We start from the raw sequence: 144,179 nt of genomic DNA on the forward strand, positions 1-144,179 counted from the left end.
CCTTACTGGATTTAACTTGAACTGGTACAATTGATAATGCACAGTCTCCATCGTCACCGGCCCCTATTTGCCCACAAGGTTTAAGAGCGACATGTGCACTACTTAGAGATGTAGGATTCTGTTCCTGTGTGCTTGTTCTTTCCTTTTGATGAATATGTAAGATGCTAGGATGCATTTGGCCACATACTGCACAAGTTAAGCGCTTGTCACAATCCTTGCTCATATGTCCAACACACAGACAACCAAAACAAACACCTTTCTCCTTTAGAAAGTTCAGTTTCTCTCTATGCGGCTTGTTTTGCATTTGTGTACACTGGTCCAATAAGTGATCACGTTTGCAGCACAAACACATGGCTCGGGACCTTGATCTTAAATCAGTCTCACAACATTGGATTGATTTACTGTTGGTGACAACCGTCGTTGCAAAGCTGTTTCTAATTTTGGTCTTGGATTGAGATTTCTGTTGTACAGGTTGGGTACTCTGGATATCACCAAATAGTGGATCAGAGGACATTTTGACTTGACGTTCAACAAATGACACGATATCTTTAAACCGTGCCCTACGATTGCTCCTTTCCATTAATTCACATGCGACAGTTCTCCATTTTTCCCTTAATTTATAAGGCAACTTCATAATGATGGTTTTCAAATTGCTTGGCATCTCCAGCTCTTCCATATAATCAATTTCTTCCATTACATTACAGCATCCACGCAAAAAGAGAGCATAACTTTGTAATGAATTTACATCCTCTGACTTTACAGAAGGCCATCCAAGAACCTTTTCTACATATGCAGCAGCTATCTTGAACTCATTGCCGAAATGTTCTTTTAACAATGATTTAGCTTGCAAGTACCCTCTTTGTGCATCCATATGGTGACAACTGCGCACAAGCTCCTTAGGCTGCCCTCTTGTGTATTGTTCCAGAAAGTATAAGCAATCTCGATTATTTTTGGTTTTGTCTTCTATTCCATTCTCAAATGCTCTGATGAAAGTTCTATATTGCAGAGGATTACCATCAAACACAGGAATATCTCTTTGAGGCAGTGTGCTGGATTGTTGTTGTTGTACCAGTAGAGCAGTAATCTCATTTTGTTTTTGCATGATACTGCAAATGTTTGTAGTTGATGTTCCATCCCTGTTCTGCATTACATTTGATGTTTGCACTGGTGACACTGAATTATGGTCAATTTGTGGTGCACTGCGAGTTTGCTGAATTACATTCCTTGAGCACCCTTGCTGGGAAGTTTCCTTGGGCATATATTCCTCCGCATGAGGGTTAAGAGTAACTTCTTTACCACTCATCACAGTTCCTTTATCATAATATGCATTCATATCATCAGTGTGGGTTTTGAGAGACTGGTTAGAATTATTTAAAACAGCAATTTTGGCAGTAGCAGCTGCTATTTCTGCATCAATATCCAGTTGTTCTTGTCTGTGTCTCAGCTTTTCCTGTTGCAGCTCCAAAGCATGTTTCTCTTTTAAAGCAGTTGCACATGCAATTAATGCAGCCTTCTCTGCCTCTGCCATGACTCGAGCTGAAGAAGCAGAAGATCTCCCACTGCGCACACTGCTTGAACTTTTCTTGCTAGATGGTTTACTTGATTTACTTGAGATGTTTGAAATGCTATCTTCTGGATTAACATCACTTTGATATACATTTTCATCAACAACGGAACATAAAACTTGACTTTCAATACTCAACCATTTCGTAACATCATCTATAAACCCATTGTAAATCAACATCTTTCCACTGAACCATGTTTGTTGTTTTTCCTGTTCCTCACTGGGTAATAGAACCATCACAGAATTGTGTATTTCCCTTGCTTCATCTCTCAATTTGATGAATTTCTCAAAAGAACACTGCACCTCCTTTTCATATTCTCGGCTGGTCATGAAATCTTTTATGATAGCCATTAAGTTTTTTGCCTTATTTACTTTACTCTTTCTTGTTTTTTGCAGAGTTTCCAATTTTTCCAAGAATGCCTTTGCAGTGAGCTTAGTAGGCCTCTTTTCCCTTACCTCCCCCCCATCCCCCCCACAAACTACGCCCCTGGCTACACATACCTTATTGAATTAATGAAGCCAATTCGTTGCGGCTGCTCCTCGGTTCGCTGCTCCAATTAAATCCAAATCCATAGTGAAATCCAGTGATTAGTCCATTAAAATGTTAAAATGTTCCAGAATGCTGCGTGCAAATCCACAAAGAAGCATTTTTTGACACAGTGAAGTGACACAAATAGCCATTTTGTCACTTGAGGTGTTGTAGGGTGGTTTCTGACCCGTGAGATCCAAACAAGATAAATCCTCCTCCAAATACTGCTTTATCAGATTTATTCATCACACAGTTCATACAGGTCATTTTCTCTCATAGTTCCTCTGCCCAGTGCATATAAAAAATATCATTGGATGCCATCACAGATTTACCTCCTGACACGGTCAAAAAATGTTGTGCTTCCCTCTACACACCTGCCCTCTCTTACTCTTTGCCTACCTATATACTCATTAAGGCCAACACTCCACCCAGTGGTCAAAAAACAGAATTACAGACATAATGGCTCTTACACACATACTTACCACAATTTTACACTAGGGTTGTAACGATATACCGGTATATATCACGGTATTAACACGTACGATTATCATATCGTGTACATTTGCTTACTTACGGTATGGTAAAAACAATGCGGGCGCAAAGTAGGCCTACCTGCAAAAGGAGGAAACACATCAAACATGTTGACCTATATTCGAGAACACCACCCGTGTGGATGCAGGTATGTTCCGTTTATAACTTAGGTCGTATGATATGCGTGATGGAGAGGGAATCCCGGAATCCAGTCATGAAAATGGAATGTACAGTATAACGCAGCGATGTCAGGTAAAAACGCGCGATTTGTTGGACTGATGAATAAAACGAAAGCAGAGCTGTACAATAAATCAGATCGCGACATGGTCTAGTCGGGGTCTGTGAATATAACACGCAAACAGACTGCTGTATAAATATATGTCTGTTTAACGTGTCTGCCTGTGTGAATGAGCTGCGCTGTTTCGTGCACTACATACTTGAGTATGCGCGGCGCTCTTATTGTTTTTTAAGTGTTTGCCGTCTCCTTATCAGAGGAAATGAACACAAACATATCCATGGTTGCTCTGAGATAGCGCTTAATGAGCATTTCATCATTTTATTTGAGAAAAACCATTGCCAAATACACTGAAACTCAAAGCTCTTCACTACATCCCGTCAAAATAAAAGACCGTTTTTTTTAACTCGAAGAAATTGACAAATTTATTATGATTGTTAAATAGAATGTACTTCTCAAAATAATTATAAAAAAAGTTAATTTAATTTCCATCATTTTTGATAATATTTGTATTAAAAAAATAAAAGCCAGAAGAATTAAGTCAAAGCAGAATTTCTGAATTTTAATTATTAATAAAAGTTGTTCAATTTCTAATCCATAATAATTTATTAAATGTATTTGATTGTTTTTGATTATTGAAATCTGAATAGAGAAAACAAACATTTTAATTAATTTATTGGTCATTTTAATTGATGATATAAATAAAAATTGATTGTTAAATACAGTATACTGTGATACCGTGAAACCGTGATATTTACTCAGACGGTTATCATACCGTGGGAATCTCATACCGTTACAACCCTATTTTACACACACACTTCACATAATTATATGTACATCTTACTTTCTATTTTGTTTTGTTTTTTATTGATGAAATCGTCTGACTGTGCTTTGTCTTTATGTCCTGCTTTAATAATAATAATAAAAAAAAGAATTTGCATATAAAATAAAGAAATTAACAATGTACTCTAGGGATCTATTTTAATCATCAGTATAATAAAAAAAGAATGTCTTTTAGACTGAGAAAATGGGTAACATTGGCAGAATTGAATATGCAGGAACCAAGGTCAAACCAAAATTATTTGGATATAGGGCAATCATAAAACAGATGTGCAAATGTCTCCGCTGCTTGTTTACAAAAAGCACATGAACTGTCAATGTCCACATATTTAGAAATATTGACAGGATTTATTTTATGTAAAATTTTGAAATTTATTTCTTTAGTGTTAATGTGTTAGTGTTAAAACATAGTATTTCTCCAGGTAAAAGCCAGGCCCTTTTCCAATCTACCAAAGTCCTCCAATAGAACTTTCCTCTTGGTGATTTTTTTTTCTTAAATTGACAGATTTGGCATACATGTCTATTGGCACATTCCTTGTCCAATAGATCAATTCCATCCAAGAAAAAAGTAGATTGTATTGTGACTGTTCTCCTTGGATTATATATGGAGTGGCTTTAAAGAAGATGAATTAACCCAGGTGAGATTGGTTTAACCACTGTATTAAACTCTTTTGAAGGAATCGGGAAATTGTTTAAGTCATAAATTGCTCATAAGTAGAGTGCGTGCAGAATTATTAGGCATGTTGATTTTCTGATCATATTTTTTTCCCAGGCACATCTTACCAATTCCAAACCACATTAATTTTAACTACTTAACTACTATTAATTTTATAATTAATCATTTATAAGTGATATATATTTGTTCATGAAGGCTGGAAATGAAAAATGCCTTATATTCAGGTGTGCATAATTATTAGGTACGTTTTCTTTTACAGATAAAATGAGCCAAAAAAGATATTTAATCAATGAAGCTGTCTACACTGTACAATGTATCTCATATTTACATAATGTGTACACTTTGCTATAATGAGAGAATTTGCAAGCATGCAGAATGCAGAATTGGACAAAAAATCTGGCTTTGAGCAGGAAGTGGATTATAATTAAACACCTCTGATTGGCCATTGCGTTTAAGAAATCAACAGACTTGTCTGTGATTGGCTACATTGCCCAACGCTGCAAAACACATTGTGAATAGAAACCTTTGACGCTCTCCAGAGAGCAAACACAGATACGCATTGGATTGTTTGCCAAATCGCCAATGTGCTATTATTAAGGAGAAGACTGATCCTAGACCAACAGTTATGATGAGCTTTTTTTTTTCTTTTTTTTTTAAATGAAGATCATTTTGATGAAATCTGAGAGATGTCTGTCCCTCCATTGACTGCCTTCGCAATGGCCACTTTGAAGCTTGAAAAAGTTCATAAAGAGATCTAAAAACTAATCCATATGAATCAAGCAGTTTAGTCCAAATTTTTCTGAAGACAAAATGATGATGAACAGAATTAATTTAGGCTTTTACTCACATGTAAACATTGATCAACGAACATAAGCAGAAGCTCAACCTAACTTAAATGACGCACAAAACAAACCTCTTCCGGAAGCTCAAATGTGCTGCGTTGGTTATGCAGAAGAGGTTAGTGGTCATTGCGAAGGCAGTCAATGTAGGGACAGACAACAAAGAGAATAAGCTTGGACCAGGACTTGGGGGCGTTAACACCTGTCGAAAATTTTCTTAAGTGCTTGGACCAGGACTGGGTGCGTTAACACCTGTCAAAAATTTTCTTAAGACTATGTATTCACAACGAAAATGTGTACATGAATAAAATGTTTCTATACATCTTTGGCGATAAGCACTCGGAAACCCCCCCAACAACAAAACAAACAAACAAACAAACAAGAACAAAAAAAACATAAAAAATCAACCAAACAAAAACAAACAAACAAACAAAAAACAAGAAGAAAATATTAATGCATAGCAGGGCTTCCATACTATTTTCTACTGGATATTTAAAAAACGCCTATCCCGGTGTGAAAACGTCCAATTGTATTTTTCTACAGCGTAAATTACACATACTCACACGCCAAACTTTCTTGCTTAGAATTTTTTTTGAATAAACATAACAGCTTCAAAAATTGTGTTTTCTATATGGGTGTTTGTAATTTACGTTGTAGAACAATACGTCCGAGTATCGTCAAACTGTTTACCACAAACCTTACTCATAATAAATTGAAAAATCCATTTTCTCTATGGCTCTCATAGGGCTCTGGATTCAACGTACCGGTTCAATCCATGGTTCAATCACAGCAAACTTTCGAGCCGCTAAGCCCCGCCTATTTCATAACTTGTTGTGCTGTCGAATTTCTATTCTACCCACTCATTTCTGTAGCTCAGACGTTTGCGCACGCGCCTGAGGACGCGTATGACGCGCTATGATGGCGCGGAAGGAAGCTGTAAATGAGCATCGTCTCCTAATTTTTATGATCGGTGTTGTATTTCTACATTTGTTTATCTGTCCCTACACTAAAGTTGAAGAAAGTTTTAATTTACAAGCAATTCACGATGTTCTGTATCACGGATTTGAATTTGAAAAGGTAAGATCATATCTCAAAAGCAACGCTTTTTTTTTAGGGTTAGGGCTGTGTTCTGTTTAACAAGTTGTGTTTTAGTTCGTGAAACTCAAGAGTCTCGTGATCTTTGATTACATGTGATTAGATGGATTTTTAACAGTTAAGTGAAAGCGTTCCGTAAAAGTATGGAGGAAGGCTAACGTTACTATAGTACTATCAAAATTGTAAAACCATGCTCCATTGATTAATTAATATTCATATACCATGGTATGTGTACGTTATTTGAAAGTAAGTAATGTTAAAAGAACATCATGGTATTACAGTGGAACATGTCCAGAGACATGTTAGTACTATAAACATGTACAAAGAACAAATACACTTTGACACTTTTTTGTCTTGCAATAGCATTAGACTATCTAGATCCACATGAGGACTAAAGTTGTGTCCAAAATAACATACTGTACACTATGAACTAACTGTGTCCTCTAGCGTATGAAGTTTAAAAGGTTATTTTGTCATCTAACATCAGAGTCTTATTGCTCCCACCCTCCCTTTTCCCTGCAACTTACATACTACAAAATGGCATGTACCCAAATTGGGATGCATATTAAGTCTCTATTAATTCCTTATTGCTTATTACGGTTTCTCCAGTATGATCATCATGAGTTTCCTGGTGTGGTTCCACGGACGTTTCTTGGACCGCTGTTCATATCAGCACTCAGTGTACCAATGACGTGTGTGCTTGCTCTCCTTCAAGCACCAAAGTTTTACACTCAAATCCTAGGTATATCCTGGAGATGACAGTTTGTAGCTTAACATTATTCTAATTTTGTTTCCCTTCAGTTTCATCACCTTTATGTTCTTCTCTGTTCCGCAGTGAGAGGAGTTCTTGGACTATGTGTGATTCTGTCACTGTGGCAGATGCAGAGAGAGGTCCGGAGGCAGTTTGGGTCAATGGTGGCCAGTCTGTTCTGCTTCATCTGCACTACACAGTTCCATCTGATGTTTTACAGTACCAGAACCCTCCCAAATGTGATTGCTTTTCCTTTAGGTACAGAGTCCACAGTACAAAGTCCACATATAACACAGCCAGTAAATATGGTTCTTAGGTGATCATGGAGCAATATTTAGAGTTGTCATTGTACTTTATTAGGCTTTGAGTGGTTGTGAGAACAATATTTATATTATGAGAGGGAGTTAAAGGGTTAGTTCACCCAAAAATGAAAATAATGTCATTTATTACTTACCCTCGTGTTGTTCTACACCCGTAAGATCTTCGTTCATCTTCCGAACACAAATTAAGATATTGTTGATGAAATCCGATGGCTCAGTGAGGCCTCTATTGAGAGGTCCATAAAGCTACTAAAAAATATTCACAGTTCAGTGGTTCTATCTTAATATTATAACAAAATAAAGACTTTTCAACAATATAATGATGGGGCGATTTCAAAACACTGCTTCAGAGCTTTACGAATCGAATCAGTGAATCGGAGCGTGATTTGAAATTCAGTGAATCAAAAGTCACTTGATTTCAGCAGTTTAGTCATTTGATAGGAGATCCGAATCACTTATTTGAAACAAATGATTCATAAAGGTCAGAAGCTTCATGAAGCAGTGTTTTGAAATCAGCCCATATAGATATTGTTGAAAAGTCGTTATTTTGTTTTTTTTGGCACACAAAAAGTATTCTTGTCGCTTTATAATATTAAGATAGAACCACTGAACTCACATGAACTGTTTCAAATATGTTTTTAGTACCTTTATGGACCTTGAGAGTTTCAATGGCTTTGCTCTCAATAGAGGCCTCACTGAGCCATTGGATTTCATCAACAATATCTTCATTTATGTTGAAGAAGATGAACGAAGGTCTTACGGGTGTAGAACGACACGAGGGCGAGTAATAAATTACATTATTTTCAATTTTGGGTGAACCCTTTAAGGAGATGTTCATGATTAATGGTTAGTTAAAGGTGCAATGTATAAAATGTGGGAGGATCTATTGACAGAAATGCAATATAATATACATAACTATGTGTTCAGTGGTGCATAAAGACCTTACATAATGAACCATTATGTTTTTATTACCTTAGAATGAGCCATTTCTATCTCGTACGCCGCGAGTTCCCCCTCCATGTCAAGTCGCATTATGTGCCGGCATGTTTCTACAGCAGCCCTAAACGGACATACAGAGCGTTGTTTAGTCAATATTTTGTTGTTCTAATCTAAATCATTCCTGTTGTTGGAGGCAGTTTACATCGTCACTATGTTAAATACACATGAAGTAGTAGTTGTAGTAGCCGTCTGGTTTATTAGAAGCAGAGACCGTTTTTTGTTAGAAGTAAGAAGAAAACTCATTGCTTCACACAGGCTACTCTCTACTGTCTCAGACAACGACATCTTTGTCTTGTGACGGCCAGACGGAGGGGTGTGAGGGGGTGGTGCCGTTAGTTTCAATTTGCAAACCTCACCGCTAGATGCTGCTAAAATTTACAGATTGCACCTTTAATTGTTAAAGGGATAGTTCACCCAAAAATGATAAACTACTTTCAGCCAAACACAATAGAGATATATTAAAGGGTTAGTTCACCCAAAAATGAAAATTCTGTCATTTATTACTTACCCTCATGCTGTTCCACACCCGTAAAACCTTCGTTAATCTTCGGAAGACAAATTAAAATATTTCAGTTGAAATCCGATGGCTCCGTGAGGCCTCCATAGGGAGCAATGACATTTCCTCTCTCAAGATCTGTTAATGTACTAAAAACATATTTAAATCAGTTCATGTGAGTACAGTGGTTCAATATTAATATTATAAAGCGACGAGAATATTTTTGGTGCGCCAAAAAAAAACTAAATAACGACTTATTTAGTGATGAATGATTTCAAAACACTGCTTCAGGAAGCTTCGGAGAATTATGAATTCAGATCGCGTGTCAAACTGCCAACGGCTGAAATCACGTGACTTTGGCGCTCCGAACAGCAGATTCGATACACTGATTAATTTATGCTCCGAAGCTTCCTGAAGCAGTGTTTTGAAATCGGCCATCATTAAATAAGTTATTTTGTTTTTTTTGGTGCTCCAAAAATACTCTCGTCGCTTTATAATATTAATATTGAACCACTGTACTCACATGAACTGATGTAAATATGTTTTTAGTACATTAATGGATCTTGATAGAGGAAATGTCATTGCTGGCTATGGAGGCCTCACTGAGCCATCGTATTTCAACAAAAATATCTTAATTTGTGTTCCGAAGGTGAACAAAGGTCTTACGGGTGTGGAACGGCATGAGGGTGAGTAATAAATGACATTATTTTCATTTTTGGGTGAACTAATCCTTTAATAAATATCCTTAGTCCTCCAAGGTTCTGAAGCGAAGCGATGCGTTTTTTATGAAAAATATATCCATATTTAAAACGTAATAATTCAAATAACTAGTTTTAAATATGGATATTTTTTCTTACAAAAATGCTTTGCTTCTGAAGGCCTTTAATTAACCCACTGGAGTCGTATGGATTCCTTTTTTTTGTTTGTTTTTTTTTGTTTGGATGGATGCATTATTTTTTACTTCAAAACACGGCCCCCCATTCACAACCATTATAAACCTTGGAGGTCTAATGATATTTTCAAATATATCTCTGATTGTGTTTGTCTGAAAGATGATAGTCATATACACCTTGGATGGCTTGAGGGTGGCATGGGATAATTTTAATTTTTAGGTGAACTATCCGACTGGTAATCGACTGAGCTTATCGATTAATTTCAGTTAGGATCGTAAGCACATGGCGAAATCACCGTTTTTATAGTCATGTAAATCGGAACATTTATTTACTTCAATCTAATGTGGTTGTCACTTCCAAACCTTTGCAGTACATGGCTAAAACAACACAATAAGAATCATATATTCTTATAATATATAATAATATATAATAGAATTGTATATTCATAAAAATTGCATTGTAACAGCATCCCTTTCTATTAATATGTTTGCATTATTCTGCAGTTTTACCATACAAACTTCTCTCCAAATTGTGTTTTATTGAATAGTTCTGCTGGCGTTCACATCTTGGCTGGCCCAGAGACACTGTGCCTTCATTTGGCTCTCTGCTTTGGCCATTATTGTGTTCCGCTCTGAATTGTGTCTCTTCTTTGGCCTGATGTTGTTGATGTCACTCCTGAGCAGGAAACTCCATTTTCTGCAACTGCTTTACCATGCCATACCTGCTGGTGTTTTATCTTTGGGTCAGTTAAATGCTTTTCAGTCAATATTTTTCTGTCTACTTTTTTTTTTTTTTTTTTAGCTTTTTATACACTAAATTTTAACTTTTGATGTTTTATTTCTCAGCAAAGCATGGACACAGCCCTTTACAGTCTGAAGTGTGTTTGCTTTCTCTTGTAGGTCTCACTGTCATGGTTGACACATTTTTCTGGAATAAGCTGCTCTGGCCTGAGGGTCAGGTACTGTGGTACAACACAGTCTTGAATAAAAGTTCAAACTGGGGAATATCCTTTTGCAAACTGCAACATGGAGATGTCAACATTTACTCAGAATTTTCTTTTTTGGGCCAACTAATCCTTCACAAAAAAAAAGAAAAAAAGTATGTACAAAAGTTCTACATTTGTATGTTTCCTTGACTCCCGTGCCTCAAACTTTCCCTTTTCTGTGGTACTTCTACTCTGCTCTTCCTCGAGCACTTGGCAGCACAATACTTTTTATTCCAATTGGCCTATTGGACAGACGAACAAGAATACCACTCGGCGTAACTGTAGGCTTCATTCTACTGTACTCCCTTCTGCCCCACAAGGAGCTCCGTTTTATCATCTACACCTTCCCTGTGTTCAACATGATTGCTGCCTGCGGTTGTTCCTTCATGTAAGTTGAACATATTTTGGTAGTAGTTGTTAAAGGGGTCATGAAATTGAGAATCAAAATGTTTTTGATATTTACACATAAAAGGTTACTCTACAATAAAAACATACTGCAAATTTCAGAACTGAAAACTAACTCTCCAATTTAAAATATGAATAATTATTATTATTATTATTATTTTTTTTTTTTTTTACCCTTCAGAAATCGAAGATGTCAACATGTAGTAATTTAGATTTTTAAATAGTGGAAGAAACTTGGGTATAAACCAAAACTTACATGGGAAACCTAGTGAAAAATAAATATACCAAAATGTATTTGAAATACATTTAATTTATCCTACTGTAGGTATAGTATACTACAAATACATGTACATATTTATGTACTTAATACCCTGAAAATGTACTTTTGGTGTACTGAATTTAAAGTCTGCTAAATTGGAACAACTAATGTTGTACTTAATGCACTTTAGTTATCCGGAAGTAGTGCTGAGGTCTAACTAAAGATATACTTAAGTATATTTGATTGTGCTAAAATGGTCAAATTCTTGCATCATTATATTCTGCAGGGAACCTAAAAAGCTCCGATACATGTGACTTGAATGATGCAGAACATTTTTCAAGTTTTTTCTGCTCCTTCGCTAGCCATGATGACTCTTGTCAAACTGCTTAACAGGCCTTATTCACATGATCACAGACTGCTTTGTATCTTTTCACTGCAACTTATTACTTTAAAAAGTAACATTGGCAGGAAAACTCTTTCACTCTATGATAGTTAAATATTTCAATTAATCAATGGATCACATGCATCCCGACCCTTGGGGTGGTGCCCGTACAGAATCAGTTTATGGGTCAATGTAACTATGATCCGTTACACCCCTATTTAAAGGTGCCCAAGAATGCTTTTTCACAAGATGTAATATAAGTCTAAGGTGTCCCCTGAATGTGTCTGTGAAGTTTCAGCTCAAAATACCCCATAGATTTTTTTTAAATTAATTTTTTTAACTGCCTATTTTGGGGCATCATTAACTATGCACTGATTTTTTCAGCGCGCCACCCCTTTAATTCGCGTGCTCCCTGCCACACCAGCTCTCGATTATATTACAGCACATTTACAAAGTTCACACAGCTAATATAACCCTCAAATGGATCTTTACAAGATGTTTGTCATGCATGCTGTATGCATGCTTCGAATTATGTGAGTAAAGTATTTATTTTGATGTTTATATTTGATTCTCTATGAGTTTGAGGCTATATGCTCCGTGGCTAACGGCTAATGCTACACTGTTGGAGAGATTTATAAAGAATGAAGTTGTGTTTATGAATTATACAGACTGCAAGTGTTTAAAAATGAAAATAGCGATGGCTCGTCTCAGTGAATTCAGTAAGAAACGATGGTAACTTTAACCTCATTTAACAGTACATTAGCAACATGCTAACGAAACATTTAGATAGACAATTTACAAATATCACTAAAAATATCATGCTATCATGGATCATGTCTGTTATTATTGCTCCATCTGCCATTTTTGCTGCTGTTCTTGCTTACCTAGTCTGTTGATTCACCTGTGCAGATCCAGACATTACTGGCTGCCCTTGTCTAATGCCTTTCATAATGTTGGGAAAAGGGGTGGCATATGCAAATATTGGGGCGTACACCCCGACTGTTACGTAACAGTCTGTGTTATGTTGAGATCCACGTGTTTTCCGGAAGTCTTTTAAACAAATGAGATTTACATAAGAAAGAGAAAGCAATGGAGTTTGAAACTCCATGTATGTCTTTTCCATGTACTGAACTCTTGTTATTCAACTATGCCAAGGTAAATTCAAATTTTGAATCTAGGGCACCTTTAATAGTAGTAGTGAGGTAAAAGGATTAGTTCACTTTCAAATGAAAATTGGCCCAAGCCTTTACTCACCCTCAAGCCATCCTAGGTGTATATGACTTTCTTCTTTCCGATAAACACTCTTGGAGATATTTTAATAAATATGCAGATGCATCCAAGCTTTATAATGGCAGTGAACGGGACCCACGAGTATGAGCTGAAGAAAGTGCTTCCATCCAATTCCATTCATCATAAACGTTTTTTACTTTCTATGTACGTTGAATAGATAAATATGGTTACCACCATAATCATATAGAACCTGTTACATAAATGCATTACTGCTAATTAAACTAAATACTAATTAGAAAATAAAATCAGTTAAAACATCCCCTAGTAATAATATGTTGCCTAACTTTTACTTTATATTCTTTTTAGATTAGGCTATTCATTTTGCTCTTATTGGTCCTGCACTGTTTATTTTCAATACATATGCCTATATTGGCAAATGTTGATATAGTGACATTTCATGCATTTCGAACATGTGACTAAGACTAAATCTGAGATATTTAAACATGCCAATCAGCAGATTACAGCTGATCTGCTGTACTAAATGTGTTTTTAGCAGACCCTCTTCTTTTGGTATGAAAGAGCATTGTCTTTAATATTCAATTCTATGGTATTTAATTTTAACAAATGTTTTTACTTTCTCTTTTGTTACAGTTTTAAGAACTACCACAAGTCATGGATGTATAAAATTGGCTCCATAGTTGTGGTAGGACATCTGATGTTAAATGGAGTATACACAAGTATTTCTCTGTATGTTTCCCATCACAACTACCCAGGAGGGAAAGCAATGTATGAGCTACATAGGTTAATGCCAGCAACAGAAGGTAAGTTGATTTTGAGTGCTCATTTAATATTGAATTATTATTGCAATCCAAGCAATCTGATTAAGTTTTATATTTGCCACACAGATGTGTCATTACACATTGATGTACTAGCTGCACAAACAGGAGTCTCGCGTTTTCTGGAGCTAAATAGTAACTGGAGGTGCGTGACCATCAAAGATAATTTGATAATTATGTGCAATAAATGATTTGTCTGAATGTATTTCCCTTTCATTTCCTAGATATGACAAGAAAGAGGATTTGACCCTTGAAGATCCAGTTATGAAGACATATTCACACCTGTTAATGGAAGCGAATACAACCAAGATATTGCTGCTCAAAGACTCTCACAAACCTCTGGTCTTCATCCCAGGATACCAAAGCCTTGCATTTGAGGTGTTCCACTTTCCACCTCTCAAAATCAAGCTAAACAACAAACTTGTGCTTCTAGAAAGACATTTAAATAATGAATCTAGATAATAAACACTGAATAAAATATTTTATAGACCAATAAATGTTTACAGAAGTGGTTATCTGAATTTTGTTACTGGTCTTTTTTTTGTAAAAAAAAAAAACTTAGTTTATTCAATGCAGTTTAACACTCTTCACTGAGGCTTAATTTCACAGTATACCCCCCCCCCCCAATGCAATGGCACAGTTATCCGCTCACTGCTTCCTTTTTAACATCCTATTACCATGCCTACCAGTGGTTTGTCAACCGCATCTTTTGCATGAATGTAACTCATGGATTCATAAAGACGCTTAAAAGGATAGTTCATTCAAAAATGAAAATTCTGTCATTTACTTGCCCTCATGTCATTCCTAACCTGCATGACTTTCTTCTGCTGAGAAAAAAAAAAAAATTATATATAATGTTAGTAACAAAACCATTTTGGAGACCAATTACTTAAATTCAGTAGACCAAAAAATATTTTCTTTAATGTTTCACAGAAAAATGAAAGTCATACAGATTTGCCACTCAGACTGTCCTTTCCAACAAAGGCCAAAAAATTACATTCCCACATTTTTTTCAGTTTGAATTAGAATAGATCATCCAGATTTGGGAAAAAAATATGCATCTGGTGACAATAATTACAAGGGAAAAAAAAAAAAAAAAAAATCACATAACCTGAAACAAATTTAAAGCAACATGGTTTCAAATGTAAAGTTTTATTTACAAATTACCACAAAAAAAAAAAAAAACTAAATTATTCCAGTTTGAATTTTTCCTCTATCAAATTATATTTGGGAAATTATTTATAAAATGTACAGTACATTTCCTTGATGTCCCATAATTTAACCCTTTAGATTTATATAAAAAAGATTTGTGCTTGAGACAAATTTTCAAATAGATTTCAACCTGAAAGTACAGCATTATGTACATTTTTTTTAAACAAATACAAACAAAACAATCAGCAAAAAATATATATTAAAAAAAAAATTCTAACAGTACCATGAGCCACAAAAAAATAAAAAAAATAAAAATAAATCACAATAAAAGAATTAAATAAAATACATTTAAAACATCTCTCAGTCACAGCATTTATTTTGGGCCATGTATTTATATAAAAACAGTATTCAGCATGTAGTTTCAATTTTATAAAATCATTAAAATCAGAAGACTACGACTTGCTTTGCACATCAATTAATATTTACAGCATGTTGACCTGAAGTAGTTTGTATAAGGCACAAGGAGAGAGAAGACAAAGATAAATTTTATAAAATAAAAAGAATCAAAAGTACAGCAACAAACAATAACTACCCCTATAACTAGATAACCCTCCCTCCCTGAAAACACTTTTCACCAGGAATAAGACTCCAGTTATCAAGTGTACTCAACAGTAGTACTCAAAGCAGTCTTTAATTCAGTTAAATATCATTCAGATGCTCTGTGTATTGAATATGAACCGCAATAAAATGAATTGTGGTTAATTAGGCCTTCTCAGAAAAGTTACTCGAGTGGTCCTAGGTTGAGGTTCATCAGAGTCTTAAGAAACAGCCTTGCAAATATAAATACATAATCATCAGTACTGAAAATATATCAAAGGAAGGTTGACCTTTAAAAATAGAAGTCCTTCAAGATTTTCTAGCAATGGTCGGGACTGATTCAGAGCACAGTTGACACTTGATGTGCTAAAAAGTGTGTCTGCTGGTACAATGCTGGGTGGACAACCCACATAGCGTACAGCTACTTTGGCAAGGTCAGGCCACAGTAACTTCTTCAGGTTCCAATAATCCAGAGGATCACAACTCTGGTCAAGAATGTCTTCCTCCAAATACTCAAGCACAGCAAGCTCCAATGATTTTGGTCTCTCCTCTTGCTTGATTTTCTGTCTAATGTCATCCATAAGAGCCCAGAGGTTCTCTTTGTTTGAGGCCAAGCTGTTTGATGAAGCTGGCATTTCATTACATCCATTTGACAGTGGTGGCTTAGTCTCAACAGAGTTAGATGTAGACACCTCAAGTTCTTGTATGAGGTCATGCTTACATTGCTCTGCTTCTTCCTCAGTAAAGAGGGAGGTCTTATACCTTGGGTCCAACATGGTTGCCCATATGTACCTGGGGTCATGAAGTGTAGGGGACATTCTAGTCACCATTGCCTCCTTTAAAGACTTGAGCATATTATCAATACCCATTGTCTCATCAAAAAGCATATCTATCTTTCGGTTGAGTATGTGAATGAGTGGAATGACCTGACCTAGTGTTGCAGTGCGATTGCTCATCTCCCTGCAGGCTACCTCAAAAGGCTTAAGAGCATTGCAGACTGACTGCATGACTTCCCATTGGTCACAGCTTATCAGTTCCCTGAAATTACACTCTATTGACATCTCATCAATGGCTTTCTTTTGCTCTACTAATCGCTCAAGCATAAAGTATGATGTTTTCCACTTAGAGGGAACATCCTGAACCAGCTGGTTTTCAGGTAACTGATAAGCTTTTTGCAGCTCTGCCAACTTCTCCTTTGCTTTAGCAGAACGATGCACCCTTTCACAGATTTTTCGAGCAATACTAAGCAAGTTCTGAACCATCCTCTGACTTTTAATGGCTTCGTTAACAATGAGGTCTATGTTATGACCAAAACACTGCATGGTGGTGTGGTCACTGCTCTCTAGTATGCTTCCAATAGTTTGATTATCTGTTACAGTAAATCCAATTTTAAGGCCTGAGGAACCAATCCAGGTGTCCCAAAGATATTCAAGCTGTTTCTGTATGTTCAGCATATTGTAGTCACAGTCAATTGAGGAAACACCAAGGAGGGCCGAGCAGTGGAAATCTTGACCCTGAGGCAGAACTTGAGACTCAAATGTTACCCAGTGGGCTGTAAGAATTAAGTACTCTTGAGTTTGGCTGCTCACCCAAACACTTGTTGTGAAATGGATAATTCCACCTACAGCCTCTTTTAGGTGGGACAGAACTACTTCTTTCACACTTTCATACATTTCTGGGATTGCAGTGCTGGTAAAGTAGGATGAGGAAGGTAGAGAATACTGTGGTTGGAGGTATTCCAGTAACCGGTTCAGGCCAAGATTTTCCACTACAGTTGATGGCTGAAGATCCAGTGCAAGCATTTCTGCAATGAGTTTGGTAATTTTTTTGGCAGCTGGGTGGCATTCACTGAACTTTTCTGCATTCTCCTCATAAGTAGAAATGTCCATGAGCTCCTGCTTAACTTGAATTTCAGCAGATGACACATCACCTGAGATATGACTATTATTTTCAAGCACATGTCCATGAAATCTCTGCATGTGCCTAAATAAGCAACTAGTGCCTAAATTGGTTGTCTTTTTGCCCCTGCTAATTGTGCGGCTACAGTGCAAACAGACCACCTTTGTTGGGTCCGCAGAGGAAATAGAAAAGTGATTCCATAGCTTCGAAGTCTTTTTGCTGAAAACAGGCAGGTTATGGGGTTTGTTCTCAACAGCAGGGCTGTCCGTTGCATTTGTTGTCATGTTGTCCTCTGCAGCAGGAGTAGAATGAGGTGACTGAGGTGAGGAAACTTTGTCACTTGTGCTTTTTTGGGTTTTGAGAACATCAGGATGCCGTCGCATCAAATGTCTCATTAAACAGCTTGTGCCAAAGTCGCCTCGTTTACCACGGCTTATGACACAGGGACAATATCGACACAAAGCTTTGAGTTGGTCAACAGGAGAGACAATGAAATGATGCCATACTTCTGATTTCACCCGTTTCATTATTTTTTTGTTTTGTTGAAAAACTGAACTCTGATCTTGGGATGCACTGTGCCCCTCAGTGTGTTCCTCTGGAGAGGATGACAGGGGTGTATTTTCCCCTTTTAGTCTAAAAGATGCATCAAGTGAGGACTCTTGTCCAGATTGATATGTAGCATCGTTTGCCTCATCTTCAAGAATCATGTGCTCACTGTCATCATTGGGCACTTCATCAGATATGGTATCAGGGCGATGTGAGATACAGAGGAAATCCTTTTTGACCTCTGTGGAGTCCTGTGTACGTGACAACAATGTTGGTGGAGTGGTGTAAGGAGGAGGAATGCTTGAGCCCTGTCCGTTTTCTTCGATGACTAGGTCTCGATGGGCCCGCCACATGTGGCGAATAAGGCAGCTCGTCCCTAAGTCTTTCCCATTTTTGCCACGACTGAACTCATTCATGCAGTGAATACACACTGCTTTTGAGCTGTCAGCAGGTGATAAATAAAAGTGTTTCCACACTGCCGAGCGCCGCCGAGAACTTGAGCTTTTAGGGGCTGATCCAGGGCTATCAGTCAACAAGTCTGTGGCATCGTCATTATGGTTGTTAAAGGAATGTGGGGAAGGAACTGCACTAGAGTCACTTTTGACACTCTTTTCTGCTTTTGGTTTGACCTTTTGTAAAGAGTCTTTGGACACTATATCTGTGGCCTCAGCTAGAAAGGTGGACAGTGGAGTATGGTTTTCTGTTGGTTGCTTGATGCTTACAGACAAGTCTCCATTGTTTGGTGATATATTGGGAGGTATTAAAGATGAAGAATTGGACAAATTATTTAATGAATCACCATCTTGCAGAAGAACAGTGGGATGAGCCCTTCGCACATGCCTCATTAAACAACTAGTACTGAGGTCTTTCTCATTTTTACCCCTGCTGAACTCTTTCATACAGTACATACAGATTGCTTTGGTACTATCACGTGGTGATATGAAAAAATGGTTCCAAGCAGGAGATTTTTTTCTAGGGTTAAGAGGACTTCTTATGGATGATAGAAGGCTTTGTGTGACAGCATCCATTGCAACATCATAAAGAGTACTTGAGTACCCACTGAACAAGTTACCATAATCATCGTCGTAACCTCTAGTGGCAAAGGGGCCAAAGGCCCCATCAAATGATAACTTTTCATCATCCTGAGTGATTTCACCCGTTTCATTTGGTTCTGCTTTGATACATACACTTGTTTCAATTTCTGAATTATTTATTTCAATGTTCTGGCTCTTATTTGAAATAGCTGGAGATGTTTGAGACTCATGCTTTTCACAAATTTCTGCTGCTGAATCCTCTGTTGAATGCCCATCGACCTCAGAAGATCCATCTTCCTCTGCGCCCTCAAATGACAAAGACACCAAAGAAGAGTCTTTTGCCAGTGTCTCAGAGGGAGAGGTATGGGGTTCTGCTTCTAATATCTCTTGAGGAGTAATTCTGTATGATTTGAACACATAACCATCTTTCCCTTCGATTTTTAAACAGGTTCCTTTGGCCTCTATTCTCTTGTTATCTTTGGAGCCATTATGCTCGTGGCTTGCATCCTCAGTCTTCTGTGAGAGGCTGTCCTCTCCGTCCATTATTGCAGAAAGAATTTCTGCAGTGAAAGAAAACTTTCTTTATTCAAAGCAGCTTTTTAAGTGTTCAAGTGTCATGGGTGTGGCTCTTTCTTCCATCCAGATGTTTACTTTAACATGTTATATCTGAGCCCAGATGCAACACATATATTGACCTCCATTTAGGATAGTGTAAATCACTTGTGTTCATTTGTAGAATCTGCAAAATTAGATAAGAGATAGAAAAACATTAAGGTAACTAAAAATACAGTTAACATTATAAAGTACTCAGCATATCGCAACTACATGTGTGATAAAACATGCTACAAAAAAAAAAGGAAAAAAAGACAAAAAGATAAATCATACATGAATGAGCTGTATAGTATTAATTCCTGTGTATATGATAATGATTAGTCAATGTTTTGCAGGTCACTAGTAAGTCTTGACTTGAGTCCTGAGTCAAGACAGGCAAGTCCAAGTCTAGTTGCAAGTCCTCAACTTCAAGCTTTTAAGTCTTAAACAAGTCATTAGTGCTCTTTGTCCAAATTAGTCTCAGTATTAATTACTCAAGTAAATTTATATATTTATTTTCCCCATAATTTCATGTTTCTTTTTACTCAATTAATGATCTGTATTATATATTTTAATATTTAAAGTGCCATAAATGTTTTGGAAATACTGTAAAACTATGACTATTTCCACTGTTTCACTGTAAATGATTCTGTGTTTTTAATGAATCAGTTGTCAACAACTTTGCTAATAACATGTACAGCACACTCATTTATCGTCACCAATTTTATCGTATATTAAATAAAAATAAGAAACCATCAGTGAAAGTAGGGCTGGACGATTATGGCCTAAAATCAAAACCTCGATTAATTGAACATTTTACCTCGATTACGATTAATGAACGATTATTTTATTTCTGATTTTTTTTTTTTTTTTTTTTTTTTTTGCCCTCATAGTTCACTGACAAGGTTTGTACTGTAAATAGCCTATGATTGACTATTAAGGTGGGATTTTTTTTTCCTGTTGAAAGAGTGATCGGACATCATAGCTCACTATCAGCAGTTATTTTATCTATGGTTTGTAACATTTCTTACAGGTTTCTGCTCGTTGTAAATCAGATAAAGATAAATTAGCACAGTACCAGTAGTGATTGCGTGTGTGAATTAGTCATACCGTCTCTCTATTAATTGTGAAGCTGTGGGTTGTAAATAGTTCCTTCAAAAGTAGAAAAAATAGATGCTATAACTTTTAAGTTTCTAAGCTATTTTAGTGATAAATCACAGGACAGCGCTGACAACAAGTTTCTGCGTTCCTCTGTGTGCGCGCGATCTTCACGTTTTGCGCAGCTGTTTGTATGAGTGTTCGTGCCACATGCAGCTGCGCGAGCGCGGCATAGATGTATATATCTATGCGAGCGCGGTAGCTCGATATAATAATACACATCCGATCGTCTAATCGCTTGAATGTCCAAACCATAAAACAAATACAACTGACAAAGTTTAGTCAAGACGCAAGGCTCACCGCTCGCGCGCCATCACTATGTGTTGAACCAGCGTTCACCTCCGTGTTTTGCTTTTATGCACTTGGGTAAAGTTGGTTTTATATTCGCACATTCGGACATCCGTATTCAATAGCCTTGTTAATCACACTACATTGGACATTCAGTGGACATTCACAAGTAAATATGCCATTAAAACAATACTTGCCTATTTTGATCGACTGTGAAAAATGTTGTAAGTTGACAATCGTTGGTTGTCAATATCATGTCGCTGCTTAAAATTCGCAAACATTAATTTATTGCACATTTATTGGAAAGTCTGAATTCATCAGAACAGAAGTCTGAATGTGCGAATATAAAACCAACTTTCCCGAAGTCTTTTTTGCCACTGACTGGACTGGACGGAGTCACGTGGCTACACACGCAGTTATGTTTTTAAGGGGGAAGTATTAACAGGATTAAAAAACCGAAATAACCGACATGGGAAAATTACGTCGGTTAGAGGTTCTGAATTTCGGTTTCGATTAGTTTTCGATTAATCGTCCAGCCCTAAGTGAAAGGATAAAATTGTTTTCTTGTAGGCCTATATTATTTTATGTTCAACAGACATTGCATACATTGATAAATTATAGAATGAAGACATTATAGAAGAATGTTTTTAATGTGACCATTATTTCAGAAAGTATTACATTCCTATTTCTATGGCGACATATCAAGCGCCACGTGACACTTCGCAGTCATGTCACTGTATGCTTTGGCTGTATGACTAACATGTCAGTTCTCAAAATATTCATAAACTTGTAAACTAGTTTGTAAAATATCTGATATTCAGATTCTCAAATATATGCAAGTAAATGTATTTTGTGTTTTGAAATAAGTTTATAATGATCATAGTTGATCACTAAGTTTAGGGGTTATACGCATTACTATGCAGTCCAGAGCCTGACAGATTTACAACACGTAAATTCATACATTTCTCTCAAAAGACATGAAAGTGAAAGAGAAGAACAGTGTAAGCTTTAAGCCAAGAATCAATCTTTTTTACGCATTTATTTCTGCAAACACTGAACATAATGTCTGATTGACGTTAATCTTATTACTAGTCTTCTTCACTAGATGTCAGCCTCTTATTTACCTTGCACAAACTTACAGCGGGGAGCCTTGACATTCATTCAGTGCTTATTGCTTAACATGGCGGATACAGGTGCACCTTTCAGTGTGAAAGATGTTCCAGACAGCTGAAGGAACTGTCACTGTCCCAATTAGGCCGGTGTTGCATGGTCACAAAAGTTTATCAATTGGATGCGTTCACACCTTGCCAATTTAAGCATTCAACCACAAGAGGACGTGAAAGAGAACTCGCGCAATGTGTGAGAAAGCTGCGCATGTCAGACAGTGTGCAAATACTGCATTGTGTCGAATATAACCATTTTTTTTCTTAGGAATACATCTGAAAAAAGGGTGTGTCTTATATTCAGGGTCTAGATTTTTACGTCAATAACACACCCGCAACAAAAGATGGCGCCAAATACAGTTGTGCTAAAAATTATTCATACCCTTAGTAAATATGACCAAAGAAGGCTGTGAAAATAAATCTGCATTATTAATCATTTTGATCTTTTATTTTAAAAATCTACAAAAATCCAACCTTTCATTGGAGAATAATAATTTTAAATGGGGGGAAATCTCATTATGAAATAAATGTTTTTCTCTAATACACATTGCTCACAATTAATCATACCCTTTTATTCAATACTTTTTGCAACCTCCTTTTCCCAAGATAACAGCTCTGAGTCTTCATATGCCTGATGAGTTTGGAGAACACCTGACAAGAGATCAGAGACCATTCCTTCATGCAGAATCTCTCCAGATCCTTCAGATTCCCAGCTCAATGTTGATGGTGCTTCAGTTCACTCCACTCATTTTCTTTAGGGTTCAGGTCAGGGGACTGGGACGGCCATGGCAGAAGCTTGGTTTTGTGCTCAGTGACCCATTTTTGTGTTGATTTTGATGTTTGTTTTGGATCATTGTCCTGTTGGAAGATCCAACCATAGCCCATTATATGACTTCTAACAGGGACAGTCAGGTTTTAAAGGTCTTGTTTTTCGTGTTTTTTTGAAGCTTTGATTGTGTTTATAGTGTGCAATATAACATGTGTTCATGTTTCGCGTGTAAAAAAACACAGTATTTTTCACATAATTTACTTATCTGTATACCGCTGTTTCCACTGTCATAAAAACGGGCTGATGACTTCCTTGTTCTATGAAGTCCCTCCTTCAGAAATACGTAACGAGTTCTGATTGTGCCAGTGGTTCCTGTGTTGTGATTCGACAGCTCTGAGCGCACCGTGCCCGGAAAAGTCACGCCTCTTACCATAACGTGGAGATGCACGCACTCAGTGTTATTGTAAACATGTCTTTAATTTTACCCTATCAATTTGAGCCGGAATCAGACCCGGTGATTGGACTGCGGGATGAAAATAACAGCGTTTCGACGACATGGCGACAAACACACTCTACAAACGCAACTCTTGTGTATTCCTGTGGGCGGAGGTTAGTCAAAAAACTGTTTTAGTGACGTCATTAAAGAAGGAAGTAGAGGGATGTAGTCCAAACTGGCCGTTCGATGTAGGCGACTTCTGTTAAATAAAATATCTCGCTTGGCATTGAACTTTGAGCTTTAAAATTTTACAGATTTTATTTATACTCTAACAACAACATTACACACTAACTAAAGTTTGAAACATGGGATCACGAAGAATGGGACCTTTAATTTTTGTTGGTATTTGATAGAATCCATTATTCCATGTATCTGATCAAGATGTCCAGGACCTCCGGCAGAAAAATAGGCTCACAACATTAAAGATACAACTGTATTTTTCATTGTACACACGGGGTACTTTTTACCCCTGTGTGCACCAAACCTATCTTAAGTGTTTGCTGCCAGAAAGCTCTTTTTTTTTGTTTCATCTGACCATATAACATTTGAAAAGTAACTGACACTACTGGAACTTCAAACGGGATGGGTTCTATGGTCAGATGAAACAAAAAATTCGCTTTTTTTTTTAGCAGCAAACACTTAAGATGGGTTTGGTGCACACGGGGGTAAAAAGTACCCCATGTGTACAATGAAATATACGGCTGTATTTTTAATGTTGTGAGCCTATTTTTCTGCTGGAGGTCCTGGACATCTTGATCAGATACATGGAATAATGGATTCTATCAAATACCAACTAAAATTAAAACCTGACTGTCCCTGTTAGAAGTCATATAATGGGCTGTGGTTGGATCTTTCAACAGGACAATGATCCAAAACAAACATCAAAATCAACACAAAAATGGGTCACTGAGCACAAAACCAAGCTTCTGCCATGGCTGTCCCAGTCCCCTGACTTGAACCCTAAAGAAAATGAGTCGAGTGAACTGAAGAGAAGAAGCACCATCATGGAGCTGGGAATCTGAAGGATCTGTAGAGATTCTGCATGAAGGAATGGTCTCTGATCTCTTTTCAGGTGTTCTCCAAACTCATCAGGCATTATAGGTGAAGACTCAGAGCTGTTATCTTGGGAAAAGGAGGTTGCAAAAAAGTATTGAATAAAAGGGTATGATTAATTGTGAGCAATGTGTATTAGAGAAAACAATTTATTTCATAATGAGATTTTCCCCCCATTTAAAATTTTTATTCTCCAATGAAAGGTTGGATTTTTGCAGATTTTTAAAATAAAAGATCAAACTGATTAACTATGCAGATTTATTTTCACAGCCTTCTTTGGTCATATTTACTAAGGGTATGAATAATTTATAGCACAACTGTACATGTAAAACGAGTGTGTAAGGAAATACAGTGTGTCCAAGTGTAATGTTAGAAAATCACGAGCGCAAAAAGACAGTCTTAAAAATGCTAACAGGCAAAGAAAAGCTCATGTTTGCGTGCCTCGTTGACGGGACTGAACCTCCCCTGTACGTGATTATAAAATGTAAGACGGTACCCAGATTTCAAAACTACAGTAAGATTTAAATTCTACTGTTAATTAAATTTTGGTAGGCTACATGGTTTTCACTACGAGATGAATAGCCTAATTGTTATATAATTCAGATGGACTACAGGTTATTTGATGGTATGCTGAAAAGTATTTATTTTTAAATGTGATTGTTTATTAAAAGGCAAATTCTGAGGCAGAGCGAACGCCCGCATCAGCTCGAAAAAGTGCCATCAAGCTTAGTCAGATTCATGTACATTGTTTTGAGACGCAGTGAGAACTAATTCTGGAAGAATTTACCTCAGAGAAAGAGCACGACTTTCAATTTCATTTCAAGGATCAACTTGATCAAGCTGATGACTGAATGATAAGTCTTTTATTCTTACGTTCATTATTCTAATCGCGATATAGTATCTGAGAATATTAAACCGCAAAAAATAATGTTTAAATATGAATCCTGCAAGTATTGTGTGTTTCTGTGTGAATGAATAGGGCAGACGCGCATTTCGTTTACTACGCATAACTTAACAGTATATCATGTTACTTATCAGTAAACATGCCATATTGGCTATTCCCAAACTATATTGCTATACTGAGATGAGTGAAATCGACTAAAATAAGTAATAAATACTGAAATAAAATGTGTAAGCAATGTATTAAACTGCACATTAACATTTAGGCTCTATAATATAACAAATATAATACATAAAATGTCATAGAGGTAATATGAATGTTCAGACCAGTGGTTCTCAAATCTCTCCTGGAGGACCTCCAAGCCCTGCACATTTTACATGTCTCCCTATTTCTGACACACCCATTTCAGGTCTTGCCGTCTCCATTAATGAGCACATGAGTTGAATCAGGTGCGATATATGAGGGAGACATACAAAATGTCCAGGACAAGTTTGGGAACCACTGGTTTAGATGATTTCTTTGGCCTGTATTGAACAGATTATGAAGCGTTTACTGTGAAATAGCCTAGTGCCACATCAGTGAAGCTTTTGTTCACAATTAATAATGAAAGTTCAGCTTTGCATCAAAGAAATACATTATTTTAAAGTATATTAAAATAGAAAACCATTACTTAAATTGTAATAATATTTCACAGTGTTGCTGTTTTTTTTTCTGTATTTTTGGTCAAATAAATGCAGGCTTGATGAGCATGAGACTTCTTTCAAAAACATTAAAAATAGTAATGTGTCCAATCTTTTGACTGGTACTGTAGTTTAAAATTCAGTGGGCCTATACAAAATTCTTTACATGATGTGCAATAATACGTGCATGCACGAGATCACAAAAATCATGTTTTCTGTTAAGAGTGGACATTATATTAACGTTACAATAGATTATATGATCCTGTTATCAGCATGGTCACAGAGGGTTTTTTTCTTTTATCTCACAGATTTGAAAATCATAGTGACCAGATATTGACCCACATTGGACTGCATGTATACGATACTGAGATCACTGACTGGAAGCAGTAAAGTTTTTTTTCTTTTTTTTCCTCCAGTGGATAGAAACACCAAACAACTTGGAAATGTGTGATGTTCACATATCTTTGAACAGGATTTATTTAAGGGCTGAACAATTAATTGAATTTCTCTTGAATTTTAATTGAATGCCACGATTTTGTAATCATTCAAAGGCGTGATTACAAGGAAAAATATGGTCGTGATTTTAGAGACTAAAAATGCTACAGTGAAAAACTATTAATTGGGTAACAAAGTTTCCATACTATATATATATATATATATATATATATATATATATATATATATATATATATATATATATATATATATATATATATAATTTTAGGGCTGGGCGATATATCGCATGCGATTGTCACGCGCATTTCGTCAGTAAAGCCGGTTCCCTGATTACCGCTAAATCGCCATCACCTGCTTTCAAATGGAGCGGCATTTAATAGACAGAGCCGTAGTTCACTGACAAGCTACGCAATATCGCGTTCATTATCGAAGGCGATTCATCTGCGATAATGAATGCGATATTGCATAGCTTGTCAGTGATCTACGGTTCTGTCTATTAAATGGCGCTCTATATATATATATATATATATATATATATATATATATATATATATATATATATATATATATATATATATATATATATATATATATATATATGAGGAATAACTGTAATAGATCTAACCATATATTTAATGTAATTTTACAGTAAAATACCATAAAGTTTACAGTTTTTTGGAAGTGAAAAAGAACACGTACTTGTATAATTTACTTGTATGATTTACTTGTTACTTTTCAATTTTGACATTCCCATAATTCCTTGCGTAACACTTCACATTTGATGTATTTTCGTTGAAATAACGGTTTCTACTTAGTTTTTTTAAATAGTTTTTTTTTTTCTAATCAGCTATGTAAATTAGGGTTTTATGTTACATCTAAATGTTAAATTAATGTTTATTGCATTTTTTTTATTTCATGTGTGTTACCATGATGGTGTTTAGTGTTTGTGTGAATGACACTATGCACCTTCTATGTATTAGTATTGTCGTTCTCAGCTGGTGGAAAAGCTGCTTGTGATGAACTTTGATTCATCATGTGACTCATCACCATTGTGTTTGATGGTTGTCAGTGTATATTATAAAGGTACAAAACAGATATTAGTTCTTCAATAGTATGGTAAATTAACATTATCAGTTAATGAAATACAGTATTTTACTGTCAAGTTAAATCCGTAAAACTTACATTTATTGCAACCACAGCTGCCCTTTTAACATTTTTTTACAGTGTTGTTTAATGTGAATGAGTAGGCAGGATGGTTTTCACATCATTTTGATGTTACATTCAGTACAGTCTTGTGGACACATATACAGTATGTGTTTTGTGGCCTTATTTCAGTGACTTCAATTTTATGTTTTTTCAATAACCACGCGTAAACGTTATTCTCTCAAAAATACAAACATGTACATACATGTGCTCACATATTATGGTAGCCTAGTTTGTGCTGAATACTTTTGCCATTAATATGTTTATAAGCAACTGAAAAAAGCACAAATATCAGGGCATGTCAAAACTTCTCCAGGGCCCCAAAAACCTCAGAGGATTAAAGAGACACAACAACTGCATGTTTTTGCTCACACCCAAATAGGGGCAAATTTGACAAATTAATAAATGATCTGTGGGATATTTTGAGCTGAAACTTCACCGACTAATTCTGGGGATACCAGAGACTTATATTACATATTGCAAAAGGGGCATTATAGGTCCCCTTTAAAAGAACTGAACTCAGACACCTTTAAGTGGACCACGAGGTGAACCAAGTGAAAAAGGACCCAGTTCTCTTTATGTTCACACTGTCCCTGTAAAAAGACTCAGATCCTTTTTTGGATCACGTGCCAGGTAACGGCTGTGCAACTCTGTGAAGCACTGTGTGTATAAGATAGTAAACTAATAAAGCCTATATCCAGCCTTAGCTTGGGTTCAACATATTTAGTGTCTTCTGTGTGTTCAGGAAGTTGCAGTGACGAGAACAGTGACAATTTAAGATTGTGTTTACACTATTAAGGAAATGTAATTTTGCCAAAGAAGAATTTTTACTTTAAATAAATGTTCATTTAAAAGTGTGTTGCTAAAAGTGTGTCGCTCTTAATTTTTTGTTGTAAGTGATAGAGACTGATAGAGTCTCTATCTCTATCAGATAATAGAGTGATAGGGACATTTATAAACTGGTCAGTGGAGAAAATTGTGAAATTCAATGATACTTGTGTGTGAAAATGTTAAGAGGCCCGTGGATTTACACCGGTATTTCAGTTCTACTTCTAAAAAAGACAGGTCAGAATAGAAATTCATAGAAATTTCTGTGCAGTTAGAACCAAATGCACATTTGTGTTTTTGATTGATATTTTGACTCCTAATTTTCTACATTAAAAAAAATTGTCTTTTTATCGGGGCTAGTTAAATTCTGCCTGCTCGAAGGAATGTGATGTTTGAAATGTGATGTTTATCATTTTATAAAACTTTTTGTTTTGAGGATGTTACCATAGACATTGAGTTTTTCAAAACATTGCTACCTGAACATGCAGTTCTATTATAATATTCCCTGAAATAATTTCAACTGCTGATTCTATTTTTCTATTCAATTGTCAAATAAAGATAAAGAAAATAAAAACAATCTAACTACAAGAAACAGCACAAATAAATACATGAGAGCTAAGATATAAATAAAATAAGCAATGCTTTACAGGTTTTTCAGGTATCCAACAGCTTTCAGGTACAGAAATTGAATAAAGTAATCAAATATAAAATAACACTGAGATGGTCTCCGTTCGGTTCGCTTTAAAGTGGTCTGAGATCGTTTGGAGCGTCACATATGGGCCAAAAATCATGCAAACCGCACAGAGACCCCTGAAAAGGACCAAGAGTGAAAACACCCAGAAAGATCGACTGAGCTTGTGTGATTACCTGCGTCTGTCCTTCTTCAGGTCAAGTCGTATTTGTGAAAAAAATATGTTTGCCATGTCTCAAGAGGAAAGCGGTCTTTGTCGTAGCATCTTTACAACATTTAAGGGTACGCATTGCTGGTTGTTTGAGCCTGTGCTCAAAGTTAAAATAATTTCAACACCTTGATTCATTAATGAATGAATCAGTGTTTTTAAATGTATTAGTTGAATGAAGGGTTTAATGACTCACTCAAAGACAGCAGTGCTCAAAAGCAGTGCTGATGCTGGATACTATTGGGAAATATCAGCACTCTTACGCTCCGATCAGACAGAACTCATTTTTTGCAGTGAGAGGCGTCTTTTTAAAATTGTTTTCTATTGGCAGTGAGCGTTTTGCACGCTGTTTATGTGCCCTGGGCGCCTCGTGTTTTAGCTGCCTGCTGCACCTCGCATTTTTGCAGGAGCGCTCTGAGCGCTTAAAGTTAAAAGCAACAAAAGAGCCCGGCGTCATTCGCTTTTTTTTTTTCATTGTCCAATCAAATGAATGGAGAGATGGGTCTTCAGTTGTGCTGAGGAAAGTTTACAGTTGAATGGACACTGCAATGATGGAGGAGAAACTTCTTGTGGCTGTCGCGGGTTACCTGGAGCTATATGACTTCACAAACTGAAAGTAAATAATATGACAGTTTAAAAGCAAACCAAAGAGCACTCGCGCTACACTGACAGGACAGCTGATTCAGTGGTTGCCTAGCAACATTAAAAAAAAAAAAAATGCAGCGCACTGCTCTTTTTTTTTCTAAAATCGACCAAAAAAGGCAGTGCGGTGCGCCTCACGTTTTCAGACCTGAAAAATATGTTCTGTCTGATCGGGGCCTTAGAAAGCCTCTCGTCCAGTCAGATTTGAGGATTGTAACCAACAGTTATACATATAATAATATTAGCCCAACGAGCGTACTATCAGGTTTATGTTACGTTGTGTGGACCCTTATTTTGACATTCTGTTCTGTTTCCTTTAGTTCCTGTTTCCCCACTGGTTTCACTGGTTAATGATTATGTCCAGTGCTTCCCACACATAGACTTTACCGCCCAGGTATATTAACGGACGCCCAATTATATTTGGTGGCACATTTTTGCTTTTATTGTTTTTATCCCCTTATACTTTTTTTATCCGCCCGAGATAATGAAACCATCCACATTCAACTTAGAAGCCGTCCACATGTCGCGTCTAAAAACGCGTGGAAAACGCCAGCCACGCCACTTTCTCCCTAACTATTTAAAAGTCTCCCTTCACTCTACGCGTTTCCTACCTGCTCGTTCATAAGAGCAGTTGGCCACACCCAGAAAAATTAATGGGTCCTCTGTTGGATGTATATGGTAATGACACTAAAAATTTATTTTTTACAGATTTCTCTATCCAGCAGATGACAGAATTCTGCCTCTAAAACTTAGATCAATATCCAGAAACAACTCCTTTTTAATTTTGATCATCATTATCATCGTTAAGTTTTTTTTTTTTTCATAAAAATGTAATATTTCATATGCATATAAATGGTGTAGTTGAGGTATTTTGCAGTAAATGGATAAAAAAGTAGCCTACTTCATATGCCCAAAACACAGCATAATCTGTATCAAAATGAATTTCAATAATTTTTTTTTGTTTTAGTTTTTAAAGTCACACATTATTTGTTGTCTGTCACATGTTGTAGATAATTTTTGTGCCATGGGTAATAGGAGGATTTTCCACCCGGTTACCACCACAAGTATATTTCAAACCTGTGGGAAGCATTGATGTCCTTGTTTGTTTCTATAGTTACGTATTAGTTTCACATAGTTTATTTTCCTTTGTTCTACCCCTGTTTATTTAGCCATGTGTTTCAGTTGTTCTTGGTCAGTTCTCGTTTATGCATTGTGTGGTTTGCGTTTTTCTCTTGCATGTTCATTAAGAGTGTACGGATTATTAATACTTATTAATTATTAACTACATTGTAATATTTATTTATATAGCCAAAAAAAAAAAAAAAAAAAATTATATATATATATATATATATATATATATATATATATATATATAATTTTTTTTTAATAATATATATATATATATATATATATATATATATATATATATATATATAAAACACATTTAAAATGTCAATAATAACGGCGTTATTTTAAATGTATATTATAATATTATATATTATAACGCATATCGCGATATTGAGCAACTCAAAATCACCGCAAGTGAAATTACTTTACCGCAGTAGCCCAAAATGCATCAGTAATGATTTGTGCACTACACAGAGGTCCAAGAAAGGTATACTGTTTTTTTCACACGTACCTAATTTCTTGAATTGCAACAGTGTTCATTGATCAAAGAGCATGTAATCCTTGATTTTAAGAGGAACCCAATATTTTTTTCTATATAAACTATTACTATTCGAATTAGTGTAAAGAATCTAATAAATATCGTTTACATTTTCTGTCAGTTGTCACGATATATTAAGACATAAATAAAACGAATAACCAAAAATGTACATTTGGGCAACCTACTGTAATAATAATGACTGTATATCATTATATGTACATGTAGTTTTTTTTTTTTTTTTAAACGTGTAGTTTGCCAGTCGTTTCTAGTGAGGAAGTTAAAGTGCTGCTTGAGCTACTACTCATCAGCACACGCTCTCGCGACCTGACGAGATGTATGCGCTAGCTCTAGCAACACATGCTAGCGGCTAGTGCATTAGCTCGCAGACAAAACAACAGGAAAACACTTCTCTCCTGCCATAACGATTTAAGCGACTCGATTTATTTACTTGTATTTCCTTAACATTTAATTTCTAAAAACGACTGCTTGGGGATTTAAAATACCTTACACTGAATCATTTAAAGACGTATAATAATGATATTTGACTTAGTGACAACTCAATGGTGTGGCTACGTTAGGCCACACAGGACATAACCTGATGAGGCAGAACCGGATCCTGGTCGCACAAAACAGAGAAGCTCGTCGAACTACCTGGGTCACTGGATCTAAACCAAAATCATGCATGCGTCTTTCTGAGACAATGTAAAACACTCGATTAAATACATACGTATCGCTTACCTTTGTGTCCTGAGGTTTACTTAAGTGAGTTTCGGCTGTGAAATGGTTAAGTAAAGCGTATGGTTGATCCAGTGTTGTAATTGACTTGGTTGCTTTGTCTCCTGTGCCGTAAACAGTGCGCTGTAGGAGCGCCACACAGCGTCAGACGGAAGAAACAGAGTTCTATGGCGTCATAGAGGCTTTCGATACGGTGGGTGGGGTTAACAAAACAAAACTACAGTTATTCTATCCCATAGCAAACGAAAGGTCATAATCATGTAAATAAAATTACGAAGCACTTGCTTTTGCATTTTGCAAACTCGTGCATAGACAATCTAACCACTGAACGAAAACTATAAAATGACAAGAGCTTGTTCACTAAAGCAAACATACGGGGTTTCTTGACCCGAGGGTCTCTCTCAGGGGCAGCCAGGCACCAGAAGGGGTGGGGCAAAACACCAGAACCTTTGATATTTAAATATGTTTAAGACGGTGGTAAAAACGTGGTATTTTTCTGTATTTTTGCTAATAGAAACTCTATGGTCCTTAACCAGCTTCCTATTCATGTATATTTCCTGTTTGCAATTAAGTGATAAAAATGTATTTATAAATATGTTGGAATTTTTGTTGAAACAATTGAAAATGCATAACATTACAAACAATAACCATTGTTATATTATAAATTAAGAAAACAAACAGTGCAAATACAAAACAGTAGTATAAACTCAAATGAATAAAACTAAGTAACATGTTTTATGATCAACCTTGCTCTTTCTTTCTTTGGGAAGTTAGAAAGAAAATATTATAGATGAAAAGTAACTTAAAAAATGGTTCTGGAAACAGAACCAAAATGAAAGAAGTACATTTATGAAATATAATGTTCATAACAATGAAGTAATGTTGTCTAGCCTGTGCCCTATAGTACGTCATGACGTAGTGCGTTGCGGATGGGACGTCTATTCGTAGTGAACCATCCGCATTGTTGTTGGTTGCAGGCGCAGAGTCGTATCGCCGCTCGTTGCAGGAAAGGAAACGATACTGCCTTTGAATGGCAATTAAACCAGTGATTTTCCTAGTGATTATTAGTCCAGTACTATAGTCCTGGCGGCCGCTGTGGATAAGGTTTTGCAGCATTCCAGATTTATCCATGCAGAACTAAATCAGTGGCCTTTGGATGAGAACATTGTGTACGGAATTACTGCAGGCCATCTCGCCATCGCTTTAGAAAGCTGCTCCTCTCTTTATCCAACAGATCAGAGGTAATATGATCTTTAAATATCGGTCAATGTTTTGCGATTTGCAGTGGTGCACCTGTTTTATAATGCACGGGGTTATAAAGCAGTAAGGTTTGAATGTGCATCTTTATGGTGTTTCAAAACATAAGGAAATGCCTACCTAGACAGCATTTTAGGGATCATAGTAGGCGATCCCCAAACGTGGCCCTGATGTTCAAAAAGGAAAAAAATTGTTAGAAATGCACATATAAATGAACAAAATGTTTTGAATCGTACGTTTGTCTCTGATCTCGCCTGTGATGCCTGAAAATGTTTCGATTGGAATTGACCCTACAATAGTAATCAATGTTCTCACGTAGTACCATAATAATACCGTGGTAAAACCGCAGTATAATTAGAAATACATTGCACTTCACTGCCATGGTATACATTAAAATTATCATGGTATTGCTATCTGTTACTATCATTGTACTATGGTAACAGTAAGTTTGAATAACTTCCTCCTTGATGACATTGGATAAGTTTTTTAGAAGCAGTCAAGTAAATATGCATGGTTTGACTTGAGGCATGCATCTACACCTAATTCAGCTGCACTGTATGGATAACAGTAGTTGTTTTCTGTTTTCAGCTTTGTAACAATCCCCAATGAAAAGAAAATCTCTGCCTCACAAAGTATCCATCCCTCAGCGGCTGCCTTCTCCAAACCGTGAAACACTGACTTACGCTCAGGCCCAGAGGATGGTGGAACTAGAAGTCAATGGCCGGCTACACCGGATCAGCATCTTTGACAAGCTCGACATCATCACGGATGAGGATCCCATGGCACAGGAAATTATAAAGTGCACCAGCAATAAGGAGAATGCTGAAAAACACCAGCAGGTTTTGGTACGTTCTGCACGCCTCAGAAACAACCAGCAGAAAAAGAACGCTGCTGTCACTGCACAAAAGGCTTTGGTACAAGATTGCACCCTTCCCGAGCCCAAATTCCGCACAGTGGATTACAATCTCCCAGCAATCCCACGCAGACCTTCTACATACTACAAGTATGAGGAGAAAACATTAGAAGAGCTGAATGAGGATGTGGAGTATGATATGGATGAAGAAGATTATGCCTGGCTTGAGCTAGTCAATGAGAAAAGAAAGTGTGAAGGTCTTAACCAGGTTTCCCCCAATGCCTTCGAATTCCTTCTTGACCGTTTTGAAAAAGAATCATTCTTAGAGAGTCAGGGCCAACAGAACCTCCAGTCCTTAATTGATGAAGATGCTGTTTGCTGCATATGTATGGATGGAGATTGCATGGACAGCAACGCCATTCTTTTCTGTGATATGTGCAACCTAGCCGTTCATCAGGATTGTTATGGTGTTCCATATATTCCAGAGGGCCAGTGGCTTTGCCGACATTGTCTGCAGTCCCCTACACAACCCGCTAACTGCATCCTCTGTCCTAACAAGGGAGGAGCGGTCAAAAAGACGGAAGATGACCGATGGGGTCATGTGGTTTGTGCTTTATGGGTTCCAGAGGTTGGGTTCTCCAATACGGTCTTCATTGAGCCCATCGATGGTGTTGCAAACATCCCGCCTGCTCGATGGAAGCTTACCTGTTACCTCTGTAAAGAAAAAGGTGTTGGGGCTTGTATCCAGTGCCACAAAGCCAACTGCTACACTGCTTTCCATGTCAGCTGTGCGCAGAAGGCCGGTCTCTTTATGAAAATGGAGCCTATTAAAGAGTTGACTGACTCAGGTGTACCCACCTTCTCAGTAAAAAAGACAGCCTACTGTGGGGCCCACACCCCAAACGGCTCAGTTAAAAGGCCGCTTACAATATATAATGACACTAAAACAAATTACAGTCTTTGTCAGTCGGTGGACAAAAAGAACAGCAGGATAGGATTAAAAAAGCAGAAGAGACTTAAAAACAATGAAGTAGATGTTGTAGCCCCAGTTCCATCTGTGTCTGTACCCAGTTTTTCATCTGAAAGGTATGTTCGAATCTGTTGATTTTGCAAAAGTTTATGAGATATCAGACCATTTTACAGGGTTAGTCCACCCAAAAATGAAAATTCTGTCATCATTTACTCACCCCCATGTCGTTCCAAATCTGTAAGACTTTTGTTTATCTTCGGAACACAAATGAAGATATTTTTTTAATAACATTTGAGAACTTTCTGTTCCTCCATAGACAGCTACGCTACTGATATTTGACTCTTCAAAAAGTTCATAAAGAGATGAAAAAAGAGATTAGAAAACTAATCCATATGAATTGAGTGGTTTAGTCCAAATTTTCTGAAGAGACATGATCACTTTATATGATGAACAGATTAAATTTAGGCTTTTATTCACATATAAACATTTATCAACACATAAATCAGTTGTGGTAAACGGAAGCTCAAGCATGTTTGCTTGACGTGTGCCATGCGAGAACCAATGAGGTACATTCTCGTGTGTTATACAGCACATTGGTGCTTCCACAAGAGAGGTTTGTTCTTGCGCATCCATTAGGTTTGGTTGAGCTTTTGTTTATTTTCGCTGATCAATGTTTATATGTGAATAAAAGCCTATATGATCTGTTCATCATATAAAGTGATCTTGTCTCTTCAGAAATTTTGAACTAAACCACTCAATTCATATGGATTAGTTTTATGATCTCTTTATGAACTTTTTGAAGCATCAAAGTGGTAGTTGCATAGCTGTCAATGGAGGGACAGAAATCGCTCAGGTTTCATTAAAAATATCGTCATTTGTGTTCCAAAGATGAACGAAAGTCTTATGGGTTTGGAACAACATGAGGGAGAGTAAATGATGAGTAAATGATTTTCATTTTTGGATGAACTATCCCTTTAAGCAATTTCAGTGCAAAAAAATGTATATGTATATATAGTATATCACCAAAAGGTTACAAAAAAAAGAGGGTTTTTTTAGCCATTCCGTAACACCCTATTATTTTACAATGATTGTGCAAAATTAAAACTATGCTCTTTTTTTTTTTAGCAATAGCTACAAGATCAGATCGCAAGATTGTTTAAAATATTTCATTTCATTGTACACTGTCATTCTCCTACAGGTTAAACACAATCCTCAATCAAGTTTCTTTACAGAAGAAGGCGGAATTTGGCGAACTTATCTTGAACTATTGGACCCTTAAAAGACAATCAAGAAATGGAGTGCCACTCAACAGGCGCCTCCAAACTAGCCTACATTCCCAGAAAAACACACAGCCGGTAAATATCCGCTTATGTAGCGTTACTGGTTATGGTGATGCAAATTTTTGAATTTTAATAATAGTTTATTTAAAACATTGTACTGACAGAAACAGTCAGAGGAGGAGACTCGAGCATTGAAGGAGCAGCTGAAGGAGTGGCAACGGTTGAGACATGACCTTGAGCGAGCGCGACTCCTGCTGGAGCTGATTAGGAAGAGAGAGAAACTCAAGAGAGAGGAGGTATGAGAACAGTATGCTTTAGGTCAAGACAAGCATTTGTATTGCTAATGTTTACTGTTTGCATGTACGTGTTCTTTGATGATGACTCTTGCGTTTCTGTTGCAGATAATGCTTCAGCAGACTTTAATGGAGTTCCAACTCACTCCTTTCACAGTCCTTTTGAGAGCTGTGCTTGATCAGTTACAGGAGAAAGACCAGGCGCACATTTTTGCAGAGCCTGTCAGCATTAAAGAGGTTGGTCTGTAGTTTCCTTAACTTTAAAAGAAGTCAGAAGGCATTTCGCAGTGTCTACATGCAAAAAGTATTGACTTAAGTGTCCCCAAAAGAATGTCAAAGCAAATGCAAATTTTAAAGAAATGTATTTTAAAGAAACGGCACAAGCACGCTTTTCAAGAAAAACATTTGCTTGGAGAATATATATCAGTTAAAAGGGGAGAAATGTAATTGTGACTTAATAACAGCTCCTATATTAATAGCTTTAAATAATGAATAGTTGCCTAATAAAGAGTCTATGATCCATGATAAATTAAGCTAAATGAATGCATTTAAAGAAAAAAGAAAAAAAGTTTTTTTTTACCAACATATCAAAATGATAAAAATAATAGCAAACACGTGAACAACATGAATAATTGTGCGAGGTCAGAGAGACAGCATAAAAGTCAGTGGGTCATGATCCAGTTACACAACAAATGTTTAGTATGTAAATTAATAATACAGAGTGAACCATATACACTCTGAAGGTATCAGTCTAGCCGCAATTAAGACCATTATAGGAATGACCAAACATTTGAAACGGATGAATCGTATCCAACATTAAAGTATTTGTTTAATGGCATATTTTTACTAAGTACTGTGAATGAAGGCCAGACACCAATGCTGATACTGATGCCTCCATTTTATTTTATTCTTTTTGATTTCTGGAGAAAATGAGTAACTACAGCTTTCAGCAATACAGTATAATTGTTTTTATTTATAATTTATTATCAAATATAGAACATAAAAAGCAACTTAAGTGAACATAAAACAATATTCACATAAACACATAAACTGTCATATTTAGTTGTTTTTTATACATTGTGTTTGGTGATGTTTCTATCTCTTTTTAAACTTTGTGTCAGCTCTCTCTGTTTCAATGAGAGCTGTAAGTTAATTTTTTCACTTCCCAAAGCTAATAAATTATTTCTTCTCCAAGCTGATAAATAATAGAAGTACTAAAATTACTGTTAAAACATTTATCAGTGTTTTTATGTGAGGATCAATTCTCTCGATACAACAACAGTATCTCAAGTATTAATATTTCCACACTTACACTTAATCATTGAGACAATCATGTTACTTAGATGGTCATCGTCACCCGACTTGGCTTGCCACGTTTGGTCATCCTGCATATGGGTATCACATGTCGCACTGAACTTGAATTTTGTTGGTTCTTTAATATTGCATTAACAGGCCATGAATCCCCTTTATCAGTTTCAATTCATAGTTTTCATGTGACGACACACCCTTTCCTCCATTGCCTGCCAGTCATTTTTACCAGGTTTGTAGTAAGATCTAATGTAGTAAGACAGTGATATTAAAAGACCAAATTCAATACACCTTATTGATTATGCATACTTTGTGCAGGCAAACAAATGAGCTCAGAATATTAATGCAACACGAGGTTTCTTGTTAAGCATTTTTTCCATCGAAAACCATTATAAAGAAAACGCGTTGCGTTCATATTCTGGGCTCATCTGCTCGCCTGTATATAGTATGCATCATCAAAAAGGGTTAAACTGAATTTGATCTTTTAATATCACTGTTTTACATTAAGGCACTTTAAGGGTGGCTTGCACTAAGGATTCTTTAGCCTGGCGTCGGTTCATCCTCCACCTGTGCTGCTTGATCAGCCCTTTAATTCGAACGGTCTTTCTGCTTAGTTAATCTGTGTTTAAAATTAAGTGGTACAACACAACTCAACTTAAAATAAAACCCAAATCAACAAATCCTTGATTAGTCTTTACAGTCATGTGACTGAAAACTATGAATAATTCTCAATGCAGTTTTGAAAATTGCTTTTTGAAAAAGTGGGCGTGGTAAGCTGTGAAGTGAAGGGGGAAGAAGGGAGACAGACAGCACAACACAACAGCTTCTGATCCAGTCAGTTTTGTTTTGCACTCTTTAGCTGTTTCCATCCATTCCATTTTGGGATATTGCATATAAAACGCTGGATGGAAATGCCAAGATGCACATAAATTGTAAAAATATGGATTTAAAAAAAATGTATGCGCTCAATTAAGGTGAATAAATTTAGAAGAAACATTAACAAAATACATCCCTCATTGCACAACAACAAACTGACTTACTTTGTGGATGTGATTGGATAACTGAACTAACCAGAGGACTAATTTCATTGCACAGCATCTCTAATGTTCTTTCTTTCATTTGCATTTTTTTTTTTTTAACACTCTGAAACACACTGACATAGTGCATGATGAAATCTATTCACAAGAAGTGATGTACCACTGCCACTTTATCCTTTACTGATCTGATTCTGATAACTTAATTCTGCAAATACCTGATTTTTGAGCACATACAAAAATTATTGATGATTCCTCTATTGATCTATGACTTGAAAATACAGGTAAAAGACAGTGTTTAGGATTATTTTATGTGAAGAGGCTTGAGAGTCTTTATCACTGATCATTTCATTTTCAATTTCATCCTTATTTTGTTTGTGTTGCTCACAGGTGCCTGACTATATGGACCACATCATACACCCAATGGATTTTTCCACCATGAGCAAACGCATTGATGCCCAAGGCTACAAATATCTGGATGAATTTGAAGCAGACTTCAATCTCATTATTGAAAACTGCATGAAGTACAATGGAAAGGATACATTCTTCTACAGGGCAGCTGTTAGATTGAGAGACCAGGGTGGAGCTGTGCTCAGGAAAACTCGTCGAGATGTTCAGAGAATCGGCTTTGATTTTGAAACTGGCATGCACCTGCTTGAACAACCCAAGATTGAGCCATCTGCACCTTTCTCCTGGGAAGATGGTAAATGCGCAAAATTATACTAGTATACTGTTACAAAGTTTTTTTTGTCCATCAGCCACAGTGATAATTTGTGCTAGTGACAATTCATCTGTAGCCACAATGGTATCTCAATATCAAAATGATGTGAACCTGCATGTAAAAGGGAATTGCTTGTGAACAAAGCAAACTAAACTCACTGCACCTTATGTGAAGGTGTGAGATAATTTGAGGTGTTTACGTGTAAAACAAAATGTGGATACACACACCCACTGTTTTTTTCTGTTTTTCAAAGTATAGCAAAAGAAGAAGCTATTCAAGCTTATGTCTTTGTGTCTAAGCAATGGCATTTCTTGAACAAATGTCACTCTTAGATATACTGACTGGTATTGGTCAATTTAGTGCTTCCTCGAAACTAAGAATCAGAACCATTAAATTCCTTGCAGTTCCCATCCCTACATTTTAACAAATCAATCAGAAAAATAGGCTTTAACAAACAATTCTGCTTCCTCTTTCAGTGGACCGTTTATTGGTTCCAGCCAACCGGGAGCACATGTCATTTGAAGAGCAGTTGAGGGAGCTACTGGAAAAATTGGATCTAACTACAGCAATGAAATCTAGCCCGTCACGGAGCAGACGACTGAAGCTTCTCAAGAAAATCATCAGTGACGTGAGGATGGAGCTGAGTTTGAGGAAAGCTCTTCCTGCTGTTGAACTGAAGAATGCTGAGGAACAAGCTGGCCATATCCTTCAAAAAGGTTTGTTTGAAAAATCTTGGTGTAAATGGTTGTTTGCTATTAACCAGTTTGCTATAAAGCCAGCCTTGTGGGCAACAATTTGACATATCACCATTGTCCCAAGTTCGAGTCCCAGCTTTTCTTATCCCAACCCCCTCTCTCTATATAATTATCCTGTCCAATAAAAGCTAAAAATGCTCCAAAATATACTTAATATAAACAAACAAAGTTTGTATCCATATGTGATAGTACTTTTCTAATCAGCCAGACATATAATTTTTCACCTTTAATTTCAATGGTTCCCAACCCTAGTCTTGAAGTTCACACTGGAGAACACTGCATGTTTTGTATGTTTCTTATATCATTCTTATTCAACTCATTAATAGAGACTCCAAGACCTTGAATGAACCACCTGTTAGCCCAACAATGGAATCCAATACCTTTTAAGTTGTAGTGTAGTCTTCACTCACTAAGTCAGTGATTGACAAAAATCAACAGGTCCCAGATTATAGATATCTTGATTTGCTGTGAAATTGAGACGGTGAACGTTTGGTTCTATGAGTGAACTTTTAATGACCTGAGCCTTGTGGACTAGAGGGAGAGAAAAGCCCAGAATAGATGAGGAGTGATAATTGGGCAAATGGCATTCTGTCCCCTTACTTAGTTGTCTATAGATTTATTGTTTTAATGCATGGTGTTGCTGTAAAAGTTCTTGAGTCCAGTCTTAATAGGAAATCAAGCAGGAATGTGCATCAGTTAAAGGAATAGTTCACCCTCCTGGTGATTTACTCACCCCAAGACCATCCAAGATATATTCTTTCCTCAGATGAAGAGAAAACATTTTGGACTGAAACATTCCAGGATGTTTCTCCAAGTGAATGTTGCCCAATGTAGACCATTTATGACGGTCCAAAATCCATTTAGGCAGCTTCAAATAGCTCCACATGACCCCAGCCGACAAATAAGGGTCTTCTCTAGCGAAACGATCAGAACAAAAATAAAATTTACTACAAATGCTCATCTTGATCCAGCTCTGTGAAGTGTTCATGAGAAGGTTGAGTTCACAACCTTTCATGCGACATATGCATGTTGTGACAAACATGCTGCGTAGCCAATGAGGTTCATTCTCGTGTGTTACGTAGCACATTTGAACTTTCGAAGAGGTTTGTTCTTGTGCATTATTCAGGATCCGTTGAGCTTCTGCTTATGTTCGCTGATCGTTCGTTCATTCATCGTAACAAGCGATCGAGTCTCTTCATTAAATTTGGACTAAACCGCTCTATACATATGGATTAGTTTTCCAATCTTTTTATGAACTTTTTGAAGCGTCAAAGTTTCAGTTGCAAAGGCAGTCTATGGAAGTAAATCTGACAGCATTCTGTTATCAAAAAGATCTTCATTTGTGTTTCGAAGATGAACGATAGTCTTACGGGTTTGGAACGACACAAGGGACAGAATTGAACTAACCCTTCAATTTCTCTTCAGCTGAGGAAGGAAAATCATTTATATCTTGGATGGCCTTGGGGTGAGTAAATAATCAGGATTTTTTTTTTAATCAGGAAATTACATTTTTGGGTGAATGTTTACTTTAAAGGGTTAGTTCACAGAAAAAATGAAAATTCTGTCATTAATTATTCACCCACATGTTGTTCCAAACCTGTAAGTCTTACGTTCATCTTCGGAATGAAGATCTTTTTGATGAAATCTGACAGCATTCTGTCCCTCTATTTTTGGGTGAACTAGAGGAAGACCATGGTCTATAAGGTGAAAAATAAACACTTGTAACGCAGATGCATTCCCCTACAAAATTTCCGAACAGAGCTATTTAAGTCATCTGGTGAAATTTCCTTTTTTTTTTTTTTTTTTTTTTTTTTTTCATACTGCAATATGTATATCACAGACAAACAAAATGTCAGTTTTTGCCAATATTGTGTAGCCCTACTATGGAACACTCTTTGGAACACCTTTGGAACTTGTATTTAGCGTATTTACGCAGCAACCACATAGCAAAACCCTAGGAATAGTACAGGGTTCTTCAATCATGTTCCTAGTATGCCACTGTCCTGCTTTAACCATAATCAAACAGCTAATCATGGTCTTCAGGATTGCTAGAAAATTACAAGCAGATGAGTTTGATCATGGTTGAAACCAATCATGTTTTTTTCTGAGAAAATGTACAAATCTAGTTTTTCCACTGAATTTCTTCTGCCATGCATTGGCAGTTTATATGACAATATCTCCTTGTTTCATGGCAGGCGATAAATCTGTCCCACCTAAGCTTGAGCCATCTGTTTCTCTGCTGCCTCTCATTAACACGGGAAGTCACTCTGAGCCACCCACACTGAAACCTATTGAACCCTGTCCCGACAAATGCCAACATCAAAGGGATGGCATTTCCCAACCACTCAATGGACACTCCCATCTGCAGATAGAGGACAGTGATGTGAGTGTAGTAGCTACATCAACTCTGGCTGAGCCATCAAGCCCAGTAAACCGAAGGACTTCTGTGCTTTTCCGCAAATCAAAAAGCACAAGCCCTCATAAGCCCATGAATGATGGTGAAACTCCCAAGGGCAGTTCTCGGCTAGGTACAAAAACATTCCTGTCAGTCGTCATACCACGTCTGGAGACGCTGCTCCACACCAGAAAAAGGCCACGGAGTGCCAGTGGGGACAGTAGCAAGGACGAATCACCCATCAAACGGCTGGACACAGGTAGAATCTGCAGGAAATGTGTCAAAAAGGGCAAGACCGTTGTGATTGATATAAATGCAAATGAATATTTCTCCCTCTTCTTTGTTGTCTGTCAGGGTTGTCAAATGGTTTTGGCCTGAATCCGGAGAAGGAATTGTCTTCTAGCAGGCAGTTGGAGCCTCGTCGTAGGTGCGCATCTGAATCCAGCATGTCTTCCAGCAGCAGGTGGGTAGTTTACTAAGTACTTTTGAGGGGTTGATGTACTGGTGTGACATATTCCATCTAAAAAACTATTTTCAATAACATTGTGCTTAACTTATGTAGTCTCTCAACGACTGCTTTTGTACATTGCAGGAACATTTAAAATGAACTAGTGAAGACAAAATAAATGGTGTCCAATTTATGAACTATAATATACAGTTTCTCTTATACATTCCAAGGAAAAAAATGTCAATGGCAGTTGTTTGACTGGTTTATAAACAAATTGAAAGATACAACCTGCAGACTGCCATTTTGGCTCATGGGTGCTTCATTCTGGGAATGTTTGTCATGTGACAATTCACATTCTTTCACATTTTCTTTCAACTTTCTCATTCAGTCCATGTTTTTAAGATCCATCTAAAAAATCTGTCTCACAATACATTACAATAATATAAAGTGTTCTCCACTAATATTAAACTGAGGCTTTTTTCAGTTTTTATTAGTCTTTGATTCAGTTCAGAATATTCACAAAAATCAAACCTTCAATTGAAGTAAAATTAGACAAAAATTAAATGTGGAGTACATTTTTTATATATATATATATATATATATATATATATATATATATATATATATATATATATATATATATAATGAAGAAGAGACTCCACAAGCATAAACCTCTGAAAGATCCAGACAAAAATCTGTGGACGAATGGGCTCAAATCTCTTGCCATGTGTTCATCAACTGTGTTATAAGAGAGAATTTAGAGCAGTTTTCTTGGCAATTAGTTGGTTGCAGCAAAATAAGTTTACTTTTAATTGAAGGTTCATTATATATTTATTTATTTATTGTTTTGGTGATAATTTTTTAAATGAAAGACCATGAGCATAAATTCAAGATGTTTTTCCTATTGCATTGTATTGAAAAGGTGTTGTCTGACAAAATAAATTTTTTTTTTTACTTAAGTAAACCATTTATTTGAACATTTTCATTTTTATATTGAGCAGTGCAATGTGGTCTGATTGGTTAGAGTTGGGACAGCAACTGTATAACATAGTGACATTCAGTGCAGTTCAGCACCAATGTTCTGTTTGGAACATTTTTATATTTGCTCATTTCATCCAAAGCATTTTTATCAGTTCACGTGTCCCTTGGGAATCAAACCCATGACCTTGGCATTGTTAGCACCATGCTCAAGTGTATGAGCTACAGGAACACATATTGCACCCAAAAGTACTCGAGTTCTCGGCTGATTTATCTGTCAATTGCTTAAGTAGTCAAAATGCACATCCCTGTAACCCTGCACTATTCTTATTTTCATATGGAGGCTTTTTGTCAATTTTTGATCTCATTTCCTACCCCGCACCATCATGTTTTCTCATCTGTCTTTAGCAGTATCGCACTTAATCTTCCGAAGTGTGGGAAGGGAAAGCCAGCCCTCATCCGGAGGAACACAGTGGAGGACAAGAGTGAGATTATTGCTTGCATCGAGAGTAGAAACTTCGCCAAAGCTGCTAGAATAGCTGCTGGTAGGTATCCATCCATCTCTATTGTTTTTACTGATGTGTTTGCCATGGTTGATTGAACACTGTCTGTTTTTAACACCTGTGCAAATTGTCTATTGCGATCAATGAAAAGTGTAATCACAGCTGTGCTGATATTCACAATTATGAGTGTGATATTGTTTTTATACAACATTTCTATAAACAAGTTAGTTTTGTTGGCTATTTTATTGATCATTGCCAACCAAAATAGAGTGGTGCAGGGATAACATCTGAACCCGGAAGACTAATTCGCCAGTTGTTCCTTTTTTGTTTGTTTGTTTGTTTGTTTGTTTGTTTTTTATAAATATAGGTTTGTTCTACAATGTACACTGCACACACTCACACCCCAAACAGTCGTATCTAGTTAATTATTAGAAACATACATTTTCAAAAATAAACATAACAGCTTCAAAATTCACGTTTTCATTATGGGTGTGTGTGATTTACGTTGTGAGAAAAAACATCAAAGTGTTGTCAAGTTATGTTTACCACAGGCTTTGTTTTACTCATTAATGAAAAACCTCATAGAAAAATCTCGAGGGAACCAGCAGCAAATTAATCTTCCGGGTTTTGACGTCATCCCTGCACCACTAGTTCCAAACGAAGACAAACGGGGACCAAATACAGATATGCTCATGTACTCTTATATTGTATGCTCCAACTGACCCATAAAAAGCAGTTGTCATTATCTGAAACCGCTTCACAAACTGTTAATTTGTATATTTCAAACAGAAGCACTGTGATTTACGTTTTATATATATAAGTAATATATATAAGTCATAAATCATATTATTATTATTATTATTATTATTATTATCATTATTATTTTTATATATTTTTTAAAATATGCAAACACTAATGTCTGTTTTTTTTTAATAACGTTTTATTTCAATGTAAACAAACATGGCTAGGCTTTTACGCTTTAATGTTATTGACAGACTACCTTCAAATGGTGTAAGCTAAATATTGTGTGTAAACTTTTAATGTATATTTTTGATTTATTTTTGTCTGAACTTCAAGTAAATTACATGTTATTTTGTTTTTGAAAAAAATCTTGACATTTCACTGTAAATACAAGATGATATCTAAAATATTGATTTTTTTTTTTTTTTTTTTTTTTTTTTTTTGCGCTCTGGCAATCACTAAGCCCTAATGGAAATTCAATAGCCTTAACTTTGAAGTAATTGACAGTATCATGGTTGAATGTGAGCGGCATCATAACTCGGTTGTTGATATTCCTGCTTTCATAGAAGTTGGCAACAGCAGTATTTGGATGCCCACTAGTGCTGCAACAGTTATCCTGGAGCCTCTCAAACTAGTTTGGGCTAAATGTAGTGGATACCCCTCCTACCCTGCCCTGGTGAGTCTGAGTGTGCATGTGTAGAAATTGACTATTTCTCTCTCTTTCTTCCTTCCTTCCTTTCTTCCTTATTCTCATCTATGTAAAGGAGACAGTGGAGGTCTTGGAAGTAGTGTCTGTAGTGCAGACATGTCCAGTCCATCTCCTTGAGCACCACCTTCCTGCAAAGTTAACATAAAATGTAAACTGTTGAGCTAATGCTCTTTTGGCCACTCCACTTGGTGCTTGTGGCTTCAGTCTTGCAGTCTTGTCTTTCACTCTCTCTCACAATTTCTTCTTATCAATCCTGCAAGCTTCCCTATTGTCTATCTACTGATACTCATGAAACCCATCTATAGAAAATTGCTTTTAAACATCCAAGAACATAAACTGTCATGTTCCCCAGTTTCACAGATGAAGCTTAAGTCTAGTTCCAGACTAAAATGCATGTTTGAGCTTTCTTGAATGAAAGCAACTTGCACTGACATATTTTAAAGGGTTAGTTCACCCTAAAATGAAATTTCTTTCATTAAAGGGATAGTTAGAAGAATGTCAGTAACCAAACAGATCTCGCTCCACTTTTACTACCATAGTAGGAAAAATAAATATGGTAGTCAATAGGGGGCGAGATCTGTTTGGTTACTGACATTCTTCCAAATATCTTCCTCTGTGTTGAGCAGAACAAAGAAATTCATACAGGTTTGGAACTACTTGTGATGACAGAATTTTCATTTTTGGGTGAACTTTAAGTTCTTATCGTCCCAAATCTGTAAGACCTTCTTTCATCTTCGGAACACACATTAAAGATATTTTTGATGATATCCAAGGGTTTCTGAACACAACACATTGGCAGCAACTTCATTGTACCTTCTGTGGTCCAGAGAAGTAGTAAAGACATCATTAAAATAGTCAATGTAACTACAGTGGTTCAACCTTAATGTTAAGAGGCGACGAGAATACTTTTCAGCGCAAAAACAAAACTAAAATAACCAATTTATTCAACAATTTGAACTGTTGTCATGCGCAGTTGATATAGTGAACGCAGTTCAGAGCTTCTGTGTTCTACGTCCGAACGCTGATTCATTATTGTCCGCTGATTCATTATTGACTATACGTGTGTATGCGTCATGCTGCTCACATGTACAGTGTTGGTTAATACTGAGCCGGCGTTCGGACGTAAACATGGAAGCCTGCACTGCATTCACTACGTTGTTAACTGCGTATGACAACAGTTCAAATTGTTTAAAAAAAAGTTGTGATTTTAGTTTTGTATTTGCGCACAAAAAGTATTCTCATTGCTTCATTACATTAAGGTTGAACCACTGTAGTCACGTTGACTATTTTAATGATTTTTTACTACTTCTCTGGACCTTGAATAACGTTAACTTCGTTGCTTTCAATGGAGGATTAAAAAAACCTGATTTCATCAAAATAACTTAATTTGTGTTCCGAAGATGAATGAAGGTCTTACGGGTGTGAACCGACATGAGGGTGAGTAAATAATGACAGAAATTTCATTTTTGGGTGAACTAATCATTTTGGGTGAACTGGCTTAATCTAAGCCCTGTCTGTGAAACCAGGCCGTTGTTTTATTCATTCTTTATAATACTTATAATTGTCAAAGTTTTGACATTTATAGACACAAGTAAAACATGTGACATTGTTTCTCTTCTATCATGTATAGCAATAATTTAGAGTTAAACAGCCTTTGCACAAGAATAAACACTTCTTTTTATTAAAGCACTAAGTAGTAAACGATCAGGGACCTAAATTTAATTTTAATCGCAGTATGCTTTCATAAGCTTTAGTGCTGAATCTTTGTGTTGTTGAACTTGTTTGGATTTCTCCATGAGAGTCTCTCCTCTTACACGCACATATAGAGAGAGAGAAAGTGGGTGTGCATGTCTCAACTGCTCAACTTTATTGCCGTCAATATAGCATCTATCATTAGTCACTGTTTACATAAAACAGGGGTCATTTCACACTTTTCATGCATGTCATTTGTTTTTGTTATTGGATTTTAAAGTAATGGTTTCTGTGCAAAATTTCAGACAAGAATTTATCTCTTTTGCATTTTCAGATGAAATTTTTATGTGGCTGAAATTTTTTTGGTCATTCCTAATGCATCTCCCATGCTTTCTATAATATTCCAAAATATAAACTGGATTCATAATTTTCCTTGGATTTTTAGGGGCACTTCTCCTAGTTAGGCAGCTGTCGTGTAATCAGGACTTAGACTGCAGCAGTGTATTTACGTTTTTTAGAATGTGATTATAAAGCCTTAGATACAATGCCAAAACATTTTAAAACACGACACTAAGTTATCAGTTATCGGACAGTGTATATCAGCACATTTTTGTAATCCACACAATCCATCAGCATGTGCTGAACATGTCCGGCCACACTATCAGTCAGTGGAGTATACTTTGAAAGGCTTGTAGGCTAAACTTGGCACAAGATAGAGTGGAAAGTAGAAAGCCAGTTATACCCGGGCTTTTGGCTGTATTCTCAAACAAATCTCCCAATATCTTTCAAGAATCTGAATGTTGCTAACCTTGCAAACCTTGGCACTTGTCACACAACAGTTTCTTGACTGTTTCTTGACAGTTTCCCAACTGCAAGTTGGGAGTGAGGGCATACAGCCGATTGGTTAGATTAAATCTTTTTTTAAATCTTAATAGATGCTTTTCAGTTTCATGTGCTTTATGCATGAGATGGTTAAGGAATGGACTGAGTCCATCTGTGTGCAGATTGAAGCTGAGACTAAAATAAGAGTGGCAAATTAAAACTCACTAGGTTAAGTTCATTTGAACTTTTTAAAGTTGAAAAATTAATAATAACCATCAGAAAATGGTTTGTGTTTCAAGGACTCGTTATCTCTGCAGTATAGCCTATACGGAGAAATCATTTTAAATTGAACATCATGCTGTTAGCGCAGTACTAAATTACCTTTCGCACTCTGCACGAACAATTGGATATGTGTCTAATGATAGCGCAAACTTATCTAGATTAATGTTAAAGTGAGCCGCCATGGAAAGTGTCTAATGTTAGGCTACTACACTTTGGATTTCCTACCGGACATAATTACTACATGGACTAGCCGTGTTAATGATTTATCCATCACGGACTTCGCCACTACCTGTGGAGCTTTTTTCTATTGTGACCAACAAACTAATTAAAATTTTGCCGACAAAGCCTTTTCTCATCGACTAACACTCGGTCGACTATTAGGAAGCAGCCCTTGTCATTTTTCTGTTTCCAGGATTGTCATCATGTTTTTAAAGTTATTGTTTTGTTACAGATCATAGACCCTCATATGCCACGAGTGGGGTGCCAGCACAATGGAGTCTCTATCCCAATGCCCCCACTGGATGTGCTACGAATCGGAGAACAGATGCAGTACAAGTCCGAAGAGAAACTATACCTTGTTCTCTTCTTTGACAACAAACGTAGCTGGTGAGATTTTATTGGTGATTATTTATTATTTATTGGTGTTTGCCAAGTTAAGCATCACTATTACTATTGCTTATACTAGTTCTTCTAACAGTTCTTCTAAGTATTGAACATCTGTAGTTAACTTGTCCTTGTTGTGCTACAGACAACATCTCAAATTGTGTGGCTGTACTACACCGTAATTGTTTTTACTAATTAACAACTTTTAAATATAAAGAAATGAAGAGCACTTATGATAAATATTATTAAAATGATCTACACTCACATGAGATGAACACTCTAGGGATGTCAGTTTTGGAGAAAAAGCTGTTTTCTACATGGAGGGGGTTGCCCCCTAATGGACACTGCCATGTTGACATCACATGACCAGCTGTAATTCACTAATCATATTTTGTCACTGCTCTAGGTATTTTACAAAGCGCTTACATGCTCACCCCTACTAACAAAAACACCATATGGGCTCAACAGATTTTTTTTTTTTTTACTACTTGCCCAGTTGGTTCAAATTTGTCAATTCACCTTGATTTATATAGTATTTTTTTACAATGCAGATTGTTTCAAAGCAGCTTTACAGTGATAACAGGAAAATAATGCAACAAAGGTTTTTTTTTTTTTTTTTTGCCTGTAGAGCAGCTCTAGAAGAAAATAGTGTCATTGTCTGGCTTAAGTATGTTCAGTATTGATTTATTTCCATTGTAAAAATCATAATCGTTCAATTATCTATACAGCAGCTCTGGAAAAACAGTGATGTCATCGTCCAGCTCAGTTCAGTTCTCATACAATAGTGTCAATGCAGGCAGATCAGTAAAATGTTAACTAATTATACTTAACTAATTATGAAGTTCAAACATTATTAAAGACAATTAAACAAAAACGATTAAATAAGAACAAATAAACAAGTTACTTTACTTTAAACAAACATTAAATTAACAACTTGATTATCAAATAAGATTGTGTGTGCTGTTTTCCTTCTCCAGGCAGTGGCTTCCTAAATCCAAGATGGTTCCTCTTGGTATTGACAAAACCATTGACAAGATTAAAATGATGGAGGGACGCACCTCAGCCATCCGCAAGGCTGTTCAGACTGCCTTCAACCGTGCCATGAACCATCTGAGTCATGTCCAAGATGAACCTGTTAGTGACCTCAGTGACATTGACTAAGACTGGCAAATGCGGGCACATTTCAAAGCCTTAGTAACTGTCATTCTTGACTGGCACCTGTGTGACTTCTTTATTTTCTGCTACTCCAGATCTTCCACTCCAGTCTCATTTCCACGGAAGTTAAATCTGTAAATAATGTAAATCGCTTAACACTAACTTATTCTTCAGATTTACAATAATGGGTACTGTACATACATTTTTATAGTATTTATACATTCTTGTGAATTATACCCAGCATAATTACTCATTGATGCTGGAACAAATGGACAAAATGAATAAACTGTGTGAAACTAAAGCAGAAAAATAGTGTAATCAGGGCTGGAACATAATGTGAGAGTGCTTGCTTTTTATGTTTAAATTATTGAAGTTTTTACACACAGGATTTTATTTGGCATTAATGTTTTTGTAACATCTAAGAATGTTTTTACAATTTTAACCTATTTTGATGTATTTATATAACTATATAACTGTATTTGTCTGTTTTTCACATTAGAAAGTCTTGTTATGAAACCACAAGTGCGTTATTCTAATATTCTAATGAAACCAAAAAAAAAAAAAAAAAAAGCTGCCCAGACCTCTTTTGTTTGAGTGAATGGTTTTGCTTCAACTGTATTTTTTTTTCTTCTTTTTTTCTCTTTTAAAGTTTTGTATTGTGTGTGCAAGACTCCATAATGGCTGTAGGATGTTGTACTGGTGTTAATTTATTGGGGGGTAATTCTATTCACTGGGGAAAGGAAAAGTTTTACTGGACTTTTGGAATTATTCTTTTCTTTTTTTTTTTTAATCATTCATTCTTTTTAAGGCAGCCCTAGTAGATATGACTGTTTACAGTGACTTCATTTATTTATGTTTATTCTGGGTTCCAGTGGGTAGATTTTGGAATACTTTCTTTTATACAATATGTCAGTTGTTTTATTTGAAAATAGAACTTAATGACATTGTCCTTTTTTATTTTTTTAATAAATTCATAAATAAGCCATCTAAGTCTTGTTCATTTAAAAAGTGACTGCATATCTTAGCACATATTATTATTTGCATGGCACTTTAAGATATTTCTGAGAATACCAGTGCCATGGTGCCAAATCAAAAAAGCAAGTGGTATTTAAAGTGGTATTTCCAAAAAAAAAAAAAAAGAAAAGCATTTTCAGGTCACTAAATAAAAAGTGAGTTGATCAGCATTTTTGAAGAAAAAAAAAAAAAGATTGTTGGTATTATGGTACAATGATAGTAACATTATGGTGCTAATGCTCCATTGCATTTCACTGCTATTCGAGAATACTAAAAATTGCAATGGTAGTATCATGTATATTTTATGGACATGTATCATGGTAGTACCATTGTATTCTTGGAAGTATCTTCTAAATACCATAAAAAACATTAATTTCAGTACAGTAGTATATTTCAAATTACCACAGTATTGCCATCACTGTATCATGGCACTACCCCAGTCATTTTTTGTCCTTACAAAAAATGAAACTGTAGTACTTGTAACTGATTGACATTGAAGTACAGGGGTACAGTGTATGTACTGTGTTACAACCTGTATTGCCTGTAATGTACTTTTTTTTAGTGTAAATATGTACTGCCATGGTACCATTGTGTTACTGTCTGGTACCATGGCACTGCTAATTTGTTAGGTTATAATTACTACTACTACAAAAAAAAAAAAAAAAAAAAAATCAGTGTTGACAAAAAAACAAATGTCAGTGTTGACATTATTTAATGTCTAATTTAATGTCACTATCATATCTTGCCAATGTTCCAAAGCCTATTCTGTCACTAGAGGACACTGTAACACTATGAAAGAAAAATAGTGAAAATCTAGACTTGCTTTCTTTTTCTGAGATAAACAATGTCATTAGGACACTCCTTCACACAGAGTGAAATTAGGCAGCTCCTGAATAATGAGATTTTCTGAGGGAATTTGTGCATCACTTTATCTTTATATCTACCTGATTCCATTTTCTGATTTTTTAAACTTTCAGAGCTTTTGCATATGTAGTTTCCCCTAAAACATCAGATAAACACTGCTCAGGGGAAACAATGGTGAATTCAAACTCCTTTATTGATTTTGTGTTTAAATTGACCTTGTTGAAAGTGTTTAGAAAGCCGTTGATTATTTTGATAGACTGACGATGGTGTATTGTATCTTCAATGCAAATAAGTTGCTGTCTCTGTTTGGCGTCTAATTGCTTCGGGAGGTAAACAGCATGCTTGAGTGGACGGAGAGTGAGGTGAAGCATGAATATCAATCTCTCACATCAGTGTCATCAAATGACTTTTACAGAGTTGAAGTGCCCTAATTAGCTGCTAGCCCCCAGTGGCCCTCCTCTGATGGCACAGGTCTCTGAGATGTACTAATGGATATCAGCAGGTGCGCTTAGGTCTGAATAATGCATTATTCTGCACATGCAAGCTTGTCACTTACTTCAGCATGTGAGATTATGTTCTGTGTAGGTCTGTGTCAAAAGCATAACTGTGATGGTTTTACTGATGGAGGGGATGTTATTGCAGTTTCTTTCTGGCTATGTCTGGAATGGCATACTATAACTCTTACTGCAGTGTGTAGTATATAGGCTGCATTTAGAGACCTACTAAACTCCTTTGGGGTCAAACAAAATGTCACCAGACCCACTCACCGTCTTAATCATACACTAGATTTAATTATATCACATGGAACCAATCCTAACGATATAGAAATTCTACTGCAAAGTGATGTCACTGATCACTACCTTGTAACATGCATACTGCAGTGCATACTGCTGATTTTTGCCATATTACGCCGCGTTATCGATTAGGTAGAACAATTCTCCTGACAAATATAGATAAATTCACAAATAACCTGCCTGATTTGTCTCAGCTGCTCAGTTTACCCAAACACACAAATGAACTTGAGGATATGACTAGCAGTATGTGCACCATTTTCTTTAGTACATTAGATACTGTTGAACCCATCAGTCGGTGACACCCAAGACACCCAAGATGTCCGTGTAACCCCGACATCTTGGCCAAGTTTGCCCATTGGCCTATGTCCATAGTTAGTTAGTTAGTTAGTTTTTATTTGACAAGCCTTTATAAAAATTGTACAAAATAAGTATCCCATACACCATAAAAAACTGTCGAGGATAAAACACAATAAAGCCACTGGCTTATTTCCATTGCGGCCCTCGATGTTAATATAAAGAATAGAGGCTACATACAGAAGTAACAGAGCAACAGTATCTCCCAATCAACTTAAAAAACATATAAAATAAAAATACATTCACTTATGACAATAGACACGCCACAAAGCAAGCTAGCTTATATCACCAAACAACCATCTTTTTACCAAACTTTTAAATCTCCCAAAATCTTTTACTCCCTTTAATGACGCTGATAATTTATTCCATTCAATAGCACTAAATATTTAACCCCAAAAATGAAAACTTATGTAATTCAATTGCATATACAATTTCCATCCATTTTAATCACATAAATCCAATGTAAAAAAGCTAACTTTTACTTAAGCTTCCCCATCATGTTCAGTTGACTTGAATTAATTAAATAAAGGTTATGTTAACTGATGAACTGCAATTTAAGCTTGTGTAATACATAAAACTTACTCTTTTAATATAACTTATTCTTACTTGCTTTATATAACTACCTTAAATTAATTTATTTATATTAAATAAATGGTCAAACACATGTTACATTCATAAAAATTTATTGTCTCAATTGCTGCAGGAATAATAAGAAACATCCAATCTGACAAAAAATAGAACATAATGCAGTATTTCACAAGTTAAGACAACAGTTTACAGCAGTTTTGTGCTTTCTCCGAAACTAACACAATGGTTATGGCTCCTTGTTTGACTTTTTAGTTTTAAGTCTGAGTGCCAAAAAGTTCATAGATCAACAAGGAACCAAATTTCAACATCAAGCATTATTTTCATATATTTAAGGTAACATTGCGATCTCTCTGCATAGTATGGTAGTCAGTTTGTGCTTTTGCTTGTCTGAAACTTGAAACATAACAGTAAATGGTTACATTCCTTGTAAATGTGTAAAAAAAAACAAAAAACAATCAGGACACTTGGGGAAAAAAGAAAAGCAATCTGAGGAATTATATTTGACTTTACATATAACAGGTTTTCTGTTATCTGTCACATTTCAGCATTTAGACATTCAGCAGCCCAAGTGTCCTACTCACAAGTTAACTTCCTGGACAAGGAATAGCACAAGGGCTAACATCTCTGTTAAAGGGTTAGTTCACCCAAAAATTTAATTTCTTTCATTAATTACTCACCCTAATTTTGCTCCAAACCCCTAAGACCTTGATTAATCTTCAGAACACAAATTAAGATATTATGTGTGTACAACGTCAACTGCGTAGGAGACTGACATAGAAGGAAAGAGAGTCGTTTTTTTTTTTTTGCACTCAAATAGTATTCTTGTCACTTCATAACATTAAGGTTGAACCACTGCAGTCACATTGACTATTTTAACAATGCCTTTACTACCTTTCTGGGTCTTGAAAGTGGTAGTTGTGTTGCAGTCTATCTGAGGTCAGATAGCTCACGGATTTCATCAAAAATAACCTACTTTGTGTTTCAAAGATGAACAAAGGTCTTACGGGTGTGGAACGACATGAGGGTGAGTAATTAATGACAGAAATTTCATTTTTAGGTGAATTAACCCTTTAAAAATATCAGAGTTAGAGGAAGCCATAAGGTGCATTAGATGTAGTCTCTTGATTTGAGTTAGTGTCATTGGTTCATAGTGTCATCGATCATAGTCTTCAATTCAATGTTTCTTAGGTTTCAAAGTTTCTAAGTCCTTCCAGTGGATCGAAACATCTATGTGATGTCCTAAAATCTAAATTCATCAGTACCTTCTGGAAGAATTCAAAAGTGAATTTGAGACTCGGAGCATAGCTTGATTGCGTAGATCAATCCAAACAGCAAACAGCATCCAAAGGAAAAACTCCTAAGTGTTGTAGTAGTTTTAAACCCTCTGTTGCTACACCAACATCCACTGGCTCATCCTCAGCGCTTTCTTTAAGGGTCACAAAATGGCCCAGAGTAGTCTCAGAAATTCCTCCATCAGTTCCTTCAGGATTGCAGTCCTAAGCAAGTAAATGAATGAATGAATAAATATAACACCTTGTTTAGTTTCACTGAAATATTGGCAGCACACAGCATTATACTATATGTGTAGGTCATTACAAAAAAATATATACAGTACAAACCTGGAATTCTGGAAGAATTCTGGAGAACTGGAAGTGTTGTAATGTCCCCATTGAGATACACACACAGACTCTTTATAACACAGTCTCATTTGAAGTGTATATCTTCGCACTGAAAAATATGACACAATATTAAAAACAGTGAATGATTATAGTTCAATCTTTGTAATTAGTTCCAAAGAACGGTAACGCAATTTACCACACCTTGTCTGCAACTGCAATGTGTGTGATATCTTTTGTCCAGAAGCTCCTTTGCTGCTGAAAACTTTAATTTGATTAACAGTGTATCTGTCCAGCTGCTATGAACGTTGACAGAAGTGGCACAGTCGTTATCCGCATTAATTCCGCTTTTATCTGAGAGGAAAAAAGGAAGAAGGAAGAGATGGAGGCCTACTGTAGAGGAAACTATAGTAATTTACAAAAAAAATCTAATGTAAATAACAAAAACACTTACTTAATTTACTGTGAACAGGTTGACTGAATCTCTCCTCAAAATGTCCAAGTTTAATCTTAGAATGTTTCAGTTACTTAAACATATTGGATACTTCTGTGATGCTTCTTCCACACACTTTACGTTTCCACAAAACTCACATATCTGAAAGTCAAAAAACAGAAAATCGACATCAACAATTTTACAAAGAAATGAAACGAGTAAATTTTAGTTTTAATACAAGAAATATGAAAAAATATTACACATACCATAATTGAGTTATTGTCCCACTGATGAGGTTTCTGAAATAGTAAAGATGACATACACTTTATTATTATTATTTATATATTTTTAATGAAATTACGACTTGAAAAGAATTCATGTTCCCTTTCATGGACACGACTTTTAACAGGATTTTTTTTTTTTTTTTTTAGTTTATATACAGTTGAATGACAAACACACTCTGTCAATGTTTTGGTATATTTCAAAACTATATTTCAAGCAAAGTAAAATGCACATCGAGATAACAAAGCAGGTATTTATATATATAACTTACTTGTAAAAGTACACAGTCAGTTGAATACATATCTCGAAATGATCAAATTTACAAATACGTGGAAGACAATATAATAGATAGATAACGTATTCATTAACGTAGATAACGTATAAGTTACAATAATGAAGTGTGTTTGAGCAACGTTTTGGCTTATTTGCAAAGCAAAACGTTAGCAAAGAACGCTGAAATGACGAATCTGTTATTAAAAAAATAATTATAATAATAACTCGTAATCTATCTAAATGGGAATATGATGCACGGTGCACCGTCAAGTCGACAGCATAACGTTATCTTAAAATGAGCACAGTTACATATATTACTCCTTTTACAGATGAGAAGACCTAAAATAAAAGTTAATAACGGTCAATTCGCTTTAGCAAAAATGCGCCTTCACGCTAAAACTAAGAAAACAAGATAGAATAAACATAAAAATGGTTATTGTTTAAGTTTAAATCATTAATAAACATATCTTACCTTGTAAAACATCCACATCTATTCATCCAAATCCTCCTTTTCGCTGAGTCAGACAGTAGATCGCCATTGCGCCTTCAGATGTTGTTTTTTGAACTCAGACTTCAGTGAGCATGCGCAACACTTGCATTTGCGCCTTATGGCAACAAATTAAGTATAGTTTATGTAATTTGATCAGGTTGGTCTTGTATCCATTTCATTCATATTGTATAAAAGTAATTTGGAGTAATAATAGGTATTTTTATTAGTTTTTAAATATGTTTTATTAGATTTTTTTGCTTAATTTCAAATAGTGGCAAGAATCATTTTTTTGAGTGTATATAGAAAAGTATTCTTCCCTACCAAACTTTTCAATTTGTATGGACAAATATTAAAATTTCTACCCCTAGTACCATAGGAATGCTGTTGTCTCACCATGTAAAAATAATTTTCTAAATAACTTGGAACTACATTATTAACAATTTTATGAGTCATACCCAATTTTAAAAAAAGCACCCTTTTTTCCACAGTCAATAAACCCAACTCCTTAAATGATTCACTATACAAGTGTGTTCGTGAATGCACTTTTAAAATAATTCTAACTAATTTATTTTGAGCCTTTTGCAATTTATCTTTCATACCTTGAGAACAACTACTGTACCAGAAGGAGGTAGCATAATCAAAATGGGGCTGAATCAAGGCTCCTGCCAACAATTTTAAGGACTGAACATCCAATAAGTCAGCTTGCCTAGCTAAAAACTTAAATTTTACCACATATTTTTGTAAATACCTTTCTAGCCATAAGATCACCTGATAATTTATTATCTATTAAACAACCCAAATAGTTTACTACATTTTTTGCCTCTATTTCCATATTGTTAATCTTAATGAAAAAAGTACCATCCTTATTCAATTTCCTTTTAGATGCAAAGAGAATGGCCTCAGTTTTGCCTGCATGTAGGGAAAGCTTATTATCTAAAAACCATTTGGACATCTCTTGTAACTGTGAATTCATTATTTCCTCTAAGACCCCCTTATCATGATGAAACACTAAAACTGCTGCATCATCAGCATAAAGAAAAAGTTCCTCTGAACATGCTACTTTAAGGTCATTTATATATAAAAGAAAAAATAAGGGACCTAATATACTTCCTTGAGGAACTCCACAATTAATAAATAAAGGACTAGATAATATACCCTTAATATCAACCCTCTGACTTCATCAAGGTAGGACTGAACCCACCTGAGGGATTTCTCATCAAACCCAACAGCCTTTAACTTGTACATTAAAATTTTATGGTCTACGGTATCAAATGCCTTCTGAAGGTCCAACATAACCATCCCACAATATTTTCCATTGTCAACCGCTTTCCTTATTTTATCTGTCATATATAATAAACAAGTTTCTGTTGAATGTAAAGGCCTAAACCCAGACTGTAAATCGTACAAGATATTACTTTTACGAATATAACTTTCAATCTGGTCATAAATAAGTCTTTCCATAATCTTAGACACCACACCTAAGACAGAAATAGGCCTATAATTAGCCATATTTAACTTACAACCCTTTTTTATATAATGGTATAACTCTAGCACTTTTAAACTCTCTTGGTATTTTACCTTGCTGAACTGATAAGTTTAAAATGTAGCATATGCACACGTATCAGGATAATCAATAAACTTGGGAATGTTCAGAACGCTTTTAGCATGCTGGACTGGGTTATAAAACCATCTCGGCTCCGCATAGTCTGCCATAAGATAAGCCCACTTGACACTTTTGTGGACAAGCGATGGTAAACAGTAAAGTCCAACTTCCTCTCTTTGGTGACTTCAAAAGGAGCACCCCCCCCCTCAGAGACTGACCAGATCCACATTCCAACACCCCACACACACAGGAACACACAAAAGCACACACACAGGCACATACAGAAACACACAATCATACATTTTTAACTGTATATGTGAACTACCACTATGCTGGAATATATATATATGATATATTTTAGAGCCTATGCATGTTTCCTAGTGTTTAAATGAGTGTATTTGTGCTAGTGTGCATTTTAACGATATAATTTTGTCTGTAAACCATAACTTGGTTTCTATGCCTTTCTGACCTATCGAGTTTGATCTCGTTTCAAAGCTCCGGACTCGAGCTATTCATTGAGACATGTCACAAAACGGACAAATGCATTTTTCTATGTGTTTAATGATCCTGTGAAGAACCCACTCCATCTCGAATTCCGATCTGATGGGCAGTAAGTATGCAAATTCAGCTAGGAGACCAAACAAAGCAACTTTGCCGCCAAATAGTGCTGCGCCTCTATTGGCTGCTACAATTCAGGAGGTGTGTTAGCTTGGGTTTCCATAAAGACAACGACACACACCTTCGCTCTCTCTGGTCTCTTCGCGCTGCTCTTCTTCTTCTCCTTTGTCTCCCGACTGACTCACGAGCACCTCGTGCACGGACGCCTCAGGTGACCGCGCTTCCCAACCACGCGCGCAGTTCGGGAGGACCACTTCTTTAGACTCTCTCTCTCTCTCTTCGGCTAAGTTACTTAAGCTTAAACCTCTTTTGAAAACCCCGCCGGAGAAACCCTCTCTGAAAGGACCAACCCAGCCAGGCGCATTGAAACTGCTACACACGGACTTGAACCAATAAGCAAGTATTATCATTTATCTGAATTTGTCTAAACTGATTTCTGTGCTGGCTCTCTCTCTCTCAAAAGGGTTTACGTTAACTGTGTAATTTGCCATCCTTTGATCATCTTTCTTTCCATGTCTTTTCTTCATTCTCACTCGTGTATATATATGTGTATACTTCTGTATATATTTTTGACGTATAATCTCGGTAGCCGTAGCTGCATATATTAAACACATAATTCATGCTCGATTGTTCTGTTGTTCTTTCAACTGAAGACCAGGTCACTTTAACGTTTTTCGATCGCTTTATGCTTTAGTTATTTTCATGGCCAGGAAATAACTCTGTTTATAATATTCTGTGAGGGACTTAGTTTGCTGGACAAACGAACAGTTTCTCTAGATAATTATTAAACCAGAACTAATCATATATGTAATTGATTATAATTCGTTGTAATTGATTCACAATATATGTTTAATTCCCCGTTGGGTTGATATATGAATCATAATTTATTAATAACCTGAATTATTATATTCATATTTCATCCATAAATTAATTAATAACTGTACGAACCGCTACATTCGTTACAAAAATATATGATACATAAGGAGCAGTTACTCTAGCGGAATCCCTAAAAAATTTAGCCGAAATATTATCAATCCCAGGAGCCTTATTTATTTTTAATTTGTTTATACATTTAAAAACGTCACTTTCAGTAATTGATCTCAACTTAAAGGAATCCTGAATAATTCCACGCTGCCAATAAAAAGACTGCACTTGCTTTTCATTATAAATATCAGGTCTTCCTGGAAGATAATTATATAATTTACTAGCTAATGATATAAAATACTGATTAAAAATGTCAGCAACTTCTTTTGGATTAGAAATTAAATTCTCCTCCACCTTTATATTAAATTTTGAAGACTTCATATTTACCGCATTTGAATAACCTAAATTCTTTAACACTCCCCAAAGCTTTTTTGGTTCATGTCTATTTTCATTTATCTTATCCTTAAAATAATTTCTTTTTGCTTCTCTTATCATATCCCTAACCTCATTTCTTCTTAATTTATAAAGCTCAAAACTACTAACTTCCAAATCATTCTTATACTTCTTAAAACAGTCATTCCTTAATTTCAGCCGACCTAATATTTCATTAGAGATCCAAGGTTCTGATCGTTGTTTAACTCTTACTTTCTTAACAGGAGCTACCCTATCTAAAACCTGACAAAATAATTCCTTAAAACACACCCAAGCTTTATCAACATCCTTACAACCCAATACATATGACCAATCAACCTTTCCCAATTCCTCACAAAATAAATCATGGCTTCCTAATCATCCTCATATACTGATTGGCCTGTCACTCTGTCTCCTCTCCACCAATAAGCTGGTGTGTGGTGGGCGTTCTGGCACAATATGGCTGCCGTCACATCATCCAGGTGGATGCTGCACATTGGTGGTGGTTGAAGAGATTCCCCCTTCCATATGTAAAGCGCTTTGAGTACCCAGAAAAGTGCTATATAAATGTAAGGAATTATTATTAAAATTATTTTTATTATATTAAAATTACACTGTTATTCAGGGACAGGCATTAAGGTGGTTTAGGTCGTACCTATCAGACCGTCACAATTTTGTCTATTTAAACGGGGAAAAATCTAAGATAACGTTAGTAAATTATGGAGTGCCGCAAGGATTTGTGTTAGGCCCTCTGCTATTTTCAATATATATGCTGCCACTAGGTAATATTATAAGAAAACATGGAATTAGTTTTCACTGCTATGCCGATGATACTCAGTTACATATTTCATCATGACCAGATGAAATCCAAATTGACAGAGTGTTAAAGAAGTAAAACATTGGATGACCAGTAATTTTCCTTAAATTAAATTCAAATAAGACTGAGGTACTCACTGGACCAAAAACTTGTACATAGAATTTCTTAGACTACAATCTGCAAAGAACTATGAAGGAAGGAAGGAAGGAAGGAAGGAAGGAAGGGTATTGAGATCAACAAGCAGTTTTCCAGCAGAATAGATCACACACTGACCAGATCGCAATGCACTGCATCATAGTTGAACAATCCCTGGAGTGGAATTCCTCCTTGTATATCAACTTTGTCGACTATGAAAAGGCATTTGACAGGTTGGATTGAGAGACCCTTTGGAGGCTCCATCGACACTATGGTTAACCTGATTAGAAAATCTTGGATTTCAAGGAGAGCAACTCACCAACAGCTTCCAGGTGAAAACAGAAGTTAGACAAGAATGCCTGTTGTCACCCTTCCTGTTTCTTTTTGCCATTGACTGAATCATGAAGGAATTCACTACAGTGAAGGAACAGAATTCAGTGGACCTTGTGAATCCGACTTTGCTGACGACCTTGTACTTCTCTCCCACAATAAACAGCAGAAGCAAGAGAAGACTGGCCTCAATGTTAACAGAGATAAGACTCCTCTCACTCAGGCCACACTTCAGGCAGACATTACAGATCTCTGTGAACATCTAGGCATAAAAACAATTTCGTCCTCTAGGCTATCTCTACCTTAAATAGCTAGCACACAATTACCTGTTTTTATAATTCATAATTCAGTACTCTTATGGCGTTTTTGACACCTGAGTATTAGGTAATAAACACATACATGTAAATACATATTTTTATTTATACAACAGTTGTATATACAACATGATGCACATATATGTATGTTTTGACCTTGGTGTATATTACTTTATCGTTTTTTAATTTTTTTTTTTATTCTTATTTTTCTGAATCTTACTTATTTAAATGTTATTTATATTCTCTTGTATATTTATATATACGTATGCACCAATGTATGTATGAATGTACTGTATATAACCAGAAATCAACAAGCTCCTGAAAATCACAACAAATTCCAAATAAAGCTCATTCTGATTCTGATTTTCTCGAATATTGCATGACTGCAAAATGTGACAAAGGGTTCCCCCACATTTCATTTAATTTCCTACTGTATTGGAGAGAAATGTAGTAGCATGATAATATGCCAAATTGAAGTCATATGGACTATTTTAACGATGTCTTTACTTCCTTTCTGGGCCTTGAAAGTGGTAATTAAATTGCTGTCTACAGAGGGGTCAGAGAGCTCTCAGATTTCATTTAATCTGTGTTCCAAAGATGAACAAATGGGTTTGGAATGACATGAGGGTGAGTAACTAATGACAGAATTTTCATTTTTGGGTGAACTAACCCTTTAAGGTATCTATGCTGTTGAATGTCAAAATAACTCCAATATCATACACAGGAGTTGTGTAGGATGGGGTTAAATTAAACGCGTTATGCTGTGATGTCACAATCGTGTTGCGTTGTTGTCTATAGATTTGCCTGAAGTGCCTGATATTGAGTAGACTTGCTCCCTCTGTCAAAATCAAGGGGTTGAGGGTCTGTCCAAATAAACTTCCCTTGCCATTTGGCAAAATGAAGTTGAACGCACTTCAAAATGGTGGTGGGGATTCCCCCGAGAGGAAGTTCTTAGGGAAGTTTGTGAGTGTAAAAAGTTGGAGAGTCTAAAAGACTCTCCTCCTCCAAAAAACTACCCTATCAGTCTTTTTTCAAACACCTTATTACAACATATATTTACGTATGTTTTAAAGTCATCCGCCCTCTAGCTGGCGTAAAATTAAATGACAGTGTCGTGTTATGTCTGTCGTCATGAAATGACGTATGACCATTGTTACCAATCAAAATGCGTGTTCATTTAAATGCAATGTATGGACTTTTTTTTACACGGACCCTTACCCACCCACCATTTTTCCTATTTCCATTTAGCAAAACAATTTTTTTTTTTTTATTAACGACTACACCTGCCCTAAACCTAAACCTACCCTTAGTGATTTACAGTGCACATACACTTCATGAGCACATGCGTTCCCTGGGATCAAACCCATGATCACATGATTGCATATTGTTGTATATTGCAATACTCTACCAATGGAGCATTGCGAAACCCGAAATATGATGCATTCCATTAAAATGAAAGTGTCCTGTTGTCGATAGTAAACGCTCATATGGGTCGTATTTCAGGGAAGTGACAAACGACTTATATGGGCGTATTGGTTAGAGGACATGTTGAATGATGAATGAAGGTTTAGTTTCATATTTCTCTATTCAAAATGTTATATTTAGAACATTAATCTCATAACATAATTGTTATTGCAGTGTAAATGGATTTTGATAAATGGTAAGATAAATGGCACTGATATGTCAGTGCCATTGTTTTGTCTCCAGATGCACACCAATAATGTTTTTTTTCGAAGACAAGTTTATAAAAGCTACTTGAATGTCCTAATAAGGTTTGATTCACAGACAGGGCTTAGATTAGCCAAAATTAGGCCTTAGTGAACTCAATCAAGGTCCCAGGTTCCTAACTGATGACAAAGACTTGACAGAGTATTCTATGTTATTGTGTGTGGAGGTTTTTGGCCCAATGATAAAACCTCTGTTTTTTATTACTAGTCATCCAATTTTTTATATCGACTGCATTGCGTTCGTTTTGTGAATTGGAATGTTTTGTTGGGCCGCAAAGAAATACATAGCTGAGTACCATCAGCGTAACAGTCAATAATAACATTATGTTTTCTAATGATATCTCCCAAACTGTAGTCTACTCAAATATTTTCTTTCCAGGTTGCTGATCAAGAACTTTTGGCCTAAACCCCAACTTTTAAGAAAGTCATCACATATTCTCTCTGCTTCTTGTTTCTTGTCTCTGCTGTGATTCTGCCTGCATGCAAAGAATGAGCGTCCTAAAGAGGACGTTTTCTCCTGAAGAAAATTCAAATAATGGGAATGACACAAGTGTGTGTTGTTCATGCCAGTGGGGTTGTTCTATTCTCAGATGTGTTGCTATTTTTTTTTTTTGTTTGTTTTAAAATAACTAGTGCAGTAGTAATCCAGTGTAGCAGAGAAATGCAGAATGAGAGTGTGGAGTAGGCTGCATGACAACTGAGGCGGTACCTCCTTAAAAAGAAAGCACTGACCAACAAATTGATTAACACTACAAAACAAATATTACAAAAATGTGAAAAGGAAAGTTTATATACAGGGATAGAAAAAGATTTCAGGGGAATTAAGCTCCTAAAGTGTGACATGAATGTGAGCATGGTTACTTACAGGTAAAAAGTGAGATACAGGTGAAAAGTCACATGAAAGGAGGCAATACTTCTACTGCACAATAAGTGGCTCATTACTCTGTCAAAAAACAAACAAACAATCAATCAAACAAACAAAAAAGTTCAAAAGTTAAAAACTTTTTTAAGCACTTACACTGGTGTGTGTGTGTGTGTGTGTGTGTGTGTGTGTGTTTTCTTACAAGTTTAAAACGACATGAGGGTGAAGACTTAGGGCCCTATAATACACCCGGCACAATGCGACGCAAGGCGCAGCGCAAGTGTGTTTGCTAGTTTGCGTCCGGCGCCGTTCGCGTTTTCCCGTTCAGCGCCACGTCCTTAAATTAGTAAACGCATTTGCGCCAGTTAGTGCGCCCATGGGCGTGCTGGTCTAAAAAAGAGGTGTGTTCAGGCGCATTGCCGGCGCATTGCTATTTTAAGAAGCTGAAAATAGACTGCGCCATAGACCAACTCAAACCTGGTCTAAAGTCAATGGCGCAATATTTTTTTGTTAGAGCGCGTTGGTAGAAACTGCGCCTCTGGGCGCGTCCACAGTGCGCGTTGACTTTGCTTATTACACACAGGGATGCGCATCACACAAACATGCCAAATATTAAAAATAAAAGGATTACAGTGTAAAAGAATATTATTGTGTAGGCTACATAAATATAAAAATGTAATGATGAATAGTCATTGCGTGTATTAGAATTAGGCTACCTATTTTCAATTCAGCCTATTACTACTTATAATGATGAACGAAATTGGCTAATTAATTGAACAATCGTGCCAATACACACACATATATATTAACTGACTCATCGCGCGGAGCTATTTGAAAGCCTGCATCCAACGCAGACGACTGAAAGATTGACTGGCCACTTAACAGGTAATTTCAGCAAAACATCTGATGCCAGAAGACGAGGACACAATCACTGCTAATTCATCCCATGCCTTCTTCACCTCGGGAAGCTTTGGTGGATTCCTGCTTGTCCCGTAGATGATCTGCTCGCGCGCTTTAACTTCGCGCACGAGCAGATCGGTTTCTTCGCTTGAAAAGCGTTCAGCTTTTCCGCCAACAAATTCCGCCATGTAAATAGCAATCCTCCATGGCGCGAGCGCATCTCGCTCTTAAAGGGAATGGGAGATGACACTCTGATTGGTTTATTGAACGTTACGCCCATTACTCATTAACAGAATAGGGACAACCCATTTCAAAAATGCGCCCCGGCGCACGGACCGTTTTTCCGTCGTTAAAATAGCAAAAGTGGATTTGGACACGCCCTGAGTGCACCTGCGCCGTGCGCTTTACACTTTGCGTTTAGATCGTTAAAATAGGGCCCTTAAAGACAGAATTTTCATTATTGGGAAAACTAACCCATTAAGGTGTCCTTGTTACAGTGTAATTATACATTTAAGTACTGAGTAATATTAATTAACAACATGTACTTACAATTTTAACACCCCAGTATGAAACCGCATTTGGCTGAACTCTGGTGCGAGAATGGTCAATCATAAGCCGAAAAAAAAAAGAAAGAAAGAAAGAAAGAAAGAAAATAATGATTTATTAGTCTGGACAAATACAGCTATACCTCATTAAATTCTCGAAGCCAGCTGATTTCTGGGTGAGTCAGGTTTGCTAAATATAAAAAAAAGCAAAAATTTGGCTGAATGCTGACAGGAATACAAAGAAATAAAAAAGGTTTTCTGATTTGCTGCGCTGCACAGACCGATCGGCGTCTGACTTGAAGCAATGCATTTGCAGGGCAGTTTACACACACACACACACACACACACACACACACACACACACACATATATATATATATATATATATATATACATATATATATATACAGTGGGTACGGAAAGAATTCAGAACCCCTTAAATTTTTCACTCTTTGTTATATTGCAGCCATTTGCTAAAATCATTTAATTTTTTTTTTTTTTTTTTTGCAGATTTATTAAAAAAGAAAAACTGAAATATCACATGGTCCTAAGTATTCAGACCCTTTGCTCAGTATTTAGTAGAAGCACCCTTTTGATCTAATACAGCCATGAGAAAAATGCAACAAGTTTTTCACACCTGGATTTGGGGATCCTCTGCCATTCCTCCTTGCAGATCCTCTCCAGTTCTGTCAGGTTGGATGGTAAATGTTGGTGGACAGCCATTTTTAGGTCTCTCCAGAGATGCTCAATTGGGTTTAAGTCAGGGCTCTGGCTGGGCCATTCAAGAACAGTCACAGAGTTGTTGTGAATCCACTCCTTCGTTATTTTAGCTGTGTGCTTAAGGTCATTGTCTTGTTGGAAGGTAAACCTTCAGCCCAGTCTGAGGTCCTGAACACTCTGGAGAAGGTTTTCATCCAGGATATCCCTGTAGTTGGCTGCATTCATCTTTCCCTCGATTGCAACCAGTCGTCCTGTCCCTGCAGCTGAAAAACACCCCTACAGCATGATGCTGCCACCACCATGCTTCACTGTTGGGACTGTATTGAACAGGTGATGAGCAGTGCCTGGTTTTCTCCACACATACCGCTTAGAATTAAGGCCAAAAAGTTCTATCTTGGTCTCATCAGACCAGAGAATCTTATTTCTCACCATCTTGGAGTCCTTCAGGTGTTTTTTAGCAAACTCTATGCTGGCTTTCATGTGTCTTGCACTGAGGAGAGGCTTCCGTCGGGCCACTCTGCCATAAAGCCCCGACTGGTGGAGGGCTGCAGTGATGGTTGACTTTCTACAACTTTCTCCCATCTCCCGACTGCATCTCTGGAGCTCAGCCACAGTGATCTTTGGGTTCTTCTTTACCTCTCTCACCAAGGCTCTTCTCCCCCAATAGCTCAGTTTGGCCGGACGGCCAGCTCTAGGAAGGGTTCTGGTCATCCCAAACATCTTCCATTTAAGGATTATGGAGGCCACTGTGCTCTTACGAACCTTAAGTGCAGCAGAATTTTTTTTGTAACCTTGGCCAGATCTCTGCCTTGCCACAATTCTGTCTCTGAGCTCTTCAGGCAGTTCCTTTGACCTCATGATTCTCATTTGCTCTGACATGCACTGTGAGCTGTAAGGTCTTATATAGACAGGTGTGTGACTTTCCTAATCAAGTCCAATCAGTATAATCAAACACAGCTGGACTCAAATGAAGGTGTAGAACCATCTCAAGGATGATCAGAAGAAATGGACAGCACCTGAGTTAAATATATGAGTGTCACAGCAAAGGGTATGAATACTTAGGACCATGTGATATTTCAGTTTTTCTTTTTTAATAAATCTGCAAAAATGTCAACAATTCTGTGTTTTTCTGTCAATATGGGATGCTGTGTGTACATTAATGAGGAAAAAAATGAACTTAAATGATTTTAGCGAATGGCTGCAATATAACAAAGAGTGAAAAATTTAAGGGGGTCTGAATACTTTCCGTACCCACTGTATATTTTTTTTTCCAGTAAATTTTGTCCGACTTGAGATGTTGCCAATGCTGCATCACTGTGACGTATGCCATCAAAGTACCTCAAGCGCAGTTGGCTGGGTCAGCCAGTGCAGCTTCTCCAGAGCGGCTCTGATGATGACAGCTATTTCATGACTGGCCTGACTCACTGTTGACAACAATGACGTGTGTTTCATGTTTATTCTGGCAACTTCAGTTCCGTTAATGCAGACAACAAAACTTTTTTTTTTTTTTTGGACAAGGTAATGAGCCAGTTATTGCACAGTGGAAGTATTGCCCCTTTCATGTCACTTTTTACCTGTACATTAACACACTCACATTCATGTCACACTTTAGGAGCTCAGTTCCCCTGAAATATTTTGGCATCCCTGTTGAATAACAAAACTTTATAAACTTTCCTTTTCATAATTTTGTACTATTTTTTTTTTTTTTTTAAATCAATTTCACTAACACATCTGAGAATAGAACAAACCTATTGATATGAGAACAACACACACTTTTCCCAATCCCATTATTTGCAATTTCTCTAGGAGAAAGTTAATTTAATGAGAATTATCACCAGCTAATAGGAATTAGAATTAGTCAGATGAAGAAGATTATCTTCGCATAATTAGCACTATCTGTCAACCTCAATTAAAATGGGAATTAGGAGAAGGCTCAGTATTTCTACTTGCAGTATTTCTACTTATTTGCTGGACAGAGGAAAGCCAAGCTTTTATGTGACTGACAAATATCTCTCTATAATAATAATAATAATAATAATAATAATAATAATAATAAGAAGAAGAAGAAGAAGAAGAAGATAAATTTGAGATAAATTTGAAAGAAATGAACAGTGAAGGTGGTTGTGATACTGTCACACAGCTCACATGTTCTACTGCTCAATAGATATCAGGATGGTTTTATATATGTTTGAATTTTAATTGTTTTACATGTTGTCTTAGCTTAGTTTATTCCTCTTACCTATTTTTTATGTGTTAATAGGTGTGTTAGAATTCGGCTGCGGCTGGATGCAACAAATCAGCAAAAGTAGTGCAGGTGGGGAGGAGCAGAAAACAGAGACGTGAAGTCGGACAATTTCTGCTTCCCGTAGTGATGCTCACTTGGTGTTTGCATACTTTATCACAGCTGAAGTGAAATAAATGCAATTTTTAATCCATGTAAGTCATCCTATTGGGATGATCGTTACATAGTGAAGACCTCATCTTTGTTTTTAAGGAGCTGAGAGCAAATCACATTGTATTGCGAGGATGATATCTCGGTATGAACCTAGGCAAACATTTCTACTGTAAGGTTGACTGAAACTATTCCAGTAAAGGAATTTTGTTATATTTACTATCCCAATACTATTGATGGTGACAGGCCCCCATCAGAAACTGATCTCTTGTGATGTGCAGATTCATAGAATTATACACCAACAAACAATTAAGTGTCTCTTATTCAGTGGGTACAGAAAGTATTCAGACCCCCTTAAATTTTTCACTCTTTGTTATATTGCAGCCATTTGCTAAAATCATTTAAGTTAATTTTTTTCCTCATTAATGTACACACAGCACCCTATATTGACAGAAAAACACAGAATTATTGACATTTTTGCAAATTTATTAAAAAAGAAAAACTGAAATATCACATGGTCCTAAGTATTCAGACCCTTTGCTGTGACACTCATATATTTAACTCAGGTGCTGTCCATTTCTTCTGTATCATCCTTGAGATGGTTCTACACCTTCATTTGAGTCCAGCTGTGTTTGATTATACTGATTGGACTTGATTAGGAAAGCCACACACCTGTCTATATAAGACATTACAGCTCACAGTGCATGTCAGAGCAAATGAGAATCATGAGGTCAAAGGAACTGCCTGAAGAGCTCAGAGACAGAATTGTGGCAAGGCACAGATCTGGCCAAGGTTACAAAAAAAATTCTGCTGCACTTAAGGTTCGTAAGAGCACAGTGGCCTCCATAATCCTTAAATGGAAGATGTTTGGGATGACCAGAACCCTTCCTAGAGCTGGCCGTCCGGCCAAACTGAGCTATTGGGGGAGAAGAGCCTTGGTGAGAGAGGTAAAGAAGAACCCAAAGATCACTGTGGCTGAGCTCCAAAGATGCAGTCGGGAGATGGGAAAAAGTTGTAGAAAGTCAACCATCACTGCAGCCCTCCACCAGTCGGAGCTTTATGGCAGAGTGGCCCGACGGAAGTCTCTCCTCAGTGCAAGACACATGAAAGCCCCCATAGAGTTTGCTAAAAAACACCTGAAGGACTCCAAGATGGTGAGAAATAAGATTTTCTGGTCTGATTAGACCAAGATAGAACTTTTTGGCCTTAATTCTAAGCGGTATTTGTGGAGAAAACCAGGCACTGCTCATCACCTGTCCAATACAGTCCCAACAGTGAAGCATGGTGGTGGCAGCATCATGCTGTGGGGGTGTTTTTCAGCTGCAGGGACAGGACGACTGGTTGCAATCGAGGGAAAGATGAATGCGGCCAAGTATCCTGGACGAGAACCTTCTCCAGAGTGCTCAGGACCTAAGACTGGGCCGAAGGTTTACCTTCCAACAAGACAATGACCTTAAGCACACAGCTAAAATAATGGAGTGGCTTCACAACAACTCTGTGACTGTTCTTGAATGGCCCAGCCAGAGCCCTGACTTAAACCCAATTGAACATCTCTGGAGAGACCTAAAAGTGGCTGTCCACCAACGTTTACCATCCAACCTGACAGAACTGGAGAGGATCTGCAAGGAGGAATGGCAAAGGATCCCCAAATCCAGGTGTGAAAAACTTGTTGCATCTTTCCCAAAAAGACTCATGGCTGTATTAGATAAAAAGCGTGCTTCTACTAAATACTGAACAAAGGGTCTGAATACTTAGGACCATGTGATATTTCAGTTTTTTTTTTTTTTAATAAATCTGCAAAAATGTCAACAATTCTGTGTTTTTCTGTCAATATGGGGTGTGTACATTAATGAGGAAAAAAATGATATAACAAAGAGTGAAAAATGTAAGGGGGTCTGAATACTTTCCGTACCCACTGTATACTCTATGTTTTTGGATTGTGGGGGAAACCGGAGCACCTGGAAAGCTATGCAGACAACAGGAACCAGGGACCTTCTTGCTGTGAGGCAACAGTACTAGTTGAGCCACCCTAATTTATTTTTATTCAACATATTCAACATAACATGAAATGTTGAAGAATAGTGAACCTTTTTTGCCCTGTTTTTGTTGGAAATTGATTTTGTCTGCATGGTTGGCTCAAAGCAGATGAGTTTTACTTTGGGAAATGTGGATTAACTGAGACCTGAACTTGAAGTGTGAAAGGACAAACCAGTCAATATGCAATGATTACTGATAATGGCATGCAAGCCACTGGATAATCTTTATAAGCTTGTTTTTATCCAAAGACTGAAAGAGGGAAGACAGACTGCAAAGAACCCAAAGCAAATGAAATCCTTAGAATGCTGAATAAATGTTTACTGTATCGATGCCAAATGCAGAGCAACAGTTGCAAAGAAGATTTTTATGCTTTCTCAATGTGATTCTTGCCCCTGCAAAATGTGCTGCAAGGGTGGCATGGGTGGTTGCTTACTGACCCAAGTCAAAAGAACCCACAACCAAATCTTTATGAAGTTTTGATTGTTTGATATGGCTTGGGTTTTTTGTCTGTTAAGTGAAATCTAATTTCTCATAGCAGTGATGGCAATTACAGTGGTAGCGCACCTCAAAAAGCAATATATATATACACATACTGTTACGACCGTCTAGGGGTCGGCCGCAACAGGAAGAGGAAGAAATGAGTCTCATTACCAGAGAGATTCCAAAAAGAAAAGATTTTATTTCTTACAGAGGGTTTAGCGTCAGGGGCAGACAAGGCCAAAATAATAAACAAAAGAATCCTTTTTTTAAACCTCTACAATTCCTAATTGAGAATAAAGAAAACAAAATACAGTTCAAACTTACCTACCTCCCTAACCAAAAACAATATGAAAATGTGTACAAAATAAAATGGCGTCAAACCCCCTACATCCCTCGATTGTGTAAAGATATATACAAAAGTATTTACAGGTAATATTTACATAAGTCCGTAGCGAACAAAGCAGAATCAGAATCCAGTAATCGATAGTCAAACAGGCGTGGGTCAAATAAACAAGAAATAACAACAAACAAAATACTACAGTCAGTACAAATTTAATGTCAAAGATTACATTTGCACACTCTTACTAATCGTGAACGTTATTGCAGTCATGATTAAAATTCAGAACTTATATCCATTATAATCAAATGCTCTTTGACAGGAATAAAAAGGAAAGGATAGTTTATCCCTAGATTGCTCATCAGTCTTGCACATCTGAGACTTCTACTCAATTTTAAGACTGAAGAAAATTATTCAAAACCAAAGCCTGAGAGATTCTCCTTGGGATATGCAGTAATAATAGCTAATTTATGCACCCTCATGGATGCAATTATTTCTTTCTGCTGAATTTGTGACTGTGGCACAAAACCAGTCACAAACTGAAACATGACACGTAAATATCCTGTTTATCAGCTGATGAATTATCACCAGTTTATTGAGATTAGTGACCTCGGCTGACACCTGTATGGATCCTGGTTTCTTTCTCTTTCCATAATCCCCTTGCCTGAGGATTGTTGAAGATTTTAGTCTTTGCGGATTTTATCGTCTTTTAGATCCCCTGGTAAAGCTTAAGGCGCCATCTTACCTGTCACTTGTGGCTTATACTGTTCAATGAATATAGAAAGTCCTGATTTAGAGGATTGAGGCATGATTGATCAATAGTGCCTAAAAATGATTGTGGTGGAATTTGGAAAGCTACAGAATGGAGAGCTGAGGTGATTGGAATTGTTTAGGTTTGTAGACTGATGGAAGTTATTGGGGTCAATGACTGAAAATAACCTAAGCTTAAAATCAACATGAAATGAAAGCGAGCCTATTTTCTTTTTGTTATACAGACTCCCAGTGAACATTATTCTAAAGAAAAAATGTCTTCATAATCTTTCATTAAAATCTAATAACTTACTCCACCTCTAAAATCACTTTCTTTTTCAATTGACAACATTAACTAATAGATCATGTTAATCAGTAGAAGCAAACATTCATACTATTCTGCCCTACTTGCTTTGACCATTCATAAACCAGTCATTTAGAACTCAGAGGTCCGACCTTCAAATCTTTGACCAACAAACTTAGCCTTTCTTGCCAGCATGCTCATATTTAGCCTTCTGTCAAACATGACATATTTTAACGTTTCAGCTTTCTAATGTTACTAGTGTAATCGGGTGACGTATGGGTTTGGTACTACAACTCCCATAAGTCTTTGGGGCAATTATAAGATTTGCATCATTACATAGTTGGCGCACTATAAATAGACGCACGGAAGTATAGCGCGTCCTCGTTTAATTCATTCATTGACTCTGGAAACAAGTGTGAGCTAGCATCAAGTAATCTATGGTCTAAAAGAGACGCACGGAAACATAGTGCGCCCGTTTCATTCATGGTCCGTGTAGCTTCGTATAATTTGTTTTTTCGTTTTTGTCTTCTAAACGGAAAAACAAAGAAAGCATTCATTTATCACATATTCGACCCTCCTCATGGGCATAAATAAACAAATTTCGAGTCGTTTTTTCATATTTTTATTTTTGTTTTAATCACACTTTGTTCTAATCCGCCAAATGGGAAAACAATAAAACCAAAATGGATAAACAGCTTAAAGGTGCTCTAAGTGATGTCACGCGTTTTTAGGCCAAAACATTTTTTGTCACATACAGCAAACATCTCCTCACTATCCGCTAGCTGTCTGTCCCCTGAAGTATAGCGCTTTTTACAATACAGATTGTTTCAAAGCAGTTTTACAGTGATAATAGGAAAATTAATAGACAGAGTTTGTTTTGGCTTTACAGCAGCTCTTAGATTATCGAGCTAATTTTTTTGATTGAATCTTTTGTTGTAAAAATCATTAATTATTAACTTAAATGACACTTAAATGACACCTTTTAACTGAAAACAGACCAGAAACAGAAACTTTTAATGTGCTCTTGCCATTCATTTATGTGTTTAAAGGTAACACTTTGAACAATAAAGCCAGATGTGAATATATATTTTTATATTTATTGCCATCTATTACCCTGTTATAAATTAATTAGTCAAATAAGCTATATTTAAAATAGCTATATCTTATTAAATATAGGCATGCCGTCTTTTAATTTAAAATCTTAAATTTAGTCAATACAATTAGAGTTTGACACTATTCTGTTTCAGCCAAAGGCATCTTGCGCTGCAGAGGTGGCATAGCAGCATCTGAAGTAGCTTTAGATGTATTTACACAATTTAATGCTGCTCAGAGAGGTCCGTAAATACATTCACACAGCAGAGCAAATAATGCAATGACATTACTTTTATGTTTTATACAAAATGCTTTGAATACAGAAATATTAAAGGTGCTCTAAGCAATGTCACGCGTTTTTAGGCCAAAACATTTTTTGTCACATACAGCAAACATCTCCTCACTATCCGCTAGCTGCCTGTCCCCTGAACACACTGTAAAAAACGCAGTCTCTGTAGTTGCCACAAGCTCCGAAAACGGCAATAAAAACAAACTGGTGCAGCCTGAACCACGAATCATAATAAACATGCTCCAGCCAATAACCGACAACAATGATTTTAAATACGCGTTCATGACTGTTTCAGGAAGCACGGAGGGAAGGGGGAGGAGGAGGAGGAGGAGGAGGAGGGAGGGTCTAGCTAGCCTCTGTTTTGTTTGACAACACTTCGAACGTCAAAAGAAAGTTACTCCACCCAGGATCGCTTAGAGCACCTTTACATAAATTACAAGATGAAACGAATATGAAATATTGCCAGTAGGTGGCAGCAAGTCATTGTGTTAATGAATGAGTCATTTTATTCAATCGATTCGCTCGAAACGCTGATTCATTCAGTAATAAAAGGCTGTATGGCTGGTGAATCACTCAACCGATTTGTTCAAAGACTCGGATTCATTCACAAATTAACTACTATAGGCCACTCTATGCGCATTATGTTATATGTTGCACAATGATCTGTGACTTTGCTTTAGAAATTTAGCTAGCAGAAAAAAATAAAACATTGTTTTGAGGACATACTCAGTGTTAATGAAATACACGAGGTGTATTGCTCAAAACTACAGTCAGGACTGCTGATCTGCACTTCATTACAACCACATTCTCTCTGCGCTGTTCAGTGAGTCGCGCATTTTTGATACACAGATTTCAAGCTAAATAAAACAGGTGGTGTGTGCCAAATAGGCTAAGGGTAGTTTTGACAGCAGATGCAAATAAATTAATATTTAATATGATAAACTAATTCCACTGCACCCAAATGTATGCGTAGGCAGAAGAAAGCTATGACCTGTAGGGTTTGTGTCGAGCCATTCATTAATCTGTTTGATGAGAAATAGACCCAGATGAAATGTCCGATACATTCTCTCTTCGCTGTCCAGTGCATCGCGCAGCTCCAGCAGAGATTTTTAGAGTTGGTCAGCTAAATAAAACAGCGGTGTGCCAAATACATAGGCTAGGAGTAGTTGTGAGAGCAGATGCCACGTAAATTAATATTTAATATGATAAATTAGTATTTCACTGCATGCAAATGAATACAAAAGAAAGCTCTGTCGTCTCTGCCCTGGTATGGGTTGTGTCGAGCCATTTATTAGTCTGGTTGTTTGATGAGAACTAGATTAAATGTAGTTGCAATAAACTCTGTAATAATCCGTACAAATGTATCGGATATATAGGCTACTATTGGTCTTTGGTTGACCAATCAGCGAAAAGGGGCGTTTTATTCCCGCCCATGTAGAGATTGAATGTTCAAGCTGTTTATCCATTTTGGTTTTATTGTTTTCCTTTTGGCGGATTAGAACAAAGTGTGATTAAAACAAAAATAAAAATATGAAAAAAATGACTTGAGATTTGTTTATTAATTCTCAAGAGGAGGGTCGAATATGTGATGAATGTTTTCTTCGTTTTTCCGTTTAGAAGACAAAAACGGAAAAACAAATTATATGAATGTACACGGACCATTCATTCATTGAATCTGGAAATAAGCATGAGCTTGCTTCAGGTAATTTGTTCTTAAGTTATTTTAATGTTTTAATTGAGGGCTGTTCCTGTTTTGAGCAACGAGACACATATTGCTTCATGCTGCTCATGCTTACAATTGTTTGTGTCTCTAGGTCACCTTTATTTGATTTGAACGCAGGGCATAAGGCAGTCGTATGTATTTGTTTTATCGAGGTAATGGGTTTATGCAAAGATAACAGTAGGTTAATTTGGGTGGGCAGAAAGTCGTTTTATCTTGTTGTTGCATTTCAGAAGTCCTTGTGTGTTGATGGTGATTGGCCTGGTGATGCAGTCTTCAGAGTGTTGAATGAGTTAAGAGCGAATTAGGTATCACGGAAGGCACTAAGACTAGTAGGTAAGATCCAAGTGCAGCTTTAGGGCAATCCAAAAATGTTGTACATCCAGGCAAGAGTCAAAATCCACAGAATCGGTCCACACACAAAAAAAAGAAAACATAAACCAAACAAGAAAATAAGAATCCAGGGGCATATTCTTCGTACCTCGCTTAATACATCTGAGATGATTTGACAGATGCCAGATCTTCTAATCGTGATAACTGAACTCTGGCTAATTTGGTTCTTCAAACGAATTTGCAGATTGGATTAAAATATCTGGATTAAGTTGTCTAAGATTACTGCGTGTTCTCGTGTTCCATGAAAAGGGCAGATGTATCGATACATGAAACCACGATCAGCAATGCAGCGATTGGCTGGAGTCAAGACGGCAACGTAATGACATCATAGAATGAGAAAAGACACCTGACTAAAAACTTGGAAACATTTATAAGGAAACAGCTAAGCGAATAAATGACTGAAGAACGACATAAATGTTATAATAGATAAATGAAATGTGCACTATTTTTTTTTTTTACATGATTACCCAATTATTTAGGCTATAGTCACAATTTCTAGTATTTGTACAGGCAATTTTTTATTTCAATGTTGTAATTAGCAACTAATTTACCTTTGAAGCATATTTGACAGCATTAATTAAAGTTTCTTAAGGGTCAAGATCAAGTTATCTGCATCTCCTGCACTTCATCAAGCCACTCCCATAATATCTGTCGCGGTTCAAATGCACAAATGCATGTACGGCATAGACATCTGTACATCATGTGTGTAAGATTCCAATAAAAATTATTACGTAATTATTCCCTCACGAATGAATCTCTCAAAGAGTAAAACTGTCGGTGTCTATATTATGACACTACACGGCATTATAGTATTATTTGCAAATTTATTTTTAAATCATTATTATTGTCCCTGGTTTACATTAGGGTACTCTTGTGGGAAAGTAGCAGTGGCTGGGAGTCTGGTACAGACTTTAAGCATCACCTCTGCTTAAAAAAGTAACTTTGCAACTACATGTCAAGACTGTCTGCTCAATATCTGCTAACACTTTATTTTGATGCTCCCCAACAGACATTTTGACATACTGACTTTTTCTACTAACCTTAACCAATAGTCTACTAATGCTCTAAGGCAGAGGTGCCCAAACTTGACTGAGGTCTGTGGGCCAAAAGTAAAACTTTTATATTAAATTTAAAATGGTTAAAAATTGGTTCCCCTGATTTATGATTTCATAATTTTAAAACATGCTACATGCTAACATGCTAAGAAAGCGATACTCTGTGGCCACAGAAAATATCCTTTCTATAATATTTGATAGACAATTAATACTGAGTGTTCGCTGGCCGAACAGATTAATTGATTGTAATAATAATTCTGCTACATTAAGTTAATTTGATTAACTGATTCAAATATTTATAATTAATCATAACGAGTTATGACTAATCATTAATATTTCCCCTTTTGAGCTAATAAATATTGTTACAAATATTATAATGATATATACTAAAATAACTGTGTAAGTAGTAAAACAATACAAACGCAAATGGGGCAAACATTTTGAATCCCCCCTCCCTTGCCTCACAGTGCTTTGGTCCACTGCCTGCTTTCCTCTTTTACCTTACCTACACACATAAGTCTGGCGGAAGAGAACCAGTGTTGCCAGTGCTGCATTTTCAAAATAGCCCAATTGTGTGGGAAAACCACACAGTTGAAAAAGGATGCTTTTACTAATGTGTATTATCATTGTAATGAATAACTGGCAACCTAAGGACGTTTGATGTCACAAATTATATGTGAGTTTCACCCACAGCAGAGATTTTAAGGTTTTCACATAGAAATGAACATGACAACAGCCAAAGCATGCCACATATAAGTCTGTTCTACGTGTCTCTGTGTGAATGAATGGTGTTGTTAAGTCTACTACACAAACTCAAACACACATATTACTGTGTTACATGAACTTCAGTCACTTCAGAGCTTTCTTCACCATTTCACTTGGAAAGACACGACAAACTGCCAACATAACTTAGTGATAAGCGTATGTGTGAACTGATATTTGGCTAATATTTTAGATCTACTGTTGTGTTGGGTTTTCCTCAATATGATGTTAAGTGGCAGATCAGTGAGCTTGCTGCAGTTGAATATAATTAGAGACGTTCTCTGTCCTAGACGAAACCTAAAATACTGTACTATGTGGAGGACGCAAGATAATTTAATAATTATAATATGACCGCGTGGTGAACCTATGAACCAAACTCATATTTAAACAGCTATTGCTTTGTGTTGTTGGCCAGATAAAATGATAGAGAAAAGAAAAACTGACATAAATTTTGGCTGTATCATATGTGTCTCCTTCAAGAATTGCTCTTGAGAAATGTTATGTTTATTTTATGTTATAACTGTTAGATGAAATTTACGCCCCTGTCTGGGAGATGTTAAGAAACAGTAATCTTAAACCCACAGCCCCTTTACCCCATCTTCGCAAAGCTTGTCTCGACAAATGTGACAATGTGCTGTCTCCATGTAAGGTATCTGTTTTTTGGTCTGAGACGATACACCTATTTCCGAACTCCTGTGACTGAAATTTGTAAGAGATTGTATGACAGTGGTCTCAAACTCAGGTCCTGGAGGGACATTGTCCTGCAGAGTTTAGCTCCAACTCACTTGCCTGGAAGTTTTTAGTAATCCTGAAGACCTTGATCAGCTAGATCAGGTATTTTTAGTTAGGGTTAGAGCTCAAGTCTGCAGGGCAATCGCCCTCCAGGAGCTAAGTTTGAGACCAATGAGGAAAAAAAAGTCCATATGAAATTTTAATATGAATATGTTAGCCTTAATGTTTATCTATAAAGTTGTGTACTCAACAAGGACACAATTCGCATTTAGAAGATATATGCATTCAAAATTCACAGCCTCTCATTTCCGCCAGTACAGATCAATGATTCTGATGGCATCACTCTGAACTTCAGCTTCTCATCAGTTTTTGTGTCCAATCAAATGCTCTCTAGAATCTAAAGTTTCCCGCCCAACATTTTAAAAAGATGCAGAATTGCAGCTGAAATCGGTCATTTGTTCACTTATTTACTAATTTCTATATGGTGAAATTCGCCTCCTAACCCAGACTATCCTGCCCCCTCACTCAAGATGAATGTGAAAATTGATTTGACATTTCACACACGAACTTCCCACTTATATGTGAAAATGTTTACAAATAGAAACACATTTTACAGCTTTCATATTTTTTAAACATAACATTGTATTTAGGTAATGTTTAGCTTTATTGTTTAGACATAACACTCCATGTGTCCTTAGCCGAACCTAACAACACTGGTCCAAATTAATAGGCTACATTAAGTCACCTTAGCAACTAAGTAACAATTGAAAAAGGTTTTACATCTGCATTAGATGTAAATGGGGGTTGGGAGATGGGGTGTTTGAGAGGCACTGGTGACTGTGTGAGAGTTCAGAAGTTTAGTTTTTAATTGGTAAAATGAGTTTGGTTTTTGTTTTTAATTTTATTGTTTGAAAATGTATTTTGTTTATATTTTTTGTTTTTAACCCTTAATTGTTAGGAATAAAAGTTTTTTTTTTTTTTTTTTTTTTAAATCAGAAAAAGTTTAATGACAGCTTTTAACTTATCCATACTGGCAAGCAACTGGACATGAATTATATAAATAATTTTAATAGCATGGCCATTCAAACCCCAAGAGTCAACCATGTCACATAATTAAGTGATCACCAACAGAATAATTTTTGGGGATTAATTTAAACACAGAAATCGGATACCAGACATGTCTAAAGTGAATATAAACAGCAAATCAGATATAGTCAGATCAGAACTGTGCATTAAGTCTTGCAGTGAACGCAACATGTTATTGGTCTGATCTATGCAACTCAAATGAGTAGCACAGTTTCACTTTCAATTTGTTTCATGTTTCTCATATGCACAAAAATGACAGCTTGTATTATTTGGGCAATGTGGCGGTAGCACCAGTACGACTGCTAACAAAATTTTGTCACACTGGCACGAAAAAAGATGGCAAAATGCAACCATTTGGTCACAGCCAAGAACCCTGGATGGAAGTTAAGTTAAACCTAAAGTATACTTCAGTTTTTACAGGGATCCGCGTACAGTACACGTGACGCAAAGTTCGCCACCACAATAGTACGCATTTTGTATTTTTGCAGTTTGCACATGCACGTTGAATTTGTTTTGCACAAAGAAAAATTGTTCCACAAGGTGGCAACACTGGTCCGGTCTGTTGTTTCACAGTGGAAAAGACATTAAAAAGACAACAACAAAATATTAGAGACTACAACAACAGATGCTTGCATTGATAAGCGCTTTGTGTGAGGGAATTATGGCCGGACATTGAAGAGGATAGCCGCAACTTTAGGCCTACAAGATTTAAAATACATTCAATGATTGTGTCCTTTTTTATTATTTAATATTTGTTTATTGTATCTCTTTACCCAGTTCTGTATTATCTGTTTTACTACTTGAAGTACCATACAGGTTTTGTAAATACTGTAAAATTACCCAAACCCATGAACTTCACTTCACTTCACTTCACTTCACTTCACTTCACTTCACTTCACTTCACTTCACTTCACTTCACTTCACTTCACTTCACTTCACTTTCATGTTCCAGGAAACACTTTCCTCGCCTTTAAACTCAGCATAATCTGTGTACCATGTTAGCAATGATTAAGGTGAATTGGCAGCATTTATTTCATCAGTCATCTCAATATGTGAGAAGGGGTCTGGTCTTGTTGCAAAACTCCTGGCGTGCTAAAGCACACAAGTCTCACTTGACACCTCTCCTCTCTGAGGAATGATAGGTTGACTCTAGTCATCACTGTATCCCAACACTTACAGGGCTTGTTAAGCCTCTCAGATTGTTTTGTGCCAGTAAAACTTCTCTGTGGAATAACATTTTCTGGGCCTTTCTTTATACCCAAGGGACGTCTGTTTGGTAATCCGGTTTTCTCTACAACTGTGCAAACACTTCTGTCATGTAGTCATATCACTGTTGAATACATTAACACAGAATGTGTTATGCACATAATTTCCAAAAAGTAATTTGCTTTTTGTTGGGTACAGTATAAAATAAATGTAAGACGATAATAATATAATAAGATAATAATAAAATAAAACATCAACAAAATTAAAAGGCTCAAATATATTATTAATATTCATGATAAAATTGCAAGTTTGAATTGAACTAGGGCTTTAGCAGATTTAAACTGTTCTAGTCTTTTTTTTTTCTTTTTTTTTTTGGAAAAAATGATTTTTTTTCCCATAGCATATGTGCTGGTCATAAAAACAAGTGCCATAGATTCCACCTCATAATACTTTTTTATAGCTTATTAAAGACCACACAATAAAGCATAAGTGTTTTATGATGCCCAATCACATCTTTTTTCACATGCATCAAGATTTCATCAGCATCATTAGCAGTCTAATATGCCATATACAGACAAGAGAACTTAAAAAAGAAATTGAGGTATATTGGTAAATGGAGTGTACTAGCATGCTTGATGTACAATGATCTTTTTATTTATATTTAATGAATATTCCAGCAAACTCAATCTCCCAACAAAAGTCTGTGAACCATTCCCCTAAAACTGCAACAAATGCCATTGGTTGCCAACCTATAGACTAAACACTTAAATGAACAGCAATAATGTATTAAAGGTATTCAGTTTTCAGTAGGAAAGGTGTCATTTAAGTGGCCCCTAAAGTAATAATTAACAATTTTTACAACAGAAGTGATTCAATCAAAAACCAACTTTAGCTCGATAATATTTTTTTGTTCTTAGCGCTTCTATAAATCCAACACAATCTATGTCAATTAATTTTCCTATTGTCACTGTGAAGCTGCTTTGAAACGATATGTATTGTTAAAAGCGTTATATAAATGAAGATGACTTGACTTGACTTGACAAATATGCAGAACCTGCTCTAAACTCACGTGAAAAAGCAGGGGCCATAGGGAAGACACAAAACCTGTAAAAAGACTATTCTCCCTCAATTTATAGACAAACTGTTCTATAAATGAACATGCATTGTCTTGTAAAGTGTCTTTTGTATGGTATTTTGTATGTTTTATGCATATTTTATGATAGAACCAATGGTTAATTTAACCTAACCTATAACAAGTTTGGGGTCTATGAGTTTGTATTTTGAAGATTTAAATGAACGTGTATATGATATGTCGATACCTGTGCAACATATTAGTATGACAAGAATCTTTAATGGTGTAGTGATCAGCAAGGGCAGACTCCACTTATCACCTCATCTGCCATGATGAAAAGCACAGGACTCCAAAACTCACACCGCCAAGGAAGTTCCACAAACAAGGAAATAGATGGGCTAGGAGATAAGCTTGCAAATACAATCACCCTGACCATTTGTGCAAGGAAAAAAATTATGACATTAGCATGTCATTGAGCAGACTAATCCTATCACTATTTTCCCCATTGTTCACCCCAGTCCCTCAGCCCTAAGACCTGAGGTGTGAACTGACTCTACTCGCCAAACAGATTTGCCATGTAGCTTTAAGCCACAAAGGACACAAAATGGACACACGATGGACAAAATGGAGCAAATCTTCTCCATTTCTATAAACAGAACTGTATATACAAACTTACCTAGTAAGGTATAAATTAATGCATAGGTAGTTCAACATAACCCAATGATGTTTGGACTTTATGTTTTCAGCACAATGCCCAGGTTAATCTGAAATTGGTTTGGAAAGTGAATTATCATAGGAAAAACCTTAAGGACATTGTTCTAAACATGAACTTTAAGCTATGCAAATGAACCTCATGCAAGAGTGGCCACCTCTGAGAGCATCAGCCAATCAAAACACTGGATCTGAAAGGTGTCAATTTGCATCTCCCTCCTTCTCGGGACAGATTAAAAGGCTTCTCTCTGAAACACAGAATGGTTCCAGTTTCTGGGTTGCTGCAGTTTTCCCATTCTGGTTCCAGGTTCCAGTTCCTGTTCCAGTCCCGGTTCAAGGTTCTGGTCCCAAGATGTGCTAAGCTAAGTCCAACTCTATGGAGTTGTGAAATTGCTCTCTCAAGACTCTGAAGCTCTAAAGAAAGAAACAAGGAAATTCTACAAGAAGTGAATTTGGGGAGTTAGAAAACTGCATGGAGACAAAGACGACACGCTTAGCCCCCATCTTCAAAATACCTTCTGCATCAACTTTAAAATCCTCTTATCAGAGATCCTCCAGATCTGCGTGTTCCAGACTGCCCGGATCTGCACTGACTTCAGAATCTAAAGATCCTTCCATCTTCATGTTCCAGAGAATAAGGGTTGTCTACACAGACATCAAACCTTCAACTTTAAGAGTTCTTCTGTATATTATATATAATATACAGTTGCAATCAAAATTATTCAACCCCTTTACCTGCAAGACATTTTGCTGCTCAGAACAACATTTTATGAAAAAAATTCATCAAAGGCATATATATATATATATATATATATATATATATATATATATATATATATATATATATATATATATATGTTACAGTAGACTGGAGACAGACACAGATGTAACTGGTAACGGTTGCTTTATTAGACCACAGTAGAGCAGGGTGAAACACACAGGTGAGTGAACTGGTTGCAGATAGACTTGAGCAGGTAATATGAGGTATATTTACTGTCCTTTTCTTTGCAGGTAGATACACGCTGGAGCTTGGAGATCGCTGGAGAACTTGGGAGCTGACGGGAACACACTCACACAGCAGACGAGGTACACAGAAGGAGGAAACACGCTGGAGACAGGTGAGTATGCGAGGAGGAGTCCTTGAGGTAAGCATAGCATTGAGGGTATGCGAACGAGACCGGACGTGGAGTGCTGTGTGCGTGTGTGCTTTGTAGTGCTGTTGATGAGTAGAGTGATGAGGTGCAGGTGGCGGTGATCAGTACTCTGGAGAAGGTGCGCGCTGTGATTGGGTGACGTTGGAACCTGACGTGTCTGTGACAGTACCCCCCCTCCACGGCCCGCTCCAGAGGGCCGAGGACCCCGACGCCGTGGTGGTCGTCCTCTTCCCCGCGGTGCTGGTCTCTCAGGGTGACTGTCATGGAAGTTCTGGAGTAAGCTGGGGTCTAGGATGTCGTTCTTTGGGACCCAGGAGCGTTCCTCGGGGCCGTATCCTTCCCAATCCACCAGGTATTCAAGCTGACCACCACGACGCCGGGAGTCCAAGATTTCACGAACCTCGTACACAGCTCCGTCCTCCAGGATGAGTGGAAGGGGGGTTCGGCGGGAGCCACGTCAGGTCCTGTGGGAAGAACAGAGGGGTGGTGAGCTTTGAGGAGTGACACATGGAAAGTGGGGTGTATACGATACCCAGGTGGAAGACGGAGTTGGTAGGTGACTGGGTTGACCTGCTTGACGATGGGGAATGGGCCAATGAACCTGGGACTCAGCTTTCTGCAGGGCAGACGCAGTCTGATGTCGCGGGTAGATAGCCAGACCATCTGACCAGGCTGGAAGACTGGGGTGTCAGAACGTCGGAGGTCGGCTACCATCCTGCGTCTGCGCAGGGCTCGTTGCAGCTGATGGTGGGCTGAGTCCCAGACCCTCTCGCTCTCTCGGAACCAGTAATCCACTGCTGGAACGTTGGAGGGTTCCCCATCCCAGGGGAACAGTGGGGGTTGGTAACCGAGTACGCACTGGAACGGTGTAAGCCCTGTAGTAGACTGGCGGAGAGAGTTTTGGGCGTACTCGCCCCAACCCAGGAACTGGTTCCAAGAGTCCTGGTGGTCATGACAGAAGGTACGGAGGAAGCGGCCAATCTCCTGTACCTTCATCTCCGTCTGCCCGTTCGACTGGGGGTGGTATCCGGAAGTCAGGCTAACGGCCACACCTAGGAGGGAGTAGAAGGACTTCCATACTCTGGATATGAACTGAGGCCCTCGGTCGGAGACTATATCCTCTGGAATTCCGAAGTATCTGAAGACTTGGTTGAAGAGTAGCTCGGCGGTCTCCATAGCAGTGGGTAGTCCAGGAAGTGGAATTAAACGGCATGACTTTGAGAAGCGGTCAACAACAACTAGGATGGTGGTGTTTCCTTCGGAGACAGGGAGATCAGTAATGAAGTCCACTCCTAGGTGTGACCATGGGCGATCTGGAACGGGCAGCGGAAGGAGTTTCCCAGCTGGCAGATGACGAGGAGACTTGGAGATGGCACACTCCCTACAGCCCTGCACGTACCTTCTGACATCTGCAACCATCCCTGGCCACCAGAAGCGTTCTTTTAGCAACGAGAGGGTCTCATTGGCCCCTGGGTGACCAGTGCCAAGTGACGTGTGAGCCGAGTGAATGGTGGGAGTGCGTCGTGTCCGTGGAAGGTAGAGCAAGCCAGGTGGACAGCCCGGCGGAGGGTTCGTGGAGGCATTGGAGGAGGGAATGGTCTCTTCTGACCAGGAGATGGGGCTCACGATGAGAGAGCTAGGTATGATGGGTTCTGGTTCCTCTGTCTTTTCCTCAGGAGCATGTAGGCGGGAAAGAGCGTCTGCTTTCACATTCTTTGTACCAGGGCGGAAGGAGATAGTATAGTTGAAGCGGAAGAAGAACATGGCCCAGCGAGCTTGTCTAGGGTTTAATCTTTTTGCTGAACGAAGGTATTCAAGGTTTTTGTGATCCGTCAGTACCAGGAACGCGTGTTTGGCTCCCTCCAGCCAATGCCTCCACTCTTCCAAGGCAAGCTAGACCGCAAGAATTTCCCTGTCACCGATGGAGTAGTTGTACGGCATCCACCAAATCCTGAAAGGGGTCGGGCTGGCTCATACTGGGTCTGCGGTGTTGGTCCGGTCTTCTGTTACAGTAGACTGGAGACAGACACAGATGTAACTGGTAACGGTTGCTTTATTAGACCACAGTAGAGCAGGGTGAAACACACAGGTGAGTGAACTGGTTGCAGATAGACTTGAGCAGGTAATATGAGGTATATTTACTGTCCTTTTCTTTGCAGGTAGATACACGCTGGAGCTTGGAGATCGCTGGAGAACTTGGGAGCTGACGGGAACACACTCACACAGCAGACGAGGTACACAGAAGGAGGAGACACGCTGGAGACAGATGAGTATGCGAGGAGGAGTCCTTGAGGTAAGCATAGCATTGAGGGTATGCGAACGAGACCGGACGTGGAGTGCTGTGTGCGTGTGTGCTTTGTAGTGCTGTTGATGAGTAGAGTAACGAGGTGCAGGTGGCGGTGATCAGTACTCTGGAGAAGGTGCGCGCTGTGATTGGGTGACGTTGGAACCTGACGTGTCTGTGACATATATATATATATATATATATATATATATATATATATATATATATATATATATATATATATATATACACAGTGGGTACGGAAAGTATTCAGACCCCTTTAAATTTTTCACTCTTTGTTATATTGCAGCCATTTGCTAAAATCATTTAAGTTATTTTTTTTCCTCATTAATGTACACACAGCACCCCATATTCCCATATTGACAGAAAAACACAGAATTGTTGACATTTTTGCAGATTTATTAAAAAAGAAAAACTGAAATATCACATGGTCCTAAGTATTCAGACCCTTTGCTGTGACACTCATATATTTAACTCAGGTACTGTCTATTTCTTCTGATCATCCTTGAGATGGTTCTACACCTTCATTTGAGTCCAGCTGTGTTTGATTATACTGATTGGACTTGATTAGGAAAGCCACACACCTGTCTATATAAGACATTACAGCTCACAGTGCATGTCAGAGCAAATGAGAATCATGAGGTCAAAGGAACTGCCTGAAGAGCTCAGAGACAGAATTGTGGTAAGGCACAGATCTGGCCAAGGTTACAAAAAAATTTCTGCTGCACTTAAGGTTCGTAAGAGCACAGTGGCCTCCATAATCCTTAAATGGAAGATGTTTGGGATGACCAGAACCCTTCCTAGAGCTGGCTGTCCGGTCAAACTGAGCTATTGGGGGAGAAGAGCCTTGGTGAGAGAAGTAAAGAAGAACCCAAAGATCACTGTGGCTGAGCTCCAGAGATGCAGTCGGGAGATGGGAGAAAGTTGTAGAAAGTCAACCATCACTGCAGCCCTCCACCAGTCGGGGCTTTATGGCAGAGTGGCCCGACGGAAGCCTCTCCTCAGTGCAAGACACATGAAAGTCTGCATGGAGATTGCTAAAAAACACCCGAAGGACTCCAAGATGGTGAGAAATAAGATTTTCTGGTCTGATGAGACCAAGATAGAACTTTTTGGCCTTAATTCTAAGCGGTATGTGTGGAGAAAACCAGGCACTGCTCATCACCTGTCCAATACAGTCCCAACAGTGAAGCATGGTGGTGGCAGCATCATGATGTGGGGGTGTTTTTCAGCTGCAGGGACAGGATGACCAGTTGCAATCAAGGGAAAGATGAATGCGGCCAAGTACAGGGATATCCTGGACGAAAACCTTCTCCAGAGTGCTCAGGACCTCAGATTGGGCTGAAGGTTTACCTTCCAAGAAGACAATGAACCTAAGCACACAGCTAAAATAACAAAGGAGTGGCTTCACAACAACTCCGTGACTGTTCTTGAATGGCCCAGCCAGAGCCCTGACTTAAACCCAATTGAGCATCTCTGGAGAGACCTAAAAATGGCTGTCCACCAACGTTTACCATCCAACCTGACAGAACTGGAGAGGATCTGCAAGGAGGAATGGAAGAGGATCCCCAAATCCAGGTGTGAAAAACTTGTTGCATCTTTCTCAAAAAGACTCATGGCTGTATTAGATCAAAAGGGTGCTTCTACTAAATACTGAGCAAAGCATCTGAATACTTAGGACCATGTGATATTTCAGTCTTTCTTTTTTAATAAATCTGCAAAAATGTCAACAATTCTGTGTTTTTCTGTAAATATGGGGTGCTGTGTGTACATTAATGAGGAAAAAAAATGAACTTAAATGATTTTAGCAAATGGCTGCAATATAACAAAGAGTGAAAAATTTAAGGGGGTCTGAATACTTTCCGTACCCATATATATAAATAGTATCTCACAGAAGTGAGTACACCCCTCACATTTTTGTAATATTTTATTATATCTTTTCATGTGACAACACTGAAGAAATGACACTTTGCTACAATGTAAAGTAGTGAGTGTACATCTTGTATAACAGTGTAAATTTGCTGTCCCCTCAAAATAACACAACAGCCATTAATGTCTAAACCACTGGCCACAAAAGTGAGTACACCCCTAAGTGGAAATGTCCAAAATGGGCCCAATCAGCCATTTTCTCTCCCCGGTGTCATGTGACTCGTTAGTGTTACAAGGTCTCAGGTGTGAATGGGGAGCAGGTGTGTTAAATTTGGTGTTATCGCTCTCGCTCCCTGCATCCCAATGTGCATACTATCCACCCTATCTGCCCTAAATAGTAATGAATATTACTAGCGTCACATACTATTTAGGATGGATAGTATGCACATTGAGACACAGGCACTCTCTCATACTGGTCACTGGAAGTTCAACATGGCACCTCATGGCAAAGAACTCTCTGAGGATCTGAAAAAAAGAATTGTTGCTCTACATAAAGATGGCGTAGGCTATAAGAAGATTGCCAAGACCCTGAAACTGAGCTGCAGCATGGGGGCCAAGACCATACAGAGGTACAGGTTCCACTCAGAACAGGCCTCACCATGGAGGACCAAAGAAGTTGAGTGCACGTGCTCAGCCTCATATCCAGAGGCTGTGTTTGGGAAATAAACGTATGAGTGCTGCCAGCATTGCTGCTGAGGTTGAAGGGGTGGGGGGTCAGCCTGTCAGTGCACAGACCATACGCCGCACACGGCATCAAATTGGACTGCATGGCTGTCATCCCAGAAGCCTCTTCTAAAGATGATGCACAAGAAAGCATGCAAACAGTTTGCTGAAGACAAGCAGACTAAAGACATGGATTACTGGAACCATGTCCTGTGGTCTGATGAGAACAAGATAAACTTTTTTGGTTCAGATGGTGTCAAGCGTGTGTGGCGGCAACCAGGTGAGGAGTACAAAGACATATATGTCTTGCCTACAGTCAAGCATGGTGGTGGGAGTGTCATGGCCTGGGGCTGAATGAGTGCTGCCTGCACTGGGGAGCTACAGTTCATTGAGGGAACCATGAATGAGCAGAACATGATCCCCTCCCTTCAGAGACTAGGCTGCAGGGCAGTATTCCAACATGATAACGACCCCAAACACACCTCCAACATGACCACTGCCTTGCTAAAGAAGCTGAGGGTAAAGGTGATGGACTGGTTTCAAGCATGTCTCCGGACCTAAACCCTATTGAGGATCTGTGGGGCATCCTCAAACGGAAGTCAGGCTAACGGCCACACCTCACACCACTGAGTTGTAGTGCTACTCCAGCAGCAATGCGGGGCCAAGCACCGAAGGCACAGCAAACAGAGCAACACAGCAAGCAGAGCAGCATTTCAAGCAGAGCAACACTGTAAGCAGAACAGCACATCAAACAGAGCAGCACACCAAGCAGAGCAGAACATCAAACAGAACAGCACAGCATGCTGAGCAACACTGCAGGCAGAACAGCACAGCAAAAAGAGCAGCTTTTAAAGCAGAGCAACACAGCAAGCATTTCAAGCACTCAAATGTCTGAGCTGTAGTGCAGTGCGGAGCAAGAAGAGCAAAAACAGCAAAAATTGAATGTACATGAAAAACAGCTGGTTCAGAAGTAGAGGTGAGAATGAGCTCAAAATGACCAGAAGCTTTTTGGGATGATAGAGGAATTGAAATGACAACATTAGAAATAATTTTATAAAGTCACCCCACATAGGATTCAAACCCACAATCTCTGGATCATGTGTCTGTCACTCAACTCTTTGCGCCACTGAGCAGACAGTATCACACAGCTGTCAGAGTTCAGTAGTTCATGAGAATTAACTCACAATGAAGAGCAACACAGCATACATTTCATGTACTCAAATGTCTGAGTTGTAGTGCAATGCAGAGCAAGAAGAGCAAAAAGAGCAGAAATTGAATGTACATGAAAAACAGCTGGTTCAGAAGTATAGGTAAGAATGAACTCAAAATGATCAGAAGCTAAGATGAAAATGAACATAGAATTAATAAAAATAGATTAATTTCTAATTAAAAGAAGAAAGACTAGTACAATACTTGTTTGGATAATAAAGGAATTGAAATGACAACATTACAAACAATTTTAAAAAGTCGTCCCAAGTGGGATTCAAACCCACAGTCTCTGTATCATGTGTCTGTCACTCAACTCTTTGCGCCACTGAGCAGACAGTGTCACACAGCTGTCAGAGTTCAGTAGTTCATGAGAATGAACTCACAATGAAGAATTTTTATAAAAATGCACCATATGTTATTTTTAAAATTTTTAGTTTAGATCATTCACAGAAACATTCCATATCTGGAACAGACAATTTGTACAAAATAACCAATTAGCATGCTAATCTAATTAACATAAGACAACAAACACAAGCAAGGTCACATTCAGAGATGAATATCTTGGGAATGGTAGTGAATATCAAAAATCCATTCAGTCATTTCTGTGCGGCTCGGTCCAAAGATCACCTGAGCTGATTTTGGACAAAATTGGACAAAAATTGTAGGAGGAGTAGCGAAAAAACTGTTTTCCATTTATTTCAATATGGCGGACAGGTACATTTAAGGAAAATGACAAATGACACATCGTCGGAATCGGCATAAGCCGGGGAATAAAATGACATAAAGCATACACATTTTGGAAAGTGTTTTCAAAAGTTATAAGTGGTTTTGCAATAATCATTACATCTGTGGAACAGTAGGTGGCGCTGTGTTGAAACTTCTCAGGTACCTTCAGGACCTTCTAAAGGTCATACGTACCAATTTGTGTGAGGATATGTCAAATTGTTTAAAAGTTATTGCAATTTATGACAAAATTCAAAATGGCGGACACGTGGTTCATCCGATGTTGACGAATTCGATATCCTCGGATTCGGCATGGCCCAAGGAATCCATAGACACCAAGATCTTGATTTTCTGACAAACTGTTCAAAAGTTATTGGCCAAAATAGCCATTTTACAGATCTCATGAACTGTAGGTGGCGCTGTTCCCAAATTTGGCATGGAACCTCAGATCATGGTCTTGATCAAGTGTACCAATTTTTGTTTCGATTGCTCAAAGATTAGCCGAGATACAGCCTCTATAGCAATTTCGGGTCCACCTCGTTAACTTCATGACATCATAACTTTTGAACAAAGATAAATTAAAAAAATCTGTTCAGTCATTTCTGTGCGGTTCAGTCCAAAGATCATCTGATCAAAGATTGGACAAAATTGGACAAATTTTGAAGGAGGAGTAGCGAAAAAACGGAAAACTGTACTTTTCAAAATGGCCGCTACTGTAATGGGCGGAGACTTAATGTAAGAAGTTGAATAGCATCAGCATGAGGAGCCGAATCAGATGTACTAAATTTCATTTTTCTATGACAAACGGTTCAAATGTTATAACCATTAGAATGTTAAAATTTTGAACTGGTGGTGGCGCTACAGAGTTGGTTCTAGAGACTCTAAATTTGGTCCAATCACTATTCATGAGCATCTCTACAACTGTGCCAAATTTCATCATTTTCTCATGTTCCGTTGATAGGGCTGCCATAGACTCCCATTGTGGAAGAATAATAATAATAATTAAAGCTGCAAGCAGCATTTACCGGGGTTCAAGCATTTAAGGCCTTTAAGCACATAATAAGTTATTATATTTTATTTAGCAAGCATGTAAACATTTAGATCATAGACGGAAAAGACCATTTACAGCCAATACAGACAATTCAGTATGGAAAAACATGGTTTTTAAAGGTTTTTTGACAGTTATAGCGCCATCTGTTGCCCGATCTCCACCACTTTTTTTGGGTGTCCTCAGAGTGTGCCCATACATATGTGTGCCAAATTTGGTGAAAATATCTCATTTTGTTTTGAAGTTATAGACACTTATATATAAGAGAGCATAAAAAATGACCCATGAAAGACTTTTATTGGATTTTTTTGCCACTTCCCATCAAAATTTTGACATTTGGGCTTTAACACTTAGTAAACCAACTTAGGTTCCGTGTTTCCTACGCTGGTTTCGTCGCGATCGGACTAACGGTTTCGAAGATATTCGCAAAAGTTTTTTAAGCGCTAAATCACAACGTAGCACAAACCATAGGGCGAAACCTACCATATTTGGTATCGTTAGACTCGGCAAGGATTCAGGAGTCTAAAGAAGTGAGTCCTGTGAAAATAAGTCTGACACATCCAAAGTTATATATATTTTCATCTAAAACCATTAAAACCATATGTTTTTTAAAGTTTTTTCACAATTATAGCGCCACCTATTGTCCGATTTACACGAAAATTGGCATGCCTCTTTAGAGTCATATACTTCATGTGCTCACCTATTTTGGTGAAGATCTGACTTTTTGTTTAGGTTTTATAGGCTTTTGGGTATATTTAGCCACGCCCATTTTCTAAATTACCCAGTTATAGCGAACCAAAGGGCAAAGTTCAACTTTTTTTTAATAATTATTGATCTAGAGAGTCCATAGAATTGTCCTACACTAGTTTCGTTCCGATCGGGCAAAAAACCTAGGACTAGTTCGCAAAAGTAGGTTTTTCACATATTTGCGAATAATTAATGAACGATTTGATTGACAGCATTGGTTCTTGAGGCAAAGTTGTTCAGCATGAGGAGATCTATCAAATGATATGGATATTGTGTGGTTTTATGAAACACCACATGATTGCTGAGGCATAAAACTCGTTAGCGCCAACTTGTGGCCGATTTCTTTCAAAATTCTTACAGACCTTTAGGACCATGAGTCGAACATGCCCATCGAGTTTCGTTCCGATCGACCTCCGTTAACCTTGTCTAATAGGTGCTCAAACTTCATTGGCCGATGGCGGCCATGTTTTTTGAGATACGCTAATGTCCTCATAGAATATCATGCCCCCTTGGACCAAGACACTGCATGCCAAATTTCAAGTCAATTGGACTAACGGTTGCATAGTTACAGCTGTTTTTATGTTTTTTTCAAGTTATAGCGCCACCTAGTGTCCAATCGACGCAGTTTTTTTATCGTGACCAAAGATTAAGCACCTAAACATGTGTACCAAGTTTGGTGCAAATATCTCATTTCGTTCTTGAGTTATAGCCATTTTAGTAAAAGTGGCTCCGTCCTTAGCGTACGTTTTGGGGTCCCTTAGCGACCGTTAATCAAAATTTCAACTTTTTTTTGATAACTTTTGATATTCAGAGTCCAGAGAACATTTCTGCACTGGTTTGGTTCCGATCGGGCGAAAAACCTAGGACTAGTTCGCAAAAGTAGGTTTTGGACAAAATTCAAAATGGCGGGAAAACGGGACCTCGCAGAGCGAATCTGATCTTCTACGCTTTTAACCGCCTTGACCCAAGGATTCCAAATATGTAAATTTTTTAATCTACGACAAACGGTTTAGGAGTTATGAGCCATTTTGCGCATTTGATTGCTGTAGCGCCACCTATTGGCCGATTTGGGTCATACTTTGTCAACCTCTCCTCGATTTTTGTACTATCATTTGACAAAGTTTCAAGTCTCTAGCATTTACGGTTTGGGCTGCACGATGCGTTTTACGGCAGAAGAAAAATAATAATAATAATAATAATCCTAACAATTACAATAGGGTTTCAGCACTACGTGCTTGAACCCCTAATTAAAGCTGCAAGCAGCATTTACCGGGGTTCAAGCATTTAAGGCCTTTAAGCACATAATAAGTTATTATATTTTATTTAGCAAGCATGTAAACATTTAGATCATAGACGGAAAAGACTATTTACAGCCAATACAGACAATTCAGTATGGAAAAACATGGTTTTTAAAGGTTTTTTGACAGTTATAGCGCCATCTGTTGCCCGATCTCCACCACTTTTTTTGGGTGTCCTCAGAGTGTGCCCATACTTATGTGTGCCAAATTTGGTGAAAATATCTCATTCCGTTTTGAAGTTATAGACACTTACATATAAGAGAGAATAAAAAATGACCCATGAAAGACTTTTATTGGATTTTTTTGCCACTTCCCATCAAAATTTTGACATTTGAGCTTTAACATATGGTAAACCAACTTAGGTTTCGTGTTTCCTACGCTGGTTTCGTCTCGATCGGACTAACGGTTTCGAAGATATTCGCAAAAGTTTATTAAGCGCTAAATCGCAACGTAGCACAAACCATAGGGTGAAACCTACCATATTTGGTATCATTAGACTCGGCAACGATTCAGGAGTCTAAAGAAGTGGCTCCCGTGAAAATGAGTCAGACGCATCCAAAGTTATATATATTTTCATCTAAAACCATTAAAACCATATGTTTTTTTTAAAGTTTTTTCACAATTATAGCGCCACCTATTGTCCGATTTACACGAAAATGGGCATGCTTCTTTAGAGTCATAGGTTGCATGTGCTCACCTATTTTGGTGAAGATCTGACTTTTTGTTTAGGTTTTATAGGCTTTTGGGTATATTTAGCCACGCCCATTTTCTAAATTACCCAGTTATAGCGAACCAAAGGGCAAAGTTCAACTTTTTTTTGATAATTATTGATCTAGAGAGTCCATAGAATTGTCCTACACTAGTTTCGTTCCGATCGGGCAAAAAACCTAGGACTAGTTCGCAAAAGTAGGTTTTTCACATATTTGCAAATAATTAATGAACGATTTGATTGACAGCATTGGTTCTTGAGGCAAAGTTGTTCAGCATGAGGAGATCTATCAAATGATATGGATATTGTGTGGTTTTATGAAACACCACATGATTGCTGAGGCATAAAACTCGTTAGCGCCAACTTGTGGCCGATTTCTTTCAAAATTCTTACAGACCTTTAGGACCATGAGTCGAACATGCCCATCGAGTTTCGTTCCGATCGACCTCCGTTAACCTTGTCTAATAGGTGCTCAAACTTCATTGGCCGATGGCGGCCATGTTTTTTGAGATACGCTAATGTCCTCATAGAATATCATGCCCCCTTGGACCAAGACACTGCATGCCAAATTTCAAGTCAATTGGACTAACGGTTGCATAGTTACAGCTGTTTTTATGTTTTTTTCAAGTTACAGCGCCACCTAGTGTCCAATCGACGCAGTTTTTTTATCGTGACCAAAGATTAAGCACCTAAACATGTGTACCAAGTTTGGTGCAAATATCTCATTTCGTTCTTGAGTTATAGCCATTTTAGTAAAAGTGGCTCCGTCCTTAGCGTACGTTTTGGGGTCCCTTAGCGACCGTTAATCAAAATTTCAACTTTTTTTTGATAACTTTTGATATTCAGAGTCCAGAGAACATTTCTGCACTGGTTTGGTTCCGATCGGGCGAAAAACCTAGGACTAGTTCGCAAAAGTAGGTTTTGGACAAAATTCAAAATGGCGGGAAAACGGGACCTCGCAGAGCGAATCTGATCTTCTACGCTTTTAACCGCCTTGACCCAAGGATTCCAAATATGTAAATTTTTTAATCTACGACAAACGGTTTAGGAGTTATGAGCCATTTTGCGCATTTGATTGCTGTAGCGCCACCTATTGGCCGATTTGGGTCATACTTTGTCAACCTCTCCTCGATTTTTGTACTATCATTTGACAAAGTTTCAAGTCTCTAGCATTTACGGTTTGGGCTGCACGATGCGTTTTACGGCAGAAGAAAAATAATAATAATAATAATAATCCTAACAATTACAATAGGGTTTCAGCACTACGTGCTTGAACCCCTAATAATAATAAATATAGCTGCAAGCAGCAATTCGGGGCCAAGCCCCAGAAGGGGCAGTAGCGCAATACGGAGCAGGAAGAGCAAAAACAGCAGAAATTGAATGTACATGCAAAACAGCTGGTTCAGAAGGACAGGTGGAAATGAAATGAAAATCAATAGAAGTTCAGAGAATGAACACAGAATGAACTAAAAACACTTGTATCTCATTGAAGAGGAATAAAGATTAGTACAATGCTTATTTGGATAAAAAAAAGGTATCAAAATGACTAATTACACACAATTGCATTAAGGCACCCCGCACGGGATTCGAACCCACGACCTCCGGGTCCAAAGTCCATTTCTCATCTCATTGCGCCACTGTGCAGGTGAATATTACCACACCTGCCGAAGTTCATTAGTTCATGTGAAAATGAACTCAAAATGAAAAATTCTTAAAAAACTGCACTGAATGTTATATTTAATAACTACTTTAGATCATTCAGCAGCTCATCATGCTGTAGCGCAATACAGAGCAGGAAGAGGAAAAACAGCAGAAAATGAACAAACATGAAACAGCTGGTTCAGAATTACGGGCGAGAATGAACTCAGAATGTACATAAGCTTAAATGAAAATGAACACAGCATGAAACAAAAAGCATTTATTTCTAATCCAAGACGCAGTAAAGGAATCAAAACACACTATTTCATAAAAACGCTCCACCTGGGATTCGAACCCACTAGCTTCGGATACAGGGCTCTTCAGGTAACTGGCTTTACACATTGAGCTACTTGAGGATGCACATTCAAAAGGCTGTGGAAGAGAACTTTTAGTGTAACAAAGAATTCACAAAAAAAGCATTACTTAGCATGCTAACCATATTAGCATGCTAATCTAACTTAATGCTAATGAAGCTCATGGTTAACTTGATAACTGAAGCGCCACATTAAAGAGAATGACAACTGGTTAGCGTGCTAAGCAATTAGCATGCTAAGCTAACTAGCATAAGACAACAAACACAAGCAAGGTCACATTCAGAGATGAATATCTTGGGAATGGTAGTGAATATCAAAAATCCATTCAGTCATTTCTGTGCGGCTCGGTCCAAAGATCACCTGAGCTGATTTTGGACAAAATTGGACAAAAATTGTAGGAGGAGTAGCGAAAAAACTGTTTTCCATTTATTTCAATATGGCGGACAGGTACATTTAAGGAAAATGACAAATGACACATCGTCGGAATCGGCATAAGCCAGGGAATAAAATGACATAAAGCATACACATTTTGGAAAGTGTTTTCAAAAGTTATAAGTGGTTTTGCAATAATCATTACATCTGTGGAACAGTAGGTGGCGCTGTGTTGAAACTTCTCAGGTACCTTCAGGACCTTCTAAAGGTCATACGTACCAATTTGTGTGAGGATATGTCAAATTGTTTAAAAGTTATTGCAATTTATGACAAAATTCAAAATGGCGGACACGTGGTTCATCCGATGTTGACGAATTCGATATCCTCGGATTCGGCATGGCCCAAGGAATCCATAGACACCAAGATCTTGATTTTCTAATAAAGTGTTCAAAAGTTATTGGCCAAAATAGCCATTTTTCAGATCTCATGACCTGTAGGTGGCGCTGTTCCCAAATTTGGCATGGAACCTCAGATCATGGTCTTGATCAAGTGTACCAATTTTAGTTTTGATTGCTCAAAGTTTGGCCGAGATACAGCCTCTATAGCAATTTTGGGTCAACCTCGTTAACTTCGTGACATCATAACTTTTGAACAAAGATGAATAAAAAAAATCTGTTCAGTCATTTCTGTGCGGCTCAGACCAAAGATCACCTGATCAAAGTTTGGACAAAATTGGACAAATTTTGAAGGAGGAGTAGCGAAAAAACGGAATACTGTACTTTTCAAAATGGCTGCTACTGTAATGGGCGGAGACTTAATGTAAGAATTTGAATAGAATCAGCATGAAGAGACAAATCAGATGTACTAAATTGTATTTTTCTAGAGCAAATGGTTCAAAAGTTATAAACTTTAGAATGTTGAATTTTTGAACTGGTGGTGGCGCTATAGAGTTGGTCCTAGAGACTCCAAAATTGGTCAGATTTCTAGACATGACCATCACTACAAGTGTGCCAAATTTCATCATTTTCTCATGTTCCGTTGATAGGGCTGCCATAGACTCCCATTCGGGAGGAAGAATAATAATAATAAAAGGGAAAACGTACAATTACAATAGGGGCTACAGCCCCTTCGGGGCTTGGCCCCTAAATATAGCTGCAAGCAGCAATGCGGGGCTAAGCACCGAAGGCACCGCAAACAGAGCAACATTTCAAGCAGAGCAGCACATCAAACAGAGCATTTCATAAAGTTGCCCCACACGGGACTCGAACCCACAGTCTCTACGTTATGTGTCTGTCACTCAACTCTTTGCACCACTGGGCAGGCAGTGTCACACAGCTGTCGAAGTTTAGTAGTTCATGAGAATGAACTCACAATCAAGAATTTTTATAAAAATGCACCATATGTTATATTTATAAATTTTAGTTTAGATCATTCACAGAAACATTCCATATCAGGAACAGAAGCAATTTGTACAAAATAAGCATTTAGCATTGCTAAGCTAATTAGCATAAGACAACAAACACAAGCAAGGTCATATTCAGAGACGAATATCTCGGGAATGGTAGCGAATATCAAAAATCTGTTCGGTCATTTCTATGCGGCTCGGTCCAAAGATCATCTGAGCTGATTTTGGACAAAATTGGACAAAATTTGTGGGAGGAGTAGCAAAAAAACTGTTTTTCATTTATTTCAATATGGCGGACAGGGACATTTAAGGAAAATGACAAATGACACATCATTGGAATTGGTGTTAGCCAGGGAATAAAATGACATAAAGCATACACATTTTGGAAAATGTTTTCAAAAGTTATAAGCGTTTTTGCAAAAAACATTATATCTGAGGAACAGTAGGTGGCGCTGTGTTGAATCTTCTCAGGTACCTTCAGGACCTTCTAAAGGTCATACGTACCAATTTTTGTGAAGATATGTCAAATTGTTTAAAAGATATTGCAATTTATGACAAAATTAAAAATGGCGGACATGCGTATCATCTAATGTTGACAAAATCTATATCCTCGGATTCGGCATAGACACCTAGACACCAAGATCTTGATTTTCTGACAAACTGTTCAAAAGTTATTGGCCAAAATAGCCATTTTTCAGATCTCATGAACTGTAGGTGGCGCTGTTCCCAAATTTGGCATGGAACCTTAGATCATGGTACTGATCAAGTGTACCAATTTTTGTTTCGATTGCTCAAATTTTGGCCGAGATACAGCCTCTATAGCAATTTCAGGTCGACCTTGTGAACTTCATGACATCATAACTTTTGAACAAATATGAATACAAAAAATCTGTTCAGTCATTTCTGTGCAGCTCAGATCAAAGATCATCTGATCAAAGTTTGGACAAAATTGGACAAAATTTGGAGGAGTAGCGAAAAAACGGATTACTGTACCTTTCAAAATGGCTGCTACTGTAATGGGTGGAGACTTAATGTAATATGTTGAATAGCATCAGCATGAAGAGCCAAATCAGATGTACTAAATTAAATTTTTCTAGAGCAAATGGTTCAAATGTTATAACCTTTAGAATGTTGAATTTTTGAACTGGTGGTGGCGCTATAGAGTTGGTCCTAGAGACTCCAAAATTGGTCAGATTTCTAGACATGACCATCACTACAAGTGTGCCAAATTTCATCATTTTCTCATGTTCCGTTGATAGGGCTGCCATAGACTCCCATTGTGGAAGAAGAATAATAATAATAATAATAATACTAACGGATACAAGAGGGGCTACAGCACCTTCGGTGCTTAGCCCCTAAATATAGCTGCAAGCAGCAATTCGGGGCCAAGCCCCAGAAGGGGCAGTAGCGCAATACGGAGCAGGTAGAGCAAAAACAGCAGAAATTGAATGTACATGCAAAACAGCTGGTTCAGAAGGACAGGTGGAAATGAAATGAAAATCAATAGAAGTTCAGATGAGAATGAACACAGAATGAACTAAATCATCTGAGCTGATTGTGGACAAAATTGGACAAAATTTGTGGGAGGAGTAGCGAAAAAACTGTTTTTCATTTATTTCAATATGGCAGACAGGGACATTTAAGGAAAATGACAAATGACACATCGTTGGAATTGGCATTAGCCAGGGAATAAAATGACATAAAGCATACACATTTTGGAAAATGTTTTCAAAAGTTATAAGCAATTTTGCAAAAATCATTATATCTGTGGAACACTAGGTGGCGCTGTGCTGAAACTTCTCATGTACCTTCAGGACACTCTGATGGTCATATGTACCAAATTTTGTGATGATATGTCAAATTGTTTAAAAGTTATTGCAATTTATGACAAAATTCTAAATGGCGGACATGCTTTTCATCCGATGTTCAATATCCCCGGATTCGGCATGGCCCAAGGAATCCATAGACACCAAGATCTTGATTTTATAATAAAGTGTTCAAAAGTTATTGGCCAAAATAGCCATTTTTCAGATCTCATGACCTGTAGGTGGCGCTGTTCCCAAATTCGGCATGGAACCTTAGATCATGGTCTTGATCAAGGGTACCAATTTTTGTTTTGATTGACGCCACCACCAGTTCAAAAATTCAACATTCTAAAGGTTATAACATTTGAACCATTTGCTCTAGAAAAATGTAAAAAATGTTTTAATTCTGTTTTAAATAACAATAAGTGTTTTAAATAAGATTGAGGGTTGCCCATAGGATAAGAATAGATCTAATTCAAGGTACTATATTCTCTGAAAAGCCTGTATATCTTGTGAAATTTTACTTCTTGAGTTTTACTGGAAAAGAAAAAAATACTTATTAGGAAAATGATTTTTGCAGTATGGCTGCTTGACAGAAGGCACTTTCCTGGTCCATGTCTATTGTTCAAATGCATGACCTGCTATCATGCCATTACATAATGAACACACACCTGTGTGTGAGCTGATGAGATCATTGTGATGTTGACTATCAGAGAAAGTGAGAGTAAATGTGCATCAATGGTCACAGAGTTATGTTCCTCTTAGACATGCTGCTATTGCATCACATATTAACATCTTGCATTTGATATTTACATATGTATTGTCTGTGAAGTGCACAGTATTTTTGCTACAGTTGTAAACATATTATGTTTTTATTAAAAAAAATTGAAAGTGACACCAGCTAGTTATTGTAGCCAACCATATTCTTAACATTCATCTTTTACTTAATGCAAAAGAAATGTTAATTTGGATAAGCAACATCCTGGGATATTTCACTCGTTACAAGTCAACAGTTTGAGAGAGGATTTCATTATGTTTATAATACTAAAAAAAAAAGTTACTACAACATAAAATTGTAAAAACAATGCTTCTTTACATTTATAACTATTTAATTATATTTGTGTACATCAAATCATTGCACATACACATATTTAAGGTATAAATACAGATTCAAAATTGTATTTTTAGCTATGTATAATCTTAGTAAAGAAATGTGTAAAAAGTGTTCATGAGAAACCATATGATGGTGGTTATTATGAGATATAAGATAACAGAAGCTCCTAAGTAGTGGCACCTCCATGAGAGAGAGACTGGATGAAGGTATTGATGCTGAAGGCCAGCAGCGGTGGGGGAATTGATAGCTGGCACATGTTCAGTTGAGCATTTCCCATCTCTCCAGAGTGTCAGCACACGGTTAAGATAAATCAACATATGGTGGTGCAGAAAAACCAGAAGAGTAAAGTTTTTTTTGTTTTTTTTTTTAAATGAGAGAGGAGGAAGAGAAACAGAGAGAGAATGGGGTTGGTGGCTTTGACATTGACATAAAAATGACAAAAAAAATATATATGTTTTTTATAATTGTTGGTGTCCAAAGTATTTGGACAATCAATATTATTATTAGGGGCCAAGCACCGAAGGTGCTGTAGCCCCTATTGTAATTGTTAGGGGCCAAGCACCGAAGGTGCTGTAGCCCCTATTGTATCTGTTAGTTTTATTATTATTATTAGGGGCTAAGCACCGAAGGTGCTATAGCCCCTATTGTATCTGTTAGTTTTATTAGGGGCTAAGCACCGAAGGTGCTATAGCCCCTATTGTATCTGTTAGTTTTATTATTATTATTAGGGGCCAAGCACCGAAGGTGCTGAAGCCCCTATTGTAATTGTTAGTTTTATTATTATTAGGGGCTAAGCACCGAAGGTGCTATAGCCCCTATTGTATCCGTTAGTTTTATTAGGGGCCAAGCCCCGAAGGGGCTGTAGCCCCTATTGTAATTGTACGTTTTCCCTTTTATTATTATTCTTCCGAATGGGAGTCTATGGCAGCCCTATCAACGGAACATGAGAAAATGATGAAATTTGGCACACTTGTAGTGATGGTCATGTCTAGAAATCTGACCAATTTTGGAGTCTCTAGGACCAACTCTATAGCGCCACCACCAGTTCAAAAATTCAACATTCTAAAGGTTATAACTTTTGAACCATTTGATCTAGAAAAATACAATTTAGTACATCTGATTCGTCTCTTCATGCTGATTCTATTCAAATTCTTACATTAAGTCTCCGCCCATTACAGTAGCGGCCATTTTGAAAAGTACAGTATTCCGTTTTTTCGCTACTCCTCCTTCAAAATTTGTCCAATTTTGTCCAGACTTTGATCAGGTGATCTTTGGTCTGAGCCGCACAGAAATGACTGAACAGATTTTTTTTTTTCATCTTTGTTCAAAAGTTATGATGTCACGAAGTTAACAAGGTTGACCCAAAATTGCTATAGAGGCTGTATCTCAGCGAAACTTTGAGCAATCAAAACAAAAATTGGTACCCTTGATCAAGACCATGATCTAAGGTTCCATGCCGAATTTGGGAACAGCGCCACCTACAGGTCATGAGATCTGAAAAATGGCTATTTTGGCCAATAACTTTTGAACACTTTATTATAAAATCAAGATCTTGGTGTCTATGGATTCCTTGGGCCATGCCGAATCCGGGGATATTGAACATCGGATGAAAAGCATGTCCGCCATTTAGAATTTTGTCATAAATTGCAATAACTTTTAAACAATTTGACATATCATCACAAAATTTGGTACATATGACCATCAGAGTGTCCTGAAGGTACATGAGAAGTTTCAGCACAGCGCCACCTAGTGTTCCACAGATATAATGATTTTTGCAAAATTGCTTATAACTTTTGAAAACATTTTCCAAAATGTGTATGCTTTATGTCATTTTATTCCCTGGCTAATGCCAATTCCAACGATGTGTCATTTGTCATTTTCCTTAAATGTCCCTGTCTGCCATATTGAAATAAATGAAAAACAGTTTTTTCGCTGCTCCTCCCACAAATTTGGTCCAATTTTGTCCACAATCAGCTCAGATGATCTTTGGACCGAGCCGCATAGAAATGACTGAACGGAATTTTGATATTCGCTACCGTTCCCGAGATATTTGTCTCTGAATGTGACCTTGCTTGTGTTTGTTGTCTTATGCTAGTTAGCTTAGCATGCTAATTGCTTAGTATGCTAACCAGTTGTCATTCTTTTTAATGTGGCTCTTCAGCTATCAAGTTAACCATGAGCTTCATTAGCATTAAGTTAGCTTAGCATGCTAATATGGTTAACATGCTAAGTAATGCTTTTTTTCTAGACATGACCATCACTACAAGTGTGCCAAATTTCATCATTTTCTCATGTTCCGTTGATAGGGCTGCCATAGACTCCCATTCGGAAGAATAATAATAAAAGGGAAAACGTACAATTACAATAGGGGCTACAGCCCCTTCGGGGCTTGGCCCCTAATAAAACTAACGGATACAATAGGGGCTATAGCACCTTCGGTGCTTAGCCCCTAATAATAATAAAACTAACAATTACAATAGGGGCTTCAGCACCTTCGGTGCTTGGCCCCTAATAATAATAATAAAACTAACAGATACAATAGGGGCTATAGCACCTTCGGTGCTTAGCCCCTAATAAAACTAACAGATACAATAGGGGCTATAGCACCTTCGGTGCTTAGCCCCTAATAAAACTAACAGATACAATAGGGGCTACAGCACCTTCGGTGCTTGGCCCCTAATAAAACTAACAGATACAATAGGGGCTATAGCACCTTCGGTGCTTAGCCCCTAATAATAATAATAAAACTAACAGATACAATAGGGGCTACAGCACCTTCGGTGCTTGGCCCCTAACAATTACAATAGGGGCTACAGCACCTTCGGTGCTTGGCCCCTAATAATAATATTGATTGTCCAAATACTTTGGACACCAACAATTATAAAAACATATATATATTTTTTTGTCATTTTTATGTCAATGTCAAAGCCACCAACCCCATTCTCTCTCTGTTTCTCTTCCTCCTCTCTCATTTAAAAAACAAAACAAAAAAAAACTTTACTCTTCTGGTTTTTCTGCACCACCATATGTTGATTTATCTTAACCGTGTGCTGACACTCTGGAGAGATGGGAAATGCTCAACTGAACATGTGCCAGCTATCAATTCCCCCACCGCTGCTGGCCTTCAGCATCAATACCTTCATCCAGTCTCTCTCTCATGGAGGTGCCACTACTTAGGAGCTTCTATTATCTTATATCTCATAATAACCACCATCATATGGTTTCTCATGAACACTTTTTACACATTTCTTTACTAAGATTATACATAGCTAAAAATACAATTTTGAATCTGTATTTATACCTTAAATATGTGTATGTGCAATGATTTGATGTACACAAATATAATTAAATAGTTATAAATGTAAAGAAGCATTGTTTTTACAATTTTATGTTGTAGTAACTTTTTTTTTAGTATTATAAACATAATGAAATCCTCTCTCAAACTGTTGACTTGTAACGAGTGAAATATCCCAGGATGTTGCTTATCCAAATTAACATTTCTTTTGCATTAAGTAAAAGATGAATGTTAAGAATATGGTTGGCTACAATAACTAGCTGGTGTCACTTTCAATTTTTTTTAATAAAAACATAATATGTTTACAACTGTAGCAAAAATACTGTGCACTTCACAGACAATACATATGTAAATATCAAATGCAAGATGTTAATATGTGATGCAATAGCAGCATGTCTAAGAGGAACATAACTCTGTGACCATTGATGCACATTTACTCTCACTTTCTCTGATAGTCAACATCACAATGATCTCATCAGCTCACACACAGGTGTGTGTTCATTATGTAATGGCATGATAGCAGGTCATGCATTTGAACAATAGACATGGACCAGGAAAGTGCCTTCTGTCAAGCAGCCATACTGCAAAAATCATTTTCCTAATAAGTATTTTTTTCTTTTCCAGTAAAACTCAAGAAGTAAAATTTCACAAGATATACAGGCTTTTCAGAGAATATAGTACCTTGAATTAGATCTATTCTTATCCTATGGGCAACCCTCAATCTTATTTAAAACACTTATTGTTATTTAAAACAGAATTAAAATTCATAAGTGGATCTTGCTTACAGTTGCCATTCTTATAATTGTTTTGAAGGGGCTTTTGTTTTTTTTTGCCTAGAGGTAGTCTTGGGGGCATAGGTGAGTTTGTTGCATTTGACATTTTCCACAGGGCTTTTTCAGGCCCACTGAACTGACGGAGAATGACATTTAATTACTGGTGAGCAATCACGCAGTTCGGCTAATTACAATCCCCGGAGTTTTGTCATCATACCTAATTAACTTTTACTTTCATGAAAGCTTAATGACAAGGGGTGATGGTGTTCCCGCATGCTACACTTTACAAATATTGACAATGAGTTTTGAAAATTAATTCCAAAAAAAAAAAACTTCTGACTTTGTGTGTACCTTATGTGGAGATCAAGCAGATCCATTTGCAAGATCAGATCTATTTGTGAGGTCTTGCACGAGAGCACCACACTTTGAACTTTCAGTTCACCCACTGTGCTCTTATCAGACACGTTGTTGCCCCCCTCTGATTGGGTGTATCATGATGATAATGAGCAAGAGAACGCCACATGCTGCATTTCTACCCCTCACCATGGTAACAGAGGGCAGACCACTGGTTTCAAGCTGCTGGTCACCAGAGTGTCATCTATCTCTCGGCAGGTGAAAGCGTCACTCTGGTTTTACTCAGAACCATGGGGAAGTACAAGGTCATTGTTTGAATTTGTTGATTCAGTGGTACTCAGAGCTTATGTTTTTGTACAAGTCAATGAATGGATCGTATCCATGTTTATTAATGAAAAATACATTGTTCAAAATGCCTTTTAGGCAAGGATTTTCAATCAGGGGAAAAAGAACAGAAGATGAACATAATTGTCGATCAATCATTTCCATAATATAACATTAGTTAAAGGGATAGTTCACACAAAAATGAAAATTCTGTCATCATTTACTAACTCTCAAGTCTTTCCAAATCTTTATGACATTATTTCTTCTGTGGAACTCAAAAGAAGACATTGTTAAGCCAGGTTGCACTTGATGGCAAGTGTATTATACTAGTATATGTAATATTAATATAATAAAATACTGTGATTGAACCCATGTGTAATAGTTATATTCTGTTTTGGTTTAGTTTTGTTGTGTTTTAGTTCCGTTTTCCCTGTTCCTGTTTGTCTGTGTGACCTAGTTTCCTTGTGTGTGCCTGTTTGAATGGGAAAAGCTGCCGAGTTGTCAGAGTTTGATAAAGGACAAATTGATAAAGGACAACACTTTTTTCCACCTTCACGAAGAGACGAGTGCTTATGTCTCCTTGTTCACATAAATGCCTGGTAAGGTGTCATTTTCCTTGCTTTACCCGAGGCAAAAAGCCATGTGTAAACTGTTACAGAGACTTTAAATTATATGATTCTATGGTGAAATTACTATTTTTTTCGCATCAATACATGTTTATTTTAATGCGAACACCTCCGAGGATAGTGGAGGTCGCGAGTCACTGGCATCGTTATTTTGGGGGTGGTGGGCTGAAAAGTTTGGGAACCCCTGCACTAATGCACCATTTCTCAATACCAAATACAACATATTTATATAAAATAATATTTATTGAACAACAGTATTAAAATTAACAACAATAATCATTATAAATGACAATAGAAAATAAACAATTGTACAATTTAGTCAAACTTACAAAAGCAGGGGTCTACCTCATAAATCCGCCCCACCTCTATCATGAAGTGCCGCATGCAATTTGGAAATCTCTGCTCGTTTGCAATGCAAAGGTAAATAAATCTGATGTTTGAAAAAAAAAATGTGCCAGATGTCAGTGTTATCTCAGAATGTAAACTGACGCGGTGAAGCACAAGGTGTGTGCATCACTAGTGTTAGCATTAGCAAACCCAGCTCACAAGACGATAGAATTATTGCGCTCCAGAGCTGAAGTGTGGACTCATTTTGGCTTCAGCTACTATAAAGTAACCACTAAGGAGATCGACAAGAGTTATGTTGTTTACAAAAAAGGCAATGTTAAAAACCAATACTCGGGAAATGCATTGAATCTGAGAGTTCACTTAACGTTCCACGCTGCTGAGTGAGGCGTTTCGATAGAACATGTAATATGTACTGCACACTTTCCTCTCAATAACAAAATAAACACACAACAAAAATGACAGCGGTGGCAGCAGCAAGAAAGCGTCTGATCATAACGATATGGATATGTTTGCACCAGCCCTGCAGTTCAGCACTTCAGTGAAGGCATGTTTATTTAAAGACCCCCTGTGGTGAAAATCAAGTTTTTTAATGTTGTTTATATGACTATGTAGTGTTTTTAATATGCTTTAAGACAAACCATGTGCAAATTCATAAGTCAGCAGCATTGCTGAGTATTTTATGTTTGAAACTGCAGTAAACCAAAAACCCGCGGTTTGAAATCGTGGGTGTTTGTGACGTCACAGAATACCTTGTAACCAATCACAACAACGTGCCGGCAGGCTTTAGCATATCATTAACTATGACTGCTCTGAAGCAGGAAAGTCTCGAGAGAAGCCAGGTTATCCTGGTAAATTTTCTGTTGATATGAAAAATTGTGTAGATTTATCAATATAGCGAGTCTATTACGATGTTATGATGAACTATATGCCTTTCTCCAATGACGTTCTGAGTTGTTCAGTGTTTGTAAGGATACTGATTGTTAGAAGGCAGCTGTCTGACTCTGTCTGAGATGAAGAACGGGAGCGGTGTGTGTAACATTAGCAACACATTATTAGCTGTTTGATAACGTAGTCAAGCAAAAGGCTAATCATATTAATTCATATTAATTAATGACAGAACTGTCGCAAGGGCTGTGCCAAGTGTGCGAATGCATAGGGGCTTGCGGCAAAGTAAAGTGACAGCTGACTTGAAGTAAAGCCAATAAAGTTCATGTTTTTGTCCTTCAAAATACTTTAATAGTCAAGTCAAATTTATTTATATAGCGCTTTTACAATTGGTAATTGTTTCAAAGCAGCTTTACAAATTAGAAGCACAGAAAAAAGGGAAGTGGTTAAAAATGAGCTGTACAAACAAGCGTGGTAATATGTAACATATACAAGATGGTGCTACATTAAGCCAATGTCGGCTGACTCCCAGGGGTGGAAAAAACCCCCTAGGAGAAAAACCCAGCGTGCTAACACTGGGAAAAAAGACCTAGGAGGGAAAAAACCCCTTGGAAGATATATGGAGATCAAAATCTGAATTATACATTTTTATTATAGAGATTAAAAATAGATTATATATAAATATATGTAAGCGGATACGGGGATTAAAAATCTGAATTATAGATGCAGCCAGAACTGGATCTGTAGGCCCATTGTCTCCTGGGCTACGTTGTAGTCAGGTCCAGACACAGGTTCTCCATCTGATCTGGATACGGCCTGGATCCAGCACCCGGAAAACCTCAGGATAAGCAGAGAGACAGATATTAGCGTAGATGCCATTCTTATTCTGATGTACAGGTATATCTAGTGTTATAGGAAATGTTCTCGGTTCCGGCCGACCTAATTATTGCAGCGTAACAATCCTTTAACGGATTTGAAAAACGTAAATGTATTGATAATGTGTTATGTGTATGCAAGAGCAAAGAGATGTGTTTTTAGTCTAGATTTAAACTGACAGAGTGTGTCTGCTTCCCGAACAATGCTAGGAAGATTGTTCCAGAGTTTAGGTGCTAAATAGGAAAAGGATCTGCCGCCTTCAGTTGATTTTGATATTCTGGGTATTATCAACTGGCCTGAATTCTGAGATCGCAATAGACGTGAAGGACTATAATGCATTAAGAGCTCACTTAGGTACTGGGGAGCTAAACCATTTAGAGCTTTATAAGTAAGTAGCAAGATTTTAAAATCTATACGATATTTAATAGGGAGCCAATGTAATGTTGACAGAACTGGGCTAATATGGTCATACTTTCTGGTTCTAGTAAGAACTCTAGCTGCCGCATTTTGGACCAACTGTAGTCTGTTTAAAAGCCGAGCAGAACAACCACCCAGTAGAGCGTTACAATAATCTAGTCTTGAGGTCATGAATGCATGAACCAACTGTTCCGCATTTGTCATTGAGAGCATATGTCGTAATTTAGATATATTTTTTAGATGGAAGAAGGCGGTTTTACAGATACTAGAAACATGACTTTCAAATGAAAGATTGGTATCGAAGAGCACACCCAAGTTCTTAACTGAGGACGAAGGTTTAATGGAGCACCCGTCAAGTGTTAGAGAGTATTCAAGGTTTTTTCGTGAGGAAGTTTTTGGTCCAAAGATTAGGATATCAGTTTTTTCTGAATTTAATAATAAGAAATTTCTTGTCATCCAGTTTTTAATGTCAGCTATGCATTCTGTTAGTTTTGTGAATTTGTAGGTTTCGTCAGGGCGCGAGGAAATATAGAGCTGAGTATCGTCAGCGTAGCAGTGAAAACTAACACCATGCTTCCTAATTATCTCTCCTAAGGGCAGCATGTACAGAGTGAAAAGCAACGGTCCTAGTACTGAGCCTTGTGGTACTCCATATTGAACTTGTGATCGATACGACATCTCTTCATTAACTACTACAGACTGATAACGGTCAGATAAGTACGATTTGAACCATGCCAAAGCAATTCCACTAATGCCAATATAGTTTTCAAGTCTTTTTAAAAGAATGTTGTGATCGATAGTGTCAAAAGCAGCACTGAGATCTAATAACACTAATAGATAAATACAGCCACGATCGGATGATAGGAGTAGATCGTTTGTAACTCTAACGAGAGCAGTCTCAGTACTATGGTATGGTCTAAATCCTGACTGGAAATCCTCACAGATTCCATTTACTATAAATCACTATAAATTCCATACTATAAAACACTATAAAATCTAAAACAATATTGCTCTGAGCGTGTGATCGTGACTCATGTGCATATGTCAGTCAGTGTGGAATCGCACGCCAAGTTCTGAGAGAGCTATTCAGACCATTATAAATTCAGATTTTGGCCGCCTCTGGAATGGATCAAACCATAGATATTAGCCTACCTGATAACTTCAAGTAAATACGCTGGAATTCCGCGCTCATTCAAGGATGTGCATTTATTTCATGTAGCCACAACACAAACCACAAATCGTCACTGCAGCAACAGTAGGCTAACTCTCCGAGCTGGCGTGAGTGAGTGGAGGTCGGGCTAATTTGCATATTCATTGATCCGTGTATAATAAATGAGGCAAGGTTGTAGAGTTACATTCAAGCTATTTTAAGGCATGCAGAATTTTATTTCACTTGATTTTTTTTTTTTTTTAAATATGTCATTTTGGTGATCAAAGATGAGTTTTAAAGGATAAAATAATTGACTACAGGGGGACTTTAAAGAACACTTTATACAATAGACTGCTTGAAAGTAAGCAGCTTTACAGTATTAAATATATATTAAAACAGTCATGGAATGGACTATGCACTTTCTGTTATTAAATAGTTTAGAAATTAGAAACTGCTATACTGTGAACCTTTAAACACCTAAAGAATCCTGCAGTCACTTTACTATTTTCCCTTTACTTAGATTGCACAAAATAGTGATTAGTGATAGAAATGCAAATGATACTGTCTTGATTAAATAAAATAAAGTTTTTTGTCAGGTTTTATGCATGTGTGTTCTTTATGACTATTATTTCTAAAATTAGATCCTCTTTCTAAAAAATAAAAAGAAATATCACAATATATCTCCTTTCCTGCAGTATCGCAATACATCACAATATATCGTATCATAACCCCTGATTCTTGGCAATACAAAGCCCTACAGTAAGTGCTACATCAAATGTAGTATTCACAAAAATTATGGTGGATTTGCTCGGCCGCCATGACAGTTGCTTCAAGCGGAGTGATACAAACGGTGAAAAGGCAGGAGTGCTGTTATCACTAAAATATCACACAATCAGATTCGAGAACCAAAAAGAACTGTTGTATACAACAAATCGAATTGTGCTATGTTAAATTTCATAATTTAATATTAAGGCTATTTTAAACTTACATCCTCTATAGCATAGCATATTGGCTACAACTAGATGGGAAATATCAGGCGAAGACTCTTCTCAACTCTTCAAACTCTATGCACAAAGTGAAAGGGGCCTAACACCGCCCAGGAGACAACTGCACTGTGGAAGCCTATCCAATGGCCTGCAACTCTAGTTGCTACCTATTCTGTCTCTCCGCCAACCTGCATTATACCCTAAATTCAGAAAGTGGAGTGGGCCTTGGCCAGACAACTCTCAAATCAGAGGAAGCCAACACTAGGGATGCTCAAAAAAGAACCTACTCTCAGATAATGAGGGGTCAGGGGCGGGAATGCTTTAGCAAACCGCCTCCACTATCCCTAGTGCTTAGCCTAGGCCAGCTATCGAGGCAGCCCTGGCGAGGGCCAGCCCATAAGCATAGATCTACCTGGGGCTCATAAGAGCAGCAGCCTCTACAGAACGACGCTTAACATTGAGGGGAGGCAGAATCACTCAAACTGAATAACCGCTAAGGTGGCCTGAATTTACCATGGAAGCCTTAGCTACCTATCAGAGCTCAGAGGAGCAATTCTTACCCAGGTAACAATATCAGCTTTTTACAGAGCGGTGGCCTCAAAACCACTCCCATTCTGGGAGGAAGCCAATTCACTTGATACAATACTATTTTAAAAGCTGAAATGAGCGGTGGTCTCACCATTGAATTTACAATAAACAAAACCAACAAACTCACATAAGAAGACCGAAATGGTACTTCCCGAATATTGTTACTTTCTTTGTTCCTAGGATTCAACAGTGCTGACAATCCAGTAATTGTTCAGTTGCAGGCAACAGCCTACCAGTTGTTAAACCTGCTGTCTATAGACTGATTTATTGCCATTGTTTTTAAGGCCAAATCAATGTGTCATCTCTGAACTTAAAGAGCTTTAGAGAGGTGCTGTCATTTGACAGCATGCAGCCTTATGATGCTTCATTTACTAAATTATGCTTTAACTCACATGCTGTTTCCTGTCAAATAAGAGGTCTGCTATTATTATATTTCTCAGAGGTTACTTGTTCATTGCTGAGAAGACTTAATTGACTTGTTTCATATAAGGACCCTATGTCATTACTTGACGAAAGCAGTTTTCTTTGTTGACATATTTCATACTGAAACAAAAAGTTTTAGAGGGTATTTAATGCCTTGTCCCTTTTTTGAAATCTGAAATTTCTGTTCTTCTAGCATCACCAAACCAAATAAATTTTGAAAAGGATTTTTCAAACTTTTGATTGCAGACTTTTCTCGTCAAGTCTGAGTATAGTCTGACATGTTATTAGAGTGAACACTAATAGGGATGTCTTCTTATTAGGAGAAGCATCTAAAAAAAAAGCAGAAGACTTTGTTTATCTTCTACATAATGCTGTCCAGGAGGAAAAAGGCATTAAAGAAATCTTATTTGTGATTTTTCTTTCCTATGGAAAGATGTTGGTGCAGACAAAGAGTCACAGATAGTTGAATTTAGGTATCGTAATGAGGTTGCTAATTCAGATGCCAAGGGAGACTATAGATTGGCTCTTGTGGCATTTCTGAAATTGACTTTGCTAATTGGTAGTAGAAAATATTTGGTTTATGTAGTTTAAAGGTCAACCGCTGTCAAAAAATTAGTTTTGAAGTGAAACGTTGAATGAGTTTCTAAAATGGTAATCGACTAAATGCCATCGGCACATAGCTTGATTCTGTTCAGATGCCAAAAACATTTCTAAAACTGCTCACATCACAGACTGGAAATTTAGAACATCATATTGCTTTTGTCATACTATCCTTCATATAAAACACCTCCAATTATGGCTGCCTGGGTATTGCTATGCAGTCTCTAGGGTGTTCTTTGTGGTTGCTTATTGGATCAAGTAAGAAGAAGCCTGCCCTCAAAGTCTCTATAATTTTCTGTTCCCTATATATGGCTCTAGTTTATATATGCCCCTCCTTCAATGAACAAGTAAATTTTTACCCATTTTATCATCTGCTAGGTGAAATTTTGACATCTGTTCACTTAAAGTAGTAGAACACCTCTCCTCAAGCTTCAAATTTGAAGTATGATTTATGTCGGTAGCATAAACAGCGCAGGACGAGTTACGCTCTATAATAGTGAGAGTTAGAAGTTTGTTCACATTTCTAACATTAATTTGAGCACTGATGCTTGCCTTAACAAGCTCCAATAATACGAACATTTGGTCAGATTGCTTCCTTTTCTTCAGCCCTGAATAGGACATTTATGTTTAGTCTATAACACAACATGCCAGTAAATCACTTTTAATTAGGTTAAATGCCAGACTATATTGCACCAACTGGTTTTGCTTCCTAATAACTGGCAGCTCATTAGTGGGCTTGTGAGGAAAGACTTTCACTCCTGGTAATTAACAGCAACTATGTCAGCAGTGACTGACCTAGCTTAGACATCTAAACCTTAAGCTGAGACTGACTTGTAGGACTTTCATTGGTTATGAGGGTTTAAGAGTTGAGGAGGTGACTTGCAGTGAGGGACAAGGCTCAAAAGAGTGCACTTGTAGGTGACATCTCATCCGTCTAGCCCTTCCAAGGCCTGCAGGGAGATCAATGATGCTGAGATGGCCAAACAAGCTATCTGCATCTACATTAGTATTCTTAGGTGGCACAGGGCATTTAGCAGCCTTCCAGCACAGATGCCATGTCGATAGATTGATAAGACAAGAGACACAAGGACCCTAGAGTCCACGGTCAGAGAGTGATTTAACCGGGCTCATCACACACATGGACAGTCAAGACCATCTCCCTCAGTCAGTTCTATTTTAAATCACATATGTGTCAAATGGAAGCTCAATGCTAATTTTTATGATAAACAAGATGCCATGCATTTTCATGCCACACAGAAAAGTTACGATAGACCAAAAACCAGTAAATCAAACAGGATGTTTTTGACATTTAATGTTATTATTAGTGGTGATTTCTAAGGCAAGCATCACTTTATCACATTTACGGTAAACCTCAATGCTGCCTTCATGTGTTATCAGAAATTTGACAATTCCCACTTCTGAAATCATGATTACAGTCTTATCGCATTCAAGTTTCGACATGAGAAGGCATTCATTTACAATTTTTTACCTAGGAAACTTATTTAAGATAATACTGAAAGCATGTGAATGCAGCGTAAGTATTACATATTGCTGTGTGACTTGTACCACACAGTTTAACATCTAAATGATCAGGTGGCGAAAGTTACTGGCTGATAATCATTTTATATAGATTTATTGTGGTCTCCAGGCCATTCAGAAGAGGTGATGCAAAACTTATGAGAAACTTTTCTATGCGCAGCTAGAAAAAAAACTATATCAGGCCAAAACTAAAGTATGTTTATGGTCCGTTTTGGGAGTTCGCAAATAGCATACCAAAGCGAACTTTCCAGAAAAGTTCACTCTGGCTGGTAAACACTTTCATACTACCATTGGTAGTGTGCTCTGAGGCTCCACCTTCTTTGATGTGGAAAACTTCTCTGGTTCATCTGGTTTGTGAGTGAAAGCATGAAACACAGAAAGTTTGCTTTATAGTAGAAAATGAGGTTTTAATGTGATGAAATAAGACACTGGCACTGTTTTTCATGTTTATTAGTGTAAAGCTGCTTGCTTTTAAGCAATATATTGTATAAAGTCCTATAGGCTAAATGTGACATGACTTTACTAGAATGCTGAATTACAGTGCAAACATAACCACATTGTTATTATCAGAATCTTATGCTTTATTTAAAAAAAAAAAAAGCTTTGTTTTCTCATTTTGTTGTGTGATTATTAAACACTCCTCTCAGCAGTGTGGATGGAATCGGGATGTTCGCCAGCAGTGTATCGCTGCTCACATTTTGAACTTCATTTTACCTCCAAGCAAAGAACGAAAAAGAACTTGACGTGAGTATATCGGGGCCTTAATGTCCAAATCACCTAGATCAGTGATTGTTGGAAAATGCAGTCTAATATTGCCAAACTTCAGGATGTGCACGATAATAAAAGGAGTAATTAAAACTGCATTAAGTCACGAAAGAGTTACTGTTCTCCAAGTGGCTTTCTGTGTGTGCACTCCGAGACAGAGTGAAACACGGACAACAAAACTTTGAGCTTTGGGTTTGCGACTGTGGATAAACACACAGAAATGTCAAAATACCCTGTTTGGTGATTCAGGTATTTGCCTGAACACAGTCGATTATGTCTTAAGTGAACATAAACAATTAAGAAATAAATTAATAAATTGCATATTCAATTAAATAAATTTAACGTGTAACAGTATATTGCAGAGGTCTACAAACTCGGTCCTGGAGGGCCACTGTCCTGCAAAGTTTAGCTCCAACCACAATTAAACACACCTGAACCAGCTAATCAAGGTCTCACTAGGCATACAAGAAACTTTCAAGCAAGTGTGTTGAGCTGGTTGGAGCTAAACTCTGCAGGACAGCGGCCCCCCAGGACCGAGTTTGGAGACCTCTGGTATATTGTTTCTGTCCATTCGGTCTTAAAGTGACAGCAGTCAAATAACCCTGCTGCTGTTAATTAAACAACAAAAGACAATTAGTCACAAATCAGTCACTGCTCTTTAGCAGATATATTAGGATTGATCTACATTTAATTTATACAGTAAACTATGTAGTGTTGTTTTACATTTGATTACCCTACTTTCTGTTGATAACTTGTTTTTTCTGTTGATAAAGACTTTAGAGCACTTTAAGTACATTAAGGAAGTGTACTAAGTGTTCTGAAATAAAGTGTATTTTAGTGCACTTTTTCACCTGGGTATTTACTTGCACTCAATCTTTTGATCGAGATATCCCAGGTGAAAAAAAAGTACATAAATTAATAAATACCTAAATAGGAACAGTAGAATTGTTAAAGTGCAAATCTAACATATAAATAGTAAACTATAAGTATGATGTTATGTTCAATTAAAGAAAACTTACAGAACTAATAAACTAGTAGTTTATTAAGAGTATACATCAAAGTGTACTTTCATAAACTAAAAATTGTACTAGTATTAAAATAGCAAACTACTTGTACACTTCACTTGTAGTACAGATGCAGTACAAATGAGAAACATAGTTGTGAACTAGTTGTGAACTTAAGTGTACTATAAGTGTAACAGTAAACTTTAAGTATACTTTTATATACTAAAAAGTGGGCCAATTTATACGGAGCACCCTTAACACCGCTTGTGCTATACAGACAGGAAAGATACAGAGGTAAATTCACAATATTATATATTTTTGGCTTGGGCCCTATTTACTTGGGCAAAAAGTGACCACCCAGAACAGTACTACAACTTCAAGAAGCAAAAACACACACACACACACCCTAGCAACCACATATAGTAGCAACACTTTATTTGCGATAGTCCACTTTATATATTCTAATAACTATAAGTAACTTTGCAACTACATTTCAACTAAGTCTCATTAGAGTATTAGTAGACTGTTAGGTTAGGGTTAGGAGAATAAGTTGACATATACTTGGGAAGTTATATAATACAAATGTATAAATAATACAAATGTAGGTGACTGTTAGAAAAGTGACAGAAAATTATTCCTGGGGCAGAATGTAAATGTATGTTGTCTTGAACATAAGGTAGAACCACTTTACAGTCATTATTTTCTGTCCCATTAGGGCTACAGGCCCTTTTGTAGACTACAGCATAAGAAACATGTGACATGAATGGCTAATCTGTTCCCCAGCCCTGTCTAGAACCACTGCTGCCAATCAAAGCAGGAGACAGCTTGAACACGTTGTGCTGTCTGTGATCGACTCAACGATGATGCCGATAAGGAATGACACATGCTCACCTTGTTTCAAGGATGCTTCATCTACTTGAGAGGGCAAGGGTACTGCATTCCTGCACACCTGTTTTGATAAGGTGAATCACAATAGACTTGAGCGGGATGTGAATAGCTTCTGTTTGTTTGCCATGTCACTGTTAGTGCGACCTTGTCATTCTTCCTATGATGAAGAGATTTCAACACTTTACAATCCACCTGACAAGAATAGAGAGTTTGAGTCAGCTTTGTTTTTGGGAGGGAGGGAGAGGGAGAGGGAGAGGGAGAGGGAGAGGGAGAGGGAGAGGGAAAGAGAGAGAGAGAGAGAGAGAGAGAGAGAGAGAGAGAGAGAGAGAGATAGAGATCATCAGACCCATGGACTCACCCATTTCTCCAAAATGACAAGCTTGAATCTTTCTGGCTGGCTTTATGTAATTTCCTAGGAGTCAGTGTGCACAGGCTAAAGGATCTTTTCTAGCTGAACAACAACGCCACGAGTATTTACTAACATAACCTGCCCTCCAAACATAGATATATGTTTATATGTCATATATGTCATCATCTTTATATCATAGGCTGACCTTGATGCAACAATATAGTTAACACTATAAATGGATACAAAATATTGTTGAACACAATATCTTAGGCCTGGTATTAAAATGCGTTTTGGTCGACTGGATCACAAGTAGACGAGAGAGAGAGACACATTTCTGTTTACACCTGGTGTTTTAATCCTTCATTTTTTGTCTAAAAGGGAAAAACATACAGAGAAAGCAGTTTTTGTTTCTGCTCTGACAGCCGCAAGACGTGTTAGCAATCAGGAATTGTGAGAGAACATTGTGCTTACCCTGAGGAAAAAAGAAGTTTCAAGTGTGCTATTAGTATACTTCTTTTAAACTATAAATAAGAAAGTATACTTTCAATCTACTTTTTATATACTTCTCAGAAGTACACACACCGTACTTCTCAGAAATATACTTAAAATTGCACTTCAGTATACTTAACTTAGTATACTTAAGTCTTAGTATACCTAGGTGAAAAAAGTATACTTGAATTCACTAAAAAATACTTAAATACAAGCAAGTACATTTTGTAGTACATTCTTACTTTTTGTGCTAAATAAAAAAAGTTATACACTATATACACTAATTAAAAGTAGTACTTCAGTGCACTTAAAAAGTATACTAAATATCACTAATACTTAAAGGGATAGTTCACCCAAAAATGAAAATTTGATGTTTATCTGCTTACCCCCAGGGCATCCAAGATGTAGGTGACTTTGTTTCTTCAGTAGAACACAAATAATGATTTTTAACTCCAACCGTTGCCGTCTGTCAGCCGTATAATGGGTGTCAATGGTAACACAATTTATAAGAGTCAAAAAATATGCATAGACAAATCCAAATTAAATCCTGCGGCTCATGATGGCACATTGATGTCCTAAGACACGAAACGATCGGTTTGTGTGAGAAACCGAACAGTATTTATATATTTTTTTAACCTCTAATACACCACTATGTCCAACTGCGTTCAGCTTAGTGATGTCTGTTCGCTCTCTGACAACGGCAGTGATGTCTCGCGCTTATACTTCAATGAGTGCAAGACATTACTGCCGTTGTCAGAGCGCGAGTTGTCCCTTTTATTAGGGTTTTATTAGTGTATTTCTTAAAAAAGTACTTTGAATGCTTTAAAAATTAGTTCAATCTCAGTAGACTTTTATATAGTAATCCTAAATTTAAATTAAATGGATTTTATTAAAAATATATTACTAATGTACTAGTTATAAGTACATTTTCCCAACTGTGGTACTTAAGTACACTTAATATTATTGCACTAATTAGCACTAACACTTAAATTGATTTCAAGTGTAGTCAGATTAATTAAACAAAAATATAAGTGCATTACTTAAAAGTGTACTATGAACGCTTTACATACAATTTTAGTGGATTTTTTTTAGATATACTGTCACCAAGTTCTATTTTAATGGATTTTCATGAAAAATAAAATGTAAAATGTTTACTAAAATTCACAATTTAATAGTAAGTATGCATTAAGTACTTAAAGTGCTATATTTTATATATTTTAATGTTGGAGTAAAAGTGCTACTAATGATATACTAATAGTGTACTTGATTGTCACGGTTTGCAGGTTCACTGTTGTCTCTCTGTGAGTGTGTGTTGCTGCTGATGAGCTGATCATCCACTTGTGATAGTATTGATGAAAACGCAGGTGTAAACAGGGCCTTATTTAAATGAAATAATGTAACCGTATCTGTGTTTACTCCTTGTACAAAAAGGCTAGCTTTCACTTTCGAACATCTCAAGTCATGCTGAGATAACATAGATCATCAGGTTTTGCACAAGCATCTGGAGTTGCCAGCTTGAGTGCATGTTATCATTAAAGCATAAGGGGGACATATCAAATACTAAGAAATTTTGAAATTCAGAAAATCTGAAACTTTACACAAATTGTTATGTTGATAATATGAATTGTATTGAAATTTTTTTTGCTATACCATAACTGTAGTAGATAATAGTGTGCACCTCAACAAACTGGAATGTCAAAGCAAAGACAGATTATTTTAATATAATATAATACAATATATATATATTATATATATATATATATATATATATATATATATATATATATATATATATATATATATATATATATATATATATATATTTTTTTTTTTTTTTTTTTTTTTTGTCGGTGGAAAAAGAGGTAAAAGATGTATTTACAAGTCCATTTGTAAGGAAGTACAAGTCACAGATTTGATTTAATTTAACAATGTTTGTGAGCTTTTTGACATCTTAACTTTAAAATGCATATACAGGAATGTTTTTTTAGATTCTTAGTAGCAAGCAAATTAAACTTTAGCACACCTGTGTAGTCTAAAGCCTCATTCAGACTATCAGTCCAAATCCGTTTTTTGTGCATATCTGATTGGAATCCAATTGTATTTAGCAGGTGTAAACCATTTGTCGCAGACTCAAGTGTCTTATATCATTAATGCTTGTCTCAAGGTGGACTCTATGGTCACCTTGGTGAAATTTTCAGGTCTCTATGGTCACCCTGGTAGGCATGGCCACTTTTACTAAAACGGCTATCCCTCTTAAATGGAATGAGATAATTTCACCAAACTCCGTACACCTGTATGGATTCAGTCTGTGGCCACCTGAAAAAGGAGAAGCGACTGTGAAAACTGCTATAGCTATGCAACAGTCAACTCAATTAACTTGAAAATTGGCATGCAGTGTCTTTGTCCAAGGTGCCACGATTGTCTATGAGGACATTGACGTATTTCGAAAAACATGGCTGCCGTCGGCCAATGAATTTCAAGCAGTTGTCAGACAAAGTTAACAGAGGCAGATCTGAACTAAACTCACTGGGCCTGTTTGACTCAAGGTCCTAGAGCAGGGGTTCCCAACCACGTTCCCGGAGCCTGGGTCTGTGAAAAATTTGAAAGAAATCGGCCACCAGAGGGAGCCTTTGTGTTTTTCACATACGTAAAGGATTGTATATCATCCAATTTTTCGCACATGTCCACGACATTCATACTATATGGTAGAACTCATTCTAAGCAACTTTGCCTCTAGGACCACTGCTGTCAATTGAATTGTTTGTTAAATATTGGAGATTATTTCAAAAACCTAATAGTTAAAACACATATTTCCTTAGTAAACTACCTGTTTTGGCTGTAAATGGCTGAAATGGTCTCTTCCATCTATAATCTAGGGTGGTTACAGGCTTGCTAAATAAAACATAATACTTTCTTACACGTGTTTAAAGTGCTTGAATCTGTTAATTGCTGCTTGCAGTTATATTTTAGATTAGATCCCAATCGAATAGACAAATAATAAGATTTGCACTGACAATGTGAACAAAGCCTTAGTCTTATGCCGATGACCGAACCCTAGAATAAAAGACAACCAAGGTGAAACTATTTGTTTCAGACTTTGAGAGGTCCTATTTCTTATTGTGAATCAATTTTTGAATGAATTGATGAAAGCCATTCAGTGATTATAAATGAGCCAGTTATTTTCATGGGTTATAATCTTTATGGTTTATTGCACATTTAGGAGCTCAAATGGAAAGACCAGTATTCATCGTCTTCTGGGAATTGGGGGGAAATAGGAGCATTTTTCAATTACTTAGCGAGACAACAAGTAATCTAAATAACCTCTTCTCTCTCTTCGAGCTCAGAACCACTGAACAACATTAAATTAATGTAGACATTTGGAATTGTACATGTTCATGTCTTGGTTTATTTGAGAACGACACCACTTATCCCTGCTGGAATCTTCCTGGCTGCCATTCAATAAAGTTCAAGTAGCCTAATCTAGCCATAAAGATGTCAATCACTGTTACATGAGATAATGTTCTCTTATACTACAATTGGTTAAGAGATTCTGATTATATATTAAAACAAGGAAAGATGAGGTCTATTCAGCTATGACTTTTTAGCATGGCTATATAGCCAAACACCCTTTAGACTCACAAGTTTTTCAATAGGCAATCTAACATAACCTCAAATTGCCTACAGCACCTGTGTGTTTTACATACCATCTCTCACCAGGGTCTCTGTGGCTAATGACTGGAGAGTTGCAGATTAAAGAAAGTTGTTGTCGTTTATGCACACTTCCCACATGGCTCATTGTGTTGTTTTCATGCTCCTGTCGATTCTAAGGTAATGGAGACTGAAGCGAACAGCAGGCATCAGAGACTTTTAGAGAACATACGAGGGGAGGGCATCTTCATTATTATTGGCACACTTTCTATTACTCATATGCAATTTTGCCTTATCTCACCATAGCTAGCGAGTGACATTCCATATATTCCAGCCAAAATTCTCAGCATCTCCTAGGGAGTTTTTCATGTATTCTATATTGGTGTTTTAACATGGGTTTTATCTATAAGTGACATTTTACAGTCTAAATTCAGGATTAGGCCTACATGTCTATGCCCTGGTTTCACAGACAAGGCTTAAGCTAGTCCTAGACTAAAATGCATGTGTGAGCTTTTTTAATTGAAAGTAACTTGCACTGACATATCTTATGTCAGAGCCATTGTTTTGTCTCAAAATGCACACCAGTAATGTTATTTTTTTTTCTAGGGTACATTTATAAAAGCTACCTAAATACCCTAATTGAACTAAGGATTAATTCCTGGCTTAGTCTAAGATCCTGTCTATTTGATGTCTAAAATATTCTATAATATAAATGATTCTATTGAAAATGTTTATTAATCTAAATGAATTCATAATGTAAAAAATCGTTTGAAATTAACGAAGAGTTGTTTCGTCCAGAGTTTTTGAACAAATCTCTTGAATGAATGATTAAATGACACATCAAATAACTTTTAACAGTCACCGGGTGCCACCTACTGGCATAACAATATAAGAGATACAATGTTTATTTGAAGCGTAACATTAGTTTCAAAGGTCATTTACTCATTTTGATAGCTGCCGCAACATCAGCGTTTATATCCGGACTATAAACTTTTATCCCAGTACTTTTGTTATTATTTGATGTTTGCAGCACAGAAATAGCAACACTGTGTAGTTGAAAACACTGTTTATGAAGCTGTTTAAGACATAGACATATAGCTTAGGCTACACCGTTGCTTCCTCTGGCTCAGTGGCAGCGCCAAAGCAGGTTTAAATATTGCGGTGTGATCATATTTTAAAGTAAACAACATTTATTCGTTCATTCGGCCATTTATTATTACCTTTATTTCTTATTAATAAGAAATTAGTTCATCAGTGATTATATATCAAAAGCAGGGACACATTTGTATCCATTATGTTTTGTTATGTTTTGTGATTTCACTTGAACAAAGAGCCTCCACAAGAGCATTAAAGGGATAGTTCACCCCAAAATTTAAATCATTAAATCATTCTTTCAAACTCACACTTTCACTGGTAACACTTTAGTATAGGGAACACATATAAACTATTAACTATGATTTTTCCCCTCAATAAACTCCTAATTTACTGCTTATTAATAGTTAGTAAGTTAGTTGTTAAGTTTAGGTATTGGGTAGGATTAAGAATGTAGAATAAGGTCATGCAGAATAAGGCATTAATATGTGCTTATTAAGTAGTAATAAATAGCCAAAATTCTAGTAATATGTATGCTAATAAGCAACTAGTTAAAAGACCCTAAAATAAAGTGTTACCCATTTATTCAATTAATTCATCAATGATACACCTTAGTTTAGAACAGCGTTTGTTGATGCCAGTAACTGGCAATCTAAAATATTAACTTCATGTTCATTGTTTTAATATATAGAGCAATATCACCCTTTCATTGCCTCTTCACCTTCACAATTTTAGAATAACAAAATTGTTTTAATTTTGTCAGAAATTTGATAATATTCCTGAAAAAAGTAATAAAATAAAATAAAGTATCACAAGTTAAAAACAGAAATTTTGTTAAAAATAAGAATGACTAACTTTTACAGTAATTTACTCTTGCTCATTAATGAGGATGTATCATGTGTAACTGGATGAGGGTGGTAATCTTGTCATAGGTGAAGGCTCAGACTATAGAGGGTCAGGTTCAATTCTTGTAAAAGGATGGTTTAATAAGAAAATGGAGCATTCCTACTGAACTCAGCTCATAGGTGGAGTTTCAGTTTTGTTTTTAGGGATGCAAGAATCATAACAGTGGGAAATGTATACAAAGTTTCATTGTTGAGAAACACAAAACAAGACTCATGGGGGTTGTCATGATGATGGTTTATGAGGCAAATCGAGACTGCTCTGGCACTAATATAATGCAAGTTTTAAGTTTAAGCTTTTCTATAATAATAAAGTGTTTTAAGATTGTAATCAGATGCTAATTCAGTCATAACCATCTACTTTACTCACATGCTCTAGCAATATTAAACACACTCTTTTCCCCAAACTGAATAGAAATTCAGTATATCATGACCGATTCACTTCTCTTTCTACTACAGTAGCACATTCTGTTCATCACTAGATGGCAGTAGTGCCTAAAATCAATACAAGTTCCATTATGTCAGTCAGTGCTCACATTTTAAGATTATATGCAGGAGATACTCAGCTGAAAATGTTAATGTATGATTTCTATAGGCTCATAGACACAAAACATCATGACACTTGTGCTTTATATTAAAAAGAATACTTTTTGAATTTAACATTTAGAGGCAGCACACTGCATCTCTCATTTCCCACTTCCAAGACCAGATTTTCTGAGCAATGTTATCCAATTTAATTTTATAGCTCTATTCTCTTCCTGTATTTGAACAATTGTCTTGGTAGCTTTTACCAATTAATTTTAAGAATAACATCTCAACCAACATTGGCTGGTTTAAAACAATGCTTAAATAAAACAACAGAGAACTTCCTTAAGTCCCCTGAAGCAATCTATAAAAAAGCAACCTCCGAGCAATAAAAATTTAATCTGGGCCTGAAACCAACTAAACATGAACAGCTTTCAAAGTCTGTGTGTTAAGTTTTAACTTGCGCAAATGAATGTGGAACATGTGGACGTGGAATATGAAGGTTAGACTATGAAAAAGGATTTTATTTATATTATGTTTTGTAAACATTATTATTATTATTTAATCTTTCTTACCTTTGTCAGAATTCCAGTTTATTTTAATGCCAACGTCAGTACAGGATATTTACAACAACATTTGGCTGACTGTGAATTAGCCCTAAAATAATTTCTCATGCTGTTCTCTTTATTGGCTGGAAATGATGACACAAGCAGCTCTATTTGTGTATGTCAAAAGCGTTTGCACAGCAAATGCAGCACAGGTGTGTGGAGTGGTTGTGTGGACAATGTTGTCCGTTTTTAACACAGACATGCTAATGAGTGCAGCGTGCTCTGCTGCTGTCCCTCTGCTCTGTGTAATAATCAACTCTCATTAGTCAAAATAACAGTTCTGCCTATTTAAAACAGAAGCAACAAAAAAAACTAAATTAAATATTCCAAACGGTTTAAGGATATATATATTGATATGGTTGCTTTGCTCAGTGCTTCTGAGGATTACTTCTGAGTTTGATTAATTTACATTAAATTACTTAATTATTTGATTAATTTACCAGTGTTTCAAATATGTAATTTGTAGGAGTGCACAATATCAGTATCATACAGCATTAGAACTTTCAAAATATTGACATAAGTCTGTTTGAACTGATATTGAAACGAGCTCAACTTATGATTTTACAAAATATTAAAAAATAAATAAATAATTATTTGCATTGTACAATTTTTAGAGGTGCATGCCAAGTGATTTAGCCATTTTGGCCAAATATTTGCAACCATTTATCAATTCAAAGTAAGCCTTCACATAAAATTTGTTTTCGTTAAAAAATTATTAATGTTTTTATATTCTAATATATTTAAAACCCAATGCTGCATTACTATGTATAAACACTGCTATATAATTTATTTTCAATTTAGTTTATTTATTTAACACAATACACATTGTTTCAAAGCAGCTTTACAGAGATTCATGTTAATGTTCATAATACCTTGCCTAATGCTTAATTGTCCACATTTAGCAGTTTAGAGCAGAGCGATAGTCAAGTCTTATCACTTAATATTCAGCAATATTATTGATTTTACTGCATTGACACTAGCAGATGAAGCTGAATAATGACAGTATTGTCTTCTGTAGAGCTGCTTTACAGCTGAACTAGTTTAATAATGAATGGACGTTACACAGTTATTGAACTGAACTGAATTGAGCTGGGTAATGGCACTACAATCTTGCTAAAGCTGCATTACAGCAGAATTTGCATCCATTTCATGATGTTTGATGAAGTTTGCATCATTATTTCTGTTACTTTCTTGTTTATTACTGTGAAGCTGCTTTGAAACAAAACCCATTGTATAAAGCACTATAAAAGTAAAGTGACTATAGGATTGTATATATATTTGACAATGATATACTGTAAACACTTAAGCAGTTGAGATTTGCTATATAGTACTGAATATTGTGTTGGTGTGAGTATACAGTACAGCATGTGTGCGGATAAAATTGCATATATTTATGATAGTTGCAAATTGGAATTATTAATTTTTTATGCTGTGATACAAGGGATTATGAAATCTGTACGTTTTTTTTTTTTTTTTTGGTGTAGTGACAAGCATAATTACTATTTGGTGAAGTGCATCTCTGCCACTGTTAAATGAAACATATAAACAACAGGATTTTAGATTTTACTGTACAAACTAATATTATAATATTACTAGTTCTTATATATGATTGATTGTTATATGTTTTATAACCAATTTTGTCATAACACATTGCAAGTAACACTAGTTAGAATACTTTTTTCAAGTAACTAGTCAAGTAACGCATTACTTTTAAATTTACAACAAACTTTTTTCAAATAAGTAATGCAAGTTACTTTGTTTTCCAATTTATTGACTGGCACCTCTCTTGCACCCATGTTGAGAGAAATGTGCAGATGTGTTGTGTGCGCTATGTAAACATGATGGTTATTGTAGTTCTAGACTAAATGTGAGCATTTACTCATCTCACCTGCACAAAAACAGATTCAGTATTCCTCAAAATAAATAGAAACAGTGAAATGCAAACTCAGAATATTACACAAACCTGCAATAATTAAATAAATAGTTAAATAACACAAATACAATATGTATTTAATCTCAATTTATTAACCAATGTCTTTGCTGCTGAGCTTTGATGATCCAATTTAACCATACAAACAAGCAAAAATTACTTTAACATCACATTTGTTCCATTGTTTATTTATTTATTTATTTATTTGTTTTTATTGCTGAAGTAATAGCGTTGAACTTTCTTCTCCTGTATCCTATTCTTCTGCTATCCAGAATGGCAGATGTTTGAGATGCGCCCTCTACTTTACAGGTGTTTCCCCCCTTTTTTTTGTTCAGCCAGGAAAGCAAGTATGAGAGAGAGGGAATGAGATCAGGACATGACCCAGGCTGGACTCAGACTGAAGTCCCATGGGCCAGCAAGTTGTATATGTCGTGATCATGTGCACAGCCGACTGCACCACAGGAGCTGTGGGCTCTGGATTGTTCTTCAACTGTATTCATGCAGTAATAATGCAGTGTTGAGGCTTGCACCAACAAACACAGTTACAGGTTTACAAGATAATAAAATAAATAAATTAAAAATCGATCCAACTCAATTTAAGTGGTAACACACTGTTTGTGACAGTGTCCATGAGCAAATGCACATGAAAGTACGACATTTGTATTATTTTTGTATACACATATATAATAATGTAAGTGATATTTATTTTAGCGCAAAATTAGAATTTGTTGCAGAGCAGACTTAAAGCAGCATGTCTAAGGGTTGAGCAATTATGGACTTTCGCACCTGTGTTAGGCGCAGGGCTATGCACACATTTGCTATTTTTATGAGAAATAATGCTGCCTTCATGTGCTATCAGAAATTTGATAATTCTCACTTCTGAAGTCGTGATTACAAGCTCATCGTATTTATGTCTTGAAATGGGAGGACGTTCATGTGCAATTTTTACTTAGGAAACTCATATTTATGATAATTCTAAAAGCGCATGAAGTCACAATCCATGCATTTGCAGCTTAGGGATCTCACCAGCAGGTGCAATCGAGTTGCATGTCTTACAGTCTGGAATTACAGTGGAACATAAAATGATGTAATTGTCCCTGACAATTACTGTTAAAACTAACCATGATGCTGTGTGTCAGTAGATCAATATGATTAATTATTTACTATACTTATTACCAAACGTATTGAACAGAGACTATGACCACTTTATGACATACTAACAACCACAATAAAAATACAGGTTCCATTACACTCACCCCCCTAAACCTCACTCCCATCTGGGTCACGGCACCAACGTAACCCCTCCTGTTCGAATCGCCCGCCTAAGCGGGACTCGAACCGGGTCAACCGGCATGGGAGTTGGGCGCTCTAACAAGGAGGCTAAAGACTGCAGTCTCTAGCATCAGTTGCTAGAGCACCTCTTGAGATCATAGGAGTGAAGTTTACACACACAGCTCTTACCGGCCTACGTCCGTTACATGAGTAGCTTTACCTGAAGCTGAGGTGAACACTAAAGGTGCATGGTGTCATACACAAATACAAAACACCATCACAGTAACACATATGACACTAAAATAATACAATAAACATTAATTTAACAACATAAGATGTATAACAAAACCCAATGTATAACAAAAAAAAAAAAAAAAACTAAGAAGAAAAATAATTACTTAAATGGAAAACCATAAAATATCAACTGTCACACAGGGAATGTCAATTTACGGTTTTAAATTATGAGATGACATGTGAAATGTCCCATTAGATCTATTACAGTTTTTCCAGCATATGTAGTATGAGAATTTACTGTTAACCAATTAGCAAGATTTACCTTATTGTTTTTCAGTCTTTTACTGTTAAAATTCGGATCATTTTTTACAGTGTACTCAGAAGTTAACAACAGTGCTTTGTGTCATAGGGAATACAAGCAGTCCACCACTACATGTGTTTTACATTGACAAATTTAACACACCAGAGATGTCAAGATGACACTGATTAGTCTCAGGGAAGTATAGTATAATTTGCTGAACAACACAAGCATCTTCAACAGCTCACACACACTGGGATTGTACCTTACACACCGAATAATGAGTATCAGGGCTGACTGTGTACAATCTCTTTCATGAGGTTTATTACAGAAGCTCTTGCAAGAGTCAGTGCCAGCACATACTCCATTACACTCCCACATTAATGCCATTAATCTGCATCCTGTTACACAAGCAACTCACGGCTACAGACAAATGGTGTACAAATGAAGTGGAGATCTTAGCAGAGTGAGGTGTGAATAATGCTCATGAATGTTTGATAAGAGACAGTATGTAATTGCACTACAGTATGCTATAGTGCATTATCTGTGTTTAGTTTAAGAAATGTTAAATGCTTTACATGGATGAAGAAAGTGTGTGAAAATCTGTGAGCTGGAAAAATGAGGACCTCATTAAACAATCAACAACTACACATTTACTACACATCAACTACACAAAAACACATTTAGTCCCTATAAGAATGCACACTAAAGAAATTGTGCAGGGCATTATTTTCCTTTAAGCCTCAAAGGGACATTGCTGTTATATGGCCTACTGAATTTATTAAATGATCAACTCTGATGGCCTGGATGCTCATGCTCTACAGTAATGTATATGGTAATTATGTTCTCTTTGCAACTGTCTCCAAGACAACTCGCATGAAAGTGATTGTTTGTTGTCTATATTTTTGGTTAAAAAAATCATCTTGCATTCTTATTTTCCAGCCTTATTAATGTCATTTTGAATGTGGTGCCACATCGCGTCATGCATTTGACATTTTTGTGGACACAGTGATTTGGAATGTCCTTTGAACAACTTATGCAAATGAAAGTTGCAGTGCATGACAGACTGCAGTCCAAAAACAAACTCTCCAGTGCTGTCTTCACAGGTGTTGTCTATACAGTAGTACTAAAAATGGAAAAGTTTTTCCTTCGCGTTTTTCGTGTATGGGCGACAATGTTGTCAAAACGATCCCCTTTCACACGGATCAGCGAAAACGACTAAAACTGCTGTATTATTCATGCCAGGCCAGTAGTTAGCGATGAAATTCACTTTTTTGTTCTTTACATGGAGACAATAACGGTATCGTTTCCAATAACTTACACTTTGAATCCTGTTTTCAAAAGTTTAAATGAACAGCCAAAACGCATTCAAAGCTGAACTTCATGGAAGGTATATCTCCAGTAACAGGATTGGGCACCCCTGCTTTAGATGTTACCATATGAAACAGTTTTTCAATCTTATCCATCTCTGTATATATCTCTATATCTCTATACCTCTAATTTATGGTTCTTTAAAAAAAAAAAAAAAAGACCTTCAGACAAAGCTTTATCAACATCAATGTGTTTTGAAAAATGTTTTTCTAAATAAAACCATTTTGAAGTATAATTTTAGTAATTTTGCATTGTCTGTGATTTTTATTCTAAAAATGTTATTCCTTTTGTTGCAACTTTCCCAAGCTTGAAGTAACAGTACTAGTCTGACATAGCCAGACCTTTGAGTTAATATCATTAGGAATCCATAAACAAATAAAACATCGGATAAGCCAGGAAGGATTACTTACTTACTTACTTTACTGTCTTTAACTTTTTTGGTAACACTTTAGAATAGGGAACATGTATTCACTATTAACTATGACTTTTCCCTCAATAAACTCTTAATTTACTGCTTATTAATAGTAAGCTAGTTGTTAAGTTTAGGTATTGGGTAGAATTAAGAATGTATAATAAGGTCATACAGAATAAGGCATTAATATGTGCTTAATAAGTACTAATAAACAGCCAATATTCTAGTAATGTGCATGCTAATAAGAAACCCTTAAATAAAGTGTTACCACTTTTTTTACTCTGTTTTTCTCAAACTTTGATATAATGTCCTGATGTTTGTTTGTCAAAAATGAAAGATATCCCTAAACTGTGTAAATTAATGTAAAGTACAAAAAGCGCTGTTATTACAATCTACCTGTCACGGATACACCACAGGCTCTCCAGTCACCACCACTCAGATCTCCCTCTCATCCGATAACGGATTACCTGCACCTGTCCCTCATCAGAACTTCACCCAAACCAGTTTAAAGAGCACACACTCTTTGGCTGCATTCAGACTGTCAGTCCAAATCTGATTTTCATGCACATCCAATTGAAATCTACGGAGCCCCACACATGACATACAAGAAAAAAAAATTAAATTGTGCGCACAATTTACTAATTTGCTCCCTCGATATACTAAATTGTGCGCATGATTTACTATTTCATTCAACAAAATAGTAAATTGAGGGAACAAAAGAGTAAATTGTGCGGACGTTTTAGTAAATCTAGGGAACGAATTAGTAACTTGTGCACACAATTTAGCCTAATATTTTTTTTTCCTGCATGTCATGTCTGGGGCTCTGTAGAAATCTGTTCAGATTTAGCAAGTTATATTCTGGAAAACGAAAGTGTGGCATGGACACACAAATCACCTTGGGGTAAGTCTCCAGCGATGTCCTGATTCCCATCAGCTATATTCTCAGTAAGATTCCAGTGATATCTGTGTGGACAAACACATTCTGTGGTGTGTGCTCTTCCTGTTACTCGCCTCCCGTCTCCACTCAAGCTCAGCAACAACCTGGTAACAAGAAAGACTCTGTTAACAATCATCATCATCGCCCTCATTATGGATCTATCTGGTTTACATTTTGAATGTTCAATAAATACCTGCTTGGATTCACTCATCTCTGTCTCTCAGTCTGGTTATATTCTGACACTACCCCACTAATGGGGAGGGTTGCTACATTTTTAGAAATCCCTGATATCTTTTTAAATTTTGTGCATGGATTTATTTTAATTAAATTTTACTTGGTCAAAATTATTTTGAAATCAATCCCAAGTCCATCCCATTTCATTTTAAAGACCTTAACAACTTTCCTGTCTGCTTAATCATGATAGTTCTATTATAATTTCAGTTTTCAGCAAATACATATTAAACAAAAGAACCTGATAATTGAAATTGTATGTATTTGTTTTCTTAACACCTGTTATGATGTACATGATCACATTTTTTTTATACCACAGATGGAAAATGTGATTTTTTTTACTTTAAGATCCTTTTTTTGTCCTTTAAATTATTTTTATTTGAAATGTCTTCAGCTTTAAAGTGTGGTCATGTATTCCAGTCATTTTATTCCAGTCTTAATTTGTAAGCAGTTAAACTGACAGTTTTATCTCCAGTCTCCCCTTCTTTAAATGCAATTCAAGTCACTTTTGATAAAAGCTACTGCAAAATGCATAATAACTCCTTTGTGTACTTACTCCCAGAAGTGGTGTAAAATCAGGTTAAATTAAATCGTACAAGATTTTACAAAAAAAAGCTTCCATGTCTTTAGAGATTTTGCTTGAGAAAGCAAAGTGAAAGATTTTGCTTTCCTTTTTTTTTTTTAAGCACAATATACTTAAAGCAATTAGTTACGTATATATATATTCTGTGTCTTGTGTGTGGACTCTTTTCTTACTTCCTGTCCTAGTGCCATGTTTGTTGGTCATTATAGTTCTTTCATGTTGATTAGTTCTGATTGCTCCCCAGGTGTATCTTGTTCCTCGTTACCTTGTTTACCCCTGTGTATATATAGCCCTTGTGTTTCTCTTGTTCTCTTTCAGTTGTTGAAATGTGATGGTTCTTGTTTTTTTTGATTGCTTTTGTTCTTAGTTTTCTGTGTTGCTTATCGTTTGTTTATTTGTTTCTTGATTAAAACCCATTTAGATCCATGCCTCAGCCTGCTCTTTCCGGATGTTACAGTTAGTGATTATCTCTTTTTCTTTTGGTGTTTGATTAACATTATTGAAACAGAAGGTAGGCTATAGTGATGCAAATCTGATTCATTTCCGCAAACTGGTTCTTTTCGGACAGTTCGGCTCAATGAACCGGTTCAAAAAGACGATTCATAGGTTTCTGACATCATCATGCTATGATGTCACTATGCATTTCTTTTCTTACAACTCAATGTCATGTTTATATCAATGAAACATTTAAATAAAGTCATTTGTGTCAACACATATTGAAACATTTAAATAAAAAGTTATTTGTGTGAACGCATATTGCTGATTATTGCCTTTTATTCTCTTAATGGAGTTTGTGGTCACAGTTTCATTGGATAGCAGATCCCAAATTTCAGATACGACTGACCAGTATTGATTAGCCTACATCTTGGATAAGATTCGCAACTACAACACACATATTCATGCATAAACGCAGATATGTTCTACATGTCTAGAAAGAAGCATAGAAAGAATAAACTCATTGATTTCAACAATTTATAATCTGCATGTATAATAAACAATAGTAAAAATGTATTTACATCTCTCGACAAAAAGGTTTTTGCAGGTTTTAATAAAATGTTATTAACAGTAGTCATAATAAGCATATTTCCAGTACGTGCTTCAGGCTTGCATGGTATCATCAACTCACTCATCAGACTCCTCGGTAATCCTCGGCAAACCTCGACAGCTAGTTGAACCGGCTCATTCGGTTCTTTTTGAGTCCTTGGTAATCGCCGGAAAACTTCGACAGTTGTTTGAACCAGCTCACTTGGTTCTTTTTGAGTCAGACGTGCTACTTTGGCTTGTGCGTCTTGCGTCATTAACCCAGAACTAAAGTTTGATTCAGTTCGATTAGTGAACCAGCTCGACTGGTTACTTCCTGAGAACTGGTTTCAACCGGCTCAAAAGAACGATTTGTTCAAGAATCGAACATCGCTAGTAGGCTACATGAAGCTGTTGTCACTAATGACTAATGCATGGATCCGTTAAAATGACACACAAATTCGATATAACTGTTTACATTCAGTTAAGACTGTGTTTATGTGGATACTTGTCAAAACAGGCATTTTGGCATAATTTTTTGTGTATTTGCTTTAGAAGATGTGAAATATAACTTAATAATCCAGTGCTGTGTAAGAGGCAGCTTTCAATCACAAGTGAGAACTTGTGTGTTGAAGCACACTCACAGCACATTAACGTGAATAACTGGAAGAAAATGAAACCTCCTGTTCTGTCTCACTTCATTAAAAATCCACATATGATCAGATGTACATGTGAGATATGGATCTTTTTGATGAGAACAGATTACAGTTGGAAATCTCTAGGAACATGCAACTGACCATATTTTATGAAATTTAGGGCATGTTTACATGACATTTTCAATTAAAAATTGCGTTTTGGGGGCCTGAAAATGCAAACATTTGAAAATGGGTTTCAAAGTGAAAGTTTTTGAAAATGATACCATTATCATCTCCGTGTAAACTACAAAAATGTAAATTTGTGAAAACAGTGATGTTATGCGCATGCGTATTTGATGTTCAGTCTATAGGCGCATAGTGTTTCTTTACAAGTGACATCTCTAAGTGACATCGGCAACTACGAGCCTGGCATGAATGATATAGTATTTTTACACGGACCCGTGTGAACTGGGATCATTTTGACAACGTTGTCATCTGTATGCGAAAAACACAAAAGGAAAAACTTTTCCGTTTTTAATACATTGTTGTTGTGTAAACGTTCCTTTAGAGAATGAAGCATTTCACCATGTTCAATTTTCCATGTTTTATCTTCCCTACTATTTTATCTCTGTTTCTTTTTTTCTTACTGTCTTTCTTCTGTTTGCCACCCTTTCTTTAATTTTTTTTTCTCTCTTTCTGTCATGCCTAAAGCGTGGCGTCGTCCTCTGTAAGTGCAAGGACAATAACTTCCTGCGGCTGTGATTAATTTTCACCAGCTGACTCTAATCAGCATGTAATTAATAGCTGGTGTGGTGGCGTACAAAAGCAGCAGTGGCATTAACCTGGACTCATGCTCTTCTGATATTCTCTCTTTCTTTCATAAAATGCAAAACTAGAATGTTGCTTTTAGGGAAAGCATTATTCTGTGTAAAACAAGACAAAAAACAAAACACATTAAAAGTACCATAACAGTAAGCTATACTTGTGTGTCATATTCTACAAGCTATACAATAGCTTTGTGATAGAAACAGGATGACATTTAAGTCATTACTAACAGAAAATCTTGACATCCTCCTCAGTTAGCCTTGCCCTTGTTCAGTTTGTAAACAACTCATTCTTTTGAACTGGATCTTTAAAATGAATCTATTGATCACAAAACTGGTCTGAATGATTTAACAACCTGATTTGGTTCTTGAATTCAACTCACTGACACTATGTTCTGGTCTCTGACACTTCGTGTCTCACTGGATAAGAAGATTATATGAATAGCATAACATTTTAATTTTGAGGTGAACAAATGCTGAAGTTCTAAATGCACAGTCTAATGAAAGTACTGTAACTTCCATGTAACTAATCTCCCACCCAGCATTAAGTCTTTTATTAGTAACACTCATGGATACCAATGTAATTATAAACAAGACTATGTTCTCATAATGTAATCAGATTGATTCAGGCATGTTAATATTTTAACTTGAATAAAACTAGTACATTTAATTGTTACCACATGTCATAAAGTTTTAGGTAACCTGACAAAATATTTCACACTACTCCACATCCTGACTAAATCTGACTGATCATTTTCTATTAAGTTTATTTTACATGTTGTAAAACATAATTTGCATTGATTTTTAAAAAAAAAATAGTGCATAGATTATTTTTCAGTGTATTTGCAAAGAAATCCTTCCACCCTTATCTTCATAAGAGAGGAACTTTTCTCTGAAGCATGACACATCCTGCTCTGCCAGGGGTTATGAATTTTTCACATTAACAGAAAAGCTTATTTTTCTTTTCTACATCAAGTTTCTGGTTAACAGACCATGAGATATAACCAAATTAAACATTTACCTTTCTGGCCATGTATTTCTATCTTAAATGTTTCATTTTCACAACATTTGAACCTTTGATTCATGTGTGTTTGGGACGTTTACATATGAAGCAACATAACAGATAACAGTCATTTTCCTACCCTGATTTTAACCCTCTTATTTGAACACTCTATTTTAAGGTGCATGTCTGCTGTGAAACTTCAGTGTAAACGCCCACTGATGTGATTGGTTAACATCTTTCCATTTGAAATAATTAAGTATTACTCTCTTGAAAACTTTTAGCACATTTTTACTATTACAGCTCTCAAGGTTAACCAATCATGAAAAGTGTTGCATTACATTTAGATCTATGGCATTATATTTAGATCGTGGCATGAAAGGCTGCAGTGATGAGTAGCCGATCACAGACATGTTGTTGAGCACATGAAAACAGTGATCTCGTCATTGCAACTCATTTTCTGTACACTAACAAATGCTTTCTTCATAGCTAACAGTGCAAATGCATTGTAACTTAGAGATTTGTTGCATAAAATGGGAGTTTTGGCGCATGTCCAGAACTCAGTCATTGATAAACTCATGCTGTTTGATTGACAGCTCCAGCGATTGCAAAGGGAGCGTTCTTTGATTGCTTTATTTATATAATTTAATCACCGTTTAAATAACAGATTATTTTCATCCTACTAAGAGAAACAATGTGATGTTGACCTAATATGACCTTCAACCAATACGACCATATAGGTCGTTTGTCACTTCCCTGAAATATGACCCATAGGAGCGTTTACTAAAGTTGCGCCCCTATCGACAACAGGACACTTTTATTTTAATGCACTGTTTCGGGTTTCGCGTAGCTCAATTGGCAGAGCATTGCAATAACAATATGCAATCATGTGATCACACGATCGTGGGTTCGATCCCAGGGAACGCAAGTGCTCATAAAGTGTATATGCACTATAAATCACTAAGGGTATATTTAGGGGTGGGGTTTGTGTAGTCGTTAATAAAAAAAATGAGTTTGGCTAAATGGAAATCGGAGAAATGGTGTATAAAAAGTCCACACATTGCATTTAAATGAACACGCATTTTGATTGAAGTTGTCAGTTCTGAAACTTACAGGATATTCTTATAGTACGATGACCTCTTATGTATCAAAAGCTCAAGGAAAACTTGATTTCTCAATTCATGACACCTTCAAGTTTATATAAAATGTATGAATATCGCAGCATTGGATAACACAGCTAAACCAAGTGGCATCTGCAAACAAATTGGATGAAATTAGAAGTTACATTCAAGTGTAATTCATCACATTAACTATGGATATATCCCATAACCACAAGTGTCACAATATTTTTTGTTTTCATTCTGAACAGCATTGTACGGAGCCCCGCACATGACATGGACAAAAATATATATTGTGGCCACAAATTCAGAATTAATTCCCAGAAATTAAGAAATCCTTCTCGTTTTAGTAAATTGTGGCCATGTTTTACTAATTAATTCACTGGTTATAGTTATATCATGGCTACGAATTAAGAATTTGTTCCCACAATTTATTAATTCGTTCCCTCGTTTTAGTAAATCGGGGCCATATTGAACTAATTTGTTCTCTTGTTTTGACTGAACTAAAACGAGATTATTACAACGTGGCAATGATTTAGTAAATCAAGGGAATTAATTATTTTATTTTGCACACGATTTACTTAAAATGAGGGAATGAATTGATAAAACGAACTGATGTATTAGTAAGTCATGGGAACAAATTGTTAATAAATTGTTAATCACATCATGTGTGGGGCTCTGTAGCAATGTTTTATCACTTAAAACCTAACAAACATCTTTTTGTGAAAAGCTTTACTTTAATGAAAAATAAAAGGTTATCAGTGTAAATGTCACTTATTTTGTTGCAATGACAGTCATACATTTTTAAATGTGGCCTTAATAATTTTTGGGGACACTGAATACAGTATGTCCTTTGTTTTCCATTTAGCAATCATTTTGTATTAGCATTCACTTTCAAAATGTCAAATGTATAAGCAACAACAACAATCTAATCAATTGTTTTGTTCCAACATTAATCTGTATTTCTACAGTATATAAATTTATTTCTCTAGTTATGCTTAATTTAGATGGCCAAGAAACAGGGCCTTCCCTTGGTGTTTCAGTGAAGACATGCAATACAAAAGACCAACAGCACAATCTTTCAGTTAACTGGAGTCCATGGAATTAGGCGTGATGGAATCCTGGAAAATTCAATCAATTTGTTTCCTCTAAATGATTCTGATGTGTGGCACAAATGCTTCAATGAAAACCACTCCTTTCAAGCTTGCTTTGTGCTTTTTTTCCTCTGTGTTCATATTGTCTGCAATAAACAGAGAAAATGTTGCATTAGGGCCAGAGCAGCCATGGCTGTGAATGTGATCAGATGTGTGTTATTTTCAGCCAGACAAAATTAATGGATATTTGTGCATGAATGCCCATCTGAAGAACAAGAGTGAGGTGTATTAAACCAAAGTAGTGATGCACACCAGTGGAGACACTTCTGAGTTCTCCCGTTAGGAGCTCCATCATGCATACTAGTGTCGACAAGTTATTCCATTTTAAATGTCAGCTATCTGGTTCATTTGAAGTAGCTCTCAGTAGACAGTATAGTTCTCAGTACGTTTAAGCTTTCATCTTTATATGTGTAAAGTCCTATAAATATCTTTATGCATTTCACCTGTATAGTAGTAGTGGTAACACTTTATAATAACTGCACACTATGAAGCATTAGTTAAGCATTAGTTAATAGTTATTTCATCACTTATAAAGCATTAATAGACATTAGTAAGTAGTTTATAAATACAGCTATAATTGCTTTATTCTTGATTTATAAGCATATATATAATGTGTTTAATAATTGTATTTTCATACTTTATTAATAATCAATTTATCATTTCTAAATTAAGTATTACATTATTTACAAACCAGTTATTTAGGAGTTGTCAGTAGTTCATTTAGTAAGTGTAAGTAAATGATTAATAAACTATTTAAACATTCATTTATACATCTTATTATTTAGACACATAGTAATAGTTACTTAGTGTGCTAATAAATGTTTTATTAACACATATTCCTACTGCAATTCATGATTAATTCAGGTAGTTATAAAACATTTAGAAGTAGTCAGTTAACTATTTTTGTGAGCTCATCTAAAGTGAGGACTATTTATGCTTTGTAAAGCTTTTATAAATGAGATTTAAAGGTTCAGTGATCTTCTGCACTGCTGTTCTCTAATGTTTTAAAGTTAGTACTGAGGTAGTTTTGACACTAGGAATATGTTAATAAAGCATTTATTAACACACTGAGTAACTAATACTATATGTCTAAATAATAAGATGCATAAATGTACATTTAAATATTTTATTAATCATTTACTTACACTTCCTAAATGATCTTATGAACCACTGACAACTCCTAAATTACTGGTTTGTAAATAATGTAAGACATAATTTAGAAATGATAAATTGATCATTAATAATTGTATTTTCATACTTTATTAAACTCATTATAGATATGCTTATAAATCAAGAACAAAGCATTTATAGCTGTATTTATAAATGGCTTACTAATGTCTATTAATGTTTTATAAATGATAAATTAACTATTTACTAATGCTTAACTAATGCTTCATAGCGTGAGTTATTCTAAAGTGTTACCGTAGTATTTTTATAGCATAGATGGGTTCATATCACATATAAGGTGCTAGTATACAGTATGTTATAGGTGAATCTTATGAAACCTGTCAAGAAGCCAAAAATTTAAAGAAAGAAAAAAAAAAAAGGACAGATTACCAAAGAATAAAAATTCTGTCATCATTTACTCCCCCAATCCTTGTTCCAAGTATGATCTTCTTTGTTTTGTGGAACACAAAATAATATATTTAAGAAAATAAAGCAACACTGGACTGCAATAAACATTGGATTGCTTTGGCTTTTACTAAATGGGGGAAAAACACTTTTAGACATACTAAATGTAAAATGTAAATGTAAAATTTTATTTGAATTGTTTTATTTATAAATCATGCTAACATTTGTTGTACTGCCTATACTGTAATTTGCTGTTGTTTTAAATAAAGTAACTGTTACAATTATACTGTTTTTTATACTGTTATCAAATATGAAGAAAAAGAAGATTCAGGGTCTGCATCCTTTGAAGTCCATGAATGTCAAACCAAGGGTTGTTAAATGAAAGAGTATAAACTATAATATCGCTGCTTTAAACTGCTTTAAAGTGTTTCTTTTTTAGATTGTTAAAGATTTGTTAGATTGTTTAGATTTTATTGTAAGATATTTGAGTAAGATGAAACCCAATATTTATATGTAGTGTAATGTGGCATTTCTCTCTCTCTCTCAAAAAAAAAAGTTGTCACTGGCGCGCAATGATTTTTGGTATAGGCTAAGCTGCGAAGGATCTACTCATTCTATCTTTCGCAGCCAGGGAAAGAAGGACACATTTGTAGGCCACATTTGAAGGAGCCCTCAAATTGGGACAGCCTTTGTTGCGCCACTGTGACGCATTAGGCCTTTGAATGCAGCCTCTTCAGAAGAATTAAGAGACAGAAACAGTTGAGATTATGGCCTTAATTTCACTCAATAATAATATTAGCAAAAGGAATGATTGGAAACTGAAAATGTGTATCTCCTACTGACACACTAAAGGGAACGCTAAACTAACCATCTTTAAACAAATGTTGTTGTGAAGCATCTAATGTGCCTAAGATTTTGTTTAATATGTTTTCATAAAATTCACTTCTATAACTCCTATACATACTATAGAAATTTGGCATACACCTCAGCAGAATACGTTGGCACAAACATTGCTTTTTTTTTTTTTTTTTTTTGCTTTGCCAGCGTCTTTTAACAGTAATACATCTAAATTAAACCTAATCCACACTCTGCTACATGTAGTCAGTTGATAAAATATATGAATGAAGCCGTAAATTAATATCCACACAACTTGTCTACCCTGCTTTGCGGCGCAATACATCTTCTTAGGACATGATTTAGTTACGTAAGCAAATTGACAAGTAATCCATCGTGCTTGTCCTTGTTGTCACCTTTAGGGTTGTGTTTGATTGCTGGAGAGCAAATGGACATTCTCACAGTTACAAAGCGAAGGAAATGGGAAACCAGCCGGGTAAATCTGTCAATATGAATGATCTTTACCATCCATGACAACCTGTTTAAGCCACTGTATGCGTGTGTGTGCATGTGCACACTTAGATACAGTTTACGGACACTGTCTGGCTGTCTGACAAAACCTCTCTTTTGAAACAGTCTGATTAGGAAAAACAGTTAAGTTTGTAAGTAAATTCTAAAAATACACAAAAAAGTGTTTAGGGTGTGGGATAGTGTTCATTTTGTTAAAAAAAAAAATTTTTTCCCATTAAGACAGCTATTTAAAGTGTTAGTTCATCCAAAAATGAAAATTCTGTCATTAACCAAAACATTAACAAATTACAACTTTATTCAACAATATCTTATCTTCCCTGTCATTATCCTTATGCAGTTGATGAAGTAAGCATAGTGAAGGCTTCTGTGTTTATGTCCATACGCCGGCTCTGTATTGGACAAAGCTGTACACGTGAGCAGCACGACGTATGTGTGTGATGCTGACGCAGGAGCGGGCCATTAATGAGTTGGTGTTCTGACATAGAACCTGGAAGCACTGGATGTAAACAACATATGAGAATGACACAGAAGAGAAGACATTGTAGAATAAAGTTGTTATTTTTGTTTTTGCACACAAAAAGTATTATCATTGCTTCATAAAATTAAGGTTGAACCACTGCAGTCACTGCAGTCTTTAGTACCTTTCTGGACCTTGAAAATGGTGGTTATATTGCTGTCTATGGACGAGTCGTATACCTCTCAGATTTCATCAAAAATATCTTAATTTGTACTCCGAAGATGAGCGAAGGTCTCACGGGTGTGGGACAACATGAGGGTGAGTAATTAACGACAGAATTTTCATTTTTTGGAGAACTAACCCTTTAAATGTGTGTGGGGGTCAGATTTTGCCTACATTATAGGGAACAAGGATACTGATACAGGAATATATCCTCCTTCATGAAATGATCATAAGTTTGCTCATACTTATGAAGGCAAAATAGCATTGAAACAAGACATGATTTCTAAACAAGGGAAAAAATACAAAGGGGTCGCAAATGATTGTAAACAACAACAGCATGAATGCTATTCAAGAACACCTTTGAAAACATTTATGCTCTTGGTTGGTTACAGCACCATATCAGGCATAAAGGCATTTAGATGACTTTCTGATGCAGTACTTGTTTGAACTATTTGCATAATAACCCTTTTGACAATTATTTTTACTCCCCTCTTTGCATTTTCTTCTTTTTCATTTGACAGACTGGACCCTGCATTTCATCTAATAAAAATAGAACTAACTTCCTCACTTGGGTATTCACTCTGGCTGGCATTTTTTAGAGCATGTTAAAAAGATTTTTCTTATGCCTCAGCTTGGGAGTACATGAGTCGATTTTAAACAATCCCACTATGAGTTTTTAAATGGATTACCCCTAATTATCCCTAATTATTTTGGAAAGATGAAAAAAATCACATATAGGCCTAGATCTTGCAAGGTTAGGGGGCCTATAAACAGAATTTTATAATTAATACACATGAGAGTCATATTATGCCAAGTTGCTTACATGGTTGATGCTGTATTTATATGTTTACATTGCGTTGAATTAAAAAAAAGAAGAATTTGTTGTTGAACTGGGTTAGGAAATTATTAATTAAATTAACAGTAAATCAATACAAACATCTAGATTATTTATTAAATAGCATTAATTGTTAAATAGCAATTAGTTTACCTGTCTGGTGAAAATATATTTAAAGGCAACACTTTATTTTGATGGTCCACTTTAGACATTCTACTAACTATAAGTAACTTTGATTTGGTTTGAACATTGGGGGGTGTTGAAGTGTGAACCATTTTAGCCAACACAGTCTCTACATACAAACGTAAAA

General features: G+C 36.7%; 3 protein-coding genes and 1 long non-coding RNA gene across 5 annotated transcripts; 2 read left to right on the forward strand and 2 right to left on the reverse strand.

Annotated features, from left to right (window-relative positions):
• Positions 1 to 6,099: 6,099 nt before the first annotated feature.
• On the forward strand, positions 6,100 to 14,386 carry alg12 (ALG12 alpha-1,6-mannosyltransferase). The gene is made up of 9 exons (XM_048154989.1): positions 6,100 to 6,291; positions 6,919 to 7,051; positions 7,145 to 7,318; positions 10,316 to 10,510; positions 10,668 to 10,771; positions 10,918 to 11,141; positions 13,681 to 13,850; positions 13,935 to 14,010; positions 14,090 to 14,386. Exons 1-9 carry the CDS (start codon positions 6,130 to 6,132, stop codon positions 14,325 to 14,327), a joined length of 1,476 nt encoding a protein of 491 aa, XP_048010946.1. The 5' UTR covers positions 6,100 to 6,129; the 3' UTR covers positions 14,328 to 14,386.
• Positions 14,387 to 14,754: 368 nt separating this feature from the next.
• On the reverse strand, positions 14,755 to 32,784 carry zbed4 (zinc finger, BED-type containing 4). The gene is made up of 2 exons (XM_048154963.1): positions 32,625 to 32,784; positions 14,755 to 19,832 (listed from the first exon to the last, which is right to left on the reverse strand). The coding sequence occupies exon 2, from the start codon at positions 19,634 to 19,636 to the stop codon at positions 15,872 to 15,874; it is 3,765 nt and encodes a 1,254-aa protein (XP_048010920.1). The 5' UTR covers positions 19,637 to 19,832; positions 32,625 to 32,784; the 3' UTR covers positions 14,755 to 15,871.
• A 152-nt stretch (positions 32,785 to 32,936) lies between these two features.
• On the forward strand, positions 32,937 to 52,405 carry brd1a (bromodomain containing 1a). Of its 2 annotated transcripts, none has more exons than XM_048154964.1 (13): positions 32,937 to 33,862; positions 34,467 to 35,817; positions 36,900 to 37,056; positions 37,146 to 37,277; positions 37,383 to 37,511; positions 40,007 to 40,319; positions 40,814 to 41,053; positions 43,288 to 43,746; positions 43,842 to 43,950; positions 45,322 to 45,458; positions 46,724 to 46,833; positions 50,114 to 50,268; positions 51,243 to 52,405. In XM_048154964.1, exons 2-13 carry the CDS (start codon positions 34,484 to 34,486, stop codon positions 51,424 to 51,426), a joined length of 3,459 nt encoding a protein of 1,152 aa, XP_048010921.1. In that variant the 5' UTR covers positions 32,937 to 33,862; positions 34,467 to 34,483; the 3' UTR covers positions 51,427 to 52,405. The 2 variants fall into 2 exon arrangements, with proteins under 2 accessions (XP_048010921.1, XP_048010922.1); XM_048154965.1 differs by having other exon boundaries at positions 45,325 to 45,458.
• A 2,707-nt stretch (positions 52,406 to 55,112) lies between these two features.
• LOC125244775 lies at positions 55,113 to 58,596 on the reverse strand. The gene is made up of 6 exons (XR_007179378.1): positions 58,111 to 58,596; positions 57,350 to 57,382; positions 57,105 to 57,245; positions 56,855 to 57,004; positions 56,654 to 56,762; positions 55,113 to 56,530 (listed from the first exon to the last, which is right to left on the reverse strand). It is a non-coding gene; the product is annotated as an uncharacterized LOC125244775 (long non-coding RNA).
• Between the last annotated feature and the right edge of the window lie 85,583 nt (positions 58,597 to 144,179).

This window comes from Megalobrama amblycephala, linkage group LG14 (assembly GCF_018812025.1).
Source record: "Megalobrama amblycephala isolate DHTTF-2021 linkage group LG14, ASM1881202v1, whole genome shotgun sequence".
NCBI lineage: Eukaryota > Metazoa > Chordata > Actinopteri > Cypriniformes > Xenocyprididae > Megalobrama > Megalobrama amblycephala.

Bases quoted from the DNA above. Each gene is read 5' to 3' on its own strand.
- alg12 (XM_048154989.1), top strand. From the start codon at position 6,130: ATGATGGCGCGGAAGGAAGCTGTAAATGAGCATCGTCTCCTAATTTTT. The intron at 6,292-6,918 runs GTAAGATCATAT...CGGTTTCTCCAG, and splicing joins ACGGATTTGAATTTGAAAAG to TATGATCATCATGAGTTTCC. The intron at 10,772-10,917 runs ATATCCTTTTGC...CCCGTGCCTCAA, and splicing joins ATAAAAGTTCAAACTGGGGA to ACTTTCCCTTTTCTGTGGTA.
- zbed4 (XM_048154963.1), bottom strand. From the start codon at position 19,636: ATGGACGGAGAGGACAGCCTCTCACAGAAGACTGAGGATGCAAGCCAC.
- brd1a (XM_048154964.1), top strand. From the start codon at position 34,484: ATGAAAAGAAAATCTCTGCCTCACAAAGTATCCATCCCTCAGCGGCTG. The intron at 37,278-37,382 runs GTATGAGAACAG...TTTCTGTTGCAG, and splicing joins AGAAACTCAAGAGAGAGGAG to ATAATGCTTCAGCAGACTTT. The intron at 46,834-50,113 runs GTGAGTCTGAGT...GTTTTGTTACAG, and splicing joins ACCCCTCCTACCCTGCCCTG to ATCATAGACCCTCATATGCC.